Source organism: Lygodium microphyllum, chromosome 17 (genome assembly GCF_053477565.2).
Source record: "Lygodium microphyllum isolate KBCC chromosome 17, Lygodium_microphyllum_v1.1.10, whole genome shotgun sequence".
NCBI lineage: Eukaryota > Viridiplantae > Streptophyta > Polypodiopsida > Schizaeales > Lygodiaceae > Lygodium > Lygodium microphyllum.
The window spans coordinates 120257859-120372811 of record NC_141151.1 but is presented as its reverse complement, the minus strand read 5'-3'; the positions used below and the strand labels follow the sequence as shown (position 1 = coordinate 120372811).

The window sequence follows — 114953 nt, the reverse complement described above, 5'->3', positions numbered from 1 at the left end:
CTAATAGATATTTTGCCACGTCGAGTAGCATGGAACCTTGACCGAGTCTACTGGCAATATGTAACTCCTCTTCGATGAGAACCTTATCAATCAAAGGGCCCTGTAGCCTAGTCCCAGCCAAGTTCACACCCCGAATGTCAGTGAGCAACTCGAAGGGAAGTTGGTGCCACGTAGGTTGGGTCTCTTTGAGACTGCCATTTGGACAATCGCTATTCTGAGACCGTCATGATCTGAGCCCCTACTTCGACCATTACAACGCGGCTTTCGCACCAACGCTGCTCAAATTGACTCTAGCCTGCTGACAATCGCTTTAATAGCTCTATGTCTACGACATTCGGTCAGCAGAGCACTTCATTGAACGTGACGGTTAAGCGCAGTTCGTCAGTCTCCTCGTCAGGGATGAGTCGCATATGTTCATGTAGGAGCCTGTCGTAGTGCCCGTTAAGATGTTCTTGTTCTTCCCATGATAGAGGAAAGGTCAAGTAATCTCAAGCTGCTCCTTGGGGATCGTGCCCACGTCCACAAGGACGTAGACACGCGCGACCACTTTGAGCTTAGCCTCCAACTCAGTTAAGCATTCTGCGACACTTCTATGTTCAACGAGGGCTTGCTCGGTTGCTATCTCATGCAAAGTTCTAAGAGTTTCCTTAGGCTTTAGCATGGCTCGGGGCTCGGGCCTAGATGAGCAAGATTGGTCCACGCTAGGTTTTCTCATGCTCTTGGGGTTCTCATGTTTCTCCTGAGGTTTTGCTATTATTTCGTCTTATGGTTCTTCTCGGATGTGACTGGTATAGATTTTTCACCCTGTTGTGACAGCGTTGTATCCACTCTTGATTGATCAATGTGAGTTCTGTTGTCAGTGAATAGAGTATTGCAAGCAACTGTTGATGGCAACGGTTGCTTTGGTTTCTCAGAACACACGGATGTGTCTGGGGTTTCACCGCTATTAGGAGAGGCATCTGTGGGTTCATTGGTGGATGGACTCGATGCTTTATTCATCAGCTCTCTAGCGCCCTTCGTCTTAATGTTCTTTGGGTCCATAACCTCCTGCAACTGCTGTTGTTTTCGTTGTTTTCTCCTCTTTTTCTTGGTCAGTGCAGGTGCATCTAATGGCTCAGGACCTTGGGCTAGGTTAACCACTGATGTGCTTGGTTGAGCCTTAGCATTTCTCTTCTTTAGTGTGTCCTCATGGGACCTAGTTGTGGCCTGCGAAACAGCCTCGCTAGGTTGTGAGAGCACAACTGCCTCCCTTTTCGGAGAGTCTAGCCCTTCAGCCAACTCCCTCGTGTTTAACTCCTCCAGCCTAGGCTTTAGGTACTTTGGAAGTGCTGGAGTTGTCGAGGGATTTGGTTGCGACACCTCCTCCATAGGTAAACTACTAAGGACACATTCCACATAGAGTATTGTCACGGCCAAGGGCTGTGATTGCTGTGATCCCTGATTGGAAGTAGTAGCAGCTAGTTTAGTGGGCTGGCTACCCTTGGTGGATTGCGGTGTCAAGTCCCTAGGGCGATCAGAATTGGTTGTGTCTTTTGTTAGCCTTTGAGCACTCATCTGTGTAGATCGAGATCTAGTCGCATTAGGTGGCTCAGGCATATCCTTGGGTCGAGAGCTACAGATGGCATCATGTCCCACCTTTTTTACGGTTGGAAGCTTAGATGGAGATAGAGATTGGAATTGAGCAGTCGCCCTTGACAACTGCTGTAGTGCTTCTTGTGTCTGTTTGGGAGAAGAGGGCGTAGGAGATCTAGGACTCCTAGGTGGATGTGGCACTAGCTGAATGATTTTCTCAAGGCTATTAGATGATTGTGCCATTTGCTTTGTTGAGCGAGTAGCCTTGCCATGAGCAATGTTGTGCCTATGATGCTTGTTCTCCCCTTGGGGAATCAAAGACTCCTTGGGCGCTAACGATTTTTGTGCCTGCTCAATGGCTACGTATGACATCTGTCTATTTAGCATGCTAGGCTGGGGCTCTTTCCTTTGAACAGTCATGTCTAGTTTCTTGCCTTGAGACCTAGAGTTTTCCTTAGATTTCCTCCTGTGCCACACTTTTGAGGCACTCTGGCCTTCAGTCTGATGAAGGCGATTTAGCAGGGGATTTTGGTACCCAAATCCATTGGTTACCTGCGTAGTATCCTTGAGCACTTAGCAATGCTTTGGATATCCATCGCGGCGTTGTACTAGCTCTCCATCGATGCCTTTGCCTATAAGGCTTGGGCTTCTTTCGTGGTCTTCTACGATATTTGTGAGTCCCAACCCTGTCCTTGGCCTTGTCTCTTGACCTTCTTGTTTCCGGCTTGGCCTCACTCACTAGTTCTCGTTGTTCGACCTGTGCTTGTATCAACTCTTCCAACAAGTCCTTGCCCTCGTTTCTAGGCTTGACTGTTATGTCATCACCTTCCTTGCCTTTCCCTTGAGGTTCGATGAGGTCACCCTTGCTAAAGGTGGTGACTATCCTCACACCCGGTAGTGTCAAGTGTATCCTCTGTGCCACATAGTCAGCCTCACATTTGGTCGCCCTTTTGAAGGGTCTTCCTAGGAGGGTTTCTTTCCTGCAGCTAGCACTTTTTGGAGGGACATGAAATAGGATAGGCAAGCTTTCTGTTTCAATTGTCGCAAGGATTTTGCACTTCCCAATGAGTGCTTGTGGGTGTCCCTTGAAAGATGAGAAGGATCGAAGCTTGCACGCGAGCTATGGCGGGAGAGCAAGAGCAAGAAAGAGAGAGACAAGAAATGGGAACTCCAACAGTCACAATGTGTGACCGGGCCTTCCTTTATTCAAACTGTCACTAAAAGAATAAAGAATAAAGTGACGTGACGGGCGCCCGCCACCTGCAGTGTGCAGTGGCGGGTACTGTCAGTGTAGTAATACACGGGGCGGCACGGCGGAGGTGCCTTTACCCCCAACAACCTCCCACTTAAAGGCGAATCTGCCCTAGTGAGAGAGAATAGAAAAAGAAAAGACAGTACAAATGTACATAGGTACAAGGGATGAGGAAAGGCGACATCTCATCCAACGCCCATCAACCTCCTGAGGAAGGCAAAGCGCTCAGTAGTGAGGCTCTTCGTGAGCAAATCTGCAGGATTCTCGTCAGTGGAGATCTTGACAAGGTCAACAGACCTATCCTCCACGACACCACGTATGAAGTGATACCTCACCTCAATGTGTTTCGTCTTCGCATGGAAGACCGGATTCTTAGCCAACTGAATGGCACTCATAGAATCCGAATGCAGTGTAGGTGTAGCATCAATCCCAAGGTCAGGAACTAGACGGCCTAACCATATGGCCTCCTTGCAAGCCTCAGTGGCTGCAACATACTCGGCCTCAGTGGTAGACAAAGCCGTACACTTCTAAACCCTGGACATCCAAGAGACAACCCCTCTAGCATAGGTGAATACATAGCCAGAAGTGGACTTCCTACTATCTGCATGTCCTGCATAATCGGAGTCAGTGTACCCCATGACCATTGTATCCTGGCTGCCATAGCAAATACACATACCTGCTGTGCCCTTCAGGTACCTCATGATACCCTTCACAGCATCCCAGTGTCTGCTGCCAGGTGTAGCCATATAGCGTGCCACAACACCAACTGCATGCGCAATATCTGGACGAGTGGCTATCATGGCATACATCAAACTGCCCACGGCTGAAGCATAAGGGATCTTGGCCATGTCGGCCCTCTGCTCATCTGTCTGCGGACAATCGGCCTGTGATACCTTCACATAAGAAGGTAATGGACAGCCAATAGGCTTTACGTCCTGCATGCGGAAGCGCTCAAGGACTTTATGAATGTACTCCCGCTGTGAGAGATACAAAAGCCCCTGATGCCTATCGCGCTTAATGCGCATCCCAAGTATATGTGAGGCCTGTCCCAAATCCTTCATCTCAAAGTTCTTCTTCAGCTGAGATTTAAGAGCATCTAGCTCATCATGAGCTTTCCCTGCTATCAGCATATCATCAACATAGAGTACCAAGATAAGCAAACTGCCATCACGGGCTTTCTTCGTGTAAAGACACGGATCCATAGCACTCCTGCTATAGCCCTGTGACTACATAAAGGCATCAAACTTATGATACCATTCCCTAGGTGCCTGCTTCAAGCCATACAAGCTCTTCTTCAACTTGCACACTAGGTGCTCCCTGCCAGGTTCTGCAAAGCCCTTAGGCTGATCCATATAGATCTCATCATGCAAGTCCCCATGTAGAAAAGCTGTCTTGACATCCATCTGATATAGATCTAAGTCAAGTTGTGCAACCAAAGCCAAGACTAAGCGCAGGGTGGTCATCTTAACCATAGGAGAGAAGACCTCATCAAAGTCCACACCATGTTCCTGCTTAAAACCCTTTACTACCAATCTAGCCTTGTATGCCGGCTTGGGGTGTCCAGGGGTACTTTTCAGCTTGTACACCCACTTGCATGGCAAAGCCTTATTGCCCTTAGGCAAGGCAACCAAATCCCAAGTCTCATCCTTATGCAGGGAGTCTATCTCAGACTGCATAGCCCTCTCCCAGGAGTGACTGTCACCCCTATGCATAGCCTCATCATAAGTGAAAGGCTCTCCTGCATCTGTAACCAAAACATAATGCATAGAGGGCTAAAATCTGTCAGGTGGGCGTCTGTCTCTAGCAGACCATCTCACCGCAGGCTCTACTGCCTGTCTAACTGCCTGTCCAACACCCTGGCCCTGTGGAGGAACTGCTGCAGGCTGTACTACTGGCTGTGCTGGAGCTCTAGGCTCCTCCTGAAAGATCACTCTGTGGATCTCAACCACCTTCTCAGGCTGCCTGTGCATCTTGTCTTCATGGAAGACGACATCATGGCTGCGTACTATTTTCCGCGCCTGCAGATCCCATAGGCAATAGCCCATCTCTCCTGACTCACCATAGCCAAGGAATATGCATTTAATGCTCTTTGGATCCAATCTACTCCTCTTGTCCTTGGGCACATGGCAGAATGCCTCACATCCAAAGACACGGAGATGCGCATAAGAGGGTGGCTTACCAGCCCAAACTTCCTCTGCAACCTGGAAATCCAATCCACTGGAAGGCGATCGGTTTATGACATGCACTGCCGTACTAACTGTCTCAGCCCAAAAACTCTGGGGTAGGCCTGCATGGCTAAGCATAGAGCCCACACGCTCCTGAATAGTCCTATTCATGCGCTCAACCAAACCATTCTGGGGTGGGGTGTAAGGGGCGGTCAACTGACGCTTAATACCCCTGTCATCACAAAACTGCTCAAAAGCATGCGAGACATATTCTCCCCCATTATCTGTCTTAAGGCATTTCAGCCTATACCCAATCTGGTTCTCAACAAGAGCAAGCCGTCTCTGAAAAACTGCCAAGACATCGGACTTCTGCTTTATGGGATAAGCCCACACTTTCCTAGAAAAATCATCAATGAAGGTAACAAAGTACTTCGCGCCACCCATAGACATGCAAGGCATAGGCCCACAAACATCGGAATGCACCAATGCCAAGGGCTCACTCATGCGTGGCCTACCCGATTTCTTATGCGTAGACCTATTATGCTTACCATAAAGACAATGATCACACGAGTCAAAACATGCATAATCCAAAGACGGAAGATACTGCAAACCATATAACATTTTCATTCCCTTCAAAGACATGTGCCCTAAATGAGCATGCCAAAGTGATACATGTGGGATAGAACCCACTACCAAAACATGGTCAACCGAGGACCCAGATACAACAAGAGGATAGAGGCTACCAGACTTGGCGCCTCTAGCAAGCACAAGTCTGCCACGAGTAACCTTCCAGGCAGAATCCCCAAAACATACATGAAATCCTGCATCATCAAGCTGTCCTGTAGACATAAGACTGCGTGTAAGCGCAGGTACATGACGTACATCCCTAAGCAAAAATGAACTGCCAGTGGAAAACTGCAACTGAATATCACCCATGCCCACAATGTCAAGAGACCTGTCGTCTCCAAGTCTGACTGATCCAGATACAGTACGGTAAGAGTGAAATCACTCACGGTAAGGCATCACATGGAAGGACGCACCTGAATCCAATAACCAGCACTGTGCATACATACTAGATGTCTCAGTCAACTGTGAAGCATCAAAAGAACTAGCTGTAAGTATAAACTCATCACCACCATCGGACCCCTCAGTCTGCGTGACATTAATTTCCTCAATCTTGACGCTGGACTTCGTAGATACTATGCTGCGATCAGAGGACTTCTCCTGCACTTTATATTTCCCCTTATCCTTGCGCTTCTCATTGCACAACTCATGACAATGTGGTCTAATATGGCCCTTTTTCCCACAATGATGACAAGTGACATTTGCATTGTGCCCACGCGACTTACTACGCGACTTGCCACGCGATTTAGACTGACCCTTCTGCGAGTCACAGCCTCGGCCATTACCACGGTCATACCTGTCATTCCTGCCTCTAACTGTCAAAGCATGACTACCACGAGAGGCATCCAAGTTTTTGCGATTCACCTCTTCCTGAAGAAGAGCACTCTCAATATCTGCCAATTTTAGAGTAGCACTAGAGGCACAAAGAGCAGTGCGGAATACATCCCATGACTCATTCAGAGTCCCAAGCAAGAAAAGAGGAGTTACTTCCTCTCCAAAGGTGATATCCTGCGAAGTCAGGTTCTTCAGTATAGCATGGAACTGGCTCAAGTGAGCAGACATAGTCGCATTATCCTTCATGCGCAGATCCATAAGCTGCTTCAACCAGTACATCTGACTCGCCGGACTTTTCTTATCATAAAGATTCTTGATCTTATTCCATAGATCCCATGCACTCTGTGCTTCCTCAAATACATTATAATGTACCTGTTCAGTGAGAGACAATACAATCGTGGACTTGCATAGCTCATCAAGTTCAAGCCAGTCGTCATTGTCCATAGTTTCAGGCTGCTCCCCACTCAACCGAAGTGGCTTAATCTGAGATTTCTGCACCAAAACCTGCCATATTTGACTCTTCCAGTAAGAGTAGTTGGTACCATCCAACTTTGTAATGTTAAAGATGGCACTATCATGCGAAGATGACGCCATTATGCAGGCTGGAAATGCCCAAACAGTCCAAAACTGCTTGCTGTTTTACTGTAGAAACTGCCCAAAAATGACCAAAACGGGGTCCAAAGGGCGAGCAAAGTGTGCCAAAAGTGGCTGCCCACTTAGTACTAGGTGCGGTACACCAAATCAGGATATTTCAGCATGAAAAGTACACCTCAGTCCACCAATAACTGCTTGCTGTAATAAATTGCAGGTATGCAGTCTAGAGAGCAAACTGTCCCAAAATAGGATCCAATGTCAAGCAAACAATGCTAGGTCCAAAGCTGGCATGAAACGGACATAAGCAAGGCCAATGACAGTGAAAAGAACATGAGCTCAACACCGAAGCATGTCAAAATAACATCTGCCAGTGAAAGGCACACCCCCAGATACTCTAGGAAAAGTGTTCCTGTAACTGCCAAAACCTGACACAAATAGGTGTCTGCTCAAAGAGAAAGATCCAAATATGAGACGCAGCTCATAAGCATCCTGTGAACCAAGAGTACATCAATGCATATCCATAAAGATCGGAGTATGATCCCAAAGTCTCAATGCGTATGTAGCTGCTCAAGACATAAACTGCTCCAAATACGTGTAAGTGCTCCAATAGCATGCAATTGTCAAAGGTCAAGAAAGCATGTAAAATGCTCCCACTGGCACAAAAGGCGTACAAAGTGAGCTCAGAAGCTCAAACAACCCAAGAGAAAGCACCAGTGATAAGTGACCATGTCAATGCATCAAGCGCATCCAAGAGAGCATGACATACATGAAGCACCGGTCGTATTAACCATGAAGCAATACATAAGCCCAAATAAGCTCTCGGTCAACTCAATGACATCCAAATAGCAACCAAGATCAGTGATCAAGTAAGCCGGGAATGCTCAAATACATCCAAATCCAAGCTCCAAATGTCTGTATGGCATACACGAACCAAATAGCATATGTCACGAACCAAAGCATGTAATGCAAAAGCCTAACTGTCAAGCAGAGACATGAGGCATAGGCGGTCCACGAGCATGCCAAGTCGGTCCAAATGCCAGTGAAGACGGAGCTAATGCAAAGCTCAAAAGCATCCTATAATCTCATACATATGCTCCAAGCCGTCCCCAAATGTCAGAGACATCATGCCAAAGCTCAAAGCATACATCCGGTATCGGTAGGTAAGTGCCAAAGCATGTAAAGTACCTTCAGCCCACTATTATTCCAGCACATATTTACTGTTCTAAACAGTAGATTTCAGCCCCGAATTCAAGCCAAAATCATGGTCAAACCAAATGCATACATCCCCAATACATCCGGGTAGGAAGTAGACCGCATACGGGCATCAAACAAGGTAATCGGAGTAGAGTATAAGCATCAGATGCCAATGCCAAGTGTGGCTGCCCTGTTTCCAGCACTGTATAATAGTAAATAACAGTCCCAAATCAGCCAATATTTCAGGCCAAAATCATGGCATAATCATGTGCATACATTCCCAAGGCACTAGGCATCATGAAGACTGCATACGGGCATCAAATAGCACAACCGGAATGGAGTATAAGCAACAAATGCTAATGCCAATGGTGCTGCCCTGTTTTCAACCTGTTATGACAGTTTATGACAGTCCCAAATCTGAAGAAATCAGCCCCGAATGATCATGACCAATACCCAAAGCTTGAATGACATCAAACATGAAGTCTATAGCCCTCTTGATCAAGGTAGAGAGCGAGAAGTAATGGCCAAGTGTGGAGCTGAAGTAGACGAGTGCTAACAGCCTGGAAAAAAATGGTGCAATCTGCCCTGTTGGTGCTGAACTTGCTGCTGCTCCACATGGGCTGAAAAGAGGGTAATGGGGGGCTCAAGAAGGGCCTATCAAAGGCCTATGACAAGCCTCTTTGAGCCTTGATAGGTGCAAGGCACAATATGAGGGGAATAAGCTTCAAGGGTTTGAAGCCATGGCTGCCCTTGCTGTTTGCAACCTGTAGACTAAAATAAAACCCTAAAAGAATGATCAAATACCTCAGTATCAATGCCTTGAAGGTGCCTCAATAGGCCGGGAAGGTGCTCGGGAAGCCGGGGAGTGACGAGAGCTCGGGGAGATCGGATATGGCTGCCGGGATGGAGATCCAATGCATGAAGGGAGTTGATGCGAAGGTAGAGAAGCACTGAATCGAGCTCGAGCAAGAGAATGCCAAGCTCTGATACCAATTGAAAGGTGAGAAGGATCGAAGCTTGCACGCGAGCTATGGCAGGAGAGCAAGAGCAAGAAAGAGAGAGACAAGAAATGGGAACTCCAACAGTCACAATGTGTGACTGGGCCTTCCTTTATTCAAACTGTCACTAAAAGAATAAAGAATAAAGTGATGTGACGGGCGCCCGCCACCTGCAGTGTGCAGTGGCGGGTACTGTCAGTGTAGTAATACACGGGGCGGCACGGCGGAGGCGCCTTTATCCCCAACATCCCCCATAAGGGCTAAGAGTTGCACTAGTCGATGTGAGCTCTGGTTGGCCTAGTAGGGTCCATGATTCATAGGTCAAGCTGTTAAAATCTGCTCCTTCATCAATCAGAGCATCGATAGTATGCTCTCTTTTCACGGTGAGTTTGACCCTAAGATAAGCAGGTGGTACTATGTCTTCATCTTCCGGGTCCTGGCTTGTAAATTTAAGCCTTCTGACAGGTGCCCTTGAGTTCTCGACTGCACGACCAGATGTGGATTCTCCACTGTTGTCTTGGATCATCAGTGCAGTGCTATTTAAGGTACATCTCTCGTCAAGAGTGTCATGTCCAGTCATCTTGGCATTTGTAGCATGCTGATGTTGCATTTTGCTCTGACTAGACATGGTATGAACACAATGTCTTTTGTGTTCTCGTGGTGTGGCCTTTTTGCCCTTGATGGCTAGATTGGCCCATTGATGTTCTAGGGTCTCTGTTTCTCTATGTTCAGGTATGGGCTTTTGGTTGCTCTATTGTAAGTGAGACTCTATGCTGGTGTAGAGCCATTACTTCACTAGGGTCCAATTTGGAAGGCCTATCACGGCGCACGTTTTCTCTCCAACCTACTCGGGGGAGGGACGGAGGGGTCCGAGGGGGGGGGGACAGTCCCCCTCGGCCCGCAGGGCCATTACGGTAGACACCATATGCAATTTGGAGGACCGTTTATAGCCAAATTTTGAACTACGTGCTCTAAATTTTAGCCCGGTTATGGATTTGTGATGTGCCTTTAGCTCTACGTAGCCTTTGGGGTCAATTTCGGGGTTTAGATGCGTCAGAATTTGTGTTCTGGATACCTGTCCGATTTGACATTTTTTTGGTCCGATTCTAAGATGTCCGATTTTCAGGAGTCCGATTATCAGAATCGGACGTCCGATTTTGGGTGGGTCCGATCAGACCAGTGGTCCGATTTTGGTCATGTCTGATTTTAAGAGTCGGATCAAAAAGTGGTCCAATTTTCAAGTGGTCCGATTCTGGGAATCGGATCGGACAGGGTGGTCCGATTCTGGCTGGTCCGATCCTGAGCCGGTCCGATTCTGGGTGGTCTGATTCTGGGACTCGTCCGAGTGTCCGAGTCGGACGGATTGGTCCGAGCATCCGATTCTCAAAATCGGATGGGTTGGTCCGATTCTGGGAATCGGACCACAGCGAGTTGGTCCGAGTGCGTCGGCGGCGGGCGCGATTCCTGCGCGTTTGTTCCCTCCTCACTGTCTAGTGCACAAAATCACCACAGACTTTCTAGATCTAATCAAGGCACTTGTTGAAAAACACCAGACTCACCTGGAGCAGCACGAATCACCGGCGCCTAGAAATCGGGGTAGCGTTTCCTCGTCCTGTGAACCAGAAGTTCTCTCTCTCTATCTCTCTCTCTCAAGGCAGACCAAGGAAATGAGGTCTGTCCTAGCCTCCTAGGCCTCTTAAGGTCCTTTCCCACCACTGCAGAACCTCACAGCTAGTTCCCTATCCCTCTCTCACCCAGAACTTGAATCTGGTCCCCTGTCTCCCTGTTTCAGCCTGTTATACAGCAACAGAAAACCCTACTGTTTGCCTGTTTTTTTTCTTCTTTTTCTTTGTTTTTTCCTACCCTAAATGCATCCAAATCAAAAATAAATACCTATACTACTCCATTCCACAACATAAATCTCAGAAAGCAAAAAACCTACTTGCCAAGGAGATCGAATACCATCTTCAACCCCCTCGCTTCCTACCTATCTACCTCAAGCACCGGTTCGGGGGAAACCCCTTACTTTGATGCTCGATTTGAAGCGCGCAAGCGCTCAAGGCTTGAATCCGTAGGTCCCGACAACGGAACCAAAATGTGGGAGCTTTCACTCAACTACCAAGACCCTCGGACCGCTTATTGTTTCAAGCGTTCCAAGCCGAGCACTAATGGCTACCTCTCACATAGCCGACGCGCCATCCATATCTACGGGTGTAGTGAGCTTACCTTGATGCCGTTCGAGTTACCTCCTCTCCCGCACACTCCGGTACCTCCACGATCTAAGTGCAAGCTTCAAGCAAGCTCCATCCTCAAGCCCCACGCTCCAAGCTCCATTGCCACGAGCAAGACAAGAGAAGAGAAGAGAAGAGAAGAAGAGAGGAGACGATGGAGAGCTTCTCCTCCTCGGTCCCTCACCCTCACACACTCACTCCCTCACACTCTCCCACTCCCTCTCTCAAGCACAAGCTCAAGCAAGCAAGAACAAGAAGAAGAAGAAGAAGAGGAGAGCTACTTTTGGCCACACACAAGAATGAGCTTCTCATTCACTTTTCAACTTTATATACAAAACCCTAAATCCCTTTTGGGCGGTCATCCCCTTTTTCCCCTTTTTACATGGCCGGCCATAGTCTAGGCCCTTTTTCCCATTGTCCTTCTATCTTCCTAGCTTCCTGTCCACCGCCCGTCTACATTTACAAATTGCACGGGTGAGAGCCCGGCGCTCTTTTACAAGTTTTCAGGGTGCGCCTTTTTATTTTAAAATGCGCCCTTCCCCTTTTGCCTTTGCCTTGGACTTTTAAGGTTGCCCTTGCGCTGTTGGCCTTTTCTCCTTTTCTTTCTTCAGTCGGGCTACCTTTTTTCCGCCTTTGCCCTGCGTCTTTTCCACTTCCTTTTGCTTTCTTCATGTTGGGATTAACAACATGTACTTTTCCTACCTAGTATATCTCACAGTATGCATTTCCTATTTAGCATTTTCCTCATCATCTTCATTAATGGCACATTCATTGCTAGCCATATCTTCAAACTACTTCTCTTCAATTTTCACTTGCACATTATCGAAAGGACTTATACCATCAATGTCAACATGCACATTTTCCATGTCCTTAATAGTGGCACATAGTTTTGGATGCCACATGCACAAGTTGCATCTCTTCAACATGTATGTGAACTTCTAAAGATCATGTACTCTGAAGTTCATCAACACCAATCCTCAAAGACAAAACTACTACATTTATTAATTCGGATGTGTTAAGTGTCTTTATTTTAAAAGCAATATCACTAAAGTCTTCTATAGGATATCTAACAATACATAAAGAAAAACCAATCATAAAAGTGATACTTTGAATATTTGGCACAATGACTTGGAAAAATGATTAGACTCTCATTGTAAAGAAAAGTTTGGAAAGAGCAACACAAATGTATGAAATGTCTGCAAAGTGATGACTAGCCAATTCAATAAAGCTAGACTACAATTCACACAACACCAATGATGGAGCCAACTTTCTTTTGACTCTAGTAGTGGTGGCACCTCTTATATGTCTTGCAACTTCAATCAAGTTGACAACTTCATCTAGGTCTTCACACTTCTTTCTTGCACTTTTTCTTAGCTTCTTTAACAATGCTGATGCTTGGGTAAGGGAAGGGCTCTTTGGTGTAGCCATTTCTATGTTTATGCTTGCAGAAATCACTTCTTTCCCATCGTCTTAACCTTCTCCCACACTTTTTAAATATTCCTTTGAATTTACATTTGTGAGTAAAAATGCCAAATCATATGATATCAATAGAAGTAATGAATGATTATATCCTCAAAAAATGGGTGTTTCCAATCTTCAAGTCTAAGACTATTGGTGGGTTTTGGTGATCCTTGGCCTCCTTTCCAAATGTAGATTCTTGCATTAAAAATGATACACTAAGTAGCATGATAATATACAATACTTGCTACTTCAAATGGTAAAGCTATTATTTCAAGCAGGTAGACATTGCCATTTCCAAACTCTGAATTTGCAGATGGTTTTTCTTATTTCACCTCCTTTTGAGCAATATAGTCTACAAGAAAGAGACAGTATACTAAACATTGATCAATCTACAAACAATCTATTGACAAGTCACAACCACTATAGTCCTAATATTTTTGTAGTCCCTAGTACCATTGATAGCTTCCATTTACACTAATACATACTAGTTGTACAAGTTGTTAGCAATATTCTAGTTGATACTTCTAGTTATACTAGCTATATAAATACCAATTGTACTGATAGAATAACTTGTACTTGCTAGTTGTACTACTAGCTCTACTAGTGTACTTGTACTTGATGTTATCAATTGTATCTATAACTATTACTTATTGGGCATAGCTGTCAGTTGTACTAACAACCCAACTACTAGTATGCTTATGCTTGTTGCTATCAATTGTATTATAACTAGTAGCTACTAGGCATGAACACCAGTTGTACTAACAACTACTTGTATGCGTGTACTCGTTGCTATCAATTGTACTATAACTAGTAGCTACCAATTGTATGCATAGCTACTAGTACACTTGTACTTGTTGTTGTCCATTGAATTATAAGTAGCAGCTACCAATCTAACTACTAGTATGACTAGAAGCTACTAGGCAACTATTAGTTGTAGGTCATTTCAATATAACTACGTGGTAGATAGCACGTAGCTACTAGTTGTACTAACAACTTACTAGTATACTTGTTGGTATGAATTGTACTATAGCTCATAGATACTTGGTACACTTGTACTTGTAGCTATCAATCACACTAATGCTAATAGCTACTAATATGCTTATACTTACTATCAACTACACTCTTAGCCGTCAATTATATCGGTACCCACCACATGGTATACATTCTAGTAGCATTTCACTCTAGTTGTAATTTCAGTATTTCTATACATGCATCATTATCACCAATACATTCTAATAGGTAGCAAAGCTACCAAATATACCAATTATAATGAGAATGATCCTAGAAAAACCTTACTAGTTGGTATCCTTGCAACAACATTAAGACAAAGTAATAATAAAAATTGTAATGAGGACCTCTCTTAATACACTTGTCAATGAACTGCAATTGTCAAACAACACCAAAGACTTGATGTATTGAGAGATGCCTTGGCTATAGCCAGTGGGCCCCATACACTTGCTCATGCCCCAATAAGATTAGCAAAACAATATAGGTGATATGCAAGACTACAAGGCATTATGAAGATACGTAGGGGCTCCTCATCGAACATTAACAGCTCACATGCAACACAAGTCAATGGTACACAAACCATGTCCGTGTCTCTAGCCAAAATCTTTGGAGGTGGGTCTTTCAATAGCATTGTTTGGTTTCCACCTTGCATTTGTTTAACAAATTCCACATGGGAACCTTTGACATTTGCATGCATTTATTCCATGTCAAATTCTCTTTGAATACACTTAGATCATGAATAGAACTTGCAAATCTAAACTCAACCGAAAGGGTCTCATTACTCTGAAGGGAGAAGCTAGAGTGGAAGCATGAGCAAGTGGAAGCAAGAGAGATGCAAGCTATGGCAGATGGAGCAAGAGAGAGAGAGAGAGAGAGAGAGAGAGAGAGAGAGAGAGAGAGAGAGAAGATGTGGAAACTCCAATAGTCACAGTCTGTGGTAGCCAACCTTCCCTTATTCAATAGTCACTAAAAGAATAAAGAATAAAGTGATAGGGTTGGGTGTCCCCTAGGTGAATGTTTCTCGAGTGAGGAGAGACCAAGAAAAAAGTGACAGAGTACAAATGTACATATAGTATACTAGGATGAGAAATAGACCTCGTCTCATCTTATTCCCATCATCTTCCCAAGGAAGGCAAAACATTCTATTGAGAGACTTTTAGTAAGTAAATTTATAGGATTCTCATCAGTCGAGATCTAGACAAGCTCAATAGACTTGTCTAAATCTAATCAATCAAGCTCTAGATAAGCTCAACGGACTTGTCCTCTACGATCTCCCTAATGAATTGATAGTGCACCTCATTGTGCTTTTTCTTCGCATGGAAGATGGGATTCTTTGGCCAACTAAAGAGAACTTGTTGGGCAACACATGCTCAACATATCACAACCATTGGACACACTCTTCTTCCTTCAAGAGCTTTGACACACAAAAATCAACCACTTTTGGGCCAAAATACTAGTCATCTCTTATTGCATGCTTTTCTTATGGTGAGAACAAACTAGAACCTTTGCGGTTTTTCCTCAAGAGCCCATGCTATCATTACAACTTGCATAGGAGCATGCTTTTCTTACAAATTTACATGATGAATTAATACAATTGTTGCAATCTTTTGACAATTCAAAGATACAAGTGCTTCATGCACCTTATGTTGTAGATAAAATCTGAAGAATAATCCAAAAAATTGGGCTCCTTCCTTGTGTTTTCTTGCACTTTGCATGATGCTTACTTCTTATGGTTAACATTATCACCCTCCTAGACAAGTGCCAATCCTATGGCACTCTCCATCGTAGGTGGCATACTTTAGCGTGCACCAAAGATGTCGATGCTAGGGGTTATCATGTGTTTTCCTTAGAGGAGTTCTTAAGGTTGTTGATAGCATAGAAGCTTCTTATTGTAAGGTAAGTTGTTGGAGAGGTGGTAGGTGTCTTGGTTGCTAAAGTTTGTGGTATTCTTTTGGATTCTCTTGGTAGGTTCCCATGGTGATTAGTCTCTTGGAATGTTGCAATGCTTCCAAGCGTTGTGGGGATATAGATAGTATGGTGTGCATGGATTTTTATTTTCTTAAAAAATTTGTGCATAAAATTTGTAATGTACAAGTGTGATGGATTATTGTACAAGGTTACTCTGCCAAGATGTGAGCCATTGACAGAAGTCAGGATTGTATTAGAGTGCAGCATATGTGTCAAGAAGTTGTGGTAATTTTACCATTGATAGATGTGGTCAAGGAAGGGAAGGTCTAAGAGAGGTCTAGCTAGTGTGACTCCTCATACAATGGCAAGTACTCAAAGGGAAGTCAGAGCTACATATGATGGGTCAATTTGGGATTTTCATATGGCTTGTCTTTGCTCTTTGAAATGGTCATGAGCTGATTTTGAGTTCACCCATTGGAGGCTCTCATAGTGTACCATACTTGCTCGAATGAGTTATCATCCTTTGCTTTCTCTTCTAGTGCTAATATTTCCTTGATGATTTAAGGGCTCAATGAATTACAAAATGTGGGGATTAAATGGCATTCTTCAATTTCCTCAGTACGGATGAGTCTTAGAAAGTCATCTAGGTGATCATTGTAATGCTCACTAAGGTGTTCTTACTTTTTGCTAAGGTGATCACTCAATTCCTAGAGGCAAGTAGTCACTATATTTATTTTAATTTTGGGAAATTTTCAATGCAACATCCTTTATTTTTCTCAACTACAAGTTAGGGGTTCAACTAAGCTAGAGGCTTTGGTCGGGTTGAGCTTGACTTGAGAGCTGCTAACTCACTTGGGCACGTTGATTTTGTGCTAATATCACTCTTTTTCAAGGCATTAGGAGTATGCCCCTTGTTGAAGTTGGTGGGTTTAGTGTCACAACTAGGAAGTACAACAATTGCACTAGGCTAAATTAAGGAATGGGTCATGCTAGGGTAAAATCAGGAGATAGAGTAGGTTTTGTGTCACACAACCATGGACATAACTTAAAGAAATTAGGTTTTTACGAAAGTAAGGCATAGCCATCTAGAAGTGTTAAGTCTTGGGTAAGGCAAAATACATATGCACTAATATCAAGTACCATGCTTCCTACTCCTAGCCAGCCAGCCACATGTAGATCTTCTCCTACAAGGATTTTATTTGTAAAAGGGATGATTTTGGATAGTTGCTAAAAGCTCCACACCATGGACTGTTGATAGCTCTCATAGCAATGTAGGAGCAACATATGTGGGGTCATAAATGGAGGTCCAAAGAGCTTTCTTTTGCTCAATTATTGTCAATAGTCAATGGCCGATTTTAGATGCCAAATTTTAGTTAGAATTCCATTTGTGCTCAAAGGTGCCTTGTCTATTTCCTTTTTATTCTAAAGCTTCTAGTCTGTCCTTGTTTGTCTCATGAAAGAGGGCGGTATAGAAAGAGGGAATTAAACGCATCTCTCTAGATGTGGCTTTTGACTTACCTTTCATGAGTTCTTCAGCAATGGTTGTTTAGCAAGAGCAAATACGTTGCTACTTATCCTGCATAAATGGCTTTTTTTAGAGTTGTTTGTGCCTTGTCCGTGAATTTTCCAATATCGGTGTAAATATATGTATATGTGACTATTGTTAGCTTTATATCTAGCTAGACTAAACACTTGCTTATGCACATGATTGACTAAACACTTGCTTATGCACATGATTTCATATGCTACTAGGGGACATGAAAAAACAAATGTTTTTTCTCTCCTCAATCACTATTGGCTCATTGGTTTGTTGCACTATCTCAACCATCTTCTCAAGAGTTTGCTTCTTGTGCATGGGCTTTAAGTGTATGAAAATGAATTCGTATTCTTCCCAAGAACATAGCAAGGAACGTACTTCATTTACTATGGGTTCGTCAAGTAATCCTAGGTCTAGATGTTCGTAACTTCTAGCAAACATTGTGAAAGTTGAATCCAGCCATTGATGCATGTTGCCAAGTCATCCCCTGTGTCCATGGCCATGCTGGATGTCACTTCAAGAATGGATCATCATGGCTATGGTGTCCTAAGGTCTACTAGTGGTTTGGGTTAAGTTGAACAAGACAAGTTGATGCGTGGTACTTCCACTTGAAGATTCTCAGTGGTTGTGGCAAGATTGGTTTGCAAGGTTTGATTGATACTTTGTCATTGGGTTTTGTGGTGGTGATCATCTTAGAGTCATTAAGCAAAAGCACACTCATGAGCAGTTGCTCATGGCCTTTTGGTTGAGCTTTGGGTTGATAGGTCATTTAAGCACTCAAGGATTGAGCACATTTCCTTTTAGTTCTTTTCCTCCCTTGTTTCGGTTGACATTTGTGAAGGTTGGTTTTTGGGGCATGAGATTGAGGATTGTACATAGCACTCGAGAGTTTAGGTAACCACAGCAAGATGTTACCCTCATAGTATCCTTAGGCTCGCAGTAAGGCTTTTGGAACCCAGCACTACTCAGTCACATGTGAACTATAGGAGCACCAACTCCATTGTTTAGATCTAGAGCTTGAGGTATGGAAACTATGCATTCCCAATTATTGAAGTTTGTGAAACTGTGATCTATGCCTAGGGACCCACTTGAGTGTTTGGATCATGGTTCTGGATGTGGTCTCTAGATGCGATTGTGAGCGTACCATGAGAGTACATTACGATATACTACCCTCTCCGTTAACACTAGGTTTAGCTACCAATGGCACTACAAGCTTTGGGACAGTTGTGAACCCCTTGCTAAAAGCCATTACTATTCTAACATGACCGATGGTAAGGTGGATGCATTCTGAGTCATAGTCAACGTTACAATGAACTTGTTTTTTGAACATGCATCCCAATAGTGACTCCTTACCAACACTTTGCTTGCTAGGTAGCACGTAGAAGATGAGGGACAGGCTCTTAGTCTCGATAGAAACCATTAGTTTGCATTTCCCCAAGAGTGGATAGGATTGCCCTCCCAACTGGGCTAGGCTTCACATTGGTTGGTTACAATTTGGATTAACCCATGGCAATCCAATGTTCATACATTTGGATTAACCCATGGCTCGTGCATTAAGATATTGTCATCATCTCCCTCATCAATCAACACATCAAGGGTATATGGTTTTTTGGAGGTTATAGTGATTCATAGGTAGGCTAGTCCTACCACTTCCTCATTTGCCTCCTTGAGTTCTGTGATGGTTGCAACCCTCACATTCAACAATGGTTCTATTATTGGAGGTTCATGAAGTGGATGTGACAAAGGGTAATACTTTCTAATGTGACTTTTGTTGAAGAACCCTATACCCTCTCCTTCTAGGGTTTCAAATTTCACATTCCCCATTCTATTGATATTGTGAACCTTGAAAGGTCCCAATCCCCTGAACTTCAATTTCTTCTTGTGTCCCTTGATAGAGTATAGCAAGACTAAGTCTCCTTGCCCAAAGTCTTATTGTTTGATGTGTTTGTCAAATCAACTCTTGTAGCATACCTTTTTGTAGATTAGGACATGAGTTGCAATGAGATGAGCCTCAGATAAGCATTCCAACTCTACTAACCAATTTATACATGCTTCTTAGTCCTCCCATCTCTCTTGAGCTGCTATTCTCAAGCTTGGAACAAAGAATTTCACTAGCAAAATAGCTTCAATTTCGTAGGTCAATATGAATGGAGCCTATCCTATGGATGTTTTGTAAGCTGTCATATATGCCCATGAAGCTGCCATGAGCTTATCGTCCCAGTCACTATGTGAGGCAGAGACCAATTTTGTTAGAATACCCACCACGAAGATCTTGTTCGTGGATTTGGCTTGACCATTGGCTTGAGGATAATATGGAGAGGAATTTATGTGGATTATTAAGAAGGTGGATAACTAGTGAGTGATCACTTCATTGGATGAAGTGTGTGCCTTGGTTACTAACCAACTCTACGAGGAAACCAAACCGTGAGATTACTTGCTCCCAAAGGAACTTGGTTGTGGTCCTAGCATCATTCTTGTGAGTTGCTCGAGCTTTTGCCCACTTGGTGAGATAGTCTATGGTGGCAACAATGATATAATTGGCTTGGGAGTATTGAGCTACAGGGCTAATTGGACCATCGAAGCCGATTCCCCACTTCTCAAATGGTTGGTGCGTAATCACTGGGATCAACTCCATTTGTCCTTATATGAGTAGGGACTTTGTTTCATTCACACTGGTCACAATGCTTCACAAACTTGGATGCATCACAGAATAGCGTTGGCCATCACAATTAGGACTCAAGTACCTTGCATGCTATGGTGTCTCCAGCTATCTGCTATGTGCTTCCTTCAGCACATCATACATTTCATGTTCACAGTAACATCTCCTTAAAAATCCATCCTATCCTACTTGATACCATTGACATGCAATCAATTGATAGGGTTGGATCTTTAAGATGAGTATTTTTAATCTAGCTTTCTCTATGACTCGTTCCAATAGTCCATTCTTGAGTATGTGGACTATGTCATCCACCCAATATGATGTGAGGCTTGCTCTAAATAATTCTCATTCACTAGACATTTTAAAAAGGTGTGCATCCCTAAAGTCGTCATTGATTCCATATCCAAAATGGCTTCTCCTATGGATATATGGGACATATGATCTACGATATAATGATGTTTGCCCTTACATACGACTACAAAGAAGTCAAATTCCAAAAGCAAAAGTAACCATCGAGCAATGCATCCCATTGCATGGGGTTTATTCACAAGATAAAGTAATGCTTGATGATCCACAAAGAAGGTGAAAGGTGTCGCTAGAAGATAGTTATGAGCTTCTTTATGGAAAATACCATGGCTAACCCTTTCCTCTCCATTGTGGACTAGTTTACTTTTGTCTCAATGAGCTGTCTGCTCTAGCAAAGCTCACTAGATAGTCAAGGTTATGTTCACTAGGTTGACACAACACTACCCCCCCATGGCAAATTTTGATGCATCGATATGCATGTGAAAGGTAATGGACCAATCTGGGGATCTTAAGATAGAAACTGAAGCTAGAGCCTATTTAAGCCTTTCATAGGACCGTTGACATTCTTGGGTCCTCTCAAATACTACCAATAACTTGTAAAAGGGTTTAGCAATCAATGCATAGTTTAGTACAAATCACTGATAGTATCATGTTTGGCCTAAAAAACATTGAATGCCCTTAAAGTTGGTCAGAGGGAAAAGGTCTGTAATAACCTTGACTTTAGAAAAGTATGTGGCTATCCCATTCCTTGACACAATGTGCCCTAAAATTCAACCATGCTTTACTCAAAACTAGCACTTTAAAGGGTTTAGTGAGAGATCGTATTGCTAACACTATTTAAAGACTATTTGTAGTTTTTCCAAGTGCTCTTTCTAGTTGGTGTGGACGCATAGGTCATCGACAAAGACTTTCAACCATCTTCTAACCATATACTTGAAAAAGGCACACATGAGGCACTAGAAGGTAGCATGAGCATTAATTAGTCTAAATGGCATGACTATATAAGCAAACGCCCCCCATTCAATGGCAAATACCATCTTGTGTCTATCATCCAGATGGACTTGCACTTGGTTGTAGCTTGAGAAGCCATCTAGAAAGTTGTAGGCTTACTTTCCTACCACTCTCTCTAGCATACGCTCCGTGTATGGTAGCGGGTAATTGTCTCTCTTGGTGGCTGTGTTGACCTTCTTATAATTTAGCATACTCGAATGTTTCCATCCTTTTTCATCACTATGACTATGGTGACATCTAGTCCATATGCTCTATCTCATAAATGAATCTGGCCTTCAATAACTTATCAATTTCCTCTTTTACAACATGCATGCTTAGGATTCATTGCATATGGTTGTTGCTTGACTGGTGTTGCATTGGGGGTCATGGGGATGTTGTGAGTCACAATACTTGGATCTATTCCCTTCAGCTCATCTAAGGACCATGCAAACACATCGTCAAATCCCCTTAGGAGATATATGAGATCATGCTCCTCCTTCTTAGTTAGATCGTCCGCTATGTACATGGTTTGAGGCTTGTCCTCCCCTCCTACCAAGTTGACCTCCTTAACCTTTGTTGATCCTTCAATGGGTTCATTAGCTTACCCTTTCTATTTAGCCCCTATTAACACCACTATTTGATCACCCTTTTTGTACTTCATAAAGTGCTTGGGCAGGTCTTAGGGGTTTCTTCTATCGTTCAACTTTTGAAGACTTTGATTGTTTCCTTTTCTCCTCCTTTAACCTCATGCGCCTTAGGTGGACTAGAAGGTCCCACTTGGTGCATTGGGTCCTAGGTGGTTGAGATATTTCGGGTCACTATCAGAGCTCACCTCTAACTCAAAATTATACTCATCATCCTCACTAGAAAAGGTTGTCTCCCCTAGTGCTCACAACTCTAAAGCTGACTCTACTCCAAATAATGATGTGGTGCAAGGACGAACTAATCTCACTTGCTCATAATCTACCACCTCAAGGCATTCTAACTAGGCCCGATCAAAATCTACCTTGGCAGCTCCCTTGCTCCTTCAAAACGTGTTGACCTCTTGAGGTTTAGTGTCCACTCTAATTTACTCATTTACTCTTCCCTCTGTTTCATATTCTATGGTCTTTACTTTCTCTTTGCTCTCCTCACTAATGGAATAACAGTCTTTGTACTTGTCATCAAAATTCTCATACTAGGACTATATGTCGCTAAGTGGGGTCTCCACTTCCAAGCTCTGCCACACTTGTCATGAGAGTCCAGTTATATGACAAACTTGGGTCATGTACCTTAGTCCATTGCCACTCTCTACTTTCCATAAGATCCTTGAGAGGCTGTAAATTAGTAGTTAGGTCACCCACACAAGCTAACTTGACAGGTAAAGGATTTTGTGAAGTTCTAATTTGTTGGCTTGGACATAGTAGTGATTGGTATTGGTTGACCCATGGGACTCCCGATCATCATGCATAAGGGTACCACAGGTAGGTTAAAAGTGAGGGCAATCTTAGGTCAGCTAGCTAAGTCTATAGCTTGTGTGGATCCACGATGGCCAATACATGCATCTAGTCTCATTTGTCCTCAAGGCAGGGAATGTACCTTATTAGAGGTCCGTGATTGCTTCTAGGCCTCGAGTCGCCCTTTAGTAGGGTAGAGATGGCATCTAAGTCCATTGATGAGGTTTTCCATGTGTCCATCTCTACTCAGACTTCTTTTGATCTATTACCCAAGAATGTCAGCCCATTACCCCAGTCCTCTATTACTCTGGCACTTCTCATCCAAGGTCATGCCTCTTTTATGGATTGAATATTACTCACACTATGACTAAAATTTCACCAACTATACATATAGAAAATGAGGTTGAATCCACTCCCTTCATAACTATGAAGTTCACTAAGAATTGGATTCCCGCTATCTTTAGTGGCCAATCCTTTAGGACTCAGAAGGGTCTAACCTTCATCCCATTTGCTAGAGTAACATTAGACCTTGCAGTCTCTACTGGTGGGTTTTCCCAAGCTTTCAAGACTGCATGACTAAGTACACTAACCCCTGCTCCCGTATCTACTATCCCCTTTTGTGTAGTATCTTCTAAGGCAACTACAGGTAAGACTGTGTGCATCTCAATGCCCTCCCACAAGGCATTTACTTGTGGGAACTTAGACATTGGAAACAATGTTAGGGTTGGTATGTGTTTCACGACATTGTGGTCCGAAAGGTCTTGCAACTCATGGTCGTTACTGCGTTCTACCCATCACTTCAATTCTTGCCAAAGTGTGGAGTCTTGCCTAAGCAATTCTCCCAATGACAACATCATAGGAGTTGTTATTATTAAGTTTAGAAATTTGCCATGTGTCTTTCTCTCCTCAGCTTCATGGGCTCCCCACTAATGCTCATGAGCCAGTTGAGCAACCATGGTCCCCCTCATCCTGCCCATGTAGCTGTTCATGTGGTGGTGTTGTTTCTGTTGCCCTCAGATATATGGGAGAGGCTGGTGGGCTCAAGGTTGAGAGTTCGTTAATCTCATCCTCAATGATAGGTTCGGCATCTTGAAGGTGAGCTTGCGCTTCTTTATCCACTCTTTGACCTTGTCTGCAGCACTCAGCTGGTAGTTAGGATCAGGGTACTCTCCAACCTTAGTGGTTCCCTTCTCTCTCGTCTTAGGAGCAGATGTTTCAACTTCAGCATCCATGACCTATTTTCCCTTCATTAATGTGGTCTTGCTCTCAGTCTTGAGCGTTATTTTTGCCTCGATTCTCTTTTTCCTCCGTTATCGACTCTTCTTCCCTATAGAGGATGCATCCAGGTTGTTGGGTCTAGGTAATGAGATACCATCTTGCTTTGTTTGAGCTCATGTCATGACATTTAAGGGAATAAGTGTGGCATGATTGTCATGTGCCTCAACACAACAGAGTCCAAGTGGCACAAATGGCATGATTGCCAAGTAGTGGAGAGTTTCCACTCAGGGCAATCGACAAACAGGTGTGTGACTCCACATTCAAGGCATCTCAAATTGGCTTTCTCTCTACTTGCTTGCTTCTTTTCAAGGAACTGAGATGAGATATGCCCCGGATGGCCACATGTCCAACATGCCATGGGTTCTTGGTTCTAAGCTCCTCCTAGGCCTCTACCTCTTTCTCTACCCTAAGACAGTGACCAGCATAGGCCTATAGTCCATCAATATGGGATTGCCCTCTTTGTCATAAGAGACATAAGGATTCAAGTAGGAATCTTCCTCTAGTGGCTTCTCCACAAAGTGCACTGGAGCTTCACTTGGTGGATGGATTACGATAGGTGTTGGAGGTCTAGGGATTCCCATTGGGTTGATATCTATCCTCGAGGCAGCTGGCTTTGAATGGTTGTCTAACTCATGGATAGTATGGCTAAGTGTGTAAGGTTGCTAGTAAGGCAACCGTCTTGGTAATCGGTAGTGCATGGTGTCATACCCGACTCTTCCACAATTGGCACAAGGCCTTGATCTGGAATTGGGACATTCAGAAGGTAGGTGATTCCCTCCACATTGCACACATTGCACATGAGGTTGTACTAGTCTTCATATATTGACTCTTGTAATTCGGTCAGCTATGATTTTAGGTCAGCTATAGCTTGGGTCTAGTCAACACTCTTCCCTCTTTCTTGTTCACTGGGGGCTACTTGTTCACTAGTTGTTGTAGCTCTCTTGGATGTTTCTAATTACATTGCTACCTTACTACGCAACTCAAGAGCTTCTCTCCCTAAGCATGTCATCTACAAGTATGGCTTCCTCAAAGTATCTTGCAAGCATGTCCCTTTGTAGGTTTGAGTTGCTTGCAAGGGCCTTATAAAGTTCTTCGTTACGGATCTCATTAATGAATACAATAGATACCGCTCTCTCATTGGGTCACTCAACTACAAGTATTCTCTTATAGAGACTCCTCACATGTGTGATATAGTCTTGTATATCCTATTTGTCTTTTTGGTTGGCATTCATCAACTTAACAATGAGGTTGTCGGAGTATCTTGCCTCTGACAATCTCTTGTTGAAGAGATCCTTCAAGTGGGTGAATTCATTACATTCTGCATTGTCTAGACTGTCGAACCAAGTCCGTCCCTTGTCTCCCAAGCAAAGACTGAATGCTTGTGCTTGTTGAGTGGGGTCCATGAGGTTAATAGCCTTGCATACCTACTCAAACTACTTGACAAAGTTGTAGGGGTCATTGCCGGCTTGGTATTTATCAACTTGCTTTACAACTATGGGTATTTTTATTTAGCTCCTCTGGCATTTGGGGTGACTTGCAACCCGCTAGCAATGATGCCTCCAAGGCTACCCCACTTTGCTCAGCGCTGGTATTGTCCAACAATCTTTTTGTGAGTAGCTCACTTATTTCATCGACTTCCAAGGCTCTCTCCCTATTGGCATTACCTTGCATTCTATTCCTAGCTGAGATGGCTAGGATCATGTGAATCTCATTGAGCTCTCTCTCTTGATGTAACCTTTAAGCCCTTTGCTCTTGGTTATAACTTGTAATGCATTGCAATGCTATATTTACCCATCTCCTTTTTTCCTCAAGATCGGCTATGATATTGGCTTTTGATCTCCCATGGTGCGCTATCCTTATCTATTGGTCGTATTGTGTGACAAGTCCCAGGATGTTGTCTGGGTGCTTAGCCATGTTAAGGTCAAGGTCGAGGTCTAGATTATTCTCATTTGAGCTAGTACCTGCCATAGTAGTTGCCTCCTAAACCACTAGCATGTTTATGAGGTCAACTAAGCTAGCTAGAGATGTATCCCTAATCTTGGCGACCCTTTCCTTCTCTCGGAAACGTGATGGTTCGGTCCCCTCTATGTCTTTGTTCCTAGTTTTTCTAGGTCCCTCTGATTCTTGGGGTTGTACTCTTACTGATGGTTAGCTTAATCCCCTTTAGTGTGCTCATTGTTAATCCAATAGTTTAAACATGTGCAAGACTTAAACATCAACAGTACATCTCGATGTGCACTATGTGAAATCAGGCTTTTCTTCCAACTTCTACATGTGCTTAAATGCCTATACTACCAAGTGTGACCTTTGATGGAGTCAACTATGTCAATCAATTTCCTATTCTTGATGCTTTTGGAGGGGTTTTGACTACTCCTAACAGTTGAAATTGGGTTCTCTATGGGTCATGATAGGTGATCTATCGGGCCTCCTAGTCAAGTGAGTTAATTTGGGTCTCTACTCAAGTAGCCGCCAATGGTCGAATCTTTCATTCCCCCATGAACTGCTAGGTTGAGGTTCTCCCTTTTTTTTTAAACTATTTACAATCCTATGGTTTCATTTACGGGTTTGGACTTTAACCTACTTAGGCCCTATAAGCCCCTAAAGGTCAAAAATCAGTCAAAACAAGGTTCTAGACAACTACTTTGAGTTCTAGACTCGACCGTCTGAGTCATGGGTTCAGCCGCCCGAGTGGACTTCTTAAAGGATTCAGTTGCCCGAATGGTTAGACTCAGACTTTGACAAGGGGCGCCCATTTGAGCATCTAAATGGCCATCCAAGGCCCCGAGTTTAGCCATTCGAGGTTGAGTGGTTAGGTCCATCCGAGTTGGATGTCCAAGTGGTCACTCAAGTGACTCGGACGTACGAGCCAGGTCATGACTCTGCCATCTGATGCATGTGGTCTCACCGTCCGATACCTAGAAGAGTTGGAAGCATCAAAGACAAAAACCATTCGTACTACAACCTGTGGACCTGTCACTCACTGTCTCTCTCTCTCATAGCTCTCTCTCAATCTCACTAAATGCAGATGAGCTCTCTATTCCCCTTTTTTCACCTTTTGTTTTCTCTCTTTCTCCCTTTATACTATGTTTTCCTTCTTGGACATGAAAATCCTATTTGCTTTCTTTCCCTATTTTCCTATTTCCTAGTTATCTAAAGAGTTACTTTTCCTTCTTTTTCCTTATTTCCCACACCTTAATGTCTCAAGTTTGATCAAAATGCACAAATCCTACTCTAATCGATGCACACAAAGCTTCCTAAACCTAAACTAATCCATGAAAGAAATCAAATAGCCTCTAACTCCTTTTCTTCCTACCTAAAACCAGGTGCCGTTTTGAAGTTGAACTCCTACTTCATCACTCAATTTAGAGCACACAAGCACTCAAAGCTTGAATCTGTTGATCCCGTCAACGCACCACACTTTCTCCTTTTAGATACTGCAAGATGTGCCAAACCATCAACTTTGGAGGCCCCATTGGGTCTACATGATCTAGATTTTATACACAATGGAAAAAAACTCATAAATATTCTTGAACAAACAAAGTATTAATTAGCTCTTGGTGATGTTTAGGTTACCTTGCATCATGTTACCATAATGTATTTTCCTTTTTCTATTGACAAACATGTGCATAAGCAAGTGAATTTCAAATGAGATTATTTTCAAAATTAAGATTAGAACAAGTGATATATAGCAACAAGTCCAATGGTATTTGGGGGAGCTAGCAAACGATGGAAAATGAAGAAAAGGGGAGAGCATGGTGGAAATACATACCTATCTTGAAATTTTAGGGAACTATGATATTTCACATCACGCTTCCAAGGTAGCCCAACCCACATAAGGGGTTGTATATTACAGGAAAGTCGTAACGGGCATAGGCATTTGCATCGAAGTCTACACCTATTCGTCGAGGGTACGTCATGTAGGTAGGGTCGTTCCTCTCCGAAGGGAGAGTGTTATAGAAGGCCATCCATGTGAATACGTTGTCGTCGCAAATGCGCCTTCGGCACAGTGGTTGGCACTCATATCTGGGCACGGACCGAGGCACTTCAAAAACTTTATTCTGCTAGTATTCCGCATCCTCGATGCCCCAGAGGGTGGGATTATTCTCTCTTTCCTTCAGCCACCACTGTTGACTTAGTCGGCTTCCGTCGTTGATCACCTCGTCCACTATTTTAGTGGGAACGACTCTGCCCAGGGCATTGGGGATGAGGAAGCTGAAGGTGAAGGGCTGCTTCTTCTGTTCTTGTCTCTCCTAGAGTATGAGCTCCACATGAAAACTGGAAGGTATGTCATTTGGGCATGGCGAGAGGGGTATAGATGGGTGGGCCATAGGGTTAGCCCTTAATCTTTGTCTGACTTCTTCCACCAATTTCCTCCTCTTCTCCCTTAGGGTGGTTTTCCTCTCCGCAGATGCATCTGTTGGCTGCCCTTGCCCTTCAAGATGGGGTAAAGGGGGTTGTGGAACCACTTCTTCTTCGAATCCACCTAGGTCGATGTGCAGTTCTATCTCACTCCCTAGGCGCTTTTACTATTTCATCCCTTCTACGAACCCCAGAGCATCAATTTCCTAGGGGTTTAGGCCGATCGATAGCAGATACCTACGTTGTTCCTCCAAGCTTAGCCCCACTGTAATGGGTTGGGAGGGCATGTGTAATCTTGCTCACAGGGCTCTGCATGCTATGCTCAGTTTCTTTTTTACTACCTCCAAGGACTCCCCTTCCTCCTCATGAGTGGCATCCATCAAGGTGTTCATGAAGATTCATTGTTGAGTGTGGAAGGCCAGTTGGGCTACCTCTACTCTACCTTCTGCTAGGATTTTCTCTTTCTCCACAGAGCTGGGTGATGCGCCAAGGTCTTCACTCTTTGCTCATTCTGGCCTGCCCACTCTTCAGCCCTCTTTTTCATTTCTTCCATGCCTTCTCCCTGTCTTTGCACCAAGGCTGTGAGCCTCCGCTGCTGCTGATCTTCCAACTCTCTGCTCATTCACTCCTACTCTTCTCTTTCGAGGCTCAGCCTTTTGGTCATTGTTTCCATTTCTCGGTGGTGGTGCTCCTCTTCTTGTTTCCTTCCTTCCTCCCCTGCAGTAAACTCCTTCATGCCATGTTCGATCTGCCCTATTTTTTATGCTAGATCGTAGTGTTGTATGATCAGAAAATTATATTATTTTTGCATCTTCTCGAGCCCTTGATTTTCATCTATGAGCTGTCACCGCCAGCTTTGCTCCTTTTCTTCTTTGGCCTTTAGTTTCCTCTTCATGTTGAGAATTTCCTTTTGTTGCGTAGCCATTTGCTTTGTCTTTTTGAGCTGGAAGGCCGCTACCACTTCCCTTTCTGCCTCCAACTCGGCCCCACCGCAATCCTCCTTTCCTCCCTTGCCCTTTTGTAGCTGCGAGAGCAATTCATCAACGTATTCATCACGATTTGTGTGTGGCGTCATAGTGGTGGGGATTGGGGTGGTCGAGGCTTCCATTTTTTGGCATTTTGGCTCTTGCCTGGATTCGGAATTTGTATTTGGCCTTTTGTTCCCGGTGGTTGTGGCCTCCCCGCTCCTTCCTTGTGCTAGTTCCTTATTGATAAAGTATTGCATCCACGCCACGAAACTGTTCACGTCAGTGCTGGCCGACATGCTTGGGGTGGCAGTGGTGGCTTCGCTGGCGGGTACCAAGGGGGCCAGAATGGGATGGATGGGGGCCTTACCCTTGCCCTCGATAACCATGGACGGCATGGCGTCAGGTACTTGTGTGCTTGAGATGGGTCTATCTTCCCTAGGCGGACTTAAGGTCCCTAGGCCATCGAGTCAGCTTTGTTGTTCTATAGATCGGCGAATTGCTTTGGCCATGTCTTCCTCCTCCTGTCTTCTCAACTCTACCTCCTCTTCCATAACTCTTCTTTCTCTCTCTCTTTCCAGATCTTTTTCTTCCTTTTTTTTGCATGCCTTCTGTTTCTTCTTTTGAGTTGCACTATTCCACTATTCTCCTTGTGGCTTACTCCTTGGCCACCATCTTCTCAAGGTTGTGAATGCTGCAAAATTTCAGCTGACTATAAGCTCGATTTTCCAGGCTAATGCCGTACTGTGCTCTCTCTTCCTTCATGAACGAGAGTCGGTGGGCACAGTCTTGTTGCGACATCTCTCATTCCTGTCATGAACCATACTTCCCATTAGTGCTACAATTAATATATGTACAATAATTTGCTGAAAAGAAAGATTTTATGTTTGTTGAATGAAAGCATTAAGATCCAATACAGGTTCTTCACTTCAGACTTTCTGTTTTTTTTTTTAATTTCAAAGTTTTTGTGACATTCCTCCTACATCACCAGTTTCTTATGTGTTTATTGCGTTTATTTGATCTTGATTGGTTCTAATTTGATTCAGCTTCACCCTACCCTCGTACCCTCTCTCCTTCCAGATTGAGAAGAATCCTTCCTAGGATCAAAGGTTAGGAGATCAAGGGCATTTAGCGTTCGGATATAAGGGTTACTTGCGCATGAGCCAAGTACAAAATTCTAGGTTATATTCCAACTGAGTCTTGGGGTCCAGAGCGAAGGGTTGGGTACTTACGTGTGTGACGTAAGTGAGGACATCTGCTAGGAAATCACCAGAATCGACACGGCTAACGATATGGAGCTCTTCCTTGGTCAAGAGACGATCAAGATATGGGTGTCCCTTGACGTGCTCTTCCATGGGTCGGCCACAAAGAGTAGTTAACACTCTATATGAGATGGGTGTGACATAGGTTGAGTCGTACTCCGATGTCTTGATTGCACGGTGCTGCTCAGCATTGGTCATGATTTGACATCCTTCGAGTTCCCACTGCAATTGCAGAGCGTACTAGCTTCGTAAAAATAGGGAGTCGGTGTCAGCTAATGCTTTCAACTCCTCGACTTCTTTGTCAATGATGGAAGAAGTCACGCGCTTATCATAAGACATAATGAGGCGTTGTTTGATGGCTTGTTCTCTTGATATCTCAGTGTGTAGGAACTCGGCAGCTGAGTGGGGTATTTTAACAAATGCAAATTCGAATGTTTCTCAGGAACAAGGCATCGTGCGAACTTCCATCGCTAAAAGCTCTTGCAGCAGGCCTAAGTCCAAGCGGTCATAACTTAGAGCCAGTGACATGAATGCATCTAAGCGTCTAAGACAAGCAACAACGTCATCCCTTGTATCTTCAGCTAGGCCTACGGCTAGAGTTAAGAATGATTTCCACTCGTAAGATGGTTTAAGGCCCGGAGGTAGCTGGGGTTTGATGGGACTAGTGAGCTCGGCGGCAAATGGTGGTAGTTGCCCATGAAGCACTAGTTGAGTCTCGTGGATAAGCGTTGGAGTAGTGGCTGCTACAGATGGGTTGCTACACTCAGATTGGGTTTGGCAAGTCTTATCGGCATTAGCAGGGGTTGAAGGGGTAAACGTTGGTTGGGGTTTGGGCCAATAGTCTTGCTCAACTCTTCTGAGCTTATGTGTAGGTGAGCTAGTAGGAGGCAGGTTCGGGAAACGCTACAGCTTCTGGTTCCGAGGTTCTACGGGGCTCGGGTGGTTAAGCGCGAGGGTGGCGTTTGAGTGATATTGTGGGCCGTTCTGGCCTTAGGGATCCATAGCCAGGCATTTCCCTCATAGTAGCCTTATGCGTGCAAGAGGGCTTTAGGAACCCATCTTGGCTTAATCATGCTTTGATTTTTGTAACTGCATCTCGGCCTCCTGGGTTTAGAGTTTCTTGTGTTACAAAGACGTGGCCATCTACTTCTAGGCGGTGGTTGCAGTTGTTTAGGCCTCCATTGAAACTCAGGTTGTTGGGCCTTAGCTTTTGCCGCTGTGAGTGGTGGCTCGTGAGACTTGGTGGATAGTGGTTGAGCACTACCCCCCTCCGTAGACTTGGCTGTGAGTATTTCTACCGGTGGCCTTGCGGACTCTAATGGGGTCGCGTAGCCCTTGCTGAAGGCTATATTAATACGGACATTGCCTATGGTGGCAACGTGGATGCGTTGCGACTCATAATTGACATTGCAGCGAGTTTACTTCTTGAAGGTTCGCCCTAGCAGCGACTCTGTGCTTATGTCTTTAGTGTTTGGCAACACGTAAAAGATCATTGGTACAGTCTCAAACTCAATAGCAACAGTGGTCCTGCACTTGCCGAGAAGTGCCTATAAGCGGACCCCATATGGGTTTAATTGGGCATTAGTGGGCTGTAGTGGTGGTTTACCAAGTTGGGTCCAATGATCATGAGTTAAGACATTGAAATCTGCTTCCTCGTTGATCAAGGCATTGAAAGCCCATGTTTGCTTGGCAATGACCGTGATATGGAGGTATGCGGGTTCTACGGCTTCCTCATCCTCATCATCAATTTTCGTGATTGTGGCGACTCATACCATGATAGGGGGTTCCAACATTGGTGGCTCATGCAGCAGATGCGTGGGAGGGTAGTACTTCTTAATGCGACTGCCATTAAAGAAGCCTATGGGCTCGTCGTCTAGAGTCTCGAGCTCAACATTGTCGGTTCGGCTGATTGCACGAACATTGAAAGGCCCAAGACCTCTAAACTTCATTTTCTGCTTGTGTCCTTTAACTGAGTACAAGAGCACTAAGTCGCCCTATTCAAAGTCGTGCTATTTGACATGCTTGTCAAACCAGCTCTTGCGTTGTGCCTTCTCGCATATGAGCACATGAGTGGCTAGAAGGCGTGTTTCTGAGAGACGTTCAAGTTCAACCAGGCATTGCGTCCATGCCTCCTTCCCTTTCCACCGTTCTTGAAGTGCTATTCTCAGGCTAGGAATGAAGAACTCTACTGGTAGAATTGCCTCAGTCCCATAGGTTAACCTAAAGCGAGTCTGGCCGACAGTTGTTTTAAAAGCTGTACGGTAAGCCCACAAGACTGCCATTAGCTTGTTATCCCAGGCACTATGCGAAGCAGAGACTACTTTGGTCAGGACATTTACAAGGATCTTACTTGTGGATTCTGCCTGTCTGTTTGTGTGAGGGTAGTATGGAGAGGATTTTCGATGGACGATCAGAAAGGTGGATAGAAGATGCATTATCACTTCATTGATGAAGTGCTTGCCTTGGTCACTGACTAGTTCGATGGGGCAGTCGAATCGTGAGATCACCTGTTTCCATAAGAACTTGGCTGTCATTCTAGCGTCATTCTTTCGTGTTGCTCTCACTTCTGCCCATTTTGTTAGGTAGTCCGTGGCCACAATGATATATTTGGCCTGCGAGTACTGTACCGCAGGACTAATGGGTCCTATGAAGTCGATCCCCCACTTTTCGAAGGGTTGTCATGCAATGATTGGGGTTAACTCCATTTGATCCTTGTGAATCGGGACCTTTTTCCACTGACACTCGTCACAATGCTTGATGAATCGTGCTGTGTCACGAAAAAGTGTGGACCATCACAATTGAGACTGCAGCACCTTGCGGGCTATCATGTCTCCGCTAAAGTGTCCTCCAACAATCCCACTATGTGCCTCTGTGAGCACATTGTGCATCTCATGCTCGCATATGCATCTACGCAATAACCCGTCTTGCCCTAACCTATATAGTTGGTTGCTATCAATTGATAGGGTTGGATTTTGAGGATAAGCCGCCTAAGTCGGGCTTTTTCTATTGGTTGCTCATGCAATCCGTGCTCCAGCACTTGGACGATGTCATCTGCCCAGTATGGTGTTAGATCAACCTTGAATAAATCTCTTTTGTTGGAAATGTACATGGGTGTCTGGCAATTCATCGGCAATGCCTTGTCCAACGGCCTCTCTCGTGGTAATGCGTGGCATGTGGTCAACCATGTAGTGCTGTTTTCCCTTCCGTACAACCACGGAGAAGTTGAATTCTAAAAGCAGGAGCCATCAAGCTATGCGTCCTGTAGCGCAGGGTTTGTTCAATAGATACAGCAAGGCTTGATGGTCCACAAAGAAAGTAAAAGGCGTAGCCAAAAGATAATGCCAAACCTTCTTTACAGCAAATACCATGACTAAGCCCTCTCTCTCAGTCACGAATAGTTCATTTTGGTCTCAGTGAGTTGTCTGCTAGCAAAGCTCACTGGATAGTCTTGTGTTCGCCATGTTGGCACATTACTGTCCCCACAGCGAATTTTGAAGCATCAATATGTACGTGGAAGGTAATGGTCCAATCTGGGGCTAGTAGGATTGGTGCAGTAGTAAGAGCCTTTTTCAATTCCTTGTACGTTCGTTGACATGCTTCAGTCCATTTGAAGACAATCAACATCTTGTACAAAGGTCTGGCAATCAATGCATAGTTCAGCACAATTCGTCGATAGTACCCTGTATGGCCTAAGAAGCATTGAACTCCCTTATAGTTGATTGGGGGCTGAAGATCAACAATAACCCTGACTTTCGAGAAGTCAATGGCAATGCCATTCTTTGACACCACCTGCCCTAGGATGCATCCATGTTTCACCCAGAACTGGCACTTTAAGGGGTTCAGGGAGAGACGATATAGGTAACATCGCTCAAAGACCTGCTCAAAGTTTGTCTAAGTGCTCTTGCTAGGTCGAGTGAACACACAAGTCATCCACGAAGACCTCCAATTCCTTGCGAAGCATGCCTTTAAATATGGTGCACATGAGGCGTTGAAAGGTGGTTGGGACATTAGTCAACCCGAAGGGCATGACCACGTAAGCAAAGACGCCCCACTCGGTGGCGAAGGTAGTCTTATGCCTGTTGGCAGGATGCACTTGCACCTAATTATATCCAGAGAAGCCGTCCAGGAAGCTGTAGGTCTCTTTGTCCGCCAAGCATGTGCTCGGTGTACGGCAATGGATAGTTTTCTCTCTTAGTGGCAGCATTCACCTTCTTGTAATTGATGCACACTCTAATCTTTCCATTCTTCTTCATCACTATAACTATGGGCGACACCCAGTTTGTGTGCTCGATTTCGTAAATGAATCCTACTCTCATCAGCTTGTCAATCTCCTCTTTGACTGCATGAGCGTGTTTTGGATTCATCAGGTACGGTCGCTGCTTGACCGGTGTTGCGTCTGGCATCATGGGTATGTTATGAGTCACCACACTCGGATCCACCCCCTTAAGCTCCTCCGGGGACCAAGCAAACAAGTCTATATACTCTCACAAGAGAGCAACAAGACTCGTCTCCTCTTCCTCAGTAAAGTCATCGGCAATTAAGACCAGTTGGGATGTCTCCCCCTCCTATGCTAGGTTCACCTCCTAGACCTTGGTTGGTTCCTCGATGGGTTCACTCATTTGCCCTTGGTGTTTGGCACCCAACAAGATTACTACCTTGCCACCCTTTTTGAACCTAGTAAATCTCCTCGGGAGATCCTGCAGCTTTCTTTACTCTTCCGTTTGTGCGTCCCTAAGCTGTTTTGCCCTATCTTCCTTCAACCGTCTACATCTCAGGTGGATGGGTAGGTCCCCCCTGGTATGTCTGGTCTTGGATGGTCTAGGTATCTCTGGGTCACTATCTGAGCTCACTTCCAACTCGGAATTGAACTCACCGTTTTCGCTAGAAGAGGTGGTTTCTCCTAGCAGTCTCGCATCTCAGAGGGTGACTCTGTTCGAAGCACTGGTGTTGTACATGGTTAGGTTAGGCCAGCTTGTTCGAAATCTATGGCTCTTGTGTGTTCCAACCATGCACAGTCACAATCCATGTGCATGACCCCTCGCTCCATCCTAAAGACACCCTTTTTCTGTGGCTTGGAGTCCGCTCGTATCTATTCTATTTCTCGTCCCTCAGTGTCGTATTCCACCGTGTCTATCTCATTCTTACTTTCATCATTGAAAGAATGGCAGTCTTCGTACTCATCATTGGAATCATCTTTGTCCAATTACTCATCATCTCCTAGGTTTTGGCATATCTCTTGTCTCTGGTCAGAGACTAAGGCCCAATTGTACATGAGGTTTAAGTCATGCACCCTTGTCCATTTCCACCTTGGTCCATCTAGCAAATCTTGGAGTGGCTTGAAGTTTGCTGTTGGATTGCCAGCTAGCGTGCCAATCAAATACTCTAGACTCTCTTGGAGTTCCTTCTTGTTAATTGGCACTTGGAATGTGACATGCTTAGGTCGCCCACAAAGGGCTCCAGCCACCATGCAGACTGGTATGGAGGGTGTGTCTTTTGTCTGGCCAATTGTCGATGGCTTGCTTGTATGCCTCATGATTTGAGAATGGCAAGTTGATCGTAGCAAGGACATGCATCCAGTCTCGCTCATCCCCGGGCGTGGGATATACTTGGTCAAGGGCCCATAGGATTTCTTGACCTGAGCGTTACCTTTAAGCATCATGGAGATGGCATCCAAGTCGACTAGTGAGGTTTTCCATGTGTCCATCTCTATCCTCACAGCTTCCGTTCTGTTGCCAAGGAAGATTAAGCCATTACCCCAATCTTCGATGACTCTGGCATTGCCCATCCAGGGTCGGCCTAATAGGATATTGTAGTCCACTCCCTTCATGACTATAAAGTCGACTGAGAACTAGACGCCTGTAATCTTCACCGGCCAGTTTTTAAGTACCCCAAATGGTTTCACTCTTATACCATTTGCTAGTGTGACATTGAACCTGGTGGTCTCCACATGCGGATTTCCCCACGTTTGAAGAATTGTGTGGCTCAATACACTAACCCCTGCTCCTATGTCTACAATCCCCTTTCTAGTTGTGTCGCCTAGGGCTAAGACAGGTAAGACCGCATGCGTCTCGGTGCCTTCCCAGAAAGCATTAACGTGCAAGGATTTAGGCATAGAGTGTAGAGTTAGACTCAGTATTTGGGTCTCTACATCAAGATCGTGTAGGTCTGCGGCAGCTTGCTCTCGTGATCCTTCAACCCATTGCTTCAAGTCTTGCCATAGGGTGGAATGCTGCCTAAGCAGGTCTCCCAGGCTCAGCGTCACAGGGGTGGTCACCAGCATGGTAAGGAGGTCGTTGACTGCTTGTGTTTCTCCTATTTCGGGTTGTCCTGGCCAATGGTAGTGACTGATTTACTGGCATGTAGCGTCAAGGCTTTGTCAAAGCTGTACCGCTTGTGGCACAGTTGCATCTCTTATTTTCGGTCGAGGGGGTGAGACTGGCATGCTTATGCTGGAGAGATATTTGATCTCATCCTCTAGAATGGGCTCAGCATCTTCTAGGTGCTCTTGGGCCTCTCTTACCCATTCCTTCACTTTCTCGATAGTCTCTAGTTGGCGCTTCGGATGTGGGTACTCCCCTACCCTAGCACTTCCTTTTTCGACCATCTTAGGAGTTGAGATTTCTGCCTCCGCATCAGTGACCTTATTTCCAGCACGCAGAGTAGTGGTAGTCTCGGTTTTCATCGTGATCTTAGCTTCAGGTTTCTTCTTTCTCTGTCTACGGCTCTTCTTCCTGATCGAGGATGCATCGAGGTTGCTCGAACCTGGAAACGATATGCCGACCTGCTTCGTCTGTACTTGGATCATGACACGTAATGGGATAGGTGTGGCCTCCCCATCGAGGTTCTCAACACTGAACAATCCAAATAGGACAGATGGCATGTTGGATGAACTTGAGGAAGGTTTTCGCTTGGGATAGTCAATGAAGATGTGAGTGATTCCTCACTTTGGGGACCTTAGGTCTGCCTTGTCTCTATTTGGTTGCTCCCTTTCAAGACAGTGCGATGAGACATGCCCTGGATGACCGCAAGTCCAACATATGATTGGATCCTGCGTCTGCCCTCCTAGGCCTCTACCTCGGCCTCTTCCTAACACCATTACCGGTATTGGTCGATAGTCCATAAGGACTGTGTTGCTCTCGTCATCGTGCGAGACGTATGGGTATTTGTAAGTCTCTTCCTCATTTGGCTCCTCCACGTAGTGGACTGGAGCACCAGTTGTTGGTGGATGAGTCACGTACAAACCAGGTGGTCTAGGTATGCCTGTAGGGTTTATGTCCATTCTAGGAACAATCGGTTTAACGTTGTTAGGTGCAGGAAGGGCCAATGGGGCCCCCTTTCTGAAGAATTGTTGGGGTCTACTTGCTAGATATGGCTAGTCGTAGGGTTGCGAGTACGAGAGTCTTCTTGGTAATCTACAATGCGCAACGTCGTGACCAAATCTACCGCAATTAGTACAAGGTCGTGACCTAGGGTCTTGACACTCGGCCGTCAAGTGGTTTTCGCCACAGTACACGCATTGGATATGTGGCCACATTGGTCGTCTCAACATATCCTGCAATTTGGATATCTCCATTTTTACCTCAGTCAAGTCTTGGTTTGTCTCAGTGGCTTTTCCCTTGTCCTGGGCTATTGGACCTGATCATTCACTAGAGGCTGACTCTCTCTCTGAACTTTGCGAGTTGGTCTTTTCTGAATCTTCTAAATTTGAGCTCCTGGAGCTGCGCTCTTTCAATTGGTCATCCACTCGAATGGCCTCTTCAAACACCATAACTATCGAGTCTTGCTGCAAGCTCAAGTTGCCTGCCAAGGCCTTATACAGCTCCTCACTCTATATTCCATTGATAAATATGGTGGACACTGCTCTTTCGGTAGGTCGTTCGCCCATGGGGATTCTCTTGAAGAGGCTCCTCACGTGGGTGACATAGTCGCGAATGTCCTCTTTCTCTTTCTGCTTGACATTCATAAGTCTCACTCGCAGATTGTCAGAGTATCCAGGCTCGAAGAATCTCTTGATGAAGAGGTTTTTGAGGCCGTTAAAGTCCGTTCATTCTCTGGCATCTAGACTCGTATACCAAGTCCTACCCTTGTCGTCTAAGCAAAGCCTGAATGCTTGAGAGCATTGAGTCAAGTCAGTGAGGTCATTGGCCTCGTAGACTTGCTCAAATTACTCTACAAAGTTATATGGATCGTCATGGGGTTGGTACTTGTTGAGTTACTTTGCAACAATTGGGATTTTAGACTGGCCCTTAGAGCCTTGGTTTGCTACTAATCCTGCTAGTAATGATGTCGCTAGTGTTGCAACACTCTACTCCATTGATGTGTTGTCGAGTAGTCGCTTCATGAGAAGCTCACTCAATGTCAAGTCTCCTTCCAGGGCTCTCTCATGATCCCACCTGCCAGGTTCAGCACCCGCTATACCTCGTGCAATTCTACGTTCTGCCTTAAGCTCCTAGCACGTTGGTCCTGGTTGTATTTCATTATGCCTTGCAGTGCCTTGTGGGCTAGCTTTCGTTCCTCTTCCAAGTTTGTTATGATGGCTTTTGTCGTTCTGCTGCGGTGCTCATACTGAGCGTGCGCATTGTAGCTACTTACCAACTCTTGAATTGCCTTTGGTAAAACTCCTAAGTCGAGTTCCTCGTTTGGCCTATGGTCTGAGCGTTCCTCTGTTATGATCGCGTTCTTGTGCTCCACCAAGTTGTCGATCAGGTTGAGTAAGTTGGTCAGATCCACCTCTCTAGTGCCGCTTCCTTGGTCCTACTCTGTGCTTTGGTTGTCTGTCCATGTCTTGGGATCTTCTCCTACTAGTGGGTTCCTTGATGTGTTTATTTGAGTGAGTTCCTTGACTTATTGCATCCAATCCTCAATTTGCCTCTACTCAATATGTGTGTGTTCTTTTCCGTGCACTTGTGCTCAATCAGGCTTTCAGTTGTCCTTAAGTGTACTTCAAGTGCAAAAATTTAGGGTGAGTGCGAAAAACAAGTATCTAAGCAGCTTACGCACTCTCTCACTTCGTTTTAGGCCTAATAGGCTTGTTGACCCGCGTCTGACCGTCTTGTCCATTTTTAGGGTTTCTCACTGCGTTATCTTGCCCGTTTTAGGGTTATTTAGGGTCTTTGACTCAGCTGGCTGTCACTAGGACTCTAAGTCTAGCAATAGCCTACTTGAGCTGCTAGGTGATCGTGTCCTACAAATTTGCCTATTCCTTGTGCCAGAATCGAGTTCCGCACCTCGGGGGTACTTATGAAGGTTTACACGGTTGGAGAATTTGGAAAAATCCTGACTTGGCCCAACTCGTCCAAGTTGCAGGGGCTGAGTGTGTCACTCGGACGGGCTGAGGGCCGAATGGAATTGTGGGCCGAGTGGATTCACTCGGATGGGTCGAGGGCCGAATAGTAACTAGTCAGAGGGATAATGGGGGGTTTTTGATCATCCACTGACCATGGCTTGTAACTTTGAGTGCAAGTTCCTTTGTATTGAAGAGAAAATATAAATAGTTGTTTGGTAGATACTGTGGAATTCGAACTTTGCCTCCTAATGCTTCCTAATTAAAAACTATCAAGTTATGCACAAACTATATTAGTGAACAAGGATCATGACAAATCCCGATAAGAGTATGATTAAAAAAAAAAGCTTTTCCAATGCTTCATATCTTGTCTGTGTAGAACAATACATTTTTTGCCTACTTTCATGTTGATGGTCAGATGCTTGGGGGTTGCTCTTATGTCAATTGACCTGTTTGGTTGCTTTTGCAACCGGAGTGGGATCCTCTTGCTTGAGTTGCGCTATCATTTTTTTCATCTTGGGTGATTGATTGTACCGCTTGAAGGATGTTCTCCTTCTTCCTAAGGTACACTAGACCCACCACTAACTCCTTTACCATGACCATTGCCAGCTTCTATAGCGTCTAGGCCAAGAGCTCCTTGAAGACCTCTACCCAAGATAGGGAAGGTGAAGTGTTGTTGTGCCATAGGAACCCATAGGTAGAGGTGAGAATCTCCAGGAGGGGTTCCTATGTCTCCCTTAGGTGGTTCATTGAGTCCATTGGACTAGAGGAGATTGGGTATGAGGTGTTGGAAAGCTGGGTTGGCAGAATGAGTTGCTTGCCCTTAGTGATTCAAAGTTAGGGACTTTGTTGCTGGTGCTATTGGAAAGAGGGCCACAACTTGACATGATGTTGGCAAGTAATGATCCAAAGAGAAGGCCTTGGGAAATCCCCTTTATGGTGGCAAGGTAATGTAAGCCGAGGCCGATTCGAAAACATTTTCCGAGTTTAAACCGCATGTCACATTGGGTTGCGAATCTTTGCTTGGGGAGGAATGCATGTTTGCCATGTGGCAGGGCCTAACTTAGCATTTGGCAAGGAACTTCTAGTTCCCCCAATGGAATTGGTGAACCAACTATGCTAGATTGAGCGAGCATGTTGGTCAGAGTTGCATTAGGGGAACTCTTGGGATAGTTCCATTACGCAGTTCCTATCTGTCTGGTCTTGCCCAATATGAGCCAAGAAAAGTTGTTGGTGTTTGGATGAGGACTACATCCATGCGTGGATGCATGCCAAGATGTCTTAGGCCCTCAAAAAGGGCATAGTTCAGACCAGGAGGAAGATGATAGTTTTTAATCCGTTTTTTTTAAAGAAAAAAACGCATATTTCTCGCAAGGAGGAAGATCATAGTTGTTAGTGGCCCATGCTGGCCTCTGGAGGCGGACGTGGCAGTTCTTTCTTCGCTTCATTTGCTGCCCGATCATCGCCATGACGACGACGACGGCCAGCGCGACGGGCATGGCAGGCAGCCTCAAACCTCAGGCGTCCCTTCCTTCTTTCTCCGCTAACAGTCATCAGTCGGCTTCCTTCCAGCCGCATCCTCAGCATTGCCGTCTCAGAGCCTTCCGTGTTAATGCTCAAGGAGGTCGAGGAGGTCCAGGTAGATATTGTTTATTGTACTCTCTATTTGCAAAACCAGAGCATTCAGTACCTTCCATCGATCAGTGAGAACCTCAAAACAAGTAGCAGAGATAGAAATAGTGTATGGAGCTTCGGTCCAGAATCCTTAACTAATGTGTCCTGATCTCAGAATCTCTCATGCCCAGCTAATGGTACTGTTTTGCCACTATTCGGAGAAAACCTGCTCATTCATTTTTTAGAGTTTCCAATTTCACGGCCCTGTACGTTGCTTCTTTAGAGTTTCAACTTTCATGGCCTCTGTTAGCTGCACTCCATCCTTGGTAGCATTCAGAACCTCCTCTATATGTACATCAGACAGGAATTACTCAGCTCTTTTGAGGTGCAATATGCCCTTGCAATGTGTCGCAGCAGACTTATAGTTCTGTCAAAGAGATGGTATTTTAGGGTGGACTTGGTGATTTTCCATAAGTACGGACTCAGTTTAGGAAATTCTGTTTTAGAGCCCTCGATAGTAGCAGATCAAGATAGTATATGGAATTCTGTAGGGGCGGTGGCAGCAAAGTTATAACATAGCTATCAAAAACAAGGGGGATTAAAAAAGATGATTAAAGCAATATACCTAATGAGATCAAGGATAAAGATGCTCAGACAACAAACAATAAGTACTTGTTGTTGTAGGGCAACCATAATGGAGTTGGTCAACACCTCTTCATTATGATTAGAAAGCATCTGAATGTCACATTAGGCAAAATTTGGACTAAAAATGGGCCCTATAAATTGATTGAGCATCAAATTCAGTGTATACACCTGATAGTCAGCTCAAAATTAGATTGCTATGAAGGACGCTTATTTACTTGTAAAAGGAGTCCTGTGGCTCATTGTACAGCTAGATAATGAATGTCGAGTGGTCTAGTAGTTACACATATAGTTAAGTGTTAGCCTAATTTTTCTTGCCTTATTTTCCCCTCAGTTCAGTGTCTACATATTTATCTGCCATGGACATCTCAAAAGCTTCAATGTGTGGCACAGGTACCTAGTGTGTATAGATTGAATACCTATTCTGAAAAGCACAGGCTAGCATGATAGATGGGGGTGCCATTGTCTATGTCGGTACAAATGCAACTGCTTTAGGAGAATCTATGGCTGCATTGTACACGTGGAAGGCTACATGCAATCTGTGTCTCTCTTACCTTTATGCTTCCATAGTGACTTAGAACAGTAAACTGAAGATGAAGTGTGTGAGAGTGAGTACTTGTAACTGTGCAAGGTTGTAGCCCTCCCTTGCTTCTGTGTGAGGAGATTTATTGCCTTTTTACACAAGTCTTGTTGAACCGTACAGTTGGAGCAGCCTTTCAACAAGTCAAGTGAACAACAATGTGTTGCAACATTGCAACTGAACTTGCACAACTGATCTTTGATTGGCTACCCTGAAGGAATGAGCTCATCATGCATATGTGCGTAGACTTTGAGGGTGGTCTGCTGCAATACCTAGAAAGGACAGCATACTGGCTGAGGGCTGTGGTGGAAACTTGCATAATTGGACAGCAAGATTGATCACAGCAAGCGGCAAACTTTGCTGGTAGCTAGCAAGTCTGAATTGAGCTTAAATGCAGGCATACAAAACTGGATAGCAACCTGCATGTATCCTCACCCTATATTTGTGTGGTTGCTTGATAATTGAACGTTACCAGCTGAGTGCAAACATATATCTTGGATCATTACCCTTCTTCCTTGATTAGAGTTCTTTCAATTGTTTTCAGCTTTAGTGTTTTCACTTATGATGCAGAGAGAATAAGCCTTTGCTTCTTTACACCTATAGAGTACCAAGAAAGGGTAGGAACCCCCTCTCAACCATGGATGTTGATGCTGAAGGGGAAAGAGGAACCTGATGTCAGCCTTTTTGTAGTGCTGAGAACCATGAAGAAAGATGTGGATGAAGTACCCCAGCTGGAGGACCTAGGGAGAAGCTACTACTGTGATAGCACCACGAGATGTGGCAAGATTTACCTCGAGAGGGGAAGCTTCCATGTTGGTAGCAGAGCAAGTCTCCAAGGAAGATGAAACCACAAAGGAATGGCAAACTTCCCATGTCTCCAACCTAGGAAGTACCAGTGCAAACTTGCATGTTCGTCCTAGATTGAAATACAAAACCTTGCAAAATAGATTAGAACTGGCAAAAATAGGAGCTTTATGTTAACTAGTCATCACTTGGACAGGTAGGGCCATGTGGCAGGTAGTGAGCCAAGTGCCACGTGGCAGCACTCGGCTGCATTAATTGCAGTTGACCCATAATTTTTTAGCCATTATTTTAAGCCTATTTATAGGCTTTGTCTCCAGCAATCTTTGTCAGTTGTGTCCCATAGATTTGAGGCTGTAGACCGTGGAGACTACCCTAGGGGCTGATGGAGACCGAGATCTTCGAGGTCGAGACCTACGCAGATATTCTCTCTGCACCCATGTATAATTCTGCATCCTTATACAACATTCTTCACTGCAGATTTTTTGCGTTTCATTCTCTCTCTCTCTCTCTTCTCTCTTTGTTCACTCTTTGTCTCTGTCATTCTCTTCTGCATTGCTTTACTCTGACATCGTATTAGAGCACTTAAGGACTGACCTAGGGTGTACCCATCTGAAGAGGAGATTTTAGTGCGACACAAGGCTGCGTTTTCAACATTTAAGTGTGAGCAAGTGGGCTGTGCATCAAAACAAGGCTGAGGTGAGCGTGGGCATTGTGAGAGTGCGCTGCGAATAGGGAATACGAACACGGAGGGAGAGAGAGAGAGAAAGCAGAAAATAAGGAAGAGAAATCTGCATTGACTGAAATGAATGCTGAATACAAACGGGAAGGCGGAAGGAGACTGATCAGTCCCTGCAAGCAGCCCACAGCGTCAATGAGGGCACCAGATCAGGTTGATGATGATGGCAGCACCACCACGGGGGAGAAGGAGTGTCGGAATCTGCAAGAAGACAAGTGATCAAGTGGGGAGGGGGGCTGCCTATAAATAGGCAAAGGGCAAACCCTAACCCTAACCCTAAAATGGGCGCAAACCCTAAAAATGCCCTAAAATGGGCGCCCCACAACAATGACCAAAAAGTGGTCGGACAGCCAGTGGCTGCCCACTAAAAGAGGCCAAAAAGAAATACACATCCTAAGATAGCCAGTCGAGAGTGACTGGCCTCCCCCATCATAACACATGACAGACATGTCAGAGCTCCTAATGTCCTCATCTGACTCAGACTGAGGCTCACAGGCAGGAGATGATAAGGCATGACAAACACGACTGCTAACACCCCCTCTCAGATCCTAGATGTGGCTGAAGGCCGAAGAGGAAATAGATCCTGGGGTGGCAAGAGGAATGCCAATGTCGATGAAGTTCGTCGATATAGACTGTCGCTGAAGGAGCTCCTCACGATCCCGGGAACCCCCCTCTAAAACACTAGGGGCCAGGGAATCCACAGCCGCATCACCGAGATCGTCTGCCTCTGAAAGGGATGGGGGGTACGAGGGAACCACCTGAGGAGAAGGTGGGGGATGGGAAGGAACCTGTGGAATAGAAGGTGCACAAGTGGGAACGGGTGTAGCAAGAGATTGCCGCAGAGGACCCTGTATCAAAGAAGGGGAATGGAGCCTGTAAAGCCCACTCTCCTGCCAACCTGTAGATAAGACAGCTCCTGTAAAAGAATCCTCAATAACAATGGCATGTTCGGTGAAGATCACTCGTGTGCCAAGCCTCGTAAGGCCATAAACTGAGAGGAGGGGAAGGCCCAAATCCAGAACATGTAGGGCCTGTGAAAAGGAGCTCGAAGGTCGGTCGGTAAACAAAGGCAATGTGCCAACACCACGAATAGGCACCGATAAAATGTCACCAACAGTGATTGAACCCTCTGATGGACGGAGATCCTGTAACAAATCACCTCGGGGAGTCATATGACTCGAAGCACCATTGTCCATTAATCAAGGCTGCGTAGAAGACACTGCAGCCACGGAAGAAGGATCCTCCTCCAAAGCATGGATATGAAGGAACACTGACTCATGGGTAACAGCTGGTGTAGAGGTAGAAGAAGGCTCCGATGTAGATCCACCCTTTGCTCCCGGACGAAGGTGAGGGTACTTCTTCCAGCATTTCTCCTCGGGATGTGTCCCTTTCCCACAGTGTGGGCACTTCGGTCTCTTTGAATCTGAGTCAGAGCCTGAAGAACTGTCCTTCTTCTCAGCCTTTGACTTCTTCTTCTTCTTCTGTCCTCCCGAACTTGCAACAAAGGCTCTAGTGGAGTCGGATCCACTAGCACTGACCTCTCGGAGTCGCTCGTCATGCTCCAAGACAAGCGGGGATAGCTCCTCCCATAGAAGCTTCTCACGGGTCCTCGATGTAAGAAGGCTGGTGTAGAAGACATCAAACCGAGGCGATGGCAGCTGAGTCAAGAGAATCATAGCCATGTCTTCAGAAGATATCGTCCGACCGAGGGATGCAAGCTCATCCCTCATATCCTGTAATCTGTTGATGTGGTCCTTCAAGGAAGGACTATCATCAATAGCAAGCATCCGCAACTTCTTTTCGAGAGATATCCGGTGGACAAACGTCTTCTGTTGATAGAGAGACGCGAGCTTTCTCCACAGGTCTGCTGCAGTCTTCAACCTGTGAACATGAACAAGGACAGAATCCTGCAAACTCAGAAAGAGGAAAGATCTGGCTCTAGAATTGAGCCGATCCCATAAGACTGCACGATCCATAGATGTCCCATCTGCGGGATCCACCTTAGGCCGGGGAATAGGAACAGAAACAAGCTCCCAAAGATCGAAGGAGTCCAAGATACACTCCACCTTGCAGGACCACAAAGAAAAGTTGGAGCCATCCAACCGGTCCTCTTTGGCAGTATGGGATCCATCATGCCTCTATTTGTCGGCGGCGTCGACACGCAGTAGAGGACTTACTGGCGTTGGTTCGTTCGCTGCTGGTGGACACCCCAGATGATGAATTTCTGCTGTCACTGGCAATGCGCTTGGCTGAGCTTATTCAAGTATTTCAGTTAAAATCTTATCAGCAAGCCAAACTGCACAACTTGACTGACACATTGCAAGATAGTGCTTGTCAGACTCATAAGTTCTTTCGCGCATTGCATGCTTCTCCTGCTTGATACGGGCACCTGTACAGGGGGTACCAAAGGCTGCATCTTCGGCCCACTGGAAGGGGCTCGCCGAGATACATGAATAGAAGGGGGATGGGAAAGAGGAATAAACTCCGGACGACGGTCCTCGTGATAGAAATCACGCCTCCGTTCAAATGAGTATCGAGACAAAAGCTTGTCATCTGAGTCATCAAAGCCCGTAAATTGATGAGAAGACATCTTCGATATCTGCAAACACCAAAACACAACAAGGGAAGGTTTCCGGTGCCGAAACACAGACACTAGAAGCTCCTGAGCTGGCCTCCTTGCACAGAACGCAAGGATGATGTCAAACGCAAGTGGTAACGATGCAATCGCCACAGAAAAACAGCCTCCTGCCTCAAAACGCAGCTTGGGAATAGGTCGCCAGCAGGAAAAGAGCCACCTGAAGATGGAACAACAGCCAGAACAGCAAGGCGCAGGCTGGAGGAGTGTTGCCCAGCTGGAGGAGGGCCGCCCAGGCTGAAAACGCAAATTTGGGGATGACGCCAACAGCAAACGCAAATAGGTGGACACCAAAACAGGCCGCCTTGATCAAGGAGATGGTGCTGAAGGTGACGCCTCTGCTGTTGGAGTTGTCTTGACCAGCAAACACAAGGTTGTGGGTGTTCTCCCGCGTAAAACTCAGCTCCGTGTACTCTCCTTCGGCTCTGATACCATGTGAGAGTGCACTGCGGAAGAGGGAATACGAACACGGAGGGAGAGAGAAAGAGAAAGCAGAAAATAAGGAAGAGAAATCTGCACTGACTGAAATGAATGCTGAATACAAACGGGAAGGTGGAAGGAGACTGATCAGTCCTTGCACGTAGCCCACAGCGTCAGTGAGGGCACCAGATTAGGCTGATGATGATGGCAGCACCACCACGGGGGAGGAGTGTCGGAATCTGCAAGAAGACAAGTGATCAAGTGGGGAGGGGGGCTGCCTATAAATAGGCAAAGGACAAACCCTAACCCTAACCCTAAAATGGGCGCAAACCCTAAAAATGCCCTAAAATGGGCGCCCCACAACAGTGACCAAAAAGTGGCCGGACAGCCAGTGGCTGCCCACTAAAAGAGGCCAAAAAGAAATACACATCCTAAGATAGCCAGTCGAGAGTGACTAGCCTCCCCCATCATAACACATGACAGACATGCCAGAGCTTCTAATGTCCTCATCTGACTCAGACTGAGGCTCACAGGCAGGAGATGAGAAGGCATGACAAACATGATTGCTAACAGGCATGTGAGGAAAGAGAAGATTTGCTGAAGTTGCTACTGTTTTTTTGCCATTAGAGAAGAAAGAAGGTTGCATTTTGGGCCTTCAAGTGCAGATTTTACCTTTTCATTGCCTCCGGTGGGTGAAGAAGGAGCAAGATGAGTGAACCATAGCCCTAGCAAGCTATATTTTCACAGTTAGAGGGGGCTGCTCTTGGTGTTTTGTGCAGGCATTGTAGGTAAAGATGTCTTTTGAGGCCGAGACAGAGTTTCAGGCGATCATGGACCGGAAGGTGCCCATCCTACTGGCTCTTTATTTAGATCAAAAGCTCGATGGTAAGAACTACCGCATTTGGCAGGTCATGATGCTTGCCATATTGGAGTCCTATGATTTGGCGGAGCTTGTTACGGAGGCTATCAATCGTCCTTCTTCGCGTGACGATTCTTGACTCTCTTCCAGTGAGAAGGTGGAGTTGGCAAAGGCTCAGGCACATTGGGATAAAATCAATGATCGCATTCACTCGTTTTTATTTCTCTCATGTACTATAGTTGTTCTCTCTCATATAGAGCATTTGACGGTGGCTAGGGAGATATGGCTGGAGTTGGATCAGACGTATAATTGGATGACCATCATGAAAGGAGTCTCTTTGGAAGTGCAAATGCAGACCATGAGTGTCAACAAGTCATCATCTATGCGTGAGCATATCAACAAGCTAAGGTAGCTTCGGATGCAGGTTCAAAACACAAGGAAGGTGATTACTTTTGAAGACATGGCGATAACTCTCCTTTCATAGTTACTACCTTGCTTCAGTGGTTTTTATTCTGCCTTGATTGCTTCAAGGCGGTTTGAGACTCTTCGGTGGGAAGAGTTGGTTCCTATGGTCTTGGACCAAGAGGAGCAACTAAAAGGAACCAATGCTTCGAAATCTGAGGCTTTGATTGGTCAATCCTCTCAGAAGAAGGGGAAGGACCAAAAGAAGGAGGACAAATCTAAGAAGGACAAAGACAAGGAGTCTACTTGTCACATTTGTGGCAAAACAGGTCACTGGAAGAACGACTGCCTCGACAAGGAGAAGAAGGAGAAGGAGAAATCTTCAAAGGATTCCGGAGTGGTGGCTGCTCCCTCATCAACTACTTTCCTTCATTTGGAGGCGATTGAGGATTCGACCGTGACGGCTTTTGATGCTGCGTTGACGGTTCCATTTACTCGGGAGTGAGTTGTTGACAATGGTGCCTCCCAGCACACGACTCCTTGCGTAGGTGTTACTCATTTGTGGCCTTCTCATGGTCAGATTCTCATCGGTGATAGTTCGTCTATTTCTATTCAGGGACGGGGCAACATGCATCTTATTCTAGATAGGCGTGGTGGTGCCCATGCATCTGAGGTACTTTATGTGCTGACTTTGGGGTATCATCTTCTCTTGGTGCACAAGATTTGTGCTTTTGGCCTTTTGGTCGAATTTGATATGGATTCTTTTCGGATTCTTGATCGAGGATCGAGACAGGTTTTTTCTTCAAGTTATGAGGAGAATGGAGTCTACAAGTTGCGGTCTTTTTTTGCCTTGACTTCTCTTCTTCTTAGGCATGCTCGGTTTGGCCACCTCAATTATGATTATCTTTGGAATGCGTTTAAGGAGGTTTGTCGGATATTGTGGTGAGCTAGCAGCCTTGTGTATCTTGCATCCGTGGGAAGCAAACTCGCGATGTTGTTCCCAGCAAGGCTTCGAGGCGGTCTTCAGCACCTTGGAGCTTGTTTCTACTGATCTTTGTGGATCGATGAGGATGGAATCCCTTCGAGGGAGCTTGTATTTTATGCTCATTGTAGATGATTACAGCAGGATGACATGGGTCTATTTCTTGAAGCTAGTTGCAGTCTTTCTCCAACTTTAAGGATTGGTTGCTCTTTGAGGAGAATTGATGTCTTCTACCACATGTGAGACTGTGTGGCTTCGGCGTTTGTTGGAGGAGCTTGGCTCCCCCCAGACTCGTCCTACTATTCTGTGGTGCGACAATGAGAGTTGCATTGCCTTGGCACAGAATCCCGTATTCCATTCTTGGACGAAGCACATAGAGATCCAGTACCACTTCATCAAGGAGAAGCTTGTGGATGAGACCATCGATGTGGAGTACTGTAAGATCGAGGAAAATCTTGCAGATTTGTTTACAAAGGCACTTCCCTAGGCTCTACTTCGCCAACATTCTAGATCCCTCCACCTTATGCCTTGTCTAGGATCTGAGAGGGGGTATTAGCTAGTCATCACTTGGATGGGCAGGGCCACGTGGCAAGCAGGCACCACGTGGGTGGCAGTTGGTCAGGTGCCACGTGGCAGCAGTCGGGGACTGTAGCAGTACCTGTATTTTTTAAGCCATTATTTTCGGCCTATTTATAGGCTTTGTCTCCAGCAATCTTTGTTATTTGTGTCCCACAGATTTCAGGTTGCAGACCGTGGAGACTGCCCTAGGGGCTGATGGAGACCGAGATCTTTGAGGTGGAGACATATGTAGATATTCTCTTTGCACCCGTGTATAATTCTGCATCCTTGTACAACATTCTTCATTGCAGATTTTCTGCGTTTCACTGTCTCTTTCTCTCTCTCTCTCTTCACTCTTTGTTTCGGTCATTCGCTTCCGCATTGCTTCACTTTGACACTTTATAATGAGATGCTTCAAAGCAAAATGAAACAAAAACTAAGTCTAAAATGAATGAAGAAAATATATGTGTGAATTAGTGAGTGTGTGAATGCAACGGAAGAAAAAGAAAGAAAGCCTAAGGACAAAGTAACCTATGGGCATGACTCACTTAGCCTAGGGAACTAAAAGAACGAAGTAATGTGAGACTAGTATAGTGTACCCTAAGGGTGAAAAGAAGAGAAGCCCAAGGACAAAGTAACCTATGGGCTCGACACATTAGCCTAAGGAACTAAGAGAACAAAATGATGTGATGTTGAGCTCAGAATGCATTACAAATTGATTAGCTCTTTAAAACAGCCCCAAAACATGTAAATTACCGAAAGTTTCATTAAACGACATGCAGTCCTAGAGAGTTTTTGTGTCCCACAAGCAAAACCCTAATTTGGGAGGATCCTTCTACATTTATAAATAGATAGGCTGTTGAGCTAAAACACTCTTTTCAGCTGATTTATTCTTAAACAGCCCCAATACACACTTGATTAATGGAAAACCTTAAAAAGGGGAGCGGTCCGAGAGAGTTTTAGTGGTCCCCCAAAAACCCTAATTCTTTGGGGCACCCTTCAACATCTATAAATAGACAGGCTGCCCCCATTCAGCCTTATTCTCGTCTGTACAAGTTTCACACCCTTGAGTGCAGATTTTAGCCATCAGACTACCTCTATGTGGTTGTCCAACCTTCGAGACTGTTGCCACCTCTCCATCAGCCCTTGCAGTGCCCTAGCGCTTTCCTCCAGGTTGTCCCGCATTGTTTGGTGCCTTCCTCCAGGCTGCATTTGGCATTGTCCGACCATTGCTAGCATCTTCATCACTTGCTAAAGCTTGCGTTGGTTCTAGACCAGCTAGGTGATACTTCCTACACACTCTAGTTGCTTGCGTTTGGTGTCTCTTCCTCTAGGCGACAAGTGCTGGTGCTCCTCCTCATCCAGGTGACATCCATAGTTTGCGTTTACACTTATCTGGGGGCTGCCTTCCATCTCCATAGCTTCTCCTACTTGCATTTGGTGCCCTAGACCCTTCTGGCATCATCATTTTGTGGATTCCTCACTCCGACTGGTGGTCGCAGACTTGGGATCCGTCCTTAGTGGAGATCACTCTTTGACACATTGCTTTGCCCTTGAGTATCTGTACACTCTTACCTTCATTTGTAATATTCATTCACTTTAGAGTTGTGTTCTTCTCTCCCTTCTTCTGTTTATATTTGAGTTTCTAAGTTTGAGTTTTGAGTTTTGCGTTTAGGGTCTGAGTTTTACTTTCTGTGTTTGTGTTTGTCTCTTTGTGTTTCTGTCATGGTCATACACTGCGTTCCCTCAGTACAAACCCTAGTAGTTTTCTTCACATGGTATTAGAGCTGATGCTCTTGTAAAGAGTATCCTGCGAATATTGTGGAGAGCTTGGTTTTGTGTGAGGCACACAATACGACTTGTAACTAAATCACAGTGTCACACATACCTTCTTCTCTAGTTCCTATGATGTCCTATTAGGCTTCTCCATCACTGGAGGCCTTGAGACGGCATTATGGACTCAGTGAGGAGGACGACACTTCACCTTCATCGTGACCTTTTTTTTCTACTCATATTCCTTTCACCCACATGACAAAGGAGGACTTTGAGGAGTACTATTGCAACAAGTATGGTGATGTTTACACCCCTCCTACCAATTTTACTACCACATTCGGGCCGGTTGGTGAGGCTGGCCACCTCTCCGATCATGGAGGATATACGTCATTTGGAACATCTGGCGATCCATCTTCATCATCTTAGCCAAGTCGAGTGTTAGGTTCGTACAATCCTTTTGAGTTGCATGAATCAAAACCCTCACCTGTTTCTTCTTTTGAGGTATAGGATCTGGATGGCTTTATGTATGTGAACTTCAATAGAGGGGGTTCTCGAAGTAGACGTAATTCAGGTACATCTATAGCTTTTATTCATTTAAGCATGTGACACACTTCTCAGTTTCCTTCCATCCCATCCTCTTCTACATCACACCTTGATATCCGCATCGCACACACTTGGGTTTGGATCTTCCATCTCCGCTTCTAGCACTTTCTCATTCTCTATCCCATTCTCTACCTCTTTGCACCTTGGTACTTCGTTAGGGGGAATGTCACCCTTTAACATAGTGTCTCTTACCTTTCCGCAAATGAGCACACCCATAGCACTTGGGATGATTGTGATGGGCATTCCCCTCACTAATATGAGATTCACATATCATATGACCACTTAGATGCAGGGATTTCCATCCTCAGCTTATGGTGCGTCTTCACACGCTCTTTGGGTTACATCTACGCAGGGATTCCCATCTTCTACTCCACGTGTTCCCATCCCACCTCCTTGGGTTCCTCATGCGGCTACCATGCCCATGTCTAGTCAACCCATCCCTGCCCATGGATCCACCTTGCACATTCACCGTATGCCTTGTGAGCACTCCGGGGCCCATTCCCAAGTATACTCCACTCCCCCATCCTACCCACATTACACTTTTTCCCATTATCCATCACCTAGCACTACCACTCCTGTTGCAATGGCAAAAAATGCCTTTACAGATAAGACTCATTTTAACGGGTCGAATTCTACTACTTGGTCAAATTTCATGCAACAAGTGCTTGAGTCTCATGGTCTTTGGGACCTCGTCGTTGGTCTAGAGCCTATGTTGGTGGACCCTCGACTAGCTCACCCTAACTACATCGTCGATGGAGAGCCTGCAATGCCATAGCCAATGTTGAGCTAATGCAGGGATTGCTTCTTGAGTTTCACTCTCAGTTACAACACTTTCCGCTTGCGTCAGAGTGTTGGAGTCACCTTCTTGACCGCTATGTGACTAGAGATTGTACTCGGTGTATAAATCTTGACTTTGAGTTTCAAGAGTTCTCTATTAAGAAATAAGATGATCTGAAAGTCAATTTGGTTGAACATAGGCGGTTACTCGCCGAGTTTGCCACTAGTGGCTTTCTGAAGTCAGAAGATGATCAGATTATATTTTTCTTGAATAAATTGTTCGAAAAATACTTCAGTTTCATCTAGCACATCATCTCATAGCCTAGACTACCAATCTTCTACGAGTTTGAGTGTCAGTTCTTGCGTTACGCGAGGCTTCACGATCAAGTCCACAAGAAATCCTTATCACAGCCTTATTCAGAGTAGAGGGGGTTGGTTGCCTCTTCTTCGGGAGGAAAACCAACGGTGGCAAGAACTTGCAAGATGCGAAGGCAAGCCAATCCAAGGATGACACCTCTTTCTTAGACGGAACCAAAGAATCAAGACCTATCTGGCAACAACTCCTTAGGATTGGTTTTGCACACATTGTTGGAGATTTGGCCATGTGGACGAGGAGTGTCGCTCCAAGGCCCAAGGTCTCTTGGCTAAAAAGCCTCAGCAGACCGCTGCGACTGCACAGTCCAATGGGGTTATGCCTCCTGCTTCTACTTTATCTGCTCCCTTAGCACCATTTATTGTTGCTGGACATGTGGCGTGCGGATAGCCTCAGAAGGCAGTCTCTTTCACTACCTCTGAGGGATTGACTGATTGGTTTGCAAGTTCGATCCCATTGCACTTCATGCATCCATCTCACCTTCCTCTCCACCTCGTCAAGTGTTTCATTGGCAGAGATCTACCAATGGATGCACACAATGGTGGCCACCCTGTTAGACTAGCATGTCTCTAGGTCCCTTTGGATACCCTCGGACAGTCTAGCATCCATTTTTTGTACTCTTACAGTCGGGCCCATATGATTCATTGTCCTTAGCTTTTTCATTCTTATGTCTTTTGCTGCATTTTCTGTTATGTTTTGCTTTGGAGCATCTCATTGCTGACCTCTGTGCTTGCGGATTCTTATCTCTTTTGCAGGGTTTTGGTTTTCAGTTGGGCTAACTTGCAAGTTTTCTTTGGTCCTTCCTGGCCTAGAGACGTGGGGATGCGCGTCGTTCCTATCATGGTTTCATTATCCTAGGAGTGTTTGCTCTTCTTCCAGTATGGAGGCTTCCCCTTCCGAGATGGATCCTGCAGCATCTCTCTCGATGCTATCATGGTGGTGACTTCTACCTTGCTCTTCTAGCAGGGTGCTTTATCCTTTTCATCATCATCTTCTTTCATTCATCATGGTTCTTGGTACCACATGAAGACTGATATTAGGCTCCTCTTTCTTCTTCGGCATCTAAATCCAGGCTGAGAGGGGGTTCCTACCCTTCTTGGTATTCTACAGGCTTTAGCACTTTGTCTTTGACATCAGCTTCTCCCCCCTGTTGTACCTTTTTCCTTTTCATTGCATGATTTCATCATCTTTGTACTAGGGTGCTTGGGCAAGTAAACAATTTTTCCACGAGGGACATTGTCCAAGTAGTACCTGCTGCATGAGCATTCTTCAGCATGTAGCATACTTTGTATCTCATTGTGTAAAGCACCACTTGAGCGGATTCTAAGTTGTTTCCATTGGCGGCTGTTATCACCACACCACCATACTCCATCACATGGATACGTCATCACCCTTTTTTTTCCTCATTAGCGACACCCTCGAGTGGATGGTTAAGCTTGCACTATTTTGTGATGTGTTGGTTATACCCTCTCCACTCTCGTCTTTTGGGTCATTGTTACTCAATTAGCCGTATCTCATAAAATTTAATTCTCATTTATTTTTTAAAAAAGTTCAATGTGGTGTCATCCGCCTTTGTAGGGGCTTGGTCGGCCACTGGGTAGCCGACGTGCACCCTTTGTCCGATGCCTTGTCCTCTTTGGGGTGACTACTTGGACTCCTTTGGTAAGATAACCATTGCCTTTGTAGTCTTGGTAGGCCATTGGGTAGCTGACGTGTATCCCTTTGTCCAATGCCTTAGCTGTTTTGGGATGGGACGCCTTGGGTTAAGTAAAAATCAAAGTGGCTGGCCTAACCTTTTGGCTCAGATTTGGGCCTGAGAGGGGGTCTTGAGCTAAACACGCTTTTCAGCTAATTAGCATTCTTAAACAGCCCCAAAATACACTTAATTAATGAAAAACCCTAAAAAGGGGAGTGGTCTGAGAGAGTTTCAGTGGTTTTCCGAAAACCCTAATTTTTTGGGGCACCCTTCAACATCTATAAATAGACAGGCTTCCCCCATTCAACCTTATTCCTGTCTGTGCAGGTTTCACACCCTTGAGTGTAGATTTCAGCCATTAGTCTATCTCTACGTGGCTGTCTAGCCTTCGAGACTGCTGCCACCTCTCCATTAGCCCTTGTAGTGCCCTGGCGCCTTACTCCAAGATGCGTTTGGCATCTTCTAGCCATTGCCAGCATCTTCATCACCTTCTGGAGCTTGCTTTTGGTTCCAGACCAGCCAAGCGATAGTTCATACACACTTCAGTTGCTTGCGTTTGGTGTCTTTGCCTCCAAGCGACATCCACAGTTTGTGTTTACACTCATTTGGGGGCCGCCTTCCATCTCCACAGCTTCTACTTGCGTTTGGTGCTCTAGGTCCTTTTGGCTGGCCACCTTACTAATCAACATCATTGTTCTTTAACCAACTTGTGTTTATGAAAGTGCAGGTCCATATATCCTCAGATTGACCCTTCTCAGCTGGTGCCTTGCTGGTTACAGCCTTGGTGATCAATTCCTAGCCTTATTTGGGTGCTACATTGTTGCGCTTACTAGTTTCCAACCTTGAAACTGTTGGGTTTTGGTGACTAGTCTAGTGTCCTTTCACATTCAGCACTTTCTCAGCTCTGGCTGGTGGTTGTAGCACTTGCAATTCGTCTTCCAATGGATGTGACACTATGAATACATCTATTGCTTTGTCTTTGAGTAGTTTGTATAGTCTTTCCTTCATTTACAACATTGATTCATTCACTTAAGAGTTCTCTTTTTTCTTTGTTTGTGTTTGTGCTTGTGTTTGTGTCTTTGAGTTTTGTGTTTGCATTTAAGATTTTTGTGTTATTGTTTGATTTATTGTGTTTTAGTTGTGTTTATACATTTTGTGTTTTCTTAGTGTAAACCCTAGCTTATCTTCACATGATATTAGAGCTGGCGCTCTTATAAAGAGTATCATGTGGCTATCGTTGAGAGCTTGGTTTTATGCGAGATACATGGATGACACATAACAAATTCACAATGTCTCAGATTCATTCTTGGGATCCTACTATGTCTTATGAGGCTTCTCTATCTCACTGGAGGCCTTGAGAAGGCATTATGAACTTGATAAGAAAGGCGGTGCTCCACCTTCATCATCTTCTCCTTGGCTAGATACACGATTCATGATAGATAAGGAATTTCTAGAATACTTGCACATCAAGTATGGTTGCAGCTACCACTCTTCAACTCTTGAAAATCTTGCTTCTAATCCATTCGGATTGGTTTGGTGAGGCCGGTCATCTCTTTGATCAGGGAGAACATATGGCATTTAGGATGAGTGGCCATCCATCTTCTTCATCACAATTAGACCCAATGCCAAGTTCATCTGACTCTTTTGAGTTATTTAAATCAAAATTCTCTTGTGTTTTTCCTTTTGGTATGTAGGATCTGAATATTGACAAGTTTGAGTATACGAATGTTAATTGAGGAGGCTCTCGAAGCATATATATTTCTGCAAGTATGTTTGACACAATTGTTTCTTTTGAGTATGGTATCGATAGTTTTTTTTCTAAAACTCCTTTCATCTCTCTATCTTCTTGTCAAAATATAAAATTTCTTTCTACTTCGGTAATTTGGGATTATACTCCACATCCGCATCCAACGTACTAGGATTTGGATCATTTATTTTAGTTTCTAGTACATTTTCTTTTTCATCACCGCATGTTAGCTATCTAGAAGTGAATGCCACTTTGCACCATGGTACATTGTTAGTAGGAATTCCATCTTTTAAAATTGTGCCTTAAACACACCACAAGTAAGCACATGGATGGCCGTGATGGACATTCCCCTCACTATCCTTGGATATTCAACCTCCCATCCATCAGTCTCTTAGACGCAAGGATTTCCATTCTTTACCTACGGTTTGTTGTTCCTCACTTCATTGGTCACTCTCATGCAGGGATTTTCATGCTTTGCTTATAGTGTCTGTAACCAATCTTTTGTATGTCAATTATTAGCAATATGTATTGGCTCAATGATTCAAATTAATTTGATGCTCATATACCTTGAAAGGTGATTTGTATATTATATGAGTATTTTAAAATTTTGGCTAAATGTTTATCATTTTATACAAGGGTGGCTAATGTCCAGAATGCCCTATAATTATAATTGGGTCGTCATCAGCGAGATGTCCAAGAGAAATAAAAAAGTTTAGTTGGGTGGTTAGATTGACGAAAAAGCTAAGATAACTGAGACTCTTTCACTGGGGTAGTCACATTGACTAAAAGTCTGTATAACGAGTGGTTTCAGATAGCGAAACTAGATGCTCATGATCAAAGAAACAAACCATGAACTAGTGAACCTATAGAATTAAGCTCCCTTGAATCCAAATTCGGCGACTTTTGAAATTTAGGAGGTTGCTATTTTTAGAAGTTATTTAAATGGAAATTCTATTTACATCAAAGGCTCTGGAATTTCGTAAGGAATAATCTTGTCTTTAGTGGCTATCTCAAATTCTCAATCATTTGAGAGATTTTTAGAGTAGAAGGTTTAGAACCTTCTTTCTTTAGAAAAGTGACATGTGGCATCTAGAATAGAACATGTGTCATTTTGGAGAGACAAGTGTTCCTATACTTGTCATTTTGCTTAATACTTGTTATTTATAGCAAACACTTGTTATTTATAGCCTCTACTTTCCACTTTTCAGCACCCAAGTCCTAAATCTATATATTAAAGGTCTCTCTTTTCGTTTCGAAGAAGCTCTAACGCTGAAATTTCAGCCACTTGCTTTTTACATGCTTATCTAATACTCATTCAAGAAGCTTTTTCTACGTAGCTTGATAAAACCAAGCATTAAAGAGTAAAATCAGCTTTCTGTACGGAGGATATAAAAATAAGGGTTTCAAAGCCCTAATTTTCAGAATTGTAGCAAATCACCCATTGCATATGTTTTAGGCACTTGATGCCTATGGTTTGTTTCAAAAAAATCCAGTAAAGTAGGAGGGGTTGGTTCCCCTCTTAATGTGGTGTTGACTCTTCTTTTTCTCTCTCTCTGTTTCTCTCTCTCTCTGTTTCTCTCCCCCTCTATCATCTAATTTTCATGATGATAATTGATCAAGTTGGTTAAGTTCAAAGTATTGTCATTCTCACATTCTTCCTTGCGCTTACATTGGTATCAGAGCAAGGACTTTTTTCTTGCAAGATTTTTTTTGGGGTGACAAGATCTTTGGGCTCAATGTTCTCACCATGTCAAGAGGCAAAGAGGAGAATTTTGGCCAACAACTGAAAGGCTTTGGACACTTTGTATTTGTATGCTTCTTTGATTATGAAAAGATACAAAGATACAAGGAGTTGGAAGCAGATCTAGATATTTTAGCTTTGATGGAGAGAAGGGCTAAAGCATGGGCTGAAGTGAAGGTCTTTGAAGATTTTCTTATCGAGAAGGCTCTTGAGATAGATGGTATTACGGCTACGAAGGCTTACCTTAGCATGAAAGGTATCAATGTTATTGTTGCAACATATTCTACGAAAGATAGCACATCATGTATCGTTCGAGGATCTATGCAAGCGTTGACTTCAAAGTCTCATCATATACAAGTTGTCTTCTCTTGTCCCAAAAATCGCTCCATGGAGAAGGATAAGGAGAAAGTTAAAGAATCAACTATTTCCATGGTAGCTAGATCTCCAAAGATACTTTTATGAAAGGAAAACAATGCTAAAAGAGACTTCAAGCTTGGAGAGAAGATAATCAAGTTTAATTTTTTCTATGGTAAGAGAGATTCTCATAAAGTATCTTTTACTGGACAATTTGCTGTTGCTTTGGTGGTGAAGATTATATAGAAAAATCAAAGATTAGGATGGTTAAAATGCATTTGAAGGATGCTGCTTTAAATTGGTGGCTCAAAGTTTTTCAAGAGAAAGATGAACCCAAGTCTTGGAAAAAGTTTAAGGAGATGTTCAATAAGAAGTTTTTGCCTTCATCCTTTGAAGCCGGTGTGCAACAAGAATTGGGATGAGCTGAAGCAAAGCTATGTTCAGATTTATATTAATAAATTTCCAGCTATTTCTCTTAAATTTACATCTCTTAAATAAGTTCCTTCCAATATGGAGATGAGAAAGTTTATCCATGGGTTTCATCCAACGGTATGGTAAGTTGCCGAGATAACAAAGTTTAATACTTTGGAATCAGCCCAAGATGCAGTCCTAGAAGTTGAAGGACTACATATTCTATGGATGCTTGGTAGGTTCTCCAAAGAAGAACCACAAAAGAAGAAGACCAAGTTGTGTGACCAAAAGAAGTCAAATCAAGAAGAGCCAAAGGGTAAGGATGGAAGTACACCACCTTTGCCATCCAACAAGAAGGTAAGTTATTAGTAGCTAGTAGAATATACAAGAGAAGGGGGATATTGTTACCAGTCTAGTTAGCTCATTTGTGAGTCTAGGTCATGCCTGTCATTACTAGGTATTTTAGGCATTTTATTTTGGTCATTATGATGAGTATTTAGGCATTTATTGCTGGCCAACCAGCACAAAATGCTGGCCGACTTGCTGCCATTTATGGCACTATTTTGGCCTATATATTTAGGGGCTCCCTTTTGAGTCAGGCATTCATCACCTATAGGTTCTGTTGGACAGAAGTATCTAGTGCATTGCCTAGGCAACCAATGACTCGTTGTTGTACATGACCGTTTTGTGTTTGGTATATGTATTCCATTTTTTGAGAATTGTTTTGAGTTCTCTTCTTTGCAGCGTTCTTTTGTGTTTTTCTTTTCTGTCTTTGTGTTCAGCTATTGTTTATGCTTCCATTGCTGCATCCACTTCTGACACGGTAACAGATTTCAGGATCTATGCTCCTACTGCTGTTTTCTGCTGATTATAGGTTTGCCCTTGTTGATCGTCGACTTTTCCTGACTGCTACACGCTATCTACAGCTTGGTGACAGCTGATTATAGGTTTTCTGCTGATTATAGGTTTGCCCTTGTTGATCGTTGACTTTAACTGACTGCTACACACTATCTACAGCTTGATGACAGCTGTTTGCTGCCCATGGCCTTGTTATCAGCCTTTTTCAGGCTGCGTTTCAATGTTTGCATTATTTTATTGCTGATAAATCTGCGTTTTGATGCACAGCTGCTGTGTTTACTGTGTTTAATGCCTTTATAGGCTGGGTGACAGCAATCTCCAGCTTTTGACAATGTTTGTTGGCTGTAATCTATCTCTTTTCTCTGTTTTTGCAATCATGCTTGTGATCAGCTGCTGTACACTGCGTGTGATATTTGTTTCATATAGTCTGTGCTACCGGTTTGGCTACACTCTCTCTCACTTGCTCATTCCTTATTTTTCTCCTTCTATCTTCCCTAGATGGCTCCCCCTTGTTGTTCCATTGATGACAAATTACACGGCCTTGATTACCTAACTTGGAGTGTTGCTATAAAAGCATGGTTTGTGCAGAAGCAGTTCTGGTACGTTGTGTCTAGAGCTTGTGAGCATCCTAAACATCCTACTCTTCCAGTTGATTTTGATGAAGACAATTTTGAAGAAGTTGTGTTCACATGGGATACTGATGATGCCTATACATATTTTGCTCTTCTTTGATGCATCTCTAAAGAACTCCTTTTGACGTCACCTCTTGCAAGACTTCTTCAGCGATTTGGGTGAACCTTTAGATATTGTGTAAGGCTCCTTCGCTTATGCGTGCTATTACCCTTTATGGATAGCTCGAGCAGATGAAGTTCGAGCCGAAGGATACTATTCAATATTTCTTACTTCATGTCACACAAGTACAGAATTAGCTTCGACACATGCAGTCTGCCCTTCTAGAGGCTCATCTTGTTGGGAGTGTGCTTTACAAACTCCTTATGGAGTTTGATGGAGTAGCCAAGGCTTTGAGGGCTCAGACATCATTTATACCTGTCAATTTTCTATGGATTTCCTTGATGTTACTCGAGTATGAGATGTCTTTGCGGTTACATGGGAGGATTTCATCATAGTTTGGTGATTCCAGTGAGGTTTTTACAGCTTTAGAGAGAGGTGACATGAAGAAAAAGTTGAAGGCCCAGTGTTATCATTGTGGTAAGAAGGGATATTTGTGCAAGGATTGCAAAGAGTTAGCGGCTTTCAAGAAGAAGAAGGCAAAGAAAAAGAAGCAAGATTTGGACTCTTCCGTTGAGTCATCCTCTTTCTCAAACTTTTGACTTAGATCTTTTGGCCAAGGCTAAGGTATAGAAAGGATCATCTTTTTTAGACCGCAAGAAGGGCTTGGCCACCCCTCTTTCTTTTGCTTCTTAGTGCAGGTGGTGTCATCCCTTATGACTCTCTAGTGCTAGAGAGGGAGTGTGAGAGGGTGGTGAGATGGGGCAGGTGAGTCTCATCTATACAAGTATACAAGCGTATAGGTTCTAAAGAGGGACTTCCTTGACGCACTTGGCAAGTTCAAATCCTAGAGCTGGGATTGATATCCAGGTTGATGATGAGCTATTACTTGACAGAGAGTGGGATTGGCTCCTAGTCCAGACTCACATGAGGGGACACTTTGGCGGTCTTGGCCAAAAGCAAGAAATCCATGGTTACATATATTCAGAGGCATTTTTGATACAATAGTCGTGTATGCTACTGTATGACATTGTTGACAGACTGAGATCTGTTATGATTTTTCTTTGTTTTTTAGGTTCTGGTACAATTGGCGGTTCTTTTCAATGCATCTTGGTGGTGGCTTGATCACCCATTGCTTGGGTATCCATGGTCCTATCTTGGTGGGCTTTGTTGTATGGACTATGATGAGTCGTTATTAGAAATTGTAGTGTGGCCAGCAAGTTCCTTGGATAGATGGCCTCCGTAGTACCATTGAAGAGAGCTCTGATACTTTGCCTTAGCTGTGGAAGCCACCACCATCGCTTGCTTATGGCTAGCCCAAGCGATAGGTGGTGTGCCCAAGGTGTAGAGGGTAGTCTCTATGGGAACGTTGGGTGTCAGAATCTCCCACCCAGTCAAAATCGTTAAACCCTTGTAAGTATAAACCATGTCCATAAGTTAGTCCATAATGATAGGTACACCTTAAGTATCTTAACACACGAAGACAAGCAATCCAATGAGACATTCTAGGTGCGTTAAAGGTATGAATCAACCCAAGTAATTTCCCTATAATAGAATGATATGCATGAGATTCAAAAGGCTAACCCAAGGTATCCTTGTGGAGATGGACAATGGGATCTAGAGGCGTGGCTACTAGCCCTGTCTGATCAGTACAACGTACTTCTGCTGTGACAGAAAGATAGTTGTCTCGGATCTAACAATCTCTATCCCTAAGACATAAGACAATATTCCTAAGTTTGTCTTCTCAAATGTAGTGCAAAGTTGTGCCTTAATTTCTACTAGAGCCACAACATCTGAGCCAATGAGTAATATATCATCAACATATAGTAGGATATAGTTGACCCTTGCGCTAGTGATGTGCACATGTAGATTTGGATCATAGGGGGTAGAATGGTATCCATGAGTATGTAAGAACTTGTCCAGTCCAATCAGTGGAAGAAAAGCCAGGAGGCTACTCCACATAGACTTCCTTCTCCAAATAACCGTTTAGAAAGACACTTGATGTCCACTTGATAGATCGGCCAACTGTGGTGAGTGGTGAGTGTAACCAACAAACGAAATGATGTCAACCGAGTGGTAGGTGCAAAGGTTTCTTCATAGTCAATGCCAGCGAGCCTTGTATTTGTCTAAAGTGGCATGAGTCTTTAGCTTGGTCCTAAAAATCTACTTCGTCCCAATGATTAGGACGATCCACCAATGTCCAAGTCCCATTTTGATAAGTATTATCCAATTTCTTTTGTATGGCCTCACGCCACTGAGGGTCTCAGAGAGCTTCTTGCCAACTGTCAGGCTCAGAATGTGCAATGTAATTAGTTGTAAACAACGATGCATATGAAGCTTGAGGGGCGAGTCGAGCAAACCTTCTAGGGCCCTCCATAGTTTAATTTGGTGGAAGGATCCCTGAATCCCGCATGGTCTACTGGTACCAGTGAGGTAATGGGTCCCATGGAGGAGGCCTGTGCTAGCAGATATGCTAGCTTATGTGTGAGTTTGTGCATGCAGAGGTTGGGGACATTATTTAGACATTTTTTATTTGTATCATTTTATGGTAATATTGGGCATTTATTGTTGGCCGACCAGCATTAAATGTTGGACGACCTGATCATATTGAGGGCTATTTTTGTCCTATATATTCAGGCTCCTTCTCCTCACTTAGTCACTCATCTGCCATCACACGTGTGGAGACTCCATGGCGAGAGGAGCCAATGCCGGTACCCACGCAACCAATGACTCTATTGTATGTGATTGCCTCGTGTTGGATATATGGATTACATTTCCCGAGCATACATCTGAGTTCTCATTTGTATTGTGTTTTTCATTGTTCTTTCTTTCCCTTTCTCTTTTGTCTTGCGTTTCAGCAATTTATTACAGCATATTTTACGCTTCCATTGTTGCTCCACTTCTGACATGGTATTAGATTTTAGGATCTGTGCTCTTGCTATGTTTTCTTTACTGATGTCAAGACTATTTTGAACATTGCTGATTAGGCGACTGCTGCTCCAACCAAGCGACATGTTTTTCCTGCGTTTTTTGTTGACGTCAGCATCCATACAGCTTGCATCAGCCCTTTTAGTGCATGCGTGTCAGTTACAACCTGCATTTTGGTGTTTTTGCATCTCCTCCTGGTTGGGCAACTGATTATTAGGCTGTTTTTGCTATTTTAGGCAGTTTTTGGTTGATTTTTTGACTTTTTGCAGTAGTTCTTTTCTTGTTTTGGTCAGATTTTGGTGAATATTACATGTGAACTCTCATTTTCTGTAGTATGTGATGTGTTCCCTCTCCAAATACCTTCTTTCTCCACTTCTCTTCTAAATCCTACACAAATGGCTCCTCCATGCACATCCACTGATGATACATTACATGGAGATTCCAATGAGGCTTTTGTAGCTTCAAAGAGGGGTTTAAAAAAGAAGAAGCCGAAGATCTAGTGTTACCACTGTGGGAAGAAAGGTCATTTATGGAAGGACTGCAAAGAGTTAGCGCCTTCCAGGAAGAAGAAGGAGAAGAAGACGATGTGAGATGTGGACTCCTCCAACGAGTCATCATTTGTCTTAGACTCAGACACCGATCCTCTAGCCAAGGAGAAGTCTAAGGTGCAAAAATGATCAACTTCTTCAGATTGTGGGAAGGGACCGATGGCCCCTTTCTCAGTTGCTTTCTAGTGGTGGTGATGACGGCATCCCTCATGACTCTCTGGTGCCAGAGAGGGAGTGTGAGAGGGTGGTGAGATGGGGCATCCGCGCCTTATCTGTACATCTATACAAATGCATTGGATCCAGAGAGGGACTTCCTTGATGCATTGATTGAAGTCTAGCAGGTTTAAATCCTAGACTTGGGATTGACATTTAGGTTCATGATGGGCTGTTTATTTGACAAAGAGCAGGCTTGGCTCCTAGTCTTGAGCTCACATGAGGGGACATTTTGGCGGTCTAGCCAAAAAGCCGTGAATCCATGGTCACGTATATTCTAGAGGCACTTTTGATAGGATGGTCATGTATGCTACTGAGAGACATTGAGATAGTCACAGAGATATGCTATGATTTTCTCTATTTTCAAGAGCTGGTACGATCGATATCGACATCAGGTTCTCTCCGAGGCACCTTGGTGGTGGCTTGATCACCTATTGCTTGGGTATCCGTGGTTTATGATTCATTCTCATTGTACCATTGTATTGTATCAGATCACCCATGATCTAAGAGAGGGTGTTAGTAGATATGTTAGCTCATGTGTGAGTCTGTGCATGTAGAGGTTGGGGATATTATTTAGGCTTTTTTAAGTCATTTTATGGTCATATTGGGCATTTATTGTTGGCCGATGAGCATTAAATGTTGGCCGACCTGATCATATTGAGGACATATTTTTGTCCTATATATTCATGCTCCTCTTCACTCAGTCACTCATTTGCCATCACACATGTGGAGACTCCTTGGAGAGAGGAGCCAATGCCAGTGCCCACGCAGCCAGTGACTCACTGTTGTATGCGACTTTCTCGTGTTGGATATATGGATTCCATTTCTTGAGCATACATCTGAGTTCTCATCTGTATTGTGTTCTTCAGTGTTCTTTCTTTCCCTTTCTCTTTTGTCTTGTGTTTCAGTAGTTTATTACAACATATGTTCATGCTTATATTGTTACTCTATTCTTGACAGCCTGAGAGTTGAAGGATCAGTAGGAAGGTCAGGAGCGGGGAATAGACTTGGCTTAGTAGGCATAATCTCAAATGATGCGAGCGAAGGTGAGGACGAAGAGTCTAGTGTAGAAGATTGCATGATGTCCCTCTCATCAAAGACAACATCCCTCCTAACAATCACCTTGTTCGTTCGAGGATCGAACAAATGATAGGCTTTCGTTTCGGAAGAATAGCCCACAAAGATCAAGAGATCCACTTGAGGGGTGAGCTTTCCTATCTTATCACTAGGAGTGTGTGTATAAGCACGACTACCAAAAACTTTGAAGTGAGAAATAATAGGCTCGAGAGTCAAAAAATGCATGGTACGGAATCTTTTTAGGGACAATTGCAGCTAGGTATTGGTTGAGGATGTACACTGAAGTGTTAACAGCCTCAACCCAAAGGCACTTAGGGAGTTTTGGTGTGAAAAGCATAGAACATCAAAGATTGTTTGGTTTCATGCTCTATGACTCCATTCTATGTAGGGGAGTTGATAGAGGTGAGCTGGCGTGCAATGCTCTGCTCTTGTACAAACTTAGAGAACTTGTGAGAGGTAAACTCGCCACCAGAATCACTTCTCATAGTATCCACACGACAACCAGTTTGGTTATGGACCAGTAGCACCCAAGCACTAAAATAAGTGAAAGCATCGGACTTGTGCTTAAGGAAGTACACCCACATGTATCTAGAGAAATCACCCACTATAAAAAAGAAGTACAACGTGCCATTCAAGGCAGCAGTGGATATGGAATGACAAAGATCTACGTGAATGAGCCTAAGGGGTTCCGCAATATGAGTGATAGATTGCTGAGGAAAGGGTGTATGATGCTATTTACCTAGCTAACATGCTTTACAGACCGCGTGAGATAGTTTTAGGTATGGAAGGCCCTCAACCATCCCTTGATGTGACAGCTCATTTAGAGAGTGTAGCCAAGATATCCTAAGCGAAAATGCCAAAGACGCTTAGAGTCCGTGGACTCCCATGTGGTGGCCAAAGTTTGGAAGTGATGGAACTCCGAATCATCGGCAGTTGGCTCAGTAAGAAAGTGTGTCATGTGGTAAAGGCCATTAGGCTGGGCCTTGTCGCAAACAATCACAAACCAGTTTGAGAGTTTAGGACCTTGATGGTGGTCGTGGTGAAGAAAACTGCTCGCCCCAATTGGGAAAGCCGTTGAATGGACAACAAGTTCACCCCAAACTAGGGGACATGATAGACATCATCCAAAGAAGTAAGATCTGGACCTAGGTCAGTGGGAAAATTGATGTGACCTTGGGTCTCTAATCTTGACCAAGGAGTTGTTTCCTACATGAATGCTCCTGGCTGTAAGGGCTCGGAAAATGAAAATGTTGGCTCTAGGAGTCATGTGATGGGTAGCTTCATTGTCCACAAGCCAAACAGGTGCTAACGTGCTCGGTTGTGAGGAGTGGGCCTCTACAGGCACCTCATCAAGAGACAACTTGCAGATGTGAACGAGACTCACATCTGATGTCTCTAAGGAGACTATGTGGGCCTCTAATCTTGACCAAGGAGTTGTTTCCTATGTGAATGCTCCTGGCTATAAGGGCTCGGGAAATGAAACTGTCGGCTCTAGGAGTCATGTGATGGGTAGCTCCATTGTCCACAAGCCAAATAGGTGCTGAGTGCTCGGCTGTGAGGAGTGGGCCTCTACAAGCACCTCATTAGGAGACAACTCGTAGACGTGAATGAGACTCATATCTGATGTCTCTAAGGAGATGATGTGGGCCTTTGTAGACCAATCGGATAAACCCTTTGGAGTTGAGTAGTTCGTCAACTATGATGACAAGTCGGTGGTAGTGTGGGTTCGGCCTCGCCACTGCCCCTGCTGAGGGTTGCCACCACCCTACTTGCCTTGTTGGGGATTATTCAATAGGGTTGTGGGGTCTAATTCTTGGATTTGGGTTGTGTGCCTTGTTGGGAATAAAGGGCCATTGTGACTTCTATACATGCTCAGGTGTGAATACACACTTAGCACTTGTAGTTTAGTACCTCACATATAACTATCATAAAAACCTAAGAGTGGTACATCTTTTTGTACCCACATATCATGTATCTCACTCTCTAGTGTTGTTCACACACTCTCTCTCTTCGCCATTGCCATTGCCTAACATTGAACCTCCACTGCCTGTCAGCTGCCACTAATTGGTATTAGAGCTGAAGGTTGCTTGCCTCCGGAGTTCTGTGTAGGCATACTGCATTGGAATTTCCGTAAGGCATCACAATCACAACATTGGCCACTATTGTCTAACCAAGCCATATGCCCCAAATGTGCTGAAAATTTCCAACCAGCATAAACATCAGATCAAATTTAGAAATAGTTCAAAACTGTTGCTAGAAACCCATTGGATGCATCCATAACTCATGTTTCTCAACAGTTCTGACCTCACAACCATAGTAAAGCATATTTTTAGCATAAACCATGTCTGAAACTGTCAACGGCATTTACTAAAATGTTGCTGTCCATGGAACCAGCTGTAAACCATTGAAAACTTAGCATAAATTCATCATAAATTGATCTCTTGCTGATCTGAGAATTGATCACAATTTGCTGCAAATGTGACGCCAAACTGGTTATAAATTGATTGTAAAAACTGATTAATAATTGATCCAAAATTGATTCCAAAAGTGAACATAAACGGTTCTCAAACTGATAAAAAAGTGAGCTGAAACTTTTCAAAATTTGATCTCAAAGCCGAGGCAAAATCTCATGCCAAACTAATGCAAATGTGTAGTTTCAATGCCGCGGTGAAACCCATACTCATCTGCATACATCTCACAGTGACTAGTACATTGAGTAGTGACCCCATGGAAGATATATTGTTAACACAGTACCTTGAATGCATACTGAATATATCTGAGATCCACTATATACAAGAGCTGTCCACAACTAGTGGAGTGGAAGTGCTACCTCCCCCTTGAGCATCGGCCAATGCTTTGAACCCCTACTTTGTTGAACTTGATTGAGCATGAGAACTAAAGTCGACTCTAATTGAAAGGCATCTAGATAAAGTTGTAACAATTGAGGATGGTCTACCAAGTTATCCTTTTCTATCCATTTTGCATCCATTGGTGAATAGTTTTGAAACTTCACTAAATATCTCTTGAAAACTTTACCTCTGACCTTTCTTTCCTTATGTGCTAAAATCTGCTCGGGTACCAAGATCTCATCTAGCTCCTCAATTGAATTTCAGCAGAGAGACATATCCTCTGGCACATCACCATGAAAAGGTCTCAACAAATTGACATGAAAGGCATTGTGTATCCGCCAATGTGGAGGTAATTTCAGCCGATATGCCACATTGCTAATCTTTTCTAACACTTGGAAGGGCCCATAGTATCTCATACTTAACTTCAAATACAATCGCTCTTCCTTTCATATTTTTCATCCTTGCCTTTTCAAAACACAACAATACATAATCGCCCTTTGCAAATTGCAAAGCATGTCTATAGCAATCAACTGCCTTCTTTTGCTTTTCCTGTGATCTCTGAAGTGCTTACTTTAACTTTGCATAGGTTGCATGTACATTTTCCACGTAACAATCAATCTCAAATATCTTATCCTTAGTTTGCAAGATAGGTGGTACCTTCTGTAAAAAATAACAAGTATGCTATAATACCATATCATAATAAGCGATGGTGCAGAGAGACAGTAGGGTTTGCGGGGAGTAACACAAAGTGTGTATGGCAAACATTGAGACAGAAGAGAAACTTAGAAACACAAGAACACAATGATAATGTACTAAATCATGCTATGAGAAGAAAAGCTGATACAGTGGAGCCAAAGCTCAAAAGATAACTATACTGTCTTGTCTAAATGAGGCAACAACACTTGTGGGAATTTGCACAGTGAAGGGAGCGAAATGCGGTTCTCCAAGCAGTGGGCTATCGAACTAATCACTGGAAGATGAAAGATAATTGTCAAGGGAGCAGACCACAGTTCTCTTATGTTATCGGAGATGTGATAGATGATCACCAGTTGTCAAGGGAGCGAATCACAGTCCTTTGATGCTGTAGAGTGACCTGGGCAGCAAAACAGAAATCCCAAAGTGTTGGAGTTGCCAAACGCAAGGAAAGCAGACCAGATACTGATGCCAGGTAGATAATGATGACACTAGATGATGGAAGATGAGCCAGGCTGCAAAAACGCAGATCCCAACAGCCTCTATGACAAATGAGTAATGCCAGGTGATAGAGAACTTAGGCTGCAAAAACGCAAGTCCCAGTAGTCTTGTACTAGACGAGTGACTCCAAGTAATGGAGGAGAAGCAAGGGTGCAAAAACGCAGGTCCCAATAGCCCCTGTGATAAACGAGTGATAAAATCACTAATGCTTGGTGATGGAGACTGTCACCAAAGACTAGGATGCTGATGCGAACCTGGAGATGATAAAATCATTGATACTCGGTGATGGAGACTATCGCCAAAGACTAAGATGTTGATGCCAACTTGGAGATGATGACGCTGGGCAAGAAGAAGGCCTCCAGACTAAAAAACGTAGGTGAAGGCGGAGCCTGAAGAAGAAGGGTATTGACATCAAGTAGATGATGGTGACACCAGGTGAAAGATGCTCCAAACGCAAGACCTAATGATGGAACATGGCGCCTCTGAAGAAGAAGAGGAAGAGTGAAGGCAGACACTCACGAGCCACGAACTGCAATGTCCTCCTTAAGGGGTGTGAGGGCAATGGAAGGGGCTAGTGAAGGGAAGGGAGGTGGTGGTGACCGAAGAAGGTGGTGAAGAATGATTGAAGAGAGAGATTAGAATGAATGAAGTGACTGCCTATTTATAGGCATAAGTTGTCTAGGGTGATGCACTACTGTGTGGGTGCCCACTAAAAAAGTGGTCAAAATGTGGACATCGACCCTTTTTGGGGTGGTTGTGAATTGAAAAAGTGGTTTCTCAACACCTTGCTACCCTCAAACACCTCAAATGCAACTTTGCCAGTGGAGCTTTGCACCGTGTTGTTATATGCAAACTCAACCAATTGCAAATATTACTCCCACTATGTCTTGTGGTCTAAAACATAGAACCTCAAAATATCCAACAGTGTGAAATTTGCCTCTTCAAACTAACCATCTGTCTGTAGATGGAAGGATGATGAGAATTTCAGTGTGGTATCCATATTCTCAAACAATCCCTTTCAAGATAAATTGGTCATCCGAGGGTCTTAATCATTGACAAGCGACTCTGGTATATTGAAACCAGCCTTCCTTCCGTGGATGGGTGGTAAATCCCTGATTACAACTTAATTACAGCAGCAAACAATAAATGCAGATTTGAAAATACAAACCCGATTGGCCCCAAAATTGGCACCCCTTTCGATATTTCTTTAGCTTTATTGAAGAAGAAGTTGATCTACAATGGGATTCTCCCGATCCCCTTCGCAATCCAAACTCCCCTTGCTGTCCAAAGTGACCAGCAAGTCTTCAATTTGATTTGCTCCTTGATTCGGGCACTTAATTGGCCTTCACCCATTTCATAGACGATGGAAATGCCCCAAATTCAATGGCTGGCTAGTCTTCCACCTGAATTTAGTTGAATTTCACTTTTAGCCCTAAAAAATCCAAGTCATGGAGCTTTCAATTTTTGGCACGCTTCCCAAGGCTGCTGCTAAACCCTAATTTCTGTTGTAAATTAGGGTTTACAGTAGAGAAATTTGCAATTTCTCAGCCTCCAAGGGTCCAGATGCTGAGATCTTCGGAGTAGGGCTGTGAAATGGCTGGGAGATGAGAGAGAAAGCTGTAGAGAGAGAAAATTCAGACTTTTGTCGCGAAGAATGACTGAAAATCAGTCAAATGCAGCTGTTACCTTGCCACAACAGCACTAAATGCTGTCGCCTATAGCTGAGACATCCAATTCAGCTGTCATCTTGTACTTGGATGTAATCGTCCAGCTGTGGAGGGTTCGGATTTGCAATCGCCTCCTCAAAACTCACTCGTGGCTGGTTGCAATGGCTGAAAATAGGCTGGCCATGGCTGTGAGCAGCTCTCCCACATTTGCTATAGCAAGAATGATCTCGTTTTTCCTCTTTTTCAACCTTTTATCAGCTTGTATGGGCAAGTTTGCCAAGTGGCATCCTTTCCAAATGGTTTTTCCAACATTATCCATCATTAGATATTAATTTTCAGCCTTTAATTACTAAAAATTAATCTAATAATTATTTTGGTGCCCAAAAAAATAGTTTGACTAGCCAATAAATAGATTGGCTAGGCATCTTGCACTGCCGAGTCTCTCTTTGCTATCTTTGACCATTAGATTGGCATTAGGTATCATTAAACGCCACATCTCTAGTATCACCAGCTGCCAAGTCTCTCTTTGACCATTAGATCGGCATTAGGTACCATTAAACGCCACATCTCTAGTGTCACCAACTGACACTTATGGCCAAATGAATGACCTAGGCCAACAATTGACACCAAATACCACCAAGTACCTGTGCTGCAACATTTACTTAATCATGTGATTAAAAATTAATTCACATGTTAAGTGAGGTTTCAAAAATACATGTCCTCATGACAACCCTCCCCCTTGAAATCCTTGCAATCGTCTTGGATTGCAATTGCCAAATGCATCAAAGCAAAGTACTACACTGGAATTTCCATAGGGCATCATAGTCAACACAACATTGCGCATTGTTGTTTAACCATTGCATATGCCCAACATATGCTGAAAATTACCAGCGAACATAACATAACATAAGACTCACGAAGAATCTCAAAAACATTGTCAGATTATCATGTGACATGTCCATTTCTCATGGGCTCAACTCATATGGCAAAACCAAACCATAGTATAGTGAAAATCAAGCATAAACCATGGCTGAAACATTAATGGCATCATAAGACATGTTGCTATCCACAAAACCAGCTGAATACCACTGAATATTAATAATCGTATGCTGAAAACCAACATTCGATAATTAGCCCTTGATGATCATTAACTGGTGCTACACCAAGCATAACCAATGCCATACCAAGCATAACTGATTACACACCGAGCATAACGGATGCAAATGTATAGTTTCAGAGCTATAGTGAAAGCCATACCAATCTGCATACCAAACATAGTGACTAGTAAACTAAATAGTGATCTCCTGGCAACCATACTGTTCAGCTACAGTACCTTGAATATGTGCTAAATATATTCGAGATCTACTACTTCTAGAGCTGTCTATTACCGAAGAGCGGAGGTGCTAGCTCCCTCACAAGCATCAAGTAATACTCTGGACCTTTGCTCTGCTGAACTTGATTGAGCCTGAACTAAAGTCGTCTCTAACTAGAAAGCATCAAGGTAAAACTGCAACAATTGAGGATGGTTTGCCAAGTCATCCTCCTCCATCCATTTGGCATCCATTGGTGAATAATTGTGAAACTTCACCAAGTACCTTCTGGAACCCTTACCCCTGATCTTCCTCTCTTTGTGTGCCAAAATTTGCTTTGGTATTAGTATTTCATCGAGCTCTTCAACCTCCGGTTGGATTTCAGCAGATACATCCTTTGGCACATCTCCATGAAAAGGTTCAAGCAAGCTCACATGAAAGGGATTGTGTATCCACCAGTGCAGAGGCAATTTCAGCCTATAGCATGCATCACTGATCCTCTCCAACACTTGAAATGGCCCATAGAAAGAAAGATATATTAACGTCTACATAAGGCCAATGTGGCCTATGAGACAAAATCCAGAGTACATCCATGTCTAATGTCATCTCATCAGTAAGGTAAAGATAACATTACAAATAAGTGGGTGGCCTATGAAACAATATTGAAAATAACTATACGATGGGACTATACTAGGGTTGAACCATGTGTAGTGTTGTTCCATTGATAGAAAAGAAAAGGAAAGGAAAGGAGAACCATATCTAATAGAACCATGTACAAAAGTGTGGCAGAGGCTATAGGTTGTAGCTAATCTCAAGATCTGTACATGATCTCAGCTATGATGCGGTCCCTAGCTGCTGCACTGCTATGCCTAGTGGTGAGTCTTCGATGTCTCGTGATAATGGCTCTAATCCGAATGTGGTGTGGCCTGCTCAGACGTGGTCCTAGTAGACGGGGTCGTTGTGCTCGATGAAGGGAAATGGCTCTATCCAATGTGACTTCACGATGTGGCGTGTAAGGTGTTTGGCGGGGTGGCTCTATCTTTGCTAGGTTGGTAGTGTCAGTAGGGTTGGCTCTGTAGAAGAAGTCTGTCATTGCTCTCTGTGTGTGTCCCTCCGGGTGAGTTGGCCTCCTGTCTCGCAGTATTACAGTTTGGTGTCTCTCAAGCTCCAGGAGAAAAAGACCTAGGCATCTCTGGTCCTCGAACTCCATGACGCAATAAAGGGGTTCAAATCCATCGCGGAAGAGGTAGTGGTACCGTTCTCATATGTCATAGTATACTGTGCATTTGAATATATAGTGCTCCTTCGTCTCAAGCTCTCGACCACAAAGCTGGCAAGTCCTATTCTCTGCTAGGGTATTCTTCTATCTGCCTGTCTCCTTCTGAAGCCTATGTGAGGAGGTGTGAATCTGTCCGATAGCAACCCTAGCAACCCGTATGCTATGGGAGAGATGGGTGTCCATATATGCTGGCGGAATAGTGAAACTATCATCAGAGAGACACAAGAAATGATTCTTGTAGAACTCCATTCTCGATCCTAGAGGGAGTGGTGGATGGATCCATATCCTTGCTGTCTCAATTCTCAATATATCAGCTCTGATCACGTGGTTCAACTCTGATCGGTTGAGAGAAAGTGTAGGGCAGTCAAGGTTATAATCCAAAGGTGGAAGATGGTCAATTTCCAAACCATGTAGGCTCATCCAAATAGCCATTTGTGAAAACCAACAATTCTTCTCACCTCCTACTTCTAGTTGTCTAGATGAGGTTAGTGCCAATCTAGAGTATCTATGGCGTGAAAGTTCCCATAGTCTATGCCAAAACGTCACTTTCCTGAAGAGTGCCTCCGTAACTATAGGTGTTGCCCCTAGCTCTGCTCTAACAATGGGATGTGGAGTGGAGGGCTTACTCCTAATTATGCGTGCTATCATCATGATCAATGGCCTTTCCATGCTATCCCAACCATCATAATAATCCCTCTCTACTCCATTTTGATCAGTGGGTGGGCTAAGACTCCTGTGGTACAAGCTGCAACCCATACCTCTGCTCCATATAGTAATGTAGGTGTGATTAGGATGTGAAACAACTAGAGTTTGGTGCGGGGCTCTTGGAACTATGTGAGCACATTGACTCTCGAGTGCCCCTAGTGCTGCGTATCCATGTGCTAGACATGCCTCTGATGCTCCTCTCAACAAAACGTGGGTCAGTGAAGGTGACTCCTAAATAGACATATTCCCTCACATGCTCTAGTATGTCTCCCCCAAATATAAAGTGGTACATAGATCTAGTCACCCATGCTGCTGAAGTATTGAAAACCATGGTTTTGGTCTTCCCAAGGTTCACTGTGAGGTCTTTATCTCTACAAAAGATATGCAAAGCATCTAGATGACACTGCAATCCCTCCGGTGAATCTGAAATGAGAACAATATCATCTGCATACAGTAATATTGGTATCAACACCCCTGCGAGGTTGGCTCCAGCTCCTCCTCCTCGGTCTATGTAATCAGACACTTCATCTATGTATAGACCAAACAATGTGAGTGAAAGTGGACATCCTTGTTTCACTCCTATGGTACTGTCAATCCTCTCTGATAGCCCCCTAGGTGCTTGTACATGACTTGTCACTGCCTCATATAATGCATAGACACCCCATCGTATACCCTCTAGTACTCCAATGTCTTGCAATCTTTGCATGATACGCGTACGAGGCACTGTATCAAAAGCTTTGCGAAAGTCTACAAAGCAACAATAGACCCTCTTGTCTCGGGCTCGACCCTCCTCAATAATGGCTCTAAGTATGAGAATATGGTCCAGCGTGGTATATCCTTGTCTAAAACCTGTCTATCCTTGTGCTCTCTTGCCTTGCATTTCAGCCCACTCACTGAGTTCATGCTCCAATATAGATCCTTATATCTTGGCCAAAGTATGACCGATCATGATAGTCCTGTAGTTGCTAGGAATGAGGGGATCACCATTTCTAAATAGCGGAATTATAGTATTGTCTGCTGACCAACTCATAGGGAAACCTTCACATACTACTCTATTGAACATATGTGCTAATATGGGTGCTAATATGTCACAAGCATGTGAGAAATGTTCTGCCACTAGTCCATCCTCATCCTGTGCCCTCTCATTTTGTAATCTATAAATTGCATCCCTTACTATTTTCCATGTGAAGAAAGACCATTGTGTTGGTCTACAAGCTTGTGGGGGCTGCATAGGTGGTTGTCCTGGCAGGTCATACAGCTGTCTCCCATAGTCAAGCCAAGCATCTGGTGATGTAATGTGTATGGGGGGCTGTCTTTCATGAAACATCTTCCATGCGCTCTTGCTATCCCACCCCAAAAATAGCTGATATATCTTTGCTTCTGCTTTCGCTAAGTAGTCTCAGTTTTTCTTCCGCACAAGGCGTTTGAAGAACGCCTTTGCTTGGCGATGTGTTTGAGTGCCTAGCTCCACTTCTCTTGATAAGCGAGCTCGGGTGACTCTACACTCATCATCATACCAACTATTTTGGGGAGCAGTAGATCGTGTGGGTCTACATCGGGGCAAGGTGTGTGGGAATGCATACATGGCTGATCCATGTATGGCCTTTGCTAAATCCCTTGTACATTCTTCTAATGATCTACTTAAGTCCAATGTATGTAAACTGGTCTGCAGAGAACCACTGTAGATGTGTGAGGTGTCTTCTGTAAAGTAGTATTTGGGATGTTTAGGGAGGCATGGTGTTTCATGTTTCATATGTATACAAGAGAGCATGAATGTCAAGATAGCATGATCTGCTGCTATGCCTATCGGTCTCTTAGATATCTTAAAGTTTTGGATGTCTGGTATCAATGCTGGTGAGCCTATCAAGTAGTCCACAGTACTTGCCTCTCCTTTGTGATTCCAACATGTCAAATTGTCAGATCCTGGCCATTGTGGCAGACCATTAAAGATGGCTAGTCTATGTGTACTTCCCAAAGTCAATAGGTGTGTCCCATAGGTACTCACTTCTTTACCTTGGGCTCTCCTACGCAGGCCTATTTCATCTATGTTGATCTCTTTGAACATGGCATTATCATGTATATAAAAGTCACTTTGTCTATCTCCAATGCATGCATTGAAATCTCCTACTAATAATAATGTCCCCAATGCTAGCATATCTCATGATATCCTCATAAAGTACATCAAAGGGAGATCCATCTCGTGTGGCATAGGTAGAATTTGCAGGAGGAAAGTAGCATATTGCGATGAATATATCCCATGGTCTTCCTATATGTATCCTAATCCATAAATATCGTACATCATCATCTCTTTTCATTACTTGCACTATCACTTCGATGTCTTCCCGGTATAGTATGGCCACATCTCCAGAACCCCTAGTGCTTCTTGGTTTTCTAGCTGTTGGACGAAATGCACTTTCCCATGTGTATCCCCACACGTCTGGTAGTCGGTTACCTTTACATTGGTGTGTTTCTGTGTACATTGCTATATCTATGTTTCGGAAGCTATCTTCAAAGTAACAAGCATCCAAGCGTAGTAGGGCTCCAGTACTATATTGACATCCGAAGTGTCTCATAGGCCTCGTACCGTCATGAAGTCCTTTTGTTGTGATGATGACTCGTCCATCCCTATAAACAGCCCACTTTCCCTCTTTGCGAGCCTCCAATACCTTGGGCATGTGTTCTCTGCGATGTGATATTTGTGTTGGGGTAGGATCCTCATCCAAATAAATCTTCTCACCCTTAAGGGCTCTCCTCTTAGAGAGGAAGGCCTTTTTTTTCTCTATGTCCCCAAAGCGAAGAATTAGAGCCTTGGACCTTAGAGTCCTCTTTCCCCACTCTCCAAGCACTGACGATAGGTACGTCTAAAGCCCCAATTTTGTCAGCAAGTGTCTTAGAATCTTTGTGTGGGTTGCTCTTCTCCTCCCATCCTACTCCCCGTATATGTAAAACCCTAGCCCGTCTCCTAGCCTCTTCTTCCAAGGTAGCATTCATTACTCTAGTATTGTTCACTGATGTTCCCTTATTCTTTTTGACTACCTCAATTCATGGGCTGGCTTCTTCTATCTGCTTCTGTGTTGTCTTTGCCACTTCTGCCCATGAGTGAACCTCCCTTTCACATGCCTTCAAATCCTCTTTCTCTTTTTGTAGTTCTTTTTGCACGTTTATTTCTTTTTTCTTAAATGTATTCAAAATTTCCCCTAGTTCTAAGATTTCAGATTTGTAGGCATCTACCACTTTCAGCATTTCAGTTTTCAGCGTGTGCATTTCGAACAGCATTTGTGCGTGTAAGTCATTCTTAATATTTATGTGCATGTCTTGCATTTTTGCCCTTTGATTTACTATCAGTTCAGCTTTGACCTGCTCTTGTATTTCTTTCTCCAATTCTTGTCTCATAATTCGTAGTTCAGAGCGAATCATGAGATGAATTTCTTCGTATTTCTTTTCATTCATGGTGTGTGAGGTCTTTCCATGCCTGTCAGATTTTGGGGAGACGGTCTTGGACCCTACGGCCATATGTCTTGTACCCTGTGTTCTTAGAAGGGGTGTTGAACATTGCTTCCATGGACGGTTGTGTTAGTTCTTGATTAGATTCGTCTCCCAGATATTCATTTTCCACGGTTTAATGCTTGCATTTGTCTACATTATCCATCTCTCACACACTGTGTGCAAAACCACTCAGCTTGTACTTTATACTATCAAATTAGAGCAATTTCTGTGATTCCTGCAAATTTCCAGGGTTTTCCTAACCCCTCACTAAATTTTTGCAAGCCCAGTAATCTTTTACGAGCCCAAATGACTTCACATTGTTTACAATCACTGCAGAAATACAAATTGCAGCCCTAGTCAGTGTATTGCTGCATACTCCAGGACATGATCAAAATCAAAGTCAATGCATCATTGCCTAGTCCACAAGCCAGTGCATCAATACATTCACCCAAGTCTGCATTCATGTCATTCTGAGTACATTCGTGTCATATCAATCTGATTACGTCTGCAATCCCAGTACATTGGCATCTAGTTCTGTGTCAGTACATTGCTGTGTGTAATATGCCTGCGTCAATGCATTCAGTATATCTCTGCATCACTATAGTGCTAACGACAGGTCTGTCTCACGCCAGGTACATTCTTGCACAGGACAGGTCTGCCTCACGCTAGGTACATTCCTGCTCACGACAGGTCTGCCTCATGTCAAAGGGATACTGCCTCACGACAGGTCCCTCCCGACAGGTTTGACACCACGACAGGTCTGACATCACGGCATAGTAACTCATAGACAACTTTGGATACAATCGCTCTTTGCCCTTCAACTTTTTCAGCTGTGCCTTTTCAAATTGCAGCAATACATAATAGCCCTTTGCAAAGTGCAAAGCACGTCTATGATGATCAACTACTCTCTTTTGCTATCCTGTGATCTTTGAAGCGCATACTTAACCTTCTGATAAGCTACATCCATGCTTTCCACATAGCGATCAACCTTAAAGATCTTATCTTTTGTGTGCAAAATAGGGGGTACTTTCTTACCACCCTTTACCACCTCAAAAGGAGCCTTACTAGTGGAACTATGCACTGTGTTGTTGTATGCAAACTCAAACAATGGCAAATATTATTCCCACTGTGCTTTATGGTCTGATACATAACACTTCAAAAGATCTAACACTGTGGAATTTGCCTCCTCAGATTGACCATCAGTTTGTGGATGGAAGGATGAAGAGAATTTCAGTGCTATGCCCATGTTCTCAAACAATCCTTTCCAAAACAAACTTATTATCCGTGGGTCACAATCACTAATGATCGACTTTGGCATACCATGATACTTAAACACATGCTGTATAAAAAGTTGTGCCATATGATCAGTCTTTATCTTTTTCCTCATTGGAATGAAGTGGGCATGCTTACTGAACCTGCATATAATAGTCCATATCACATCATTCCTGGTAGGTGTGTGTGGAAGCTCAAAGATAAAATCAATAGCAATGCTATGCCAAGGCCTATCGGGAATAGGCAAGGACTGCAATAAACCTGACATCTTTTGCCTATCATACTTAACTTTTTGGTATACTATGCATGTCTTGACAAATCGCTCAACATCATGCCTCAAAGCTGGCCAATAAAAGAAGTGCTCAATTGCCTTAACCGTGGCATCAATACCCCTATGCCCCACATAAGGAGTATGACTCTCAGTTATCACCTTGGCCCTCAACTGCTTTGCGACACACATTCGTCCATGCATCATCAGAAAGCCCTCTCGAAGTACGAAATAATCATGCCTCTGGCCATTGCAAAGCTGATCATAGACATTTTCATTATCACTTTTATCCTTAGTGAAAACTAAGCAAGCTAAAATATGATTTTTCATTACTTTGGAAATAGCAGAAGCAGATACAACAGAGACAGATTCCCCTTTCAATTTTACATCCAAAGTATGAACTTTGCCTCTATGGAAGAGGGTCACAATCTTATCATGAGTATCAATCACTACATGCACATGATGACACCAAGGCATACCAAGCAAGACATCACATCCTTCCAATGGAGCAATAAAGAACTCTTCGCTGTCCACATAACTTTGAATGTGCAAACGAAGCTTTCCAATGATAGGAGTGACCAGCTCTGCATGTCCATCGCATGCGATACCAATCTCACCCATGGGCCCCATCTCATCCTCTTTGATGCCTAAACAGGCTGCCATATCAAGAGAGATGAAATTTGACCGTGCCCCTAGATCAAGAAAAATCAATGCATGCTGATCTTTGATTTTGCCCCATGTCTTGCAAAGTTCAGTACTATCTTGATTAGGCTGATTATCCACTACATCAAGCACTAAACCAGCAGTGGTTTTGCCTTTCTTTCCCTTATTATCATCCTTTTCAGGTTGCTGTTTATTACGACAGCTGCGTGCCATATGCCCTTCCTGTTCACAAATATAGCATTTATTTGCAGCCATCAGCTCCTTACGTCGTGCATCACTTTTCCCACTCCTCTGTGATTTGTTCCTCTTTCTAGCCCTTTTTTAGATCTACCTTGATATTCAGCTTTATTTTCAGATTTACCCTTTTTCTCAGCCTTTGCCTCTTTGACATGTGACTTGGCATCATCATCGTGGAATCTTGCATCCTTTCCATGCAGCAATGTGTCGGTTGTAGTAGCAATTTCTATAAGCTGAGGCATGCTGGAAACAATGGACTTAATGCAAAAATCCTGAATACCCTTTGACAAACCACAAATATACTTCTCTACTTGCTCATGGAGGGGTGTTGTGCAATAAGAAGTAACTGGCAGCAATGCATCCCAAAACTTCTTATTATATTGATCCAAGTTCTTGCAGTCTTTGGAATTCAACTGATTCCAAGCTGTCATAATGTCTACTTTAAAGGTACTCGTCAACCAATTTGAAGCAAACATTTGCTTGAATTGAACCCAAGTGGTAGGTGACTTTCCTTGAATAAGAAGTGTAGACTACCATTGCAATGCATTTCCCTTAAAAAATGTGGCTGCCTTGCATATCTTAGATGCTTTTGTGAAGTTGCCTCTAGAATAGGCTACATCAAACTGCTGAATAAAAACAAGTGCTTTCAACCTATCTTGTGCACGACTGAAAGGCTCAAACTTCACGCTTTTGCCACCTTCATCATAGTCCTTCGGCGGACCTATGGGAGTAAAGTTATCATAAATGGGTTGCTGCAAAAAGGGCGCATTGGCTGTATTTGCATTAAAACCAGCACTATCTGAAGCACCTACATGACCAGCACCAAATCCTTGTACTCCAACAGTCCCTGGGTGTGTTGATACATATCCATATGGCCCGCTTTGTGCCCCAGGCATCATGCCTATGCTGCCATACATGGGATTAGGCATTCCACTTGCATTACCCGGATACATTGGGTGTTGTGAGCCATGCATTGGCTGCTGCATACCATAGGGATTTGTGCCATACATGCTCGTATGTGGTGCCTGTCCAACCATAGCATGAAAAATGGTGCCACCTCCAAAGTATCCTTGCTGTCCCATGCTTGCATGTGCATAATTGCCTTGCTGTCCATGTTCCTTTCAATGTAGGTATCCTAGAAAGCTAAAACACAAAGTTCATCTCAATTATTTGCCAAGGTTTATCTGGAATAGTCAAGGGCTGCAACAAGCCCTTGCCTATCGTGCTTTACCTTCTAACATACAATGCATATCTTGGCAAACTACTCTACATCATGTCTCAATACTGGCCAATAAAAGAAATGCTCCACTGTCTTTATTGTGGCATCAATACCTCCATGTCTTGCATACGGAGGAGCATGACTTTCAGTGATGACTCTAGGTCTCAACTGCTTTGTGACACATTGTCATCCATGCATATCAGAAATCCATCTCTAAGCACAAAGTGCTCATGCCTTTGGCCATTGCAAAGCTGATCGTAAACATTAGCAAAGTTCGAATTAGTAGCATATTGCTCTTTCATGGCATCCAACCCAGTGTGATAAACCATGTTGACCGCTGAAATTTATGGCTTACGTAACGGTGCATCAGCCACAACATTCTTTTTACCATCAATGTATACAATCTGAAAATGAAACATAGAGAGAAAGTTTGCCCATCTCATATGCTTTTCTAACAACTTTGTTTGCGTGAGAAAGTATCTCAAAGTCTGATGGTTTGTGTGCATTGTAAAATCAGTCCCTAACAAAGAATGTTTTCACGTAGACATCGCATAAATTACAACCAAGAGCTCTTTCTCATAGACTTGCAAATTCTTCTTTGCATCACAGGGAATTTGGATCTCGTAAGCCACGGCCCACAACTTGGCCATCTTGTATAAGAATAGTTCCACTGTTGTCACCACATGTGTTACATTGAACCACGAATGACTTCCTTAGATTGACCAACACAAGCACGAGATCTGAAGTCATCTTTTTCTTCCAACTTTTTAAATGCTGAAATTTTCACTATTGTCCATCTAAATTGCACATTTTTCTTTTGCAAAGCATGCAATGGAGATACAATTTCAGCAAACCCGTGTACATACTTCCTATAGTAAGAACATAACCCCAAGAAGCTGTGGATCTCATGTACATTTCTCACAGGTAGCCTCGATTGTATTATCTCAACCTTGGCAAGGTCCATGCGAATACTATCAACTGATAGAATAGGCCCCAAAAAGTGGATTTTATGCAAGAAAATTTCACTTTTTTTGTCATTGATATCTAACCTATGCTTACGCAGCTCATTGAACACAATGTCCAAAGGGCATTCGTAAATCCAAAAGGCATGATAAGATACTCATACATCCCAAAAGATATCCTGAAAGCTATCTTAGGCATATCGTCCGGTCTAATGTGTATCTAATGATATCCACTTTTCAAATCTATACGGTTGAATATGGCTATCCCTTGCAATCTATCCACAAACAACATCATCGATCCAAGGGATTGGAAACCAAATTTTTATCGTGATTTTGTTCGAAGTGTGATATTCAATGCACATTCATCATGAACCATTCTTCTTTTGCACTAAAAGCACCAGAGAACGAAAAGGAGATGAGCTAGGTTGAATTAGCCCTTTTTTTAACAGCTTATTCACCTGACTCATTATCTTCTTCTAGGTTGTACGGACTTTGTAGGGTGGCTTATTAGATGGGCTACTTTCAAGGATAAGATCTATACCACGATCTTCAAGCCTTTTAGGCGATAGTTGCCTTGGAAGTGACTAAGAGAAGCAATCAACATACATTTTCAAAAATGACATGCGGTCCTTCTCCAACTTAGACATATTCCTAACATTCTCACTATCATTCTTATCCTTAATAAAAACCAGGTACGCTGAAAGATGATTTTTCATTACTTTAGAAATGGCATCTACAAATATAATAGAGACAGATTTCCCTTTCAACTTTATATCAAGTGTAAGTGCCTTTTCCTTATGCTAAATAGTTATCTCTTTTGCACGAGAATCAATCACTGCATGCATATGGTGATACCATGGTATACCAAGCAACACATCAAAACCCTCAAGTGGAGCAATGAAAAACTCTTTGCTGTCCACATATTCCTATACATGTAATCGAAGCTTTCCAATGAGTAATGTGACGGGCTTTGCATGGTGATAAGAAGTAATGGGCAGCAATGCATCCCAAAGCTTCATATTGTATTGCTTCAAAATTTTGCATTCCTTAGTATCCAACTTATTCCAAGTTATCACGATGTTCACCTCAAAGGTACTTGTCAACCAATTCGATGCAAATATTTACTTGAATTGTACCCATGTTGACGGTGCTTTACCTTGCATCAAAAGCATGGACCACTATTGCAATGCATTTCCCTTCAAGAAAGTGGCCATCTTTTCAATCTTAGAGGATTCAGTGAATATCCTCTCTAAATAGATTGCATCAAATTGTTAAATGAAAGTCAAAGCTTTAAGCCTATCTTGTGCACTTTTGAAGGACTCAAACTTCATAGCTTTTCCATCCTCATCATAGTTCTTTGCTACCCCTTTGGGTGTCAAGTTGTCATACACTGGTTGCTGTAAAAAGGGTGTATTTGTTGAATTTACATCAAAACTGACACCAAACGGAGCATTTGTATGACCAATACTCATTCCTCGAGCCCCATAAACATTTGGGATGCAAATGCATTACCAAACATGCTACTTTGTGCCCTAGGCATTAAGCCAATCCTACCATACATAGGGTTTTGTATTTTTCTAGCCACACCCGAATACAGTGGGCCTTGCACACCATACACTAGCTATTGCATACCATAGAGATTTGTGCCATGCATTCTTGTATGCGGTCCTTGTCTAACCATAGCATGAAAAATTGTGCTATCACCAAAGTATCCTAGTTGCCCCATTATAGCATACATTTCTAGCTGTCCAAAATCCATTGAATTGGCACTTCCATGATGGCCTTGCATTTGCATTTCTTGCCCTGTAGGGTACGAATTGTTTTGCTTCATTGGCCGCTTATGGAGCTTTAAGTAAAAGCTTTGGTATCACCTTTGGTACACCTTGCTGTCCGGAAGGTGTAGAAGATGACTTCTTTTTCTTACCCTTGTTCCTCTTCTTCAGAACATTCAAAAATCAGGTAAGCTGAGGATTCTTTGCCGATTCAGCAAAGAGATTTGCCGTTGTCCTCATCCGATCTGTAAACTAGTCATTAAATTTATTTTCACTTTGCTGGTTATCAGCCTCATTATGCCTTGAAGACCCTGCATCTTCCCCAACAGCAATATTTTCAGCTTGTTGTCCATCACATGAGCCTTGTCCAAGATCATGCATTGCATTTCCTTCTTTCCCATGTGAATGTCCATATTGAGAAGCATCATCATTGCTTGATTCCATCTCACTGTATGAAGACATATTGCTGTAATTTCTTAGCTAAGCACAAAAATCAGCACTAGCACAAAGCTTTGGCTTGCAATCAGGTGCCTTAGGCCCACCAAATCTAGGAATTGAGTGGTTCCCTAGTAATGGAACCATGAAACAACCCTTCCTCACCGGATAGGATGGTAATCCCCTAATCAAGCACTTAATTATAGCAATCAGCAAATAAACATAAATTGAAATGCACGGCAAAATTGATGTCCCTTTTGGTATTTTTTTAACTTCGATTGCCAATGGATTGATTACAAGCCGAGGTTCACAATTGCCTTGGCTAATGCAAAAGTCCCCTTGCTGCTCCAACAATCAACAAACAAATTGGGCAATTTGCCCCTTGAATTTCACCTAGGACTTGTTCTAATTGGACCCCAACTGGCCAAATGCTGCTCCAAATTTATAACAGATGGCTTGGCATCTGAAATCCTTGTCAATATTACAAATTGCAGGTGCTAATTTTAGTGTACAATGCCTTCTAATGATGGCATGGGTCCCAAGGTGGTTGCTAAGCCCTAATTTTTGCAGAAATTTTGGGTTTACAATAGAATTTTCTTTGCTGTCCACCAAATGTGACTGAGATTTGCTCCAAATGGTTGAGAAATGCTGAGATCTCTTGGGAACTCACTAGAGAGGGTGAGAGAATATAAGAGAAGAGAGAAATTCTTGATTTCCATGTGGGAAATGGCTGAAATTGATTGTTGCCTTCTTTGATCCGTCTAGATTATTGTCGCCCTATTGCCAAGGGAAGTGCCCAGTTGTAGTTACTTGCATTAAATGTTGTCGCTTGCATCTGTAGGCATCATAAATGGTGTTGCCTGCATCACAAGGGTCTCTTGCAGCAGTTGGTAGCCTCTTGAATGTCTCCATGATAGCAAATTCTAATCAATAGTCTTCTCTCTTTCTCCCACCAATTGAAAAGTGACCGAATGGTCAAGACCTTGTCCCAAAAAACGTTTTCTCAATTTGCATAGGTATGTTTGCCAAGTGGCAGTCTTCTAAACCCATTTTTTAGCATTATCCATCCATTAAATTAATTTTTGGAATTAAAATAATTCTAAAAATTAAAATTTGCCCTTCAAACCGTGCCCAAAATTAAATGTGTCTATCCATAATTAAATTGGCTAGGCCATTTGCAACTTGGAGTGGTCCTCAACCTCTATTGATCTTTAAGAGTCCTTCGTGTCACTACTCACACTTATTGGCCAAACAACAGTCCTAGGGTCAAAACTAACACTAACTGACGACCAAAGCCCAGTTGGCATAACTTATCACAACTTTTTCCTTTGATACCCACTGCATCCTCAAGGTCCTTGGTTTGTTAGCATGAAATAATTACCATGTGCATCACATGTGATAAACAACCTTGCACATTTGATCAATAACTTAATCAAATGTTATTGGTAAGATTAAAGCGTCTCAAAATTTCACATCCCCATGATGAAGACTATATTAGAGCTCCTAATGACCTCATTTGAATCAAATTTGAGGCTCACTAGTAGGAGATGACCATACAAGACACACATTTACTAACACTAACTAAGGCCAGCTATAGGGAATAACCTAAGAAGCAAGAAGGTTACTATTAGAAAGAAGATATGCACATATGCACATGCATGTGCATACACATTTTTTTGTGACACCAATGTTTGATTAAGTTTATGTATAGAATGTGATGCTACCAAGAAGGTAGAGCATTAGTAAAAGTGTATCAGAAACATTGAGAAAACAAATAATGGGCAAAGGGAGTGTGCCTTGGAAGAGCAAAAACCTCATTTTTAAAAAACTGCAAAAGGAGAATAATATTGATCTGGATAAATATCATGAAGTTGAAAGCTACAACAATTGCTAAAGACATCTTTTTAAAAGAGTAAAAGGATCAACTGCATTGTCACGAAAGACACATGATTTCTTGTCTCCCTAAGAGCCCAAAATTTGACCCATTTCAAGAAGTGAGGATAACCTCTAAGAGCTGTAGGTATAATCCCACACAAGCAATAGTTTACCAGATGTAGCAAAAGGGAATCTTGCTCTCAAATAAGTAGACAACGTGTCCAGAAAACTTGCTGAAAGACAAAACCATAAAATGTGAGGGACTGTTTCCAGAGGTGCAGTACATCTTCGGCAAGCTGAAGTGGTAATGCCTCTTTTGGTAAGAACACTAAAAAAGGCAATACACCCATTAGACTTCGCCAAAAGAGGTCTCAGTTTTAAAGGCAACTTAGATTCCCATTTGCAATATAAGATCCCCCCACCCATGTTAAAGACTCAGATTTTGTGTGCCAAGTTGATTAACCCACACACGCATGTGTGTGGGTGCACACATTCATGGTTGTGCTTGTAGGCCTTGTGTTATTCACATTTAGGAGCCAATGACCATGTGCAATTATGTAATGATGACAATCAGGATAGCATCTATATCACTTGATGTGCTCCTCTTCACTAGCTGGCTGATTGTTTTGTGAAGCTAAGTGAAAGATTCTTTGATGAAGAAAATCCTTTGAAATTATATTTGTTTCTGCATGGTAATGGTTGTCTATATGCAGGGGATACTGAGAGCAAGGAGGTATTGGAAGCTTTTTTCCTTGGCAAGGCCTTGGCAGAGGCAATCACTGAAAGGTTGGGTACAGCAGTCGGGGAGTTTCTGAGTGATGTAGGAAGATGGCAAGCTGAACAACAGAAACAAATTCGTGATTTCCAGGCAAGTACCTTCTTGGGGGTAGCTCTTCAGAAGTAGATTGTATGCATCACACCTCTGTTCAAGTTTATACTGGATGCAACAATCTGATTGAGACTACTGTAATAGCTGATATTGACTTGTTGTATTGGTAGATGTGTATACTTTCACTTAGCTGGTCCTGTACTGTGAATTATGTCAAAAGAAGCCAGTCTTTTGGCATTCATTCTTCTAACTTTGAACCAATCTTAGACAGGACTTCTTACAAAGTTGTTCCTGGTCCTTCATTGTCTAGCTAATGGTCAGAAAGATTTTGAAAGAAGCCAGTCATTAGCATTTTGCTCTTCAACTTTTGAGCCCATATGATATCTTTGCAACACAGGAAGAGGTACAGGAAAGAGCAAGGAGGGAGAAGTTGAAAGCTTTGCAAGAGGTGAGCAGTGGGGATGTCAAGGGAGAGTCCAGAGCATCATCTAATGGGACTGTGGCTTCGTCAGCAAGCGCAGATACAGTTTCAACACCGAGATCGGATGCCTTTCAGGATTCATGAGGTTCTGCACATCATTGCAGTGTATGTATATGAGCAACAAAGCTCAGAGTAATTGGTGCGCATGTATCTTATGTTGAGAGTTTTTCCCAGGTAGATGTATTCCCTGTTCATGTCGATGAATGTTACCTCTTCCAGTATCACATCTGAGAACGCAACTCTTAGGACCGCTTTTGTTGGCACATTCTGATGCACGTGCAAACTTGTAAACTCTCGTTCATTAAAAGACCAGGCTAAACCTTATAAACCTCTCCATGTGGCATCGTACATAGGGTTGTAGTCATGGGATCTCTCGTATGGTTGCAATTATATGACACATTCCTCTTTTCACAGTGAGTATATTGTACATTGCTTAAGGATGCTTTTGTGCATAAGGTTGTGGGCATGGCAATACTAACATGTATATACGGTAAAGGAGCTAATAGAGTGTCATCTAATGGCCCCTCATCAGATTATTTTCCCCCCAAGTGTGTGCATAAAGTTGTTTAATGGTCAAACTATACACATTGTTTGAGACTCCAATAAAAAAATTTCAAGGCATTTTGGTATTTTCATTATTTTGGACCTGGTTATATATGAAGGGCTCATAGAAGAGTGACAATGAGGAGCCAATAGAGAGACTCAATGACACTATATTAAGGTATTGCAAAATGTAAAATTGTGGCTCATTTGTTGGACTCTTATTTAACTTATATATGCTCCACGAGAATTTGTATCATAGCTTTAAGTTACTAGAAAAGATGCATCTTTTGTGTAAAAATGTCACTATCTTAAGATGGGTTGTGTTTTGCCTTTTGGGGCTCTTCTTATTGACTCCTTTGTCTGAGCTATTCCTCTTGAATTTCACATTTTGCTATAGATTTTATGTAGTCTCTTACATAGTATATTAAAAATTTTGCCTATGTAATTATGAGTAATCAAAACAATTATCTTTTTTTTTTTACCTATGTAATTAAAATTTTATGTAATTATCAAACCAAATGTTATAATAGAGTGCAGGAGGATCGAGATAATTAAAGTTTTTGTTAGCAGAGAGAGAAGGTGAGTACAGAGTAGAGTATGAGGAAGAGAGCGATATCACAACTCGATGTGGATACAATCACAATGTACTACTCTAGGTTTTTTGGTAATATATATAAAGTGCATGTATAAGGGTGCATGCACACGTGAATACTGTAAAAAACATAGTGATTCTTTATTCTTAACCACCTCCCACCTAAAGGCAATGTGCTTGAAGGTAGAAGAAAGAATCAAGTAAGACTATGTATGTATAAAGTTGAAATACACATATGCTATCCAATTCCCATCATTTGGTAGCAATGAGTAAACTGCTCTACTCGAAGATTCTTCATGGAAAGGTCTATAGGGTTATCATCAGTATGTATCGTGACAAGCTCAATGCTATTGCTATCAAGTACATCCTTGATAAAATGATACTTCACTTATATTTGCTTTGTCTTTGTATAAAAGATAGAATTTTGTGCTAGCATGATAGCATTTTGACTATCACAATGGAGGATAAGAACCTTTGTAATGCCAAGCACTCTCACTAGACATGAAAGCCATAAAGTCTCCTTGCATATCTTTGTGCCAGTCACTCTGCCTTTGTAGTAGATAATGCAACATACTTCTACAACCTTAATATCCAAAAGATTGCTCTCCTTGTGAACATGAATACATATCTTGAAATAGATTTTTTGCACAGCTCTACAATAGATGAATTTTGTTGCCCAAAGCAGATACATAAGTACTTTGTGCCCTTAAGGTATCTCATGATACCCTTCATTGGTTTCCAATGCTTTTTGCCAGGATGTACCATGTACATGCTAAACACTCTCATTGCAAATGCAATGTTAAAACGTGTGGCAAACATAGTATACATCAAGCTACCAATAGCTGAAGTATAAGGGATCTTGGTTATCTTAGCCTTTCCATCATCATATGCAGGGTTGTCATCTACATTAAGTCTCACATATAGATGTAACAGCACACCAATGGCTGTTCCCCTCCCTCTCCATATTCAAATGCTACAAAACCTTGGTAACATACTTTTGTTGTGACAAAGAGAGAAGACTCTACAATCTATCCTTAAGTATACGCATGCCAAGAATATGATTAGTCTCACCAAGATCCTTCATATCAAAGCTATTGTGTGGACTTTATTTCAAGGAGTCTAAAGAATGAATATCTCTGCTTTCAATTAGCATGTTATTCACATATAAAACCAAGAGAATAGGGTTGTCTATTGCCTTCTTGGTGTATAAGCAGTGATCAACTTGAAATCTATGGAATCCTTGAGATTGCATAAATGTGTCAAATTTATGATACCATTCTCGTGGTCTATATCAATCCATACAAACTCTTGTTGAGTTTACATATCTTATGTTATTTTTCATTTGCAACAAAATCCTCAGGCTATTGCATATAGATTTTCTCATGTAGATCACCATGTAAGAAAGTTATTTTACGATTCATCTGTATGAGTTCCATACCTTCATATATAACTAAGTTCAAAATGATTTGCAAAGTAGTCATTTTGACTATATAAGAAAAAAATTCATCAAAATCAATTCCATGTTCTTGCATGTGCCCTTTAGTAACTAGTCATGCCTTATACCTTGGCAAAGAACCAAAAGCGACTTTCATTTTGTAGATCCATTTGCATGGTATCACTTTTTTCCCTTTAGGCAAATGCCTCGAATCCCAAGTGTCACTTTGGTTCAAGTTTGATGTGTTTTTCCTTGCAAATGTATACAAATGTCTCACAGTTAAGCACTCTCAAGTGAGGATACGAATGGGGCTTGCTTAACCACGCTTCTTGAGGGACTCCCCCTCCAAAGACCTGTTTGGTAGACCAATTAATCAAGTGTATGGCTATCATAGTAGCCTTTGTCTAAAATCCATGAGGTAAAGCAACATGTGATAGCATTGTATGGACCCTATCTTGAATCGTCATATTCATACGCTTTGCAATATCATTTGAGGTGGATTGTGAGGAGCAGTAAGCTTCCTTTGAATCCCTTTGCTACCATAAAAGTCTTGAAAGACTTTGTACACATATTTCCCACCATTGTCAAAGCGAAGACACTTTAATGTCTTATTGGTTTGATTTTCAGTATTGTCAAGAATTTTTTTAATTTATCCAAGGTCTCATCTTTACAATAGATTGGATAAACCCATTCTTTGTGTATGGCATCATCAACAAAGGTAATAAAATACTTCTTTTCCTTAGAGATAATCTTGGCATCTAATATACATCTAAATATACCAACCCTAAGGGTGAAGAATTTAAAGAAAGATTTTTTATGCGACTTCGCTAAGATACCAACCCTAAATATACATCTAAATATACCAACCCTAAGGGTGAAGAATTTAAAGAAAGATTTTTTATGTGACTTCGCTAAGATACCAACCCTAAATATACATCTAAATATACCAACCCTAAGTGTTTTTTATAAATACAATGATCACATTGTTCAAAATCAACATACCTCAAAGATTATAATTAACCCAAATGAGAAAATACTTTCATTCCAATTTGACTCATGTGCTTATGCCACAAAGAAACACTTGGTTGCTTTGGCAACTACATGGTCATATATGCTAGATACATGCAAAGGATACAAAGTATCACTTTTGGAGTCCTTTGCAACAATATGAGAGCCTGTTAAAATTTTAATTTGTTATCCCCAAAGGTGGTGTGATTGCCTTTGTTATCTAGCTACCTTGTGCTTATCAAGCTCTTCTTAAGTTGAGATACATGTCTCACATTATGCAAAACAAACATGGTGCCATGTTGAATTTTTAATTTCACACTACCAATACTTGTAATTTTATACGCATAGTTATCTTCTAAGTGGACAACACCACGTGTTCTACCATTGTAGTAAAAAAACCACTCAAGATGTGTAACATGAAAAGATGCACCTAAATCAAGTATCCAAGTGTACATGTCATCAACAAAATCTGCAATCAATGCACTAAAAAGAGAAGCAAGGAGTACATCACCGTCATTGTCATTCTCATGAGTGACTACATTTACCTCCTCTATCTTCACATTGCTTTTCTTTGTAGGTTGGTTGTCATTTTTCTCAACCTTGTTGTCTTCAGTGTTTTTGCTTTTACCTTTCTCTTTCTTCAATTGAAAATAATATCGTTTGTAGTGCCCTTTCTTACCACAATGATGACACTCCACATTTTTGCCATGAGACTTGCTGCATGCTCTATTTTCAAAACTGCCCTTTTGCTAAAATCTGCCCTTGTGTGCAATGCATTAGAAGACTTGTTTGCTAAATTAGTTTGCCTGTTGAATTCTTCCATCAGCAAAGAACTCTCAATCTCAGAATATAACAAGTGAGCATTTGAGTTGCTCAAAGCTATCATGAAAGTATCCCAACTTTCAAGCAAAGCGCATAGCAAGAAAGTAGCCTTGAACTCATCATCAATGTGGAAATCCAAAGGAATCAACTCACTAAAAATTGAGTTGAACTCATTCAAATGTATAGACATGCTTGTACCTTCCTTCATGCAAAGATCCATCAACTTTTTCAACTAATAAACCTTGCTAGCTACACTTTTTTGAGCATATAATTCTTCAAGTTTGCCACATTTCATATGCAGAATTCAACTTCTCAATGTTAAAGAGCAAGTTGGCTAACACTAAGAGCTCTATGGTAGAGCATGCAAGCTCATCCAATTTATCCCACTCTTCTTGCTCCATACTTGCTAGTGTTATTTCATTCACTTTAACTGGATGTTTCTTTTGCACCAAGACATTGTAGCATTGTTTTTGCCATGTTGCAAAATGATGTGCATCCTCAAGCTTCTTAATGTGCAAAAGGTTACTGCTATCATTGTTTCCAACCATGATTTGTAGCACTAAATTGACTCAAATGTTAGCAAATACAAGCCCAAACGTCAGACAAATGACCACGGTATGCTGCAAGTATCAACCAGCAATGAAAATCAAGAAATTATAGAAATTTTATATCTCCAAATTGATTTTCAAAACTAGAGAATATGTGCTACTACACTCTGCAAACAATTGCAACCACCTTTATAGGCCAATGCACCAATTTCACATGAAATCCCCAAAATTCTATTGTGATTTCTGCTCCAAAAGCATTCTCGGGCAGAAATTTGACACTAGCGATCAAAAGCCCTAAATTTTCAAACGTAAATCTGCCCAAATTGCATTAATATATGCACTCAACTATATATACCATACAATTCTTTCACAAATTGATGAAATTCTACAAAAGCTCCAATTTTCTCAAGTCGAGTGTATACAAATTTCAATGAAATTGACAAAATATCACTAAAATATGAAAATCCCAAAATTTATCATGCAAATGTGCACCAAATTTGCAATTTTTGAGTCGAATCACGGCATTGTTGACCAAGCATGATCTCTGCCAACTTGTCACTCACGTCGCCTTTGCCCGCAACAAATCATGGCCATGTTCCTGCTTACCAATCGTTACCCATGTCACATGACCTATCACGAGCATCGTCTGCTCGCCTGACCAAATGTCGCGCAATCTGCTTGGTCACGCCTGGCCTACCTCTAGTTTCGCATGCTCGACTGACATGGTGCCTAACTAGCGTGCGCTTGTCTAGCTCATGCCTGCTGATATGCCTCAAGAAGCGTGCACTCCTTACACTTTGATACGAGTTTGTTATGACAGAGTGTGCAAGGATCAAGACAAGCAAAGCTATTTTTGTCAACAGAGAGAGAGTGAGTGCAGAGTAGAGTGTGAGAAAAAAGTAAGAGCACAACTCGATATGGGTACAATCACAAAGTGTACCACTTTAGGTTTTTTGATAATATATATAAAGTACATGTGTAAGGGTGCATGGGCAATAGCCAAAAGAACTTTCTAAGGAAAGATATGGTTCGGATTATAAAACTATTTATTCTTAAATAATCATTCATTTAAGTGTAGTCTAAATTTTTTTAAAGATATTGCTAAGCCATCTATTCATAATTATTCTATTGAGGGGTTGAACACACTTCCAAGAATTTAAAAAAAATTAAGCAATAGTTTCTCTTCAATTTTTGTTGTTGCTGATATACATAAAGTCCATTGACACAAAATGCTTAGCCCATTTTCAATCACACACTTCTTATTCACAAAGTGACAATAATTGTCTATTTTTAGGATTAAAGTGCTTGTATATAAAAGTGCACTTGACCTTCCACCCTGGCAAACTTTATGCGTATCAATAAATTTTTAAATAAAATTCTTGAAAAAAATATCATTTGTAAAATCATCTACAAATACTGTAAAAGGCGTGGTGACCCTTTATCCCAACTTGTAGATTTAGAGAAATCGTATATTTGGTACTTTTAGTTCTTAGGCAAGGTAACCCCTTGAAAAAGACATGTACATATAATGCTTTCATTTGGTGGCATTGAGTTTATAGACGGTTGTAAATGTAAACTTTTAAAATATGTATTTATTAGCTTGCCATATTTAGTCATGTTAGTTTGCCATCTCATTGTGAGCTCCTATCAAAGTTTGATGGAGACATTGGAGCTCTAACAGTTTACTATGCATTTCTATGCATTTTCTCTATTTTAGGCACATTTCTTATGTATTTCCTCTATTTGTTAGTTGGATTCCACCCCCTGATATTGCATATTTGCTCCACCATTGCTTGGGATATTGTCATTATTTTTCCATTTTTTATGTGCAATCAAACTACATTTATTGCATTCATATTACCTATTTTAGCAGATTGGTTAGATTTAGAGGCCTTTTTAGTAGTCGGCTAGTTTTAGAGACGTTTGGCTATATATAGCCACAAGCCACACTTCGTTGATAAAAACTTCTTGCAGATTTCAGCATTCTCTAGCTCCCAGACACTCTCTGATGTGGTGTTGCTATCATCTCAGCTTGATTTGGTGCCCTCATTGATGCCTTAGGCTACGTGTAGGGATTGATTAGTCTACATCATTATATTCAGCATTCACTTCAATCAATGCAGTTTTTCTTTCTTCATTTTTTGCTTTCTCTCTCTGTGTGTTTGTGTTCCTTCTTTTGTTGTACACTCTCACATGGTGTCATCACCTAAGTGAGAGCACAAAGTTGAGATCTATCACCAAGGAGCAACCCACAACCATCAGATGATGCAGCCATTCAACCTTGTGTTTGCTGTAAACACAACCATTTGTGAAGGAGACGGCAATATCTAGTGGGTCTACATTCACGTTTATAGCTTGGCAACCCCTAGCAACAACATTTATTGCTCAGCGACACCCTTCTTCATCTAGTCGTCATCATCTATAGACAGCGGCATCTTTTGTGGGGCATGCAATATTATTTCTTTGTTCAGGTGGCACATCTACACATGTTAATTGATTGCCTTTTAACATTTGCATTATTTCCATCTACACTCAGTTTGTTGGGTGATTGCAAATTTGGAAGATGTGTTACCAGTTTATAGGCTTTGACAACTCAAACAAGGAGCTTGTCTCACCACTTTTCCAAGTAGAGATGTGATTATAGGGAGTTTCGACAAGTGGAGTCTCCTAGAACCTATCCATCTTTTGCTCATCTTCGCAGCGAGCCCCATTTGAAATGAAGGTTCCATCTGATGTTAAGATGCCTTCTTTGATACACTCTATTCAGGTTATTGTTCTTCCTTTCTTACCCACAGAAGATAGACTCTCGTTGCCAACTACTCATTGTGGTCTTGCAAGATGGAGTGCATCTTTGACACCTTTGATCTTTGGGAGCTCATTTCCAAGCCTATTCCCCGCCCTCAAAAGAATCTGGTTGATGGTACCTCATTGGACTGTGCTACCTCCATGGGATCGGCTCAACTCTTGAGCCTACTCCTTTTTGTTTATGAGTGTTTTAGACTTAGTCCTAGGTCATGTTCGTGGGTTACAAAGTGAAACGAAGGTGTGATGCAAGCTTTTGTCTTTGTATTAGCACAAAACCTTTGTCCATAAGATTTCCCTTGAGAAGAAGTTGCAGATGCTCATTCTTGATGACTCTCCTTCTATATGAAGAAGCACATCATGAAGATGGACATAAGAGGTGAGCTTGCCTCTCTTGGATGGAAGATATCCTTTGAGGATATGGCTATGATCCTATTGACACAATCTACACCAGTCTCATCACATTGAGGACCCGTGAGAGACTCATATGGGAGGAGCTTTCAATGCTTTTGGCTTGGAGCATGACGAGCAACTTAGAGAGGTAGGGGTCAGCAATTTTGGCTCCTCCAAGGCTTTTATTGTAGGTGCTAGTGGTGGGAAGAAGAAGAAGGAGAAGGCCAAGGACAAGAAGTAAGAGGACAAGAAGGATGAGAAGAAGGAGAAGAAGCCCAAGTATTGACACTATGGGAAGGGCACTCACCTAGAGGAGAAGTGTTAGCAGAAGTACCCCCATGTGAAGCCAAAAGGGATAGATTCGAAGGATTCAAAGACCACACCTGCCTCGACAAAGTCTATCTTTGTGCATGTCTTTGTTGAGCAGGATACAACCCTAGATTTTTCCACTTAGGACAAGATGTGGCTTGTGGATAGTGGAGCTTCTTCTTACATGACCTTTCGGCAAGATTGGCTTTAGGACTAGAGTTCCAAAGGTGGCACCGTCACCATTGGTGACAACTCTATGGTTCCAATTCGTGGAGTAGGGACCATTCCCCTAGTATCGAACAAGAAGTCTTCCTCTGTCAAAGTTCTTTATGTACCTAAGTTGGGCTTTAACTTTTTGTCAATCTATGGTCTTACCCAGCTAGGTACATGTGTGGTCTTCACCAGAGATGCCGTTATGGTGGAGGATGAGTCTTTGCCAGGAGTCTTTGCCAGAGATGCCGTTATGGTGGAGGATGAGTCTACAAGTGCAACTCTTTGGACAACCAAGAGGGTGGACTTTATACCCTCATAGCATTAGCCACGCGGTCTTCCCATGAGCTTGGGCTGCTTTGGCATGCTTAGTATGGTCATTTGAACATGGATGAGATTCGACGGGGTTCACGAAGGAAAATGGTGGAGAGACTTTCATATTTCCCTCATGTTCACACCCTTTGCCCTAACTGCTTGAGGGGAAAGCATCATCGACAACCACATCCCTCTGTTGCCACTTAGAGGGCTTTTACACCGCTCGAGTTGGTTCACACCAACCTTTGCGGACCTATGGGCATGGCCTCCCTTGGGAAGGCCAAGCACTTAATCCTAGTTATTAATGACTTCAATTGTTATGCGTGGTCATAATTCTTGGAGTACAAGAGTGAGGCATACTCTCACTTTTACAAGTGGAAGGTGTTTGTTGAGGAAAAGACGACCTTCAATGTTGTTGGTATCGACGATCATGATGGAGAGTTTATTTCTCATCTCTTTTCTTAGTTTTGTAGGGATCATGGCATCTGAGTGGAGTATACCCATCCAAACACACCATCTGAGAATGGTGTGGTGGAGCGTATGAATCAGATCATGCTGGAGATGGCCCGATCAATGGTGGAGCATCAAGGATTGCCTCGTTCCCTTTGGGGTGAGGTGGTGGCAAGTGCAATTCACATCCACAACTGTTCTCTTACCTATGCTTTGTAGGACAACTCCATATGAGGCTTTCTTTGGACGGAAGCCTTTTGTGTCTCACTTTTGCATCTTTGGGTGCAATGCATTTGTCCAATATGGACAAGAAAAAGAGGAACACCAAGCTCGACTCTAAGTCAAGAAAGCTCCTCTTAATGGGGTGCAACACTACCACAAAGGGATTTTGGACTCCATATAAGGCTTTCTTTGGACGAAAGCCTTTTATGTCTCACTTTCACATCTTTGGGTGTGATGCATTTTTCCATATGGACAAGATAAAGAGGAAGACCAAGCTTGACTGTAAGTCAACAAAGCTCCTCTTCATGGGGTACAACACTACCATCATGAAGGGGTATCGGTTCTATGATCCTATGACACAAAAGATTGAGATGAGCAAGGATGTGATCTTCGATGAGGTTGCTACCTCTAAGGATCCGATTGATGGTTCTACTGCAAGTGATTCTTCATCATCTATAGCCCCTCCCCTACCCTCTATATCTCTCCATCCCCTGAGGTTACCTCTCTACACCCCTCCTTTATCATCGGCTCCTCCCCCTCCACCACCACCTCCTTCTCCTCCTTTTACTCCAACTTCCCTACCACCACTTATGGTTTCCTCTACTCCCTCAAAGAGTACCCCTACCCTTTTTGCATCCCCTCTTTTGGGGATACACTGCCGTCAGTTGGGGAATTTTCTTTGGACGAGGAGGATGTACCTTCACTTGGTGAGAGGGAGTCCCTTTCCCAAACAAGTGCTTTGGAGATACCGAAGGCTTCACAGCTTCTCTTGTAGCATGATGAGCCTTTCACCATTCCTCGGTGGTATTGGTGGCTCATGGAGGATACAAGTATTACCCATTTTCCTGCTAATCCTTTAGGTCCACACAGATTTGCTTGTTTATGGGCCCAACACGATATTTCACTTTGTGTGAAATATGCTCTTGTGATCCATATTCTCCATGACAGTGAGTCTACTTCAGTTGTTGAGGTTCTTGCTTTGGATGTTTGGAGACAGGCTATGCAGGATGAGCTTGATTCTATTGAGTGAAATCAAACTTGGGAGTTGGTTATGTGTCATGGACAATGTAAGGCGATTGGTGTGAAGTGGATCTATAAGACCAAGTATCTTGCAAAATGGTTCCTTGGACAAGCATAAGGCTAGGCTTGTTGCCAAGGGTTTTGCACAGATGGTAGGATTGGATTATTTTGAGACCTTCGCATATACGGCTCATATGTCTACCATTCGAGCTATTTTGGCTCTTGCAGCCCATCACCATTGGCCTATGTATCATATGGACATCAAGTCTGCATTCTTGAATGGTGTCCTTGTCAAGGATCTTTATATCTCTTAGCCTTGAGGTTTTCCTATGTGTAGGGAAAGGAGGACTGTGTTTATTGATTGCGGAAGGCCCTCTATGACATGAAGCAAGTTATCCTACACTTCTTCCTTAGTCTAGAGATTTATCAAATGGCACAGGGCATTTTTATCTTACATCACATATATATCTCAAAGTTACTTTTGGGGTTTGGTATGGCAAAGTGTTAGTCTATTTCTTGCCCCATGGACCATAATTCCAAGCTTGTGTTAGTAGGAGATCCCTTTTCAGATGCTACCCGCTACACATGCCTTGTTGACTTCCTTATCTAGCTTATCCACACTCGGCTGGATATTTCTTTTGTGGTGGCTCTATTGTCTTCTTTTATGAAGACTCCTATATAGGATCACTAGAGAGCAGCTTTGTGTGTTCTTCAATATTTACAAGAGACTTGATTCTACAGGATCATGTACTGAGAGGGGGTTACACTTTTTGGATGGAGCGACTCTGACTAGGCAAGTGATGTGGATGTCCACTACACGTGCCCTCACCCTTAGATCGGGAGCTATCTCGTGGAGCAGCAAGAAGCAGCCTATTGTAGCCCTTTCTTCTATCGAGGCTAACTACCATGCCCTATGTTTGACGACTATGGAGGCAATTTGACTCTGTTGTCATATGTTGTCAGAGATTGGGTTTCCACAAACAGGACCTATGGAGCTTTGTGTGGACAACCAAAGTGCTCTTGCTCTAGCAAAGAACCCGGTGTTTCATGCCTACATGAAACACATTGAGATTCAATATCACTATGTTCGTGAGCAGATCATGGATTCTGAGCTAGCAGTGGCCTAATGTCCCACAGAGGACAATGTGACGGATCTCTTAACAACAAAGCCTTTACCCAAGGCTTCTATGCTTCATCATATGAGATTGTTGGGTCTTCAGACACTCCCAGGATTCTAGAAGGGGTGTTAGCCTACCCTATTTAGTCATGTCAGTATGTCATCTCTTGGTTGTGAGCTCCTATGAGAGTTTGATGGGAACATTGGAACTATGACAATTTAGTGTGTATTTCTATCCATTTCCTCTATTGTAAGCATGTTTCTTGTGTACTTTCTCTATGTATCTCTTGGATTCCACCCCCTGATAGTGTCTACTTGCTCCATGACTGCCTGGGATATTTTGTCATTTTTTTCTATGTACTCAGATTGCATTTATTGTAGCCATATTACCTATTTTAGTAGGTCGACCTGATTTAGAGGCCTTTTTAGCAATCCACCAATTTTAGAGGTGTTTGGCTATATATAGCCACAACCCACACTTCGTTGATCACTTCTTCTTGTAGATTTCAACACACTTTGGCTCCCATACACTCTTTGACGCGATGTTGCCATCATTTCAACTTGATTTGGTGCCCTCATTGATGCCTTGGGCTACGTGTAGGGATTGATCAATCCACATCATTGTATTCAACATTCATCTTCAGTGAGTGCAGTATTTCTTTCTTCATTCTGTGTGTGTGTGTGTGTGTGTGTGTGTGTGTGTGTGTGTGTGTGTGTGTGTGTGTGTGTGTGTGTGTGTGTGTGTGTGTGTGTGTGTGTGTGTGTGTGTGTTCCTTCTTTTGTTGTGCACTCTCACAGTATTTTGTAGCAAGCCTCCTCATTTTAGCTCTTTCATTCAAGTTTATGATTAAATAATAATTAGAGACTAACCTATTGTATCTTGCTAGGGGATTATTAGTTTAGATGTCTATATCATAAGGGGTGTCATGTATGCAACTCCATGCATCACCCCTTTACATTCTCCCCCTTTGATAAGTAGATGTTGACTATCAATGTGAATAAGTTTCTTGTTGCATGATTGAAGTATTTGATGAGAAGTCCAAACAATGTTGGATTGATATGCATGGTTTGGTGAAGAGGCTTGTGTGTATTGTGTGATGGCACAACATGTTGTTTGATTGATTTTTGGCGTCTTGTGTGTCTAATGAGGTTCTTTTTCTACTCTTTGTTGTGGAGAAGGAAAGGAGGATTTGATTCAACAAACATGGTGTCTTCATTTGTTATAAAATATTAACAATTTTACATGATGTAATATCTTATATATTTGCTTAAACTAAGTTTTCATAAATGTAGAATTATCACCCTTACTGAGTCTCTTTTGCTTGATCATAAAATTAACTATGAAAGTATTGATGCATTCTTTAAAAAATTGATTGAACATTAGGTAAGGATAAGCCCTATCTATTAAATCAATCACTAAACCTATGTAGTAAACTTTGTATCTTAGTTATATATCTAAAATATTGCTATATAGGTGTCCTTTATGTGTGTATATTTCAAATGCCCATTTACATTATGATTCATGCACCTTTTGGTAGCCTTGAGGTATTGGCATATCTCTTATTTCTATCTATGGCATGAAAATTTCTGATTTTGATCTACATGCATGCATGTGTAAGGTGCTCCATTAGGGCATCTAACAATCGTACATCCAATCTTCTTATTTCTATAACCCCCATACAGGTCATTCTGCTCTTTGCTCAAGTTCTTATTGCATGCTATGTCTCATGCACTTTAGATTCTTTCATAGCCTCCTTCATGTGATAGTGAGATGGGTGAGCACCATTAGAGTAAAAAGGTTGGATAAAAGAGAGAGAAGCATAGATAAATTAAAACAACTAAAAAGTGCAATTGCTTTGGATTGTCATCAACATCAATCCTTTGGGCCCTACCTTGTGTGCTACTCTCCTTTACACGAGTTGTATTGAGGCCTATGAAATGCATTGCCCTCCAACTATTGGCCAAGGCTAACTAGTAGAATATTGGATATAACTAATTCATACCTTCAAAACCGGAGCCAAAGAAGAATAATATATGTTGGACCTTTCAATCAACTTGTCCAAACTAGGTGTGTGCTTATGTACCTTCCAAGAATATATGAAGTTTTATTTACTAAATGCAAATCTCCACTTACAATTTTTTCACACATGCACATCATCTAACCCGACTTTCTTGTGAAAGCCTTCAGCTCTACAACCCAAGTCCCATGCTTGTTTTCTAATAGGTTCACCTAAGGTGTATGTACTTCCTCAACATTGCCATCACTTTTCATATACAATCAGGTTTAGGCTATAATGAATATAAAAACTTAAATTAGTGTCACATGGTTTCCCTATACAGTTCACAAGGATTGTTGCATGCACATATTTTTTATTTGGCTGAGGTCAAATACTCTTAAGAAAACAAGTTTAGGTGTTTACATACTAACACTATATCTCTTTCTAGTGCCTTGTGAAAAAAAATTGGGCATGAGCAACTATGATGACCCTTGACTTCAACTTTGTTATAGGCATTACCTATGCCATCCTCCTTGGACATTGTGGTAAACTTTTAATGCTTGTCCTCCTTAACCATTAAAATCTCTAGTAGACTTTCTACAATTGAGATTGCCTTGTCAACTTTCTATGATGCTTCTTAGGATATACTAGATCTATATTTCACATATCTTCAGTCCCCATATTATTTTCTAGTTTCTTGGGGTCGCATCATATTCTCTTCATACACCTCTTGGTTGTCTTGAGGTATTGGCACATCTCTTTTTTCTATCTATAGCACAAAAATTTCTTCTTTTGATTTGCACGCATGCATGCGTAGATGCTCCATTAGAATTTCTAACAATGGTACATACAATCTTCCTATTTCTATAACCCCCATATAGGTCACTCTACTCTTTCATTGCCCTCCAACTATTGGTTAAGGCTTACTAGTGCAGTATTGGATATAACACATTGATTACCTTCAAAACCAGAGCCAAAGAAGAACATATTTTGAACCTTTCAATCATGTCCAAACTAGTGCGTGCTTATGTGCCTTCCAAGAATATATGAAATTTTCTTTGCTAATTACATTTTTTCTCGCACATACACATCATGTAATCCAACTTTCTTGTGATAGCCTTCAGCTCTGCAACCCAACTCCCATGCTTGTTTTCTAATAGGTTCACCTAAGGTTTATGCACTTCCTCAACATTACCCATCACTTTCCATATACAATCATGTTTAGGCTATATTGAAATTAAGAACTTAAATTAGTGTCATATATGGTTTTCCTAGTGTGTTGCATCTCACTTATGGCCCTAGGTAGAAGCTCATGTAAACTACAAGACCAAAAAAACATTTTGATTATACATGAAATGTCACTAGAGGTCAAAGAGTCACCATATGATGCTACTCATACCCTTGATCATAAACAATGTGAGGAGTTAGGAGAAATGTCTTTAAACTACTCCGAACAACCTAGAAGAAAGGAGAATAACCCAAAAGACAAGCCTAAATATTGAGATGGGAAGCTCAACACATGCAAACATTGATGATGGACCATCTAGTTAGATGAGTCCGCACATCTATGCTTAGCCCATTTGTGATCATTATGATCCTCACATGGCCAATGACTTACTACTTATTATTATTGGTTAGTTACACCTACCTACAACTAGCATAGTTATAGTGCCAATTGATTAGTATACTAAGTTATCATTGTTTAACTAAGCAACCCACTTTCCTTTACATTGTATCTTACCTATACTTTGTAAAGGTTATATTGTGTGAGAAAGAAAGAGAAAAGACTAGCAACAAAATGTTTTGTCCTCCATCTCTTTTCTAATGTTCTTGAGTGAGCTTCTTCTTGTTGCATATGTTGTGTGCGTTTGACGTAGTAGCTCAAGCAAGTCCCTCCACCATGTGTTTCGTGACACGAACCATGTGAGGAGTTAGAGGAAATGCCTTTAAACTAATCCTAACAATCTAGAAGCAAAGCAAATAGTGATGAATGATTTCCAAGTATAATTATATGTATACACCAAACTCATCAAACTTGCCTAACTTTGAAGCCTCGTGGATAGGAGAACCCTTTATTAAGACCATCCTATCCTTCTTAGATCCACATGAACTCCTGATCATGTGAAATTTTAAATTAATTTTCATTAAAAAATACTAATCTCAAAATACTTTTTTTTGACAACTTAATTTTGATTCTAAGGAAAAATTCATGCGAAATGATGAAATTCTTAAAGTAGGAACTAGGACATTTCAAAAGTATATTATATATAGTTCACATTCACTAATACCTTAATATCTTTTGTGTTCTAGGAACAAGGCTTTACAGCATCATAGTTAAAGAAAATGCCACATTTTATATGCAACCATCTCTTAAGAGGTTCTTATCAAGCTTTTCAAACATGAAGAAAAGATTTACAAGCTCTTGGAAGTGAAATCATATATGTTCAACCAAATTTCCATAATACTTGAGTATCTACCCATGAAACCTCCCCATTTTGACTCTTTTTAGTCCACGAAGTGTGCCCTCCTCTTAATATAGCTCTACATTTAGAATATCCTATAATGTAACATCTAATTTCATTATGCAAGATCATTAAGAGCCAGTATTTGAAACCAAATATTTAGTTTAGTAATATCCTCCCATGTATCTCATACTTAAATATTTTCACAAATAATTTCTTATACATTAGGATGCAATACTATTGGTAAAATATTTTTTTGTTGGATGATGCAAGAGGGATCATTTTAGATTTAATATGATGATCCTCATGATGTAGTAGACTTAGTTTGATCTAATTTGCCAAGACTTAGATGTGATATACGCAAGTTATCTTTGTATCTTTAAGTATTTCAAGGCTTGGAATTTTTTGGATTTAAGCATGGTTCATACTAGAGTAACTAAACTTGTTTGGTTGTAAACTTTGCAAGATATGTGCTTCTTTTGCAAACTTATCCATGGTTTTTACTTCATTCTTGTACATATAGTTTCACTCCTATGCATTAGAACAAGATTACCACAAATTGTGTTGACACCATTACAATATATATAACAATTAAAGGTGGAAAATAATATTGCATAAGAAAGTAAAATGTCACAAAGATATATGACATGGAAAGCATGTGCAAAAGCTTAAAATTCCTAAATATTTTGCAATGCATGAAAAGCAACATCCTCATCCTTTTCTAAGCCTAAGTAAGTGTTGGACTAGTCCCTTGCACTATCAATCTTGCTCTTGCAACCAACAAACATGTTGGTGAATGCATCATTCTCCTTAGTGAATCTACTTGCATGTTTGAATTGCATTTCTTGGTATCAATGCATATACACAATAAAATCATTGGGCCACAAATAATACTCAATCCTTTAAATCGAAATGGTACTTGTAAAAGTGTGATAAATATTCTATCCCCCCCTCTCCATGTCCACATAGATATTTGTCACCCAATTTCGTGTGCTCATTTGACAAGCTATTATTTTTCTCTCCCAACAAGTTGTGCTTTACATTAGAGAAGGATTTTGATACTTCCTTGTCTTGTCCCTCCTCATGATTGAAAGGCTAAGGATACCCCTTCCTTGAGAATATTGCTACCGTAAGGATCCTCAACTTAACAAGAAGAAATGTGATACTTCATAAGGGCATGTGGCATGGATACTCAACAAGATGAACTCAATATACAAGGATGTGTTTCTTACCTCTTATTCATTCTTATATATGTACCCATGACCTACTACTAAGGTTTGTGTTCTATAGTGAACAAACCTAGCCTTCTTTTTTTGCATGCTTTGCAAGGATGGACAAATAGTCTACAAAGGTGAAGTGATGAATCAACCTTGTCTGTAACATCTAAATTGCAAAACATTGCCACAACTATTGAGAGAAGTAGAGAACTCATTCCATGGTGAGCAATTGATGGATGTCCATTACTTCCACATCCAAGCTCTTGAGAAAGTAAGCCAACACCTCTATGTTTGCAACAATAGGTTGCTCATTTGCACCAAGTAGGACTATTGCTACATGGTATCCATTAGTGTCCTTGATGTGGCCTCCTCACTCACCATTTGATTAACAATATTGGATCATAGCCCATGACCCCATGGATGTGGGGCTAGCTCCTTTGTCAAGTGTCGAGGAGGAGCCATATAAACCCTAAAGAGTATGCATAGGCTATAATACACCACACACAACATTGCTCACATTAATTACCATGATGCAACCAATGCATGTACTATAAGAAGGAGTTCCACCTCATGCATGTATGGTTATGCATGCAATGCCAAAAGTGTAAGTATGAGTTCCAAAAGTGACCATGCAAGGATGAGTGGCAATAGTACCCATGTGTAAGGATGTGTGTAATGCATGTAAGGATGAGTGGTACCCACCCATGTAAAGATGACTGCATTAGATGCAAGGGTTTATGGTGAAATGCATGCAAGGATGAGTGATTCCAATGCATGCAAAAATGAGTGCAATGTATGCAATGAATGTAGGTAAAGATGATTGCAATGCATGCAAAAATATGTGATGTTGATTACATCCAAACATGACAGCACTTGTCTCCTAAAATCAAGCTCATAGGAATTAGGGGTGTAATGCATGCAAGGATGGGTGTAATGCATGTGAGGATGAGTGGTACCAACTCATGCAAATGTGAATGCATAGATCACAAGGTGTTGTGTCCATGTTGTAAGGTGTTATGAATGGATGCATGTGTCATTGTCTAGGTTGCAAGGTGACATGTGTGACCATGCATGTGTTACACACACACACACACACACACACACTGTGTGTGTGTGTGTGTGTGTGTGTGTGTGTGTGTGTGTGTGTGTGTGTGTGTGTGTGTGTGTGTGTGTGTGTGTGTGTGTGTGTGTGTGTGTGTGTGTGTGTGTGTGTGTGTGTGTGTGTGTGTGTGTGTGTGTGTGTGTGTGTGTGTGTGTGTGTGTGTGTGTGTGTGTGTGTGTGTGTGTGTGTGTGTGTGTGTGTGTGTGTGTGTGTGTGTGTGTGTGTGTGTGTGTGTGTGTGTGTGTGTGTGTGTGTGTGTGTGTGTGTGTAGCAATGAGTGGTGGCTCATTTACATATTTGCCTCTTTTCATTTCTTAAAATTTTGAGCAGGGTGATGTTTCATTTTTAGACAACTCTTGTGCACATATCATTTTCATTCTTTTCATCAGCTTTTTCCCCACAATATCTACCTCTTTACGTAATTTTTTGATTGTCTTTGTTCCCACCGCCTCCTTTATTCTCTTATTTCTCTACAAGCTTGTTTTAGGTGCTCTCATTCACTACATCTTGCATAATCTCTTAGTTCCTCTATCTCCAAAGGCTCTAATGCATGTCTTAAGCATGTTTACTACTTTGTATGCCTTTTTGAATGCAGAGAAGTGTAAGGGACTTATGCCATTGCATGGAGGGAGGCTTGCTTTTACTAGGTAATTCTTATATAGCCTTCTACCACCAACAACGAGGTTTACCAATCTTAAATGCCATAGTTGATGGAGGTTTGAGTATTACATGCTAGACTCCTCACTTTCAACTAAGTATTTGGTTGTACATGAGGAAGTAACTACCAACAATGAGGGCAAGAATGGACTTGGACACTAAACGAGCAGTGATAATAATAGCAACAAGCATATTATCTCCAATAGTAGCAATGAGGATTAGCCCATGTTTGAAAGTGCTAGTTCCTTAGATGTGGGTGCCTTTGATTTTATTGAGCTAGAATTCATGCATGAAAGAAAAAAGGTTGTGAACCTTGATTTGTAAAAGGAGGATTGTGTTGTAGAACAATGTGCTAATCATATGATACATCCTAGTAGGTCCAAAGTTTTGAAAGCAAAGATTCAAAAATTCAAGGATAGATTACCAATTATAAAAATTCCTAGAGTATACAAAGGCACTAAAAATTTTGAGTTTCTACCCACCTATAGAAAGGCTGTAGGAATGGATTAGATGGAATAAAAATATGATGGAGATATATGGACCAAAGCTACACTATCAAACATGTTAATCCATTGGACTATGCACCCCAATTATTGCATGGAGGCCCTAAATGTACCATAGATAGGGGATACATAAATGCTTTCTTCAAGGATTTTCTACTAAAGAGCATTGCCTTGGGGCACTATGACAAGAATGGAAATATTGCTATCACATGCCATTATTTTTCTAGGGTAGGCATTTGCATAAACACATATAATTTGTATGAATTACTTTGTCATGCCATACAATGGTATGAAGAGAAGATTAATTGTTCAAATTGGTGAGCATTCTCACTTAATGCTATTGAAAACAAAGAAGATGGTATCTAATGTCTTGAGGACTAATGTAAGCTTAGGGCCTTGTAAGGTGGAAATGTGTGTGGGAAAAGACCTTGTGATTATCTCATTGATAGTCCAAGGACAAAGTTGAAATTGGGAACCCTATGAGGGATTGTTTGCTCATCAAATTTCTAAAATGATTTGGTTCCACTTGTCAAGAATCAAATGTAGAAAAAGTGTACTTCCATTCAACTGCATTCTATATATGTACTATAGATTTCAACTGCATTCTATATATGTCTTGCATTCTATATACATCATAGTCATCACATTCAACTGCATTCTATATATGTCTTGCATTCTATATATGTACTATAGATTTCAACACATAGTATAATAAGAGAAGAAGACAACTATGCCTACATGTGATGACTATGATGTATTGTCGCTTCTAAAGAGGAGGTCAATATACACTTTTTTTTTGGAATTCACTTTAGCAAGGTCTACTCGAGAAACATTTTGTATTCAAAATGTCTATGCATGGCCCAAATTCTAGTGTGGACCTTGTGAATTGCATGAAATGGATAGATGATGGAGATTTGTGCAATGCATGGATGCAACTTGATCATACTCATCAAGTCATTGGTTAGATTACCATGGCCTATTACATATACATATCAACATAAGAATATTAATTAGCCATGTCACAATGCAAGAATGGTTCCAAGAAGCTCCCATTGCATTGTGTTGGCTTCATGACATCCAAGTTACCATTTTGCAATCAATTGGGTAGGATGCCAAAATGCATAAAGATTTGAAGGAAGAATGAAGGAAAAGGTACTCGACTCACACTTACAAAATATTTCCACTTCTTGCATCTAGTTATACATGGCCCTTACATGTGCTAAGGTCAATAGCCACATCACCCCATTTACACCATGTTTCTTCACACGTGTGGCACATTAATTTTCACATACCTATCACATGTACATGTAAAGTCTTTAAATGCGATTTTGCATGCCAGTCTCACATCTTCTCTTCACTCTCCTCCATTGCAAATCCTTGGTTTCATCATGTACTTAATGGCATTGACATTAAAATTTTCCCCACTTTAGAGGTATTATTTTTTTATATATGTGTGTATCTAGGTACGACAAAATCCACACTTTTGAGTCTATGATGTTGAGCCAACACAGCATGATAAGTGGCCTTGAGAATGTTCTAAAGCCTCTTATCATGTTGTGATGGTTTTGGGTGTAAGGTTGTTGCTAAATCATCTATGTTGTTCTAGACACACCCCAAACTAGTACAACATGATCTATGTTGTGATGGTTTTGGGTTTAATGTTGTAGCTAAATCATCTATGTTGTTCTAGACACACCTCGGACTAATACAACATGATCAGGGACCATGGGAAATCTCAAAACCTCCTAGAAAATTGTGTTGGTTCCATCTTGGGTCTTGCATTGTATTAGTTTAATAACACGAGTTGATATGGGGTCCTTAATACCAGGCACCCCATATCATGTTATGCTAGTCTTACAACGCAATGCAATATGTGGTCCTTGAAAATTTTTGGCATTTCATATAGAATATTGTGTGGGTCCAATCTCACCCTAGACCAATATAATACAATATGAAGACCCATGAGAGCCCCACCCTTCTTTTTTGTGTCGTATTGGTCTAGAGCTTGATATGGTTTTCTATGTCTATTTCTACATGAATTAATTACATGACAAGGAATGGAGCTTGAATAGCCTAGAATAAGTGAGGCAATATCACATGAGATGATTTTTTATTTCCTTTACCAATTGGAACAACACCATATCCATCCACAAGTGTCTTGGATGTTTTCTAGCGGTGCCTTAGTGGAAAAGTGGATTGAAGTATGAGGCAACATATGAGAAGCTTATATCTATTGAATAATTACTTATAGAGAGTGCTCGATATGAACATGTCAACCATGTCTTCACTGAAAATCCTCTTAGTAGGAATCTCAAACAAGTATTTTTGAGGATTCCTATAGAGATTACAAAGTTGATTTTCATTGTTCTTTATGCATAATCAAAATTATCATCTCATCAACTACCATAATGGCCTTGCTTGTTTTCTCTAAATTTTGCTAGAAAATGAAGTGAAGGAGCCAAAAAAGAATAGAAAAGATCTAGAACAATGCATTAAAGTAGAGAAAAATGAGTTTTGAGAGGTCTTCCAATGAAAACATTGCCCAATGAGAGGGAGCTAGATTCACAAGTTGACATCAACGCTTTGAAAAGGGAGAACATAAAAGTGGGGTAGTTGGATCTATCTATTATGCAAGCAATAGAAGAGGAAGATGATGTTCCAATAGCTCTACTCCCTACATTCCCAATTGGTGAAAAATAATACATTCTACCAAATAATCTTCAAGGCCTTTTGAATATAAGGGAGGATTTTCTTAGCCATTACCTTGTGAAAATAAGAAAAAGATGTTGCATTTGTTGAGCAAAATTAGAACACGTAGATTTGATATATTCAAATAGAAAGGATAGTGAGTTCCATTGTATTGAACGGACTTTAACAAAATGATTTTGTAATTATGTACTCCAATACAAGTCCAACCTTTCAAGTAAAGAATAATTTCAAGCAATATAGTGAAAATTGAATATTTCTAGCATGAGAAAAGCACAAGAGAATTTGGCTCCTTCATCTTTGGATATTGGAAAATCAAACATTTAGATAGAACAAAGAGTTTCTCATATAGTCAGCATTTCGAAATTTCAAAACAATTATTAAGTATATGAAAGATAGAGCAAAAGGTGGAAGCACAAGCGAAAGCAAAAAGAGAGCAAGACTATGGAGGTTCAAGCAAGAAGAGAGAGATCAATGTGTGGGAACTCCAACAATCACAATGTGTGACTTGCCCTCCCTTATTCTATTGCCACTAAAAGAATAATGAATAAAGTGACAATGATGGGCATCCACTACTTGTAGTATACAAGTGTGCGAGTATTGTATACAAGTAAATGTAGGTGGCTAGGCATAGGCAACTTTTAACCCCCAATAACCTCTAACTTAAAGGCGAATGTGCCTTAGTAAGAAGTAAAGGAAAAAAAGAGAAAAGTGCAACATGTACATAGAGGATAACATGATGAGGAAAAACGTCATCTCATCCTTTGTCCATCCACTTTATAAGGAGGAAAGCATGTCATTTCACTGGGAAACTTTTAGTGAGCTAATCTGTCGGATTTCAATCCGTAGGGAACTTGACAAGCTCAATGGACTTGTTCTCTACCACCTCTCTGACGAAGTGGTAGTGCACCTCGATGTGCTTTGTCTTCACATGGAAGACTAGATTACAAACCAGCTGAATGGTGCTCAATTAATTAGAATGCAATGTAGGAGTCATAGTCATTCCAAGATATGTAACCAAACGGTCTAACCATAGGGCCTTGCAAGCCTCAGTAGTTATAATGTACTAACCTAAGGCCGTGCATTTTTGTACATTGGACATCCAAGAGATAGCACCCCCCGCATAGGTAAAGACATATCTAGAGCTGGACTTCCTACTGTCTCTATATCCTACATAATTTGAGTTAGTGTAACCCACAACTCTTGTGTCTTGGCTACCATAGTAGCAAATGCATATACCTATAGTGACTTTAAGATATCTCATGATACCCTTCATGGCATCCCAATGTCATCTACAAAGTATAGCCATATAATGTGCCCCCAACTCCCACTGCAAATGCTATGAAAAGACGAGTGGCTATCATGGCATACATCAAACTACCCACTATGCATGCATAAGGAACCTTAGCCATCTCAACGACCCTCTCATCATCTGACTACAAACAATTGGAATGTCTGACCTTCACATGAGAAGGTAAAGGATAGCCAATAGGCTTATCATCTTGGATATGGAATCACTCAAGTACTCTATGTATGTGCTCCTTCTAGGACAAGTAGAGGAGTCCCTTGGAGCATAATGCACACACCAAGGATGTGTGAGACCCACCCCATGTCTTTCATCTCAAAGCTCTTCTTGAGATGATACTTTAAAGCATCTAGTTCAATATCCCATCCTAGTAATAGGGATATCATCAACATAAAGCACCTAGTAAGGCTAATATCATCATGGGCCTTCTTTATGGAGTCATAGATCCATACCACTATCGGAATACTCTTGTGAATGCATAAAAGTATCAAACTTATGGTACCACTCCTTAAGTATCTACTTAATTCCATAAAGACTCTTTGTCAACTTGCACACTAGGTGTTTCCTTTCCACAAAGCCATTAGCATGTTGCATATAAATGTCCTCATGCAGGTCCCCATGTAGAAAGGGCATCTTGGCATCCATTTGATAAAGATCTAAATCCAAGTGAGCAACCAAGCCCAAGACCGAGCATAGGTAGTCATGGTGAATATAGAAGAGAAGATATCATCAAAATCAACTCCCTTTTCCTGCATAAAACCCTTAGCAACCAATCTTGCCTTATATGCTAGCTTAGGGTGACTAGGGGTACTCTTGAACTTGTACATCCACTTGTATGGCAACACACACTTTCCATTAGGCAAGGAAACTAAGTCTCCTGTATGGTTTCTTTTGTAGGGAATCAAACTCAAACTCCTACATTACTCTCTCCCAAGAAAAAGAATCGCCTCTATGCATAGTCTCTTCATAGGTAAATGGCTTAGCAAAGTCTATCACCATGACATAATCCATAAAGGGCTCATAATAGTTATAACAAGGATGGGAAGCTTTAGCAAAGTGTCTTAGAACTAGTTATGGAGCATGTATGTTGTTTGTGCTCTCTATCCAACATCATGATCCTACACAACATGTGGATCCTAGGTTAGTACATCATCAACAACCGCAAGAGACTATCGCACTGGGGCTACTTGTACTATGACAGGAAGTTTTTTCCTAAAACATCACCCTGTGTACATTAATCGCCTACCCATGTCTCATATGCATGTGCGACCTAGCCATCATGCCTCCTGGAAAGCCTCAATGGGCTACAATGTAAGCCTCAGTAGTAGGCAAGGCTACACATTTCTACACCCTAGATAGCTCATAAAATGAAAACCATAAAATCAAATAGTCATGACAAGTATGCAACCACAGAGCTCAAATCCAAAGTCTAGAGCTCAACATAAGCATATTCAAGCATAATAACTAATGCCAAGAATCAGTACATCAATGTAGCATTCCGAAAGCATATGTAGGCATTCAATACATAAGCCTTCATAGTGAATGCTTGCTACCCATCAGGTATTGTAGCAAATAATCCTACAAGAATTGAGATAAAGAAGCTCTAATCAATCCAAAATCCTTTCTTGAGCATTAATACATCATGGAGCTTTTCAAACTTGCCTGAGAGCATCAATAGAGCATTAAACAAGCAAATATTTGTGGTCCAAATAGTGAAGCACATGTATGTCCTGAATTGTAGAGCAATGGCTAATCCAAAGCTCTTCAATCGATGCTAAATATGAAGTTGAAGGAAGCTAAAAAGACCCCCAAAGATTGGGCAAAGCATTGGGGAGAATGGCATGATGAAATGGTAGGGGAGAGAGCAATAAGGTAGCCCCCTAGAAATGCGATGAAAGTTGTTGGGGCTACTCTTGGGGCTCTAGCTACTATGGCTAACCTTCCTAGGTAGATTGGCAATGGGAGGAGGTGCTTCAGAGGCCATGAAACAAGCCAAGAAGAAAGGAAGTTGTTGTGTACCTTTAACAAGCTGAAGTGGTTCTGCCATGGAAGCTTAATTGAAGCTCTCTTCCTAAGTTGAAGTGAATGTCAACAAAGCTCCTTAAATGCCTACTCTGATACCAATCAAAAGGGTGAAGCAAGAGGTGAGAGCACAAGTGGAAGCAAGAACTATGGAAGTTCTCGAGCAAGAGAGAGCAAGACAGTATGTGGGAACTCCAATAGTCACAATATGTGACCTATCTTCCCTTATTTTATTATCATAAAAAGAATAAAAAATAAAGTGATAGTGATGGGTAGTTGCCACCTATAGTGTTTAGGTGTGCAGGTAGTAAGTACAAGTAAATGTAGGCGGTTACGCACATATAGCCTTTAATATTCAATATGTTTGGCATAAACCAATATCTCCAGCACATTGAAATGTTTGAATAATCATATAACAAATCTACATTGCACAAATCAAAATATTTAATTTAGCCTTCAAATCAGCAATATGTGTCACATTAGGACCAATGAGCAGTATATTATCGATATGAACCACAAGGATTAGAGACATATTACCCTCATATCTAACACATAAGGTGCTCTTAATCAAACTATTTAGAAAACCACATGCAATCAAGTATGGATGTATCTTCTCATACGAAGCCCCATGTGTTGGTGTAAAGACCAATGGCCTATAGCCGACCTAGCACTCCTTATATGTGTACACACTATACAGTCATATATACATGAAGATA

At 42.3% G+C, this 114953-nt stretch overlaps 1 protein-coding gene across 1 annotated transcript; it reads left to right on the top strand.

Annotated features, from left to right (window-relative positions):
* The first annotated feature begins 41288 nt into the window (after positions 1–41288).
* On the top strand, positions 41289–89003 carry LOC148022305 (uncharacterized). The gene is made up of 3 exons (XM_087696732.1): positions 41289–41555; positions 87883–88037; positions 88396–89003. The coding sequence occupies exons 1-3, from the start codon at positions 41384–41386 to the stop codon at positions 88561–88563; spliced, it is 495 nt and encodes a 164-aa protein (XP_087552858.1). The 5' UTR covers positions 41289–41383; the 3' UTR covers positions 88564–89003.
* Positions 89004–114953: the final 25950 nt, after the last annotated feature.

What these genes read in the sequence shown, in the direction of transcription:
- LOC148022305 (XM_087696732.1), top strand. Translation starts at nt 41,384, where the DNA reads ATGACGACGACGACGGCCAGCGCGACGGGCATGGCAGGCAGCCTCAAA. An exon ending in AGGAGGTCGAGGAGGTCCAG is followed by an intron (nt 41,556 to 87,882) that starts GTAGATATTGTT and finishes GTCTATATGCAG; the next exon opens with GGGATACTGAGAGCAAGGAG. An exon ending in AACAAATTCGTGATTTCCAG is followed by an intron (nt 88,038 to 88,395) that starts GCAAGTACCTTC and finishes TTTGCAACACAG; the next exon opens with GAAGAGGTACAGGAAAGAGC.